The sequence below is a fragment of the Eubalaena glacialis genome, chromosome 5 (assembly GCF_028564815.1).
Source record: "Eubalaena glacialis isolate mEubGla1 chromosome 5, mEubGla1.1.hap2.+ XY, whole genome shotgun sequence".
NCBI lineage: Eukaryota > Metazoa > Chordata > Mammalia > Artiodactyla > Balaenidae > Eubalaena > Eubalaena glacialis.
Genome location: NC_083720.1, coordinates 119,402,509 through 119,546,687, shown reverse-complemented (window position 1 = coordinate 119,546,687; position 144,179 = coordinate 119,402,509). Strand labels below are relative to the sequence as shown.

General features: G+C 39.3%; 1 protein-coding gene and 1 non-coding gene across 2 annotated transcripts; one reads left to right on the top strand and one right to left on the bottom strand.

The window, feature by feature from the left end:
* Nucleotides 1-72,678: 72,678 nt before the first annotated feature.
* EDNRA (endothelin receptor type A) lies at nt 72,679-133,160 on the top strand. The gene is made up of 8 exons (XM_061191616.1): nt 72,679-72,966; nt 77,198-77,687; nt 107,090-107,217; nt 120,172-120,370; nt 124,913-125,065; nt 129,592-129,725; nt 130,152-130,260; nt 132,570-133,160. Exons 2-8 carry the CDS (start codon nt 77,268-77,270, stop codon nt 132,708-132,710), a joined length of 1,284 nt encoding a protein of 427 aa, XP_061047599.1. The 5' UTR covers nt 72,679-72,966; nt 77,198-77,267; the 3' UTR covers nt 132,711-133,160.
* LOC133092847 (U6 spliceosomal RNA) lies at nt 82,877-82,983 on the bottom strand. Its single transcript, XR_009701198.1, has one exon. It is a non-coding gene; the product is annotated as a U6 spliceosomal RNA (small nuclear RNA).
* Nucleotides 133,161-144,179: the final 11,019 nt, after the last annotated feature.

The following is a 144,179-nucleotide window of genomic DNA, read 5'->3' as shown; positions in this document are numbered from 1 at the left end:
GTTTCAAAGTTGAAAGTATATCCTTTTACTAAACCCCACAGACTTCCTATATTTTTCATGCATAGTCAACAAAAAAGAAAAGAGATGAGTGTAGAGCTACTCTGAGGAAAACAAAGGTCAAACTTCACATCACACTTAAACAAGTCATGGGTTCCTCTCCAAGCTCTGAGGTCAAAAAGATGCCGTATAAAAAGGAGGTACTTTCACTATCCCCAGAAGGTGACCCCTGAGCAGCCCAGGGCTTGTGCTGTTAACTGAACACCTGGCGGAGGGGTGGACCTCAGCTGCTCCTCTGAACTTCTCTCCCTACGTGACAGGCGAGAACCTGCGTGGGACACGCCCACACTTGAACTTTCTTGGGCTTTTGTCCATGTTTCACGAGCCTCAAAATTTAATGGCAATTCCATCATGAGAACATGAATGACACATGATGAAGTTATAGATTCTCCAACATTCTTGAGCAAGACGTGCTAAGCCTTATGTTACAGTTGGCCCACGTGGATTTGACCAAAGGCGCACCTCAAGTTCAGGGGAGCTAAAGAAGGACCGCCTTGTAGCCTCCTAGTTTCCTCGTGGTGATGCATGAAGTTTTAAAATACTTGTACTCTTTACTTTTTTTTTTAGGTTCTTCAGCCTTTGCCCATCTGAAGCATAAACAATTGGGTTTTTTTTTTTTTTAATCAATGAGAGAAAAATAACCTGATTATTTTTCCTTGAATTAAAGAAACCATGAAGGGAGCAGATTTTTCACTCTACAACTGTGTATGCTGATGCTATATTGGCAAAATACAAAGGATACAGTCTGTGTCCTAAATCAAATAAAGCACAGCCTGCAGATACCATGTGATAAGGCCAAGCCTCCTTCGGGCTTCTCTCCTAACACTCCTTTACATGAGGACTCTTCTCCACCCACACCAACCTTCTTTCTGTTCCTCAGATAAACCGAGCTTGTTCCTGTCGGGGCTGCTGTACTTTGCTGCTCCCTCTACCCAGAACACCCTGCTCCCAGGTTAGATGCATAGTTTGCTTTGACTTGTCATTCATGACTCAGCTGAAAAGTCACCTCCTCAGAGATGCTTTCCCAGGTCACTCTCCTAAATGGCACTTTCCCTCCACAACTATCAATCCCTCTCTCCTGCAGCTGTGTTTTCTTCATGGCACTTTTCCCTCTCTGAAATATCTTGCTCATTTGTGTGTTTAGTTGTTTTCTGTCTGTGTTCCCCGTCTAATATAAGCACCCCAAGAGCAGGGACCTCGTCTGTCTTGTTCAGTAACATATCTCCAGAGAACTGAACATTTGCCTAATGCAGAGTTCTCAATAAATACTTGCTGTTTGAATGAATGAATAAATAAATAAGAATGAATGAATGAATGAATGAATGAGTGAATGAATGCTTTCTAGGAAAGTTATAGCAAAGCCCCGCATTCTAAACCTATCCAGGAGTTATGGTAAATCAGCAGTCTTCTACAGCAGAGATGAATGACACTGGGAACAAGGTTCTAGCCTTGATATTCAACCTTATGTTTAGCCAAACTCCAGCTAATGAAAAAGTGAGAAAATTCTTTATATTGCCACTTCTAGGTTTCCCTCTTTGTGCCAAGACATGATATTCCTGAATAGAAGCCAACGAATAGAAATCCATAATATAGTAACAACTTACTTTCTCCCTTCATAATTAAAGGGATTTCTACATAAGAAAGCACTTCTTAGTTTTCTCAATTTAATGTATTCCAAAGACTATTTTTGCAGTTCACCAGGTATAAAAATTGAATGTATACAGTTTACATTCTTTGGTTCTACTTAATCTTGATTAATTTCTGAAAATTTCTATTGCGTGTTCGCATGTTCTCTCTCTCTGTCGTCTCTCTCTCTCCCTCTCTTTCTCCTTCGCCTCTCTCCCTCTCTCTCTCTCTCTCTCTGGAAATATATGCCTAACATAAAAATACAGATAAGGATTTGTAGGCTGCAGAATGGGCATATCATGAGTCATGGCCCCAGCCAGAAGGACAAAGAAAACAAGCATTTTATATAACAAAGTGTTTGAACTAGAAAGATTCCTCTTTCTTTAAAGAAAAGCCACTCATAATGGCTACCTGACTTTTTATTTTATGGAGGCAAAAATATTTTTATTTTATTGAATACCACATATAGAAATTCAATAATCCAAAACATATGCCATCCAATTTAAAGCTAAATGCCATATTTGTTGAAACTCAGTACCATTCAAATCATTGTGTTCATATATATAATACATTTTGCTACTTCATGAAGAGGAAAATTTAAATATTTATGATTTATCTAAAATGCCTATTCACATACACTAAAAATAATTATCTAAAAATTGAAATTCCCCTTTATTTAGAATTTAAAACATTCAGGAATTAATGACCAGCATTTAACAAATAGTAATAACGGTGATAAAGTAAATAAAAGAGAAATAGTTTCTACTGACGTAAATGTCTTCACATTTAGGGAAATTTGACAAATTGCCTCATGGAAAAAAGTTTAGCCAGTAAATGGATTTTAAAAAACATTATATTATGGGCAAGGAGTCAACATTTTCATTAACTAGCATTTTCCTCTACCAAATGGATTTCTCCAGCTTCAACATGCCTTATGCCCCCATTTACAGGCTAAATCCTTAACCTGACTCTAAGCTAATATTCAGATAAATGTGGTAATTTGGTGACTCAGATTGATCTTCCAATACCCTTAATCTTTGGCAGGCAAACTGACCCTCTCAACCTCATCTCAAATGTACATGGCTAGTTTCTGTTGCTTTAAAAATTGTACTGCATGGGCAGAAGACCTAAATAGACATTTCTCCAAAGAAGACATACAGATGGCCAAAGGCATGTGAAAAGATCCTCTACATCGCTAGTGACTAGAGAAATGCAAATCAAAACTGTAATGAGGTATCACCTCACACCTGTCAGAATAGCTATCATCAAAAAGTCTACAAAAAATAAATGCTGGAGAGGGTGTGGAGAAAAGGGAACCCTCCTACACTGTTGGTGGGAATGTAAATAAGTGCAGCCACTATGGAAAACAGTATGGAGGTTCCTTCAAAAACTAAAAATAGAGTTACCATATGATCCAGCAATCCCACTCCTGGGCATATATCTGGAAAAGATGAAAACTTTAATAATGTGAAAAGATACATGCACCCCAATATTCATAGCAGCACTATTTACAGTAGCCAAGATATGGAAGCAACCATCAACAGGTGAATGGATAAAGAAGATGTGGAGATATATATATATACACAATGAAATATTACTCAGTCATAAAAAAGAATGAAATAATGCCATTTGCAGCAACAGGGATGGACCTAGAGATTACTGTATCATACTAAGTGAAGTATGTCAGAGAAAGACAAATATTATATGATATCACTTATATGTGGAATCTAAAAAACAATAATACAAATCAACTTATTTACAAAACTGAAACAGACTCACAGACATAGAAAACAAACTTACGGTTATCAAAGGGGAAAGTGGGGGAGGGATAAATTAGGAGTATGGGATTAACAGATACACACCACTATATATAAAATAGATCAACAAGGATTTACTGTATAGCACAGGGGACTATATTCAGTAACTTGTTATAACCTATAATGGAAAAGAATCTGAAAAAGAATATGTATGTGTACATATATGTATGGATATATATGTGTGTGTGTGTATATATATACACACATATGCCGAATCACTTTGTTGTACACCTGAAACTAACACAATATTGTAAATCAACTATACTTTGATCTTTAAAAATTGTATTGCAAAAATGACATGATGACCCTTACCCTCACCAGTGAGACCCTACGTGCCTATTTTTACTCAAAGGTGCAACCAACACATACACATTTAAGACTTGAGTCGATCGTTGTCATATTAGTCTAACCACAAAGAAAATGGGGCCAACTTTGGCAATAATGAGATTTTCACCCCCATGTAAGTCCATAATGTCTTTTCTTTAACATAGAACAGAAGAGGATTCATTTGATAAGTGCTTGTCTGGGATATTACATAGAGTAAGACACTAAAAAGGAAAACCAGAGAGTCAAAAATCCTGGAACTGTTTTTGGCTCTAGTCTAGGGAGACTTTCTAAGATAGTAACTTCTACGGTTGCCTAGCCTCTAAAGAGAGCAAACAAAATATTTCTCTGAAAATAGAATCAACTTTCTTGGATAATTTCAATTTCATTGAGGTTAATATTAATCTAGACATTCCTGGCTATCACTTTAACAGAAATACATTAACATATTTCAAGTGACTGATTTTTTTTGCCAATTAAACTCTGTTAGCTCTTTGTTAGTGTCATGACTCAGCGTTTACTACAGGTTTACTTTTCTGAAGAAGGACAGGACATGTTGTAAAAAGAGCTGTAGAACTAAACTGGCATAAATAAATGTCCGAGTAAAAAGTTTTTACATTATTATATATGTCTAAAATTATTTTTAAAGGGAGAGCTCAGGCTCTAAAGTTAAAAGATAGATAGCTCACAGGGCTGATATCCAAAATCTTTTCAATACTTTACGAAAGTGTGTTCTTTGGCATTTAATCCAAGTTCACTTAATTTAGTGTTAAGAAAAGAGTAACTGACAGCTGTTTTTCCTCACTAACAGGTCAACTTTATTAGCAGTCATCACAACAGTGCCCATTATTTAGATCACCACTCGTGTTATGGTTTTACATGGCGCCCTGGCTGGGAAGGGGTAGATATGAATGTGTGTGTGTGTGTGTGTGTGTTGCTGGGCACTTGCTCTGTCTTGAGTTGAGTTAACTGAGCAACAGGACAGGAGCCTCTGTATCCCTGGCTGCATATTCCTGTGGGGAAGACTTCCACTAGACATAGAGGAATGAGTTTGGCTTCTTGCCACATTTTTACCTTTATGTGCATCTGTGTTTAAATACAAAATCTACCCTGCCTTTCAGGTAAGCACTCTGTTAAGTTTTATCACTTTTACTAAAATATTAGGACAATTAGGAGGATGGGAAGGCACACATAAATGTGACAGTCTATATTTTTACTGAAGTCAAGAATTTGGTCACTCAATTCCAATGAGTATCTGATATTTTGAGTTGCTCACACAATGATGCCCATGCTATGCAGGGTCCTCCTGCTCACAGGATTTATAAAAAAATGATGCTAAAAGAGAACATGCCTTTTCCCAAATATATTTTCATAGTAAGGGTGCTCCTTCCTCATATCTTCAAAACCTCTTTTGATTGGAAATCCAGGGATAGAATGCAGCTATACGCCAAAAAGAACATGAAAATATCTAAAGCTGTCCAAAGAAGGAGCGGACTGCCTCAAAGGCAGTGCTCATAAGGTGCACAGCCATCTGATTTGGGTTGTCTGTCAGTAATTGGTTGGACTGGATGACTTTTAAGATCCCATTCAACTCTTTCTAAAAATTTTTAACTACCTTCTAAACACAGAGTAGGCAACATTGAAGTAGACAGCACAGAATTTCAATTATCCCAATCGAAAGAAACAAAGCATTAGTGACTCATCACATATTCTACTCTCTACTTTCTCTTCATTCTATATTCTTACATTGGTCACTTTCCCATTCATTAATTCATTTACTCAGCAAAATTTTTAGCGCTGTGCTAAACCCTAAAGAATTCTTCAAATGAGCATTATGTCTGAGAAAAGGCCCATTTCCTAGGTTTCAAAATATATCTCTTTAAGAGAAACTAGGAAGAAGTCTATACTTATATTTACTAGTTAATAAGTTTATGAAGTAAGGGTGTTTACTCAATAGAAGGGGGAAAGTTTCAGTCCTCTTTCAGAGAACAGTCTAACCAAGTTTGCTTTTTACTTTATTATTGTAAAATATAATACAAATAAAGAAAAGTGCATAAAACAAAAATTTGCAGCTTAAAAAATTATTATACAGAAAATACTTATGTATCTACGATACAGGTCAAAAAATAGTATTCCCAATCAATTCCATCACTCACCTAAATAAAACATTTTCCTGATTTTTATGGTAACCGTAAAGAAAGAAATTTTAACAATAATTTTTTAAATAGCGTGAACCAGATTATTGTTTCCTATAATCCGAAAGAGTTTACCTCATTTTTTTGAGGTGAAATTCATATAACATAAAATTAATCATTTTAAAGTGGCATTTAGTAAATTCACAATGTTGTGCAACCACCAACTCCATCTAATTCTAAAAAATTATTATCACCCCAAAATAAAACCCAGTACCATTAAGCAGATGTTCCCCAATCCTTCTTCTCCCATTCCTTGGCATCCACCAATCTTCTTTCTGTCTCTATGGATTTACCTATTCTAGATATTTCATATATCAATAAATGGAGTCATACAATATGTGACCTTTTGCATCTGGCTTCTTTCACTTAACATAATGTCTTCAAAGTTCATCTGTATTGTAGCACAGATCAGCACTTAATTCCTTTTGATGGCTGAATACTATTCCATTGTGTGTATGTATCATAATTTGTCCACCTATTCACCCATTGATGAATATTCAGAGAGTTTTCATCTTTTGGCTATTGCGAATAGCGCTTCTGTGAACATTCACATATAAATATTTGCTTGAGTAACTGTTTTTACTTCTTTTGGATATACAGCTAGGAGTGGAATTGTTGGGTCATAGCATTATTCTATGTTGAATTTTTTTAGAAACTGCCAGACTATTTCCCACAGCAGTTGAACCATTTTACATTCTCACCAGCAATGTTAAGAGGGTTTCAAATTCTCCACATCCTTGCCAACACTTGTTATTTTTCATTTTGCTTTTGGTTTTTGTTTTTAATTATAGCTATCCAAGTGGATGTGAGGCGATATCTCATTGTGGACTTTCCATTGTTTTTACATAAAGCTTGAACACAGAGAAATCCATCAACTAATTTCCTTAACAAACAATTATTGCTGGTGTCTTGCAAGGAGTCTCCCCACCTCCAAGCATATGCCATTTTGTACCATAACAACAACAATAATAAAAATGAGACTGGCTGATATTTACATAGTTCTGGTTGCTTTACATGTTTTATTTTATTAAGACTCAACCCTCACAACAACTCCATGAGGTAGGTATTATTGTTCGCTCCAGTTTACAGATGAGGAAACTGGGGCACTAAGATCACAAGTGACTTGTCCAAGCTCTACAACCAGTAAATCCTGAGCTGTGATTCAAACCCAGCTGGTCTGACACTGGAGTTCATTTTATTCTTTCATTGCCAGCTGTACCCCAAAGTAGTTGAAGCCCAGAGGCCTTCTAGATAGATATAAACCTGGTTAATGTAACTGAATTACAATACAGAGTTCAAACTCAGGCACTCATGCTGTATCTAAAATATAAATGTGTGATTAGGCTTTTAGTGCTTTGTTTTAAAAGAACTGTTGTTATATGTGCCCCTGAATGCACTTCCACTCTCAGTAAGGGTCCAGCACCCTTCATCCCTGCTGGGTGGGTAATGGGAGGGTCCAATGGTCAGGCCCTAGGAAGCCGGGGTGGCTTCCTGCTACCTGTAATACTGCTCCCTCCAAGACCTGTAGGAGGGGCCATTCCACGCCCACCATCCAGCAAGGATTCAGCTCTGACACTCTGAATGTCTCCACCAACCTCCCCCATGAACAGAGGCAAAGTCTGAGCAGGGTTGAAAGAAACCATAACCTTCAGCTTTCCTCTTTGGACCCTCTCCATTTTCCCTCAGGTCTCTGAGCACTGAAAGCAGCAGTAAAATTCCGTGTCTCTGTGTAAAGAGAAAAAGAGCCATTTTCTCCTCTACCTCTGGAACTTGAAACTCAGTTCCTGATTCAGCTCCAAACTGATAGGAAAAAATTCCTCTCCCTGACCTCACAGCATATGTTAGAATTTTAGATAAAAAGAACATTCCTTTCAAACACCGCCTCATTCTCCTTAAACCACAGCAATCAGTCTTCAACTGGTAAAGAAAAACTAGTAGTTGCTGTTGTTTTTTAATTTTAAGAGATACTTAATAACAAATATCATGAACCACTGCTAAGGATGTGATCAAGAAATACCACAATATGACAAAGAGTGACTCAGAAGGTTATATAATGTTCTCGAATCCCCTAGGGGGTCCAGAGAGTCCTGCAACTTTTGCCCTCCTCATGCTTTTCATTCCGGACTGAATGACCAGTGCCTGGGTGGTGTTCGTGGTGTGTCGCCATCCGTCTGACAAGAGAGAGTACGCCTGCCCTTCCAGCCCACCACCACCCAGAAAAGAAGGAAAGGACCATCCAGTGAACACCTGCTAAGTGCCAGGCACTGTGCTGGGCACTTTACAGACAAAGAAGTAGCAATGGGGGCTTCCCTGGTGGCGCAGTGGTTAAGAATCCGCCTGCCAGTGCAGGGGACACAGGTTCGAGCCCTGGTCCGGGAAGATCCCACATGCCACAGAGCAACTAAGCCCATGCACCACAACTACTGAAGCCTGCGCCTCGCCGCAACTAGAGAAAGCCCGCGTGCATCAACGAAGGCCCAACACAGCCAAAAATAAATTAATTAATTAATTTAAAAAAAAAAAAGAAGTAGCAATGGATGCAAGGAGGGCCGGGGAGTCAGGGAGACCAAGGTGTGACACGCAACTTCACCTCTCATCACCTGAGCAACTCCAGGCATGGTACTTGACCACTCTGGACCTCACTTTCCTCATCTGTAAAATCTAATGGCTCATATCTCATAAAGACCATGGTGAGGATTGCATTACATAACATTGTCAAGGGCTTTGCACATAGACTGGAACAGAGGGGTGGTTCAGTGAGTATTTGCTATTAATAGCAGCACTGCCATTATCATTGTTGCATTATTTCACATTCTCTTCCTAAGCAAAGTCAGAGAAAGCTCAGAATGGGAAGAGCTCTAAGATCTAAGTCAGCTCTTCCCAGTTAGTCCCAAGAGACACTTCGGAGTGTAAGGTGTTCCCTTCACCTGGATGTCCTCGCCACCAGGAAGCATCAAAGCGGGCACCAGGATTTAGTGCATTGCTCTTAACCTTAGTACCACCTGCTCCATTGCTGCAAAAGCACAAGTCCTCATAGTTCTTTCTAAACGGGCTTGTGAAGAAAGGATTCAACCCCAAATGCAAATTTGCGCCACTCACAGCAACAAAAAATGCCATTTCAATTGTTGTCACAGGTCAGGGGTGGTACTAAAATGAAAGACCACCAACTCACTGCTGGAATAACCAGCTCCCTCCTGCCAAGGGTTTACATTGCTACTGAATGGATGAAAAGTCTTCTTTAAAATGTCTCGTGCCAGATGGGTCCATTGAAAACTTTTGACCATTTTTAGAACAAAATTGGAATTGGCCTTTTATGGCAATTCCAAAGCAGGCAGATAGTATCTGCAATTATTTGCTTCTTTGCATTTATGGAATTGCTGCTCCCCAAAGCAGGTGGCCTGAAGCAAATCATGCCAGCTGCTTCCAGAATAATCCATGTTTGTACAATCACTCCCCACACACACACTCCAAAAAGTGCAACAGGAACTAAACAGAAACAGGCCCATGTGAAAAACAGGTCGCTGATGCATGCACCTCAGCCTACGGTTGGCCAGATTTCTGTCCTCCCTTTTCGCCCTTGGACACTTTTTTAGCTCTTGTCTTACTCGACTTCTTGAATACTTTCTGAAGCACTTACACTGTTGTGTAATGGAAACTTTCCAGCTTCCTGGGAACTGCCTCAACCCAGTCCTAGTGACATCCTGCTCCCCAGGTTCTCTTGTCCCCTTTCTGCTTCCCTGTCTCTGTCTCCTTCCTGGGTGCATCTTCCCTGTCACCCCCCGCACCCCGACTCATACTATGATGTTTCCTGGGATGCCCACCTCAGTGGCCCTCTCTTCTCACTATATGGTACATAAACCGCATGGACATATAGCCTACTACTGGGAGGAATGGAGTCTGAATAACGCATTTCAGATAGAGAGCACTCTAAAAACTTAAATCTTCCTTTTTTTTTTCAAATAAAGTACGAGCACATATATTTTTAAAGGCATTTATATATTCCTCAAATAAAGCAGCTTAAGGTAAAACCTCTAGATCATGTCCTGCTTTCTCGTTTCAGCTCTTAGACTGTGAACAAGTGTCCTTTCCATGGTCTATTTAAGGCCACATTTTTCACATTTTCATGCTCTTTGTTGTTAGTGATTTCACTGTTTAAAATGGCCACCTAGAATGTAAATTGGTGCAGCCACTATGGAAAACAGTATGGAGGTTCCTTCAAAAACTAAAAATAGAGTTACCATAGGATCCAGCAATCCCACTCCTGGGCATAGACCCCGAAAAGATGAAAACACTAATTCAAAAATACACATGCACCCCAATGTTCATAGCAACACTATTCACAATAGCCAAGAATAGTGGAAGCAACATAAGTGTCCATCAGTAGATGAATAGATAAAGAAGATGTGATATATGTATACACACACACACACACACACAAAATGGAATATTACTCAGCCATAAAGAAAACAAAATATTGCCATCTGCAGCAACACGGCAGGCCCTAGAAATTATCATACTAAGTGAAGTAAGTCAGACAGAGAAAGACAAATATCATATGATATCACTTACCTGTGGAATCTACAAAAATAATACAAATCAACTTATTTACAAAACAGAAACAGATTCACAGACTTAGAAAACGATCTTATGGTTACCAAAGGGGAAAAGAGGGAAGGATAAATTAGGAGTATGAGATTAACAGATACACACCACTATATATAAAATAGATAGGCAACAAGGACCTACTGTATAACACAGGGAACTATATTCAATATCTTGTAATAACCTGGAAAAGAATCTGAAGCTGTGCACCTGAAACTAACACAATATTGTAAATCAACTGTAGTTAAATTAAAATAATAAATTAGTTAATTTAATTAAATTAAATGGCCACCTAGTGTAGTGCTGAAATGTCATCTAGTGTTCTTAAGTGCAAGAAGGCTGTGTGATGTGCCTTAAGGGAAAAATACACGTGATAGATAAGTTTCATCGAGGCATGAGTTACAGTGCTGTTGGCTGTGAGTTCAATGGTAATGAATCAACAATATACATTAAATAAGGTGTTTTTAAACAGAAGCACATATAAAACAAGATTACATGTTGATCAATTGACAAAAATGCTGCCACCAGAGGCTCAGAGGAACCTAACCTTGTATTTCCCCTAGGAGTGCTGCTGTGGTATTTGCTAATTTACTGTTTGCAGCAACATTATAGACCATAACCACCATGAATAATGAGAACTGACTGAATATACAATTCACTCATGCTTTCCACAAATATTACATTAAATGCATCATGAGCTAGATGTAACACAGTGTCTAGGATGAAGAAAAATGGGTAATAAATATCTGTTGAATAAACTTAATGCTGCCTTAAATAGAAATAACAGATGTCATAATACACCTGTTTTTAATCCAACATTTAGGTACATTTTCTGAAAAACCTCAAGCGTGATGGCTTTATAAACTTCCTTTGCCTGGGCTACATTTGCTTGCAATAGCAATTAACCTCCGTTTCTCACAGACCAACCCACGCTTTGATACCAGAGATTCTTACAAAGGAGAACATCCAAAACAACTTCACAATTATGTCTTGACCTAAAGGTAATTGCTGATTCTCCTTAAGGAGAGCTTTCCATTCATTTTTAAAAAAATTTTTAAGAGCATTAAGCTTTTTTCCAACCCAATCCATTCTCCTCCTGCAAGGGGATACAATTACAACATACCTTTCATTCACTGATAGAGATATACTGATTCTACAACATTCCACATCAGTATTTCTGAAAGAGTAGCCAGGAAAGAAGTTGTTTAAAGAGAGAAGGAAATATCCATAAACTCAATCTAACCATGAAGAAACATGAGAAAAATTCAAACTGAGGCACATCCTACAAAATACCAGTACTCTTGAAAAGTTTCAAGGTCACAAAAGACAAAAGTCAGAGGAAATGCCACAGATTTGAGGACACTAAGGCAGAATGACAACTAAATGTAATGTATGATCCTGGGTTGGGTCCTAAAACAGAAAAGGACGTTGATGGAAAACTGAAGAAATTTGAATAAAGTCTTTAGCTTAGTTAAGAATATTGTATCAAAGTCATGTCTTAGTTTTGCCAATTATATCTCAGTTATGGTTGGTTTTAACATTACGGGAAGCTGGGTGAAAACTATGGGAATTCTCAGTAATCACTCTGCAATTCTTCCCTAGGTCTAAAATTAAATTTGAAAAAAAAACGTTTGGAAGAGAGGGAGAGAGTAAGAGAGGAAGGAAATGGCTCATCCTATATTCCAAGTATAAATGTTGAATTGAAGCCAGGATGGGGCGGAGGGAAGGGTAGACAAATAGCTACTTTGGGTAACTGGGCAAATTCCTTGCAGCCCATAGGGGCCTATCATTTTCTGAAAGAACTGACCAGAAGTAGTTACTTACTAGTACTACATTGGAAGCAACTTTCCCCAGAGCCCTTAATTTCCTGTCTTCTAGAAGATTTCTCCAGGCACCCTGAGTACGGAGACACCTTCCAGCTGGAATGGTCTAGACAGACGAGGGACCTGGAAAGCTGGAGCTCTGCAAACACAAAACACATTTGGGAAACTGTATTTCACCTGAAAATTTAGCATACGGGGCTCTTCATGGCCTGGCAGTGTTTCCTCTGGGCATGAACTCTATGTAGAAGAAGTGTCTTCAAATGTCCTTCTGGAAAAACAAAGGCCCTAAAGACCCAGTATCGTGCCATTACATGACCTTGACAATTCTACTTCATAATCATTACAAGCTATAATTTCCCCCAAGTTCTTTTGAAAGTCTGTTGCTGTTTAAACTCTTGTCTTGGTGTAATTACTAGAAATCACAATGGGCATGATCCAAACAGAGGGCAGGGAGCTACATATTCCCTCCCTGAAAATACATCAAAGCTAGGATGTGTTAATCTGAAATACTGGGAAATTTATTTTAATTTTCCTGAGTTCCATGAGCCAGTCCTTCCTGACAGCCACCTGGTAAGTGGGAGGCATTGAGCCCTGACTCTTAATGATCTGAATGTCTACTGGGAATCCTTACAACTTTGGAACAGTCTTCATGATCATAACCTCCATCTAGCCAGGAAATATGAGAGTTCAGAGCTATACACCAAGGTCACTATATCAGATGCAAAAAATCCAAACTACTGGTCTCAGAGTGTCAGACTTCCTAATCTCAGAAAAATTCAAAGGCCCTAAATCTTCAGTCCGCTTGGAAGAAATGCTTAAATTCTGGACTGAGGAGCTTCAAGATGGTGGAAGAGTAAGACGTGGAGATCACCTTCCTCCCCACAAATACATCAGAAATACATCTACATGTGGAACAACTCCTACAGAACACCTACTGAACCCTGGCAGAAGAACTCAGACCTCCCAAAAGGCAAGAAACTCCCCACGTACCTGGACAGGGCAAAAGAAAAAAGAAAAAACAAAGACAAAAGAATAGGGACGGGACCCGCACCAGTGGGAGGGAGCTGTGAAGAAGGAAAGGTTTCCACACACTAGGAAGCCCCTTCGCAGGCGGAGACTGTGGGTGGCGGAGGTGGGAAGCTTCGGAGCCACGGAGGAGAGCGCAGCCACAGGGGTGCGGAGGGCAAAGCGGAGAGATTCCCGCACAGAGGATCGGTGCCGACCAGCACTCACCAGCCCGAGAGGCTTGTCTGCTCACCCGCCGGGGCGGGCAGGGGCTGGGAGCTGAGGCTCGGGCTTCAGAGGTCGGATCCCAGGGAGAGGACTGGGGTCGACGGCGTGAACACAGCCTGAAGGGGGCTAGTGCGCCACAGCTAGCCGGGAGGGAGTCCGGGAAAAAGTCTGGAGCTGCCGAAGAGGCAAGAGACTTTTTCTTGCCTCTTTGTTTCCTGGTGCGTGAGGAGAGGGGATTAACAGCGCTGCTTAAAGGAGCTCCAGAGACGGGCGCGAGCCGCGGCTATCAGCGCGGACCCCAGAGACGGGCGCGAGCCGCCGCTACCAGCGCAGACCCCAGAGACAGGCATGAGACGCTAAGGCTGCTGCTGCCGCCACCAAGAAGCCTGTGTGCGAGCACAGGTCACTATCCACACCGCCCCTCCCGGGAGCCTGTGCAGCCCGCCACTGCCAGGCTCCCGTGATCCAGGGACAACTTCCCCGGGAGAACGCACGGCGCGCCTCAGGCTGCTGCAACGTGACGCTGGCCTCTGCCGCCGCAGGCTCGCCCCGCATCCGTACCGCTCCCTGCCCCCGGCCTGAGTGAGCCAGAGCCCCCGAAGCAGCTGCTCCTTTAACCCTGTTCTGTCTGGGCGGGGAACAGACGCCCTCAGGCGACCTACACGCAGAGGCGGGTCCAAATCCAAAGCTGAACCCAGGGAGCTGTGCGAACAAAGAAGAGAAAGGGAAATCTCTCCCAGCAGCCTCAGAAGCAGCGAATTAAATCTCCACAATCAACTTGATATACCCTGCATCTGTGGAACACCTGAATAGACAATGAATCATCACAAACTGAGGAGGTGGACTTTGGGAGCAACGATATATATTTTTTTTTCCCTTTTTCTCTTTTTGTGAGTGTGTATGTGTATGCTTCTGTGTGTGATTTTGTCTGTATAGCTTTGCTTTTATCATTTGTCCTAGGGTTCTGTCTGTCCTTTTTTTTTTTTAGTATAGTTTTTAGCACTTGTTATCATTGGTGGATTTCTTTTTCGGTTTGGTTGCTCTCTTCTTTCTTTCCTTTTTTTTTTTATTACTTTATAAAATTTTTTTAATAATTATTTTTATTTTTTATTTTAATAATTTTATTTTATTTTACTTTATTTTATTTTATTTTATCTTCTTTCTTTCTCTCTTTCATTTTTTTCTCCCTTTTATTCTGAGCTGTGTGGATGACAGGCTCTTGGTGTTCCAGCCAGGCATCAGGGCTGTGCCTCTGAGGCGGGAGAGCCAAGTTCAGGACACTGGTCCACAGGAGACCTCCCAGCTCCACGTAATATCAAACGGCGAAAATCTCCCAGAGATCTCCATCTCAACGCCAAGACCCAGCTCCACTCAACGACCAGCAAGCTAGTGCTGGACACCCTATGCCAAACAACTAGCAAGACAGGAACACAACCCCATCCATTAGCAAATAGGCTGCCTAAAATCATAATAAAGCTACAGACACCCCAAAACACATCACCAGACGTGGACCTGCCCACCAGAAAGACAAGATCCAGCCTCATCAACCAGAACACAGGCACTAGTCCCCGCCACCAGGAAGCTTACACAACCCACTGAACCAAACTTAGCCACTGGGTACAGACACCAAAAACAACAGTAACTACTAACCTGCAGCCTGCAAAAAGGAGACCCCAAACACAGTAAGTTAAGCAAAATGAGAAGACAGAGAAACACACAGCACATGAAGGAGCAAGGCAAAAACCCACCAGACCTAACAACTGAAGAGGAAATAGGCAATGTACCTGAAAAAGAATTCAGAATAATGATAGTAAAGATGATCCAAAATCTTGGAAATAGAATGGAGAAAATACAAGAAACGTTTAACAAGAACCTAGAAGAACTAAAGAGCAAACAAACAATGATGAACAACACAATAAATGAAATTAAAAATTCTCTAGAAGGAATCAATAGCAGAATAACTGAGGCAGAAGAACGGATAAGTGACCTGAAAGATAAAATAGTGGAAATAACTACTGCAGAGCAGAATAAGGAAAAAAGAATGAAAAGAATTGAAGACAGTCTCAGAGACCTCTGGGACAATATTAAAAGCACCAACATTCAAATTATAGGGGTCCCAGAAGAAGAAGAGAAAAAGAAAGGGACTGAGAAAATATTTGAAGAGATTATAGTTGAAAACTTCCCTAATATGGGAAAGGAAATAGTCAATCAAGCCCAGGAAGCACAGAGAGTCCCATACAGGATAAATCCAAGGAGAAACATGCCAAGACACATATTAATAAAGCTATCAAAAATTAAATACAAAGAAAAAATATTAAAAGCAGCAAGGGAAAAACAACAAATAACATACAAGGGAACCCCCATAAGTTTAACAGCTGATCTTTCAGCAGAAACTCTGCAAGCCAGAAGGGAGTGGCAGAACATATTTAAAGTGATGAAACGGAAAAACCTACAACCAAGATTACTCTACCCAGCAAGGATCTCATTCAGATTCGACAGAGAAATTAAAACCATTACAGACAAGCAAAAGCTAAGAGAATTCAGCACCACCAAACCAGCTTTACAACAAATGCTAAAGGAACTTCTCTAGGCAGGAAACACAAGAGAAGGAAAAGACCTACAATAACAAACCCAAAACAACTAAGAAAATGGTAATAGGAACATACATATCGATAATTACCTTAAATGTAAATGGATTAAATGCTCCAACCAAAAGACATAGACTGGCTGAATGAATACAAAAGCAAGACCTGCGTATATGCTGTCTACAAGAGACCCACTTCAGACCTAGGGACACAAACAGACTGAAAGTGAGGGGATAGAAAAAGATATTCTATGCAAATGGAAATCAAAAGAAAGCTGGAGTAGCAATTCTCATATCAGATGAAATAGACTTTAAAATAAAGACTACTACAAGAGACAAAGAAGGACACTACATAATGATGAAGGGATCAATCCAAGAAGAAGATATAACAATTGTAAATATTTATGCACCCAACATAGAAGCACCTCAATACATAAGGCAAATACTAACAGCCATAAAAGGGGAAATTGACAGTAACACAATCATAGTAGGGGACTTTAACACCCCATTTTCACTAATAGACAGATCATCCAAAATGAAAATAAATAAGGACACACAAGCTTTTAATGATACATTAAACAAGATGGACTTAATTGATATTTATAGGACATTCCAACCAAAAACAACAGAATACACTTTCTTCTCAAGTGCTTATGGAACATTCTCCAGGATAGATCATATCTTGGGTCACAAAGCAAGCCTTGGTAAATTTAAGAAAATTGAAATCATATCAAGTATCCTTTCCGACCATGCTATGAGAATATATATCAATTACAGGAAAAAATCTGTAAAAAATACAAACACATGGAGGCCAAACAATACACTACTTAATAACCAAGAGATCACTGAGGAAATCAAAAAATACCTAGAAACAAATGACAATGAAAGCACGATGACCCAAAACCTATGGGATGCAGCAAAAGCAGTTCTAAGAGGGAAGTTTATAGCAATACAAGCCTACTTTAAGAAACAAGAAACATCTCAAAAAAACAACTTAACCTTACACCTAAAGCAATTACAGAAAGAAGAACAAAAAACCCCGAAGTTAGCAGAAGGAAAGAAATCATAAAGAACAGATCAGAAATAAATGAAAAAGAAATGAAGGAAACAATAGCAAAGATTAATAAAACTAAAAGCTGGTTCTTTGAGAAGATAAACAAAATTGATAAACCATTAGCCAGACTCATCAAGAAAAAAAGGGAAAAGACTCAAATCAATAGAATTAGAAATGAAAAAGGAGAAGTAACAACTGACACTGCAGAAATACAAAGGCTCATGAGAGATTACTACAAGCAACTCTATGCCAATAAAATGGACAACCTGGAAGAAATGGACAAATTCTTAGAAATGCACAACCTTCCGAGACTGAACCAGGAAGAAATAGGAAATATAAACAGACTAATCACAAGCACTGAAATTGAAACTGTGATTAAAAATCTTCCAACAGACAAAAGCCCAGGACCAGATGGCTTCACAGGCGAATTCTATCAAACATTTAGAGAAGAGCTAACACCTATCCTTCTCAAACTCTTCCAAAATATAGCAGAGGGAGGAAAACACCCAAGCTCATTCTACGAGGCCACCATCACCCTGATACCAAAACCAGACAAAGATGTCACAAAGAAAGAAAACTATAGGCCAATATCACTGATGAACATAGATGCAAAAATCCTCAACAAAATACTAGCAAACAGAATCCAACAGAACATTAAAAGGATCATACACCATGATCAAGTGGGGTTTATCCCAGGAATGCAAGGATTCTTCAATATACACAAATCAACGAATGCGATACACAAGATTAACTAACTGAAGAATAAAAACCATATGATCATCTCAATAGATGCAGAAAAAGCTTTCGACAAAATTCAACACCCATTTATGAAAAAAACCCTCCAGAAAGTAGGCATAGAGGGAACTTACCTCAACATAATAAAGGCCATATATGACAAACCCACAGCCAACATCGTCCGCAATGGTGAAAAACTGAAACCATTTCCACTAAGATCAGGAACAAGACAAGGTTGCCCACTCTCACCACTATTATTCAACATAGTTTTGGAAGTTTTAGCCGCAGCAATCAGAGAAGAAAAAGAAATATAAGGAATCCAAATTGGAAAAGAAGTAAAGCTGCCACTGTTTGCAGATGACATGATACTATCCATACAGAATCCTAAAGATGCTACCAGAAAACTACTAGAGCTAATCAATGAATTTGGTAAAGTAGCAGGATACAAAATTAATGCACAGAAATCTCTTGCATTCCTATACACTAATGATGAAAAATCTGAAAGTGAAATTAAGAAAACACACCCATTTACCAATGCAACAAAAAGAATAAAATACCTAGGAATAAACCTACCTAAGGAGACAAAAGACCTGTATGCAGAAAACTATAAGACACTGATGAAAGAAATTAAAGATGATACAAACAGATGGAGAGATATACCATGTTCTTGGATTGGAAGAATCAACATTGTGAAAATGACTATACTAGCCAAAGCAATCTACAGATTCAATGCAATCCCTATCAAACTACAAATGGCATTTTTCACAGAACTAGAACAAAAAATTTCACAATTTGTATGAAAACACAAAAGACCCTGAATAGCCAAAGCAATCTTGAGAAAAAAAAACGGAGCTGGAGGAATCAGGCTCCCTGACTTCCGACTATACTGTACTATACAAAGCTACAGTAATCAAGACAGTATGGTACTGGCACAAAAACAGAAATATAGATCAATGGAACAGGATAGAAAGCCCAGAGATAAACCCACACACATATGGTCACTTTATCTTTGATAAAGGAGACAAGAATATACAGTAGAGAAAAGAGAGCCTTTTCAATAAGTAGTGCTGGGAAAACTGAACAGCTACATGTAAAAGAATGAAATTAGAACACTCCCTAACACCATACACAAAACTAAACTCAAAATGGATTAAAGACCTAAATGTAAGGCCAGACACTATCAAACTCTTAGAGGAAAATATAGGCAGAACACTCTATGACATAAATCACAGCAAGATCCTTTTTGACCCACCTCCTAGAGAAATGGAAATAAAAACAAAAATAAACAAATGGGACCTAATGAAACTTAAAAGCTTTTTCACAGCAAAGGAAACCATAAACAAGACAAAAAGACAACCCTCAGAATGGGAGAAAATATTTGCAAATGAAGCCACTGACAAAGGGTTAATCTCCAAAATTTACAAGCAGCTCATGCAGCTCAATATCAAAAAAACAAACTACCCAATCCAAAAATGGGCAAAAGACCTAAATAGACATTTCTCCAGAGAAGATATACAGATTGCCAACAAACACATGAAAGAATGCTCAACATCATTAATCATTAGAGAAATGCAAATCAAAACTACAATGAGATATCATCTCACACTAGTCAGAATGGCCATCATCAAAAAAATCTACAAACAATAAATCCTGGAGAGGGTGTGGAGAAAAGGGAAACCTCTTGCACTGTTGGTGGGAATGTAAATTGATACAGCCACTATGGAGAACAGTATGGAGGTTCCTTAAAAAAGTAAAAATAGAACTACCATATGACCCAGCAATCCCACTACTGGAAATATCCCCTGAGAAAACCATAATTCAAAAAGAGTCATGTACCACAATGTTCATTGCAGCTCTATTTACAATAGCCAGGACATGGAAGCAACCTAAATGTCCATCATCGGATGAACGGATAAAGAAGATATGGCCCATATATACAATGAAGTATTATTACTCAGCTATAAAAAGAAACGAAATTGAGTTATTTGTAGTGAGGGGGATGGATCTAGAGTCTGTCATACAGAGTGAAGTAAGTCAGAAAGAGAAAAACAAATACCGTATGCTAACACATATATATGGAATCTTAAAAAAAAAAAAAATGGTCATGAAGTATCTAGGGGCAAGACGGGAATAAAGACACAGACCTACTAGAGAATGGACTTGAGGATAAGGGGAGGGGGAAGGGTAAGCTGGGACAAAGTGAGAGAGTGGCATCGACCTATATACACTACCAAATGTAAAATTGATAGCTAGTGGGAAGCAGCCGCATAGCACAGGGAGATTAGCTCAGTGCTTTGTGACCACCTAGAGGGGTGGCATAGGGAGGGTGGGAGGGAGGGAGACGTAAGAGGGAAGAGATATGGGGATATATGTATATGTATAGCTGATTCACTTTGTTATAAAGCAGAAACTGACACACCATTGTAAAGCAATTATACTCCAGTAAAGATGTTAAAAAATAATAATAATAAAATTAAATTAAAATAAAAAAATAAAGGTTGAATACTTCCAAAAAAAAAAAAAAGAAATGCTTAAATTCTGGAACAGAACGAGGCCTAGGTGACTCAAGTGTGGCGGCAATGATGATGATATAGAGCAGTAACATAGTCGCAGTAATAAGAATAATGATAACAAGAAATGCCAACTTTTATTGAGTATTTACTATTGTTCCAGGCAGTGTATTACACACTTGGTGTGTGTTATCTCTTATAATCCTCTCCACAACCTTCTGAGGTCAATTTGATTATTGTCTGCCATTTGAATGATAAAGGAACTAAGGCTTTATGAGGTTAAGTAATTTGACAATGATCCAAGGGCTAGGAAATGGAGGAAATGGACAAAACTGCCCTGACCCAGAGACTACCAGCTTAACCACTACATTGCACTGAACAGTGTGTAATTTGATAAATTTCAGGGTATGCTGTCACCGTAATTTCTGTACCAACATGACCTCTATGAGATGCTTTTGGGCAGAGTGAAGTGCTCAGAAACCAGCTCTGGTCCCTTCCCACTCCCTCCTGCCTCCCGACATAAACAGCTTGCTCAGGTACCGAGTCATCACTCCTGAAGCAGTCCTGACAGTCCCAGAGGCTTTGACTCACCAAGGACTTTCATATCCAATGTTCAAATGTGACTGCCCGCTCCCTGCTCCTCAGGGTAAGCTCTCCTCTAGCTGTTAGAGGAAAGAGCCAGGAATAAGGCCTGTTTTCTTGTCCTACCTCTGCCACTAACTACATCCTTGGTCTTCATTAAGTCTCTGTTTCTGTGGTTTTACGTGTGTGTGTGTGTGTTCATGTTCATGTGGAGATATTTCAAGACAAAAAAATTTTATCCAGGCATGAAAATATTTCAGTATTACTAAACCAAATCAACTGAATAATGAAAAATCCTGGGAGTTTAGAGTCACTCTGGGGATCTAAAAGTCATCTCACTGCTGAACTTCACCATCTATATTACAAATACTACACAGCCCCTTCTCTGGTGGAATCACTTTCAGAGCTGCGGGCAGGCTAGCAGTACAGCATGGTTTCCTTTTGGTAAATGTCCCCTGGCTCTCCATGTGATTCTGTTGAATCCATCCATCAAAAAGCTCTATATCCCCTGCCATAGATGTTGGACATGTCACTCAGGCTGACCAATCTGAAAAATTTATCTTCCTCACATGGCAGCCCAACAAGGGTTCATCTAAGTCCTTTCTGAGGGATTAACACGAATGGCTCTTCTGCACTTTGATCCCAAGCTGTAAGAATACTTGTGGCCACCAGGGATATGTTGCCATAGAGTCTAGGGATAAAACAGAGTAGTGATAAGCAATACTGAGAAACAAGAAGAGACAGACAACAGAGACAGTGACAGAAACAGTAACAGACAGAGAGCTGATGAGATGGTTTGAACTCCTGGATCTCACTGTGTCTGAAACCAGACCTACCACTTGAAGTCCCCACTTAAGTAAACCAAAATATCCCCTTGTATATTTGGTTTGTACGGGATTTTCTGTCACTTGCAATGTATAGCCCTAACCAATGCAGTGGACATTAAGATGTCATTGATACCAAAGTCTCCTTCTTAGTTCTTTTCATCTGTTTTTAACTGTTGAGAAAATGGAAAAGTATGATACAGTACCCTTTCTCTTAAAAAAAATAGATACAATCATTATTTTTCAAGGACTAGCAGTGCTAAATGAAATTGGAGATACAGAAAAATTATAATAGTATGTTATATAAGTTAAAATAATAAGCTAAAGTCACTATTCAGAAATAGTGGCTGATATTATGTATAAATTAAATGTGCATGTTAAAACCACATTTAATCTCTAAAGCCCTGTGTGTGTGTACCTATGAATGACTTCCAACACCTTGCCCCTAAACTCCAGACTCATTTGTCCATCTGCCAACTGGATGTCTCCCCTCTGATGTCACTAGGCATCCAATGTCCAACAGACAACTCTGGATTCCCCCTGCAAAACCTGGTCCTCTTTAGAGTTTTCCTTTTCAACAAAAAAGAATCTTTAATTCACCCAGTGGCTAAGGTGCGAATCTTCAAGTTATTCTTGATTCCTTTCCTTCTTTTACCTCACATCTAGTCAACCAACAAATTCTGTTGGTTCTGCTTCAAAATGTATCCTGAATCCAACTACTTCTATCTCCACCACTATGACCCTGACCCAGCCCACAAGGCCCCTCCTGTGGGTTGCTGCCACAGTCTCTTAACTGAGATTCCTGCCTCCACTCCCAGCCCCTTCTAGTCTATTGTTCACACAAAAGCCAGAGGTACAACTTTTAAAATATAAATCTGATCATGTCACATCTCTGCTTAGAATCCACCACCCCCCCATGGCTTCCCATTACACTCAGAAGAAAAGCCAAAGTGTTTATCATGATCTGCGTGATTTGGCCCCTTGCAACCTCTGATGTCATCTTTCATGACTGCTTCCCTCGTTCGTTCTGCTCGAGATGCACTGGCCTCTTCACTATCCCTACAAAACAGCCAGCATGCACTCACCTCAGTGCCTTTGCACATCCTATTTCTTCTGTCTAGAATGCTCTACCCCTCAACTCTCCCCATGGTTTGTTTCCTCTCTCCATTCAAGTCTTTACTCAAATGTCACCTGATCCAAGAAGCCTTCCCTAGCTGTCTATCTAAGACAGTCATCCCCTCAGTTTCTCTCTAGCACTTACCCTGCTTTATTTTTCTTTGTAGGTCTTATGCTATGACATTATGTTATTTTTTCACTTCCTACTTGTTCATCGACTGATTGCCTTCTCTAGAGTATAAGCTCCATGAAGTCAGGTACTTTGTTTTATTTACTGCAGTATATCTAGCATCTTGACCAATGCCAAACACAAAGCAGGTGCTAAATATTTGTTGATTAATGAAAGGAGAAACATTTGTAACTTATAAGACAGGCAAAAAGTTAATATCACTAACATAGAGTGTCCCGATCAATAAGAATATTATTTCATTCCCACAGAAAAAAAAATGGGCAGACCCAATGCCCAGATCTTGGTGTTTAAATATTATTTTCCCATAAAAGGAGCCAGAACTTCTTGGAGAATTGGCTGATTCCAAGACTGGAGCACAAAAGAATACAGGATGAGCTTGTATCATCTTGTAGGACCAGAAAGTAAGAATGTTCAAAAAACAAAGGATGGGGGCACATGAGCCAACCTGAAAGAGTTCCCAGTGGCAAAGCTAGAAGAATTTGAGCAACAAAATTATTAACATGGTATTAAATTATAATCCAAAGTATAAAATAAGTGTACATGATTCCAGGCTGATATAAATATATATAATATATATATATATATATATATATATATATATATATATATATGAATGAATGGAGGGAAAGAAACAAATCTTCCTTACAGAAAAGTTCCAAATAATATATATAGATACTCTCTCTGTTATAGGCTGAATTGTATCTCCCCAAAATCCATATGTTGAAGGCATAACCTCCAATACCTTAGAATGTAACTGTATTTGGCAACAGGGACTTTCAAGAGATAATTAAGACAAAACGAGGTCATATGGTGGGCCTTAATCCAATAGGACCAGCGTCCTTGTAAGAAGAGAAGATTACATGTACTCACACAAGGAAAACACAGCAAGAAGGCAAGAAGACACCTCAGAAGAAACCAGACCTGCTGACACCTAGGACTGCTAGTCTCCAGAACTGTGAGGAAAAGTTTTTGTTGTTTAAACCACTAAGTTCCTGGCATTCTGTTACGGCAGCCCTAGCAAATGAATATACCTCCCTTCTCAGAGGTGGCACTTAAACTCTTATCCTCCACCTTGAGAGTGGGCTAAATTTAGTGACTTGCTTCCAAAGAATAGAGTATGGAAAGTGAAAAATAATAACTTCACCATGGAGAAACCTGGCAATCACCACCAGAACAAGTGATCAAGGTTAATATCCCAGTACTAAGTCATGTTGACAGCATGTGTCCCCTGATAGGATGCGATGGGAAAGGCATTGGCCTCTGTGGTATTCTTCCCAAATACCCATCATCACAGTTGAATCATGAGAAAACATCAGACAAACCCAAAGTGAAAGATAGTCCACAAAATATCTGACCAGTACTCTCAAAACTGTCAAGGTCATGAAAAACCAAGACTGAAAAACTGCTACATATCAGAGGCGACAAAAGAAACACGAAGATTAAATACAACGTGATACCCTGGACTGGATCCTAGAACAGAAAAAGGACATTCGTGGAAAAACTAGTGAAATCTAAATAAAGCCTTCAGTTTAGTTGACAGTAATGTACTAATGTCGGTTTCTTAGTTGTGACACATGGACCAAGGTGAGGCAAAATGTTACATGGGATATGCAGGAACTTTCTGTACTATCTTTGCAACTTTTCTGTAAATCTAAAATTGTTCCAAAATAAACACTTATTTTCCTTTAAATGGACAAGGAAAATGAATAGGCAAATCACTAAAAAAAATGCATATGGTCAAAAATATATGGAAATTATGAATTAAAAAAATACAAATACTCAAAGAAGTGTAAATGATAACAATGAGTTTTCACCCATCAGAGTGACAATGATTTTCAAAAGTGATAACACCCAAAGTTCCTTAAAAGTGAGTGGATTATCAGTGACTTTTATTTTCCTCTATATAGTTTTCTGCATTTTCTGATTTTCTGCAATGAAAATTTATAATTCTGATTATGGGAAACATATGACTCTTTTTAAACAAAAACTTCAACACTGAAAATATATAATTTGCCAATAGAGTCTAATGTCTTTATCAAATACATACTTCAATTCATTTCCTAAGCAAACAAGCAAGTACTCAATATAATAACTAATATTTACTGAACACTTACAATGTTCTAGACACTGTGAAAAATAGTACATACGCATTGGATCATTTGATGATAATTCTATGAGGTAGATACTATTATGATCATCTACATTTTAAGGATGAGAAACCTAATTTGTAATCCTGTAACAACCAGACTAAGATATTAATTACAGCAATGGCCTGCTCCAAGAGCCATGTCTCCTCCCTGTGTCCATGCCCTGGCATCGTCCCTCCCACAGTGACTCTGGGTTTGGCCATGTCACTTCTTTTGGAGAATGAGATATAAAGCACACATCACAAATAGAGGATTTCCCTCTCTCTGCTTTTGAAATCTTGCCACAATGTTAAGAAACCCTCACCCACTGAAGATTTCAAGGTCAGCCAACAGCCAGTAACAACCACCAGACATGGTGGGGAGGGGAGGCCAGTTGAGACCATCCAGCCACTGCTGAGCTCTCACATGACTTTAGCCACATGAGTGACCCCGGGTGAGAGAAGCAGAAGACCCACCAAGCTAAGCCCAGCCCCAATGCTGACCCACAGACTCATGAGCAAATGAAATGGTTGTTTCAAACCACCAAGTTTGGGGCTAGTTTGTTCTGCAGAAATAGATAATAACCTTATGAGAGTTTTGTTACATCTAATTTATACATGAGGATTCTTAGGCTTAGTTAAGTAGTTTGTCTAGTAAGTGGCAGAGCCAGGATTCACAGGGATCTCTGTGGCGCTCCACTCACCATTCATCATTGGAAAGTTTAAAAATGAGAAATTACAAACAACCGAAAAGTACTTTAAACAATCCAGGGGATTGTTTCGGTAAATTATCATACAGATACAAAAGATGATACAATCAAATACCACCAGTGATAGAACAGAATGCAATTATCCTCCTAGCCATCATCTATCGTTGAGATGAGAAGTTAATAAAAGTTCACTTGGGTGTTACTATGTGTCAGGCATTGTTCCGGGTGTTTTTTACATGCTCTATTTCATTTGCTGTTGATGACAACTCTGTGAATAGATTGTAAATTATTTTCATTGATGATTATTCTCAGTTATTCCCAGTCCCCATTTCCTTACAAATAAGGAAATGAATGCAGAGTAATTAAACAACTTGTTCAAGGTCACATAGCTTGTAAGTGGCAAAACTGAGATGCCAACCCAGGGAGTTGAACTTCCAAAGCCAGGTTCCTAACCACACCATGCTGTCGGTTTTTCCCACAATATATTTTTCTGTGAGAAAGATCAGATTACAAAAACAGTACCTGCTTCCATTTTGGTGACAGAAAAGAAAGTGGAGATGGTTGTGGCATGGGTTTATGTCGGCGCAGAAAAGAATATGAAGGGCCTTCTAGGCATCAGTGTCAACTGAAGTTACTCCTGATGAGTGGATTATAAGTGACTTATTTTCTTCTATATTGTTTGCTGCGTTTTCTGATTTTCTGCAATAAACATTTGTAACTCTGATTATGGGAAATAGACAACTCTATTTAAATGAAAACTTCAACACTGCAATATTTAAAAATAAATTCCCACATGACCATGCAAAGAAGTACAAATTGTTTTGTAACTATGTCTGGTGACAGATGTTAACCAGACTTATTTTGGTGAACACTTCGCAATATATACAAATATTGAATTACTGTGCTCTACAGCTGAAACTAATATAAAGTTATATACCAATTATACTCCAGTTAAAATAAAGAAAAAAGTACAAACTAAAACAATCAACTAAAACAATTCATCAGTTAAAACAATTCATCTTTTTCACCAAATGGGCATCTTTTAAATGTTCATTCTCAGTGCTTGCTAGGATCCTGGGATGCTATTTTCAGCTACTGCCACTGGGAACATTATTGACACAGACTTTCAGGAATTAAATTTAGCAATACGTATCAAGAAAGAATTCATATCATGTGAAACAGTAGCAATGAAGTACTATTTATAATGCAACAAATTGAAAAACCCCAAGTCCAACAATAAGAAGATGGTTCAAAAGGTAATGCAACATCCATCTAATAGGAAAGAATACAGCCATTAAAAATCCTGTTTTCAGAAAATATTTAATAACATTCATTATCCCATATTACTTTATTTCTCATACTAAAGAGTAGAATATTGGTAAATACCAATATAATTCATATGGAAGTGAATATGTGTGTGTATATGTGTAAACACCCCCCCCAAAGACCTTTGAAATTAAATACACAAAGATTTAAACCATTATCTCTGAGTAGTGGCATTTTAGATAACTTCAATTTTCTGCTGCATAGTTGTCAAGCGCCTAGGATAAGTATGTTGAAATCAGTTGATACTAAGAGGCATAGAGGTTACTCACATTCAAGGTCAGGCTCTCTGGGCCAGTTCTTGGTCTGGGCAGACATTGCATATTTGAATCATGGCACATTGAAGGCCACCACAGGTGCAAGCGCTGGGAGAAGTTTTGTGGGTATGAGTAGAACCACACTACAGTTAAAGAATCTATATCACTGAAATTCTCAAGGAAAGGAACTCACAGGGAAATCTACAGGTACTTCAGGGGAGTCAGATATATACTGGACCCCCAGTCAGAGCACAGGAGAGTCTTTTTAAGCTCCTTCCGTGTGTTAAGTCGTTTTCGAATTGGACCTATTAAAGAATATCATCCACAACACCTGCCACTGATACATGTTTATATGAAACATCTGAAAGCAGAAACTAGCACACCATTGTAAAGCAATTATACTCCAATAAAGATGTTAAAAAAAAAAGAAAGAAACATCTGGGGCCAGATCACCCCCGAATCATAACATTTCACCTTGAATGTGGCTACAATAATCAGAATCTTACATTGTGGGTGCTTCTAACCTGCCAAGCCACCTCCTAGGAGGAGAATAGGAGACCTCATGCTTTCTGAGAGACAGCTACCTCTGAGTCAGTGTTGTTATCTCGTCTGTAAAAATACATGAACAACCCAGGGATTCAAAATGTCAGACTGCAAACCTCAGGCTAAATTTTAACCTAGGCTTTCAGCCTTCTCCCCATCTGCTCCCTATTAAGATTATGGAAGGAAAGCATTGTACTAATATTTGCATACACAGTGTGCTTAACCCAACGGAGTGGATGAAACCATGGGCCTGATGGCAATTCCTAATTTTGATCCAAATTAACTAAATCTTGACTTGTAATCCAAACTATCATTTGTTAATTTTTAGCCCCACTTTGTTACCAAAAAATAGCTTACAAAGATGCATAAAGTGTACCAAAATAATATGAATTAGAAGTAGGTGAGAAAGAAAAGTGAACACGGGTAGGGACACAAAAAGGTACCAAGATTGAGGCCAAGACAAAATCACAGCACAACATCCTTCTATGCGCTTGGGCGTTCGTTCTTGTATAAACTTACAGTGGCGTTTTAGAGTTGTGCCAGTAAAACTCGAAGTCAGCATGATTTACTACCTAGTATCTCGTTATGTCCTAAAAAGACAGGACAGCTTTGGTATAAGTTGCTTTACATGACACCCATCATAGGTCAGAAAAGTTTAGTAGTTCAGAATAGTTTTTAGAACCTAACTAATACATTAACATGGCTTGTGGACCAAAAGACCGTGCGGGACTCATAACAGCAGTTATCTGACTTTTCTATCACACTGGCTGTGGTTACCAGTGCCTACAGGGGATAAAGATTTAATTTAAAATCAAGTAAATGTTAAATTCACCACCTCCAGCCTCGATTATATGCTACAATTTTCACTCCCCAAAATAATGATAGAACAGTACAAACATATAGCATTCAACATGTATTGTATATAATGCTATTCATAAGATATAATTGATTTGATTGATAGTAAACAGAAAACCAATGCAGATGTTGATTTGTACTTTGGAGAGTTCTTTTATCAATGAACTATTGATACATTGCATAAGATATCACATAGCACAAGTAGGTACTTATTCAGAAGCAATGATTTTTCACTTTAGGAAAGTCCTAAGATTCAAACATGCTACCCACCCCCTACTCCAAGACAGCAAGAAAAAAAGGTGTTTGTGAGCAGATGTAGCATCTTGAAAAATCAAAAACATGTGTAGAGAGATTCTAATACTTCCCCTTAAAAGGTCATGCCAGAACCAGGGTTGGAGGTGCCTGAACTCCAAAATCGAGTTGGGGAGGAATGTAGAGAGCGTCCTCAGAAGAAGTCACACAAATTATTTGGGTAAAATCTTCACCACTTTCCCCCCACCTCCATCTGTGAACTAAGACTATATGGTTGGTTTAAATCAGTAATTCTCAAACTTTAATGAGCTCATAAACTGAGGGTCTTGTTAAGATGCAGATTCTGATTCAGAAGGTCTAGGGTGGGGCTTAAGATTCTACACTTACAGAAACTGATAGATGGTGCTGACACTGCGGGTCCGAGGACCTCAATTACAGGAGTAAGGCTATTTATTATATTTTTGTCAATAATTTGATATGTAGAAGGAGACTTGATTTTAGTTGGTATGATGGTTAATTTTATGTGTCAACTCGACTGGACAAAGGGATGTCCAGAAAGCTAGAAAAACATTACTTTGGGGTGTGTCTGTGGGAATTTTTCCAGAAGTGATTATCATTTGAAGCAGTAAGACCGAGTGAAGATCACCCCTCACCCCTGGCAGGTGGGCATCATCCAATCCATTGAGGGCTTGGATAGAACAAAAAGGTGGAGGAAGGACAAATTTGCTCTCTCTGCTTATGCCGGGACATCCATATTCTCCTGCCCTTGGACATCAGCCTCTCAATTCCCAGGTCTTTGGACTCAGACTGTATTACAGCACTGGCTTTCCTGGTTCTCCAGCTTGCAGACAGCAGATTATGAGACTTCTCAGCCTCCATAACCACATGAGCGAATTCCTATAATAATCTCCTCTTACCTGTATCTATCTCTATCTCTATCTCTATATCTCCTATTGGTTCTGTTTCTCTGGAGAACCCTAACTAATACACTTGAGTAAAAACAAACCAAGTCTTGTATGTATAACTGACTCACCTTGCTGTACAGCAGCAACTAACACAACATTGTAAATCAACTATATTCCACCTTTTAAAAATTAATTAAAAAAAAAAAAACTGGATCTCACAACTTTCCAAGATGCTCTTCCCCGGTTAAAATCCTCAAATTTGGCTCAAATAAAATTTTCCAATTCTTTCTTTAAAAAAAAATACTGGAAATTGATGTATGAAGACTCAATTGGATTTGTGCTGTGCAATATGGTAACTTCTAGCCTTGTGTGGCTATTTCATTTTAAATTTAAGTGACTTTAAATGAAATAAAATTTAAATTTTATTTCCTCAGCCACATTAGCCACATTTTAAGTACTCAACAGCCACATATGGCTAGTGGCTACCATATCAGAGAGCATGGAAGTATATTTCCATTACCATAGAAAGTTCTATCAAACAGTGAGATGGTTCAGTTACCAAGCAAAAATTTAAAGAATAAACTATAAAGTTTACTCCACTTTAAAACAAATCAAAAAGTGACATCTTGAACTGTCATCTGTAAAATTCCAGCCACCTTTGCTCAGAAAAAAAAAAAAAAAAAGGCAGGATAGGTCAGGACAACATGATACCCATTAATAAAAGCAGCTTACATTCTTTCTTCCCAGCAAAGAGCAGTACAGCTCAACCTCAAATGGAACGTGACATTCATGGGCTAAAAGGGAAAGATGGGTAACAGAGAGCAGCTGAAGCTTAACAGAATAGGCCCCATACTCTGCATGCTTCATTCCAAAGCCGTTCTCATTACCCTTAACTTTTATCAGTCTATCTCATGACCTGATGAGGAAACTAATACCAGTGAGAAAAAAAGTCTAGGTATATGAAGCACCACATTATGTTCAGCTCTCTCTGAAATACTCAACTCTTGACTATTTAATACAAGTAACAACCACCAAAAAAAAAAAAAAAAAAAGACTGTATTAGTCAGGGTTCTCCAGAGAAACAGAACAAATAGGAGATAGATAGATAGATATATAGGGAGCTAGAATTATATATATGAAATTTAAATTGTATATTCTAATATGTATTAATTAATAATTGATTTATTATTAGAGAGAGGGGATTTCTTCTGAGGAGTTGGTGCATGTGATGGTGTGGAATAGCATGTCTGAATCCACAAGGTAGGCCAGCAGGCTAGAACCCCAGGGAGAGGTGATAATGTAGTTTTGAGTCTGCAGGCAGTCGGAAGGCAAAATTCCTTCCTCTGTGGCAAGCCTCAGGCTCTACTCTTAAGACCTTCAACTGATTTGATGAGGCCCACCCACATTATGGAGATATCTACTTGACTCAAAATCTATTGATTTAAATGTCCTATGTAAAAAATACCTTCACAGAAATATCTAGACTGGTGTTTGACCAAACAACTGGGCACCATAGCCTAGCCAAGTTGACACAGAAAATTAACCAGTACAGGGGCACAGAGGTTATATAAAATCTTTAGCTCTGGATGCCTAGCATTTGAGGCTTCCCTACCAGCTCCCTTTCTTGCTTCTTTTCTCCAACTCAACAGCAACACCAGTGGAAACTGTAATGATAGTGATGCTGTAATCAAGGCAGACTCAGTTCTGGGGGCCACCTGTCACCTGTCCAGTTCAGTTTGTGGACAATCGCAAAGTCGCCATGAGCTTTCAGGTGGGGACACCTGATGTCAGCACTGAGACTGCTCTAGGACAAGGGGAGAATGGAAAGTGTTGGTCTTTCTCCTTTCCCCAAACTCTCCCTTGCCAAAGCCCACCCAAGACACTGAAAATTGAAATTACATTTTGCTGATTATATGATCACTTGGGAAATCTGGAAAATAAATGTTTGTCAACTACTCTGAGCATCTCAAAAAACAAACACTGATGAAAGGAAAAAAGGGTTTTCATTAAAAGAGCCTTTCCAGCCTGCTAAACTTGAATTTTCCCCTGGCTTTGGTATATGGAAGAGAAGGGAATTTGCTCATCTTCTAGAAAAAAAAAAATAATTCTTTCAGACCATGGAATTCATGGTCTATGAAAGATATAAGTTTATACTCCCACTACAAAGTTCCTTCTGCCTTTATTCCTAATTTTTTATTCAGAACTGATGAACATATAGACTGCAGTGGTATTATCTGAGAAGAGGAAATTAAGTTATAAATCTACAGAAATCCTTCCTCCTCACGATGATATTAAATATTGAGGGAGCAGGTTTCTGGACTGATTTCCTTTACCACTTATTTCAAAGTCTAACCATAAACTTTGTGAATCACAGGTTCTAATATCCAACTTGCAATCCAACGGCAGTTTTTGTGCCATGCCTTGGCATAATCCTTGGGGCGTTTTTTTTTTTCTAAGCATTTTGGTCAGAGACAGAGCCTCACTTGGAATATTACAAGCCACATTCCTTGCATCTGCTTATTCCACAAGACACCACTAAAATCCGTGATTACCAGTTACCCTCAGTTGCTAATGAGAAAAGATTAGCAAAAGCACAATTATTTAAAATCATAAAAGCATCGGTTTGTTTCCACTCCATGCAGACTTTGAAAGATTCCATGGACCAAATGCCACCATAATTGGGTTTCATAGGAAGTATAAGAATTGTATATGATTAAAGAGACTTAGTTTCCAATAGTTAATGTAAATTCACTGAAATGAAACTAGTAGTAAATTCATTCATATGGGGTGAAAAAAAATAGAATATGCCCATGCTACAACTTGGCCCTCTATCCACCTTTCTATATTCTAGACTTATCTCCTGCTACCTTCACCTACCCTCTCAAATTCATCCTTCCCTTTGAATTAATCCAACCCATTCCCATTTTTAGACCCATCAAAAGTCCTGTCTGCTACGTACTTACCACTCAAATCCCATATCTTCCATAAGCCTTCTAAATCATCTCCCTATCATGTCTCTAATCACTGAGAATTTAATGTCTCCTCCTCTGTACTCTCAGAATGCACTGTCTTTACCCAAATTAGAGCCTTTATCACATTTCAGATTGGGGTTCCTTGTATCTTTCTCATTATTTGTGAGCTCTGACTCAAAAAGTTTACTGTGTGTTGGTTTTTTTCAACACCTAATGCCCCACACCCAAATAAATGTTTAAGATGTCATGGGATGGAAAAGGCAATAGCTCCAAAGAAGGACAGTTTCACAAGCCCAGGTTAAGTTGCTAAAACAACTTTTCTGAAGGCTCAGAGATTCCGTAGCATAGCACAATGTCATTAGCCCATGGGACCCTAAAGACCAGGGAGAAAATGTCCTTAGAGAAGTGACATAGAGAAGTAGAAAAGGACAGGGGGTCCAGTGAAGGGGATAATTTAGCAAGAACCAAGGTGTACTCACTCTCCCAGAATTGCCTCAAATTCCTTATTCTTGCAAGAAGAATCTCCTAACTCTGTCACTGAATCTTCCCCAGCCCAGTGCAGTGGTCAACTATGACTCCCCACCTCTCCCATCACAGACTATAATAAAAGAATAAATTGAGTTTAAAGCTCTTCTGCACACACTTCCACATTCCATTCTTATGTACCTTGTGAGGGTAGTTTTTACTCATTTTATAGATGAAGAAAGAGAATCTCAGAGATTCAGTAATTTTCCTGAGGTTCCATAAGTAGTTTATGGCAGAGCAGGGACTGTAAGTCAGGGCTCCTTTATCCCTGTTTTACAATTGGAGGTGCTGTCTACACTTCCACTTTTGTAGAAGTAAGATTTCCAAGCCTTGACTATCACTGAATGTTTGGGGGTTGCAGAGAGGAGAGGAGCAAGCAGCTCCAGCTGTGGAAGCAGGAAAGGCTCAGGTAAGGCAAGAAGGGGGGAGGAGGGAAGAGGGTGAGCCCCAAGATTTGGGTTTATTCTATCAGGGAAGTTCTGATAGTCTGTTGGATCTTTTCCTCTAGAAGCAGAAACTTTGTTCTTTTAAGTTAAGATAAACCCTTTAAAGAGAATCAGTCATCAAAATTATCCAAGTCAAGTTAAAGTAAAGGACTCTATTCCAGCTGGTGGGCTGGAATGAGAGAGCTCCTGGGACCCATCCAGGAGTCATTGTTCCAGAGAGGGAGGAAAAGGGACTGTCCACTTCTCAAGAAGAAAGAAAAGGTCGGGGCCCCTTGATCTCTCAAAATATGCAATCTTGAGACATTCGATCTTGAGAGAGAGTGCAAGTATCTCCTTGACTAAAGTCCACGACAGTCAGCCACAGACAGCAGACACTTCTCGTGGAAAAGAGCTGCTGACAAGGATGCCAAATTCAATGTTGTGTCATTTGATGGGAATTAGCCCAATACCACGGTTATCTGCTAGTGATAGGCTGGATAGGAAAGGTGTTCCACAATGCAAGGCAAGGTTATTTATCAAAACTTTTTGACTTTGGCATTTGGTATGAAGCCAACATTAACATATACATTAAGCCAACATGGAACAAATGTAAATGATACAGCTGATAACAAGAGAGAAAAAAAGCTAACCAAGATGATGGAAAGAGGTGAAAACTGAGACAGAAAAAAAGCAAGGTTCTATAAATATGAACATCTGGTCATCAAAAAAAGATTTTACTCTTTAACATAGATTGTAAGAGTACTATTTCATAAATTTATTTAAATATAATTCTATTTTGCTTCAGTAGGTTTAAAGTATGCAAAAAGTTTGGCTTTTTAAATAGAAATATTGAAATATAGTATAATCTACTGAGATGGTAGGACTGGGAACACTTTTTAAGTTTAAATAATTCTAATATTGTTTGGAATATGTATGTGTGAATATGTATAAGTGTGTGTAATATATATAATTACACCTATATTATATGCATTTTGTATATTATGTATAATAAAATATAAAAGTATATATATATATATACTTTTCTTTAAGAATACTGGCGAAGACTCAGAGATTGTAAGCAGGTTGTGAACTTTGGGTTCACTAGGCTAAACAGAATAATAATTTAGCTAAAGAAACAAATTTTGGGAAGAATAAATGACTACGCTGATAGGGGAATTTTCTCCTGGCTGGTCCAAAAAGATAGCTAAAGGGAAAGATTGAAAGAGGGAACTTGCCCTCACCCACTCGCATACCCACCACCCCCAGATGTCAGCCAATAGGAAGTGAAGCAGAAAAGAGCATCACCCTTCAACTCAGAAGAGGGGTCTTTGAAAAGCTAGAGGCCATGGCTAATTCAAAGAGCTAAACAGAAAAACCTCTTCCTCCTTTCCTGATCAAGAAGAAGAAACTTAAGACTTGGTTACAGGGTTGCTGTATAGTGTGTGCACACGTGTGTTATACTGCAAAGTTAAATCAAGTTCTAAATGACTGTCAGACAAGTAGAACCTAGAAGCACAGTTTTGACTCTGAAAGAAAAATCCAAATGGACTGTATTTTATCTGAAGAAGTAAATCCATTATTATTTATGTATTATTACTTCTTGCCTAGTCAAAAGAGGGTGGGGGGGGGTTGATATAGCTTTTTGTTAAAGTCGGGCATAGACACTGGTGGAATAGAAATTAAAACCAGAAAAGGAGAAAGAAACAAATATCCTAACCACAAAGGATAATACAGTTACTGTGATTGAACTCCACGCCTGGCCCCAAGCTTCTTGGCAGTCAAGACCAAAAGGAAAACACAGTGATTTATACAATGCCAATGAAAGAAAGCATACAAATGCTTCAAGGGAGAAAACCTTTGTTTCTGGTAATAAATTTTCCAAAAGGCATTCGTCACTAGATTAAACAATAATTGATAACAGTTGAGGTCTCGTGGAAGGAGCCTGCATTTGTATTTCTGAAATAGTGCTATTTTTTTATCTTGGCATAAATGTATAATTCATCTCTTACTTATGAGAGGTTAATATGTCTGTGACTGATGCTACAATTGTATTGTTGTAGAAAAATGTATAAGAACATGGACAATATGTTAAAGTCTTTCCTTCTCTTAGTTTTTTATAAGCAAACTTTACCATTTTAATCAAAGCCAGATGCCAGTCCCTGGTGGCACCTGGCAGAACTGGTTTTCATCTTCAAATCTACTAAGGGATACAAGGAACCATCTCTAGCTTCATAAATAAGTGAGCATTCTCCAGAGAAAAATAGTTCCAATGGGATTTTAAAATAGCTTAGATATTTTACTACAGTCCAAAGCTTTTTGGAGTACAGTGGGTTTGTTTCCATTTTAATGTCAGAAGTAGAGGAATGGTTTTACTCTTCTTCCTTGGAATGATGGAGAAAAGTGTCTCCATCAAAGCCTAACACTGGCACATGGAAAAGCATTATAGAAAAGATTAAGAAGTGAAAAATAAAAGCTTATAGCAAGAGACAAAACAAGGGAGTGCAGATATCAAGGGAAAGGATGAAAGCTATGAGGGACACAAGAAACATATGCAGGTAGATTTTCAAGGAAAAGGTAAATTTTAGAAATGAAAGTTGCTGAAAATCCTGCTTTAAAAGCAGAACTCAAGAACCAATAGGAAGAAAAACTTACAAAGACTACAGATATTCTGGAGATCCAAGGGGTTACTTAGAGTTTAGGGGCATAATTCTAGAATATATAATAGATCAAGTGTGTGTTGTGTAAGAACAGGAATAATTACATCCACATGAGGATTTAAAGCCTGTGACTATTGCTAACACAGCCAAAGTGGAAACAAAAGGGATAGACGGGATAGGTGATTCAGTACAGAAATAAGGAAAGAAGAGAGAAAGACAACGTGCAGAGCAGCAGCATAGAAAAACAGATAGAAAGAGCCTGGATTTGGAGTTGGACGCACTTGGATGTGAATCCCCTTTTACCACTCACTGTTCTGTGATATGGGACAAGTTACAAAACTTCTCCAAGCTTCACGTTCCTCATTCGTAAAATAAGGATAACAACAGAGTTCTGAGGAGAGGTAAGTGGCATAATACGAAAAAGTACCTAGCACAGTGCCTTCCACAAAGACTACTGAGGCAGGGACTTCACTGGTGGTCCAGTGGTTAAGACTCCATGCTCCCAATGCATGGGGCCTGGGTTCGATCCCTGGTCAGGCAACTAGATCCCGCGTGCTGCGACTAAGACCTGGTGCAGCCAAATAAATAAATATTAAAAAAAAAAAAAAAAGACTACTGAGGCATTTACAGGGACTGGGGGTCAGGGAGGACAGAGAAAGAGTTAGAGAAGGAAAAAAGGAAGGAAGGGTGGGGGGAGAGAGGAGTGATGGAGAAGAAAGAGAGGGAGGAAGGAAGAAAAAGGGAAAGGAAGGAAGGGAGGAAGGAAAGGAGGGAGGGAAGGAAAGGAAAGAAAGAGAGAAAGGGAAAGAAAGAAACAAAGAAAGGGAGAGAAAGAAACAAAGAAAGACAAGGGGACAGAAGGAAGGAAGCAAAGAAAGAAAGGAATCTCTACTTAGGGAGCTCGAAAAGAAATATAGATAGCCAAATAAAATAGCAAAGAAAGCCCCTGCTGTTATATACTATTGGACGTAGTATAACGGAGTAGCCATGCCCCTCAGAAATTATTGAATTCAACTCCAGTTTTATAGATAGTTAAACTGAGGCCCAAAGTGGTTCAAACTCAAGACCACACTGTGTGTTTGCAATAGACCTCTTCTCTCGAAAAAAAAAACAAAAAAAATCTATTATAGTCATTTTAGAAAAGAAAACTCATGTCAGGCAAGGCTGGGTGATTACTTATAACCATAAACAGGGGATAAGCACAGCCCTGGCTGACCTAAATTTCCAAAATGTATTACCTGAATTTTTTACTTGCTTTTGGCCTAGTCACTTGAAGACTTTCTCCTAAATGTAATGAATAGCGTTTCAGATTCTATTTAAATATAAACCTAAAGAATCTCTTGAACATTTTATTCATTATAAGACTGCCAAGACTGAGCATGTTACTCTTTGAAGTAAATAAGTATTACCTCTTTGTTACTGTAACCACTGTCTCTGAAGACAATTTAGCCCAGACATGACAATTAATACCAGAATCATTAGTTCCTGGCAACCAGTGCTTCTTGATACATTTTCCCTTATTCTAGCCAAATCCTAGCAGCTATAATAACATAGATCCTTTTCAATGCCTTATACTCTTGGTTGTTATTTTTAAATTGCAGCCAGGAAGTGTATTTCTCAAATGAAAAAAAAAAAAAACAAGCCTTTTTTTGTGAAAAAAAAAATTATATGTTCCAGCCAATGAGGCCTATTGTTGAATACTTGCAGGGAATATAAGAATATGTTTCAGTTCTTTCTTTCATTGTTTCAAAGTTCAAACTAAAAAGTCACTAAAAGTCACTAAAAAATACCTGGAACGGGATTTTGGTTTATGTTTATTTTTGACATCAGCATATGCCCCAAGATCTACTTAGGAAAATGGCAGAAGTACTTGGTTCTACTTTTTAACCAGATTTCTTGACTTTTCACTTGGTGACCACAATCAATCTCCTTTCAGTCCTCAAACACTAGCTATAAGATGTTTTTAGACCCTTTTAAATCTTTACAGAGTAGTGTCAGGCAGATTCTTCCATTTTCTTGAAGGAGTTTAGCATCTAAAAGAGGAGATAATACTTAAATAGTTTAAAAGATAATTACCAACACAAGAAAAGACATCATTCTGCCAATTACTAAATGAGTAATTTAGTCAGTAAATGCTGAGTTAAGAGGGGTGATGTAAGATGCTCAAAGAAGACTTGTTTGTCATCATGTCATCATCATCCTCATCAAACTCGCCATCACCACCATATATATATCTAACATGTGAAAAGTGTTTATCATGTGCACTGGCTAGTTTAAGTACTTTATATGTATTAACTCATTTAATATTTACAACAACTTGTGAGACAAGTGATATTATCCTCATTTACAGTTGAGGAAATTGAAGCTCAGAAAAGTTAAGTGACTTGTCCAAGATCACACAGTTAGTAAGTACTATACCAAAGCTGAGATTTGAATCCACACATTCTGGCTTCAAAGTACAAACCCAAAGAAAGTAAGGTTTCATCTGGGTCTTGAAGGACTGATAAGATTTCACTAAATGGAGAGGAGATTGGTGGGGAAAGGGATGAGCAAAAGCAAAAAGGTGAGAAAAGTCACAGTTTGCCAGAAGTGGAGAAATATAAGACTGGAAAGATTAGCTATTGGTAACAACAACAAAACCTCTGAGACTTTTAAGCAAGAAACAGAAAAATCAAAATGACATTTTAGAAAGATGACTGATAATTATGTGCAAGATGGATTCAAACAGCTAAAGGACTAGTTAGCAGACCTTCATTATAAGTCAGGTTTGCAGATATAAAGACTTGGACAAGCAGTAATGAGAAGGAAGAAATGAATGAGAAACATTACAAAAAGAAGTGTCAGATCTCACTGAATGAACCTGAGGGGTCAGAAAAAAAATGAAGAACAAAAGATGACTCTGAACTCAACCTGGACAAATAGGAATATGGTGTCATAGTGACAAATTGGAGAGTTGATTTTACAAAGACAATGATGAATTAAATTGACCATTTCCCTGAAGTCACTGGTTCTCCTACACAAATGATTTCTTCGTTGTATTACTTCTGTCTCCGACACTCCATGTTTCTATTTCCCAAGGCTTAGTCTTTGACCCTCTTTTCTTCTTTCCCATCCTTTACCCTGCAGACAGCTCATCCATTCTCATAGCTTCAATGTTAATTTGTATGTTCATAATTCCTTAATTCCACATCTATATCCAGCCTCAGTCTGTCTCCTGACTTCAACATCTCCTCTAATGGGCTAAGATTTCCACTTGGAGACACTTGAGACATCACGTATTAATATGTTCGCCGATAAGTAAAGTCATGGCACAGCAGGCAACAAAGCCAAAAATGCAAGCCTTTACTGACAAACCATACGGTCAGTGAATCTTGATGCTTGCTACACATTAGAATGAACTATGAAGCATTTAATATTCACACATGTCCAGTCCATACCCCAGAATCTCTAGGAGAGAATCTGAACATATATCTTTGGAAAGGTCTTTCTATTGTGAAATGAGGGTTGGAAATTACTAACCCATGATGAGATTGATCAGCAGAGCTACAGCTCAAGGTCTGGAAAAAGGGAAGGGAACAATCAGAAGTTGGAGTCAGGTTGTAGCACAGAGCTCAGTTTCTTGGGTGAAACAGTCCCAGCAAACACGTGGAGTTGTTAGTATAGCAAAGATCAAAAATGAGTTGTCAGCTGAACATCAGGGGTAGTGGACAACAAAGTAATGAGAAATAGAGGAGGCATTATGGTCTGTACCAACAGTTCTGTGAGTGTGGTCCCAAGACCAGCAGCTTCAGCATCACCTGGAAACTTAAAAATGCAAAGTTCTCAACCACACATGACCTACTGAATGCAAAACTCTGCATTGGGGCCCAGCAATATGTGTTTTAACAAGTCATCCAAGTGGTGCAGACGTACACTAAAGTTTGAGAACCACTGGTCAAGAATCTCATAGACTAGACAGAAAGAAAGGACCTAAGTAGAGAAGATGTCTGGAGGCCTTAAATGTTTCCAGGATCTCATGGAAATCTTAATTAGCCATGCCCTATACTACAAAGGAAGTTTCATCTAGTACAAAAGAATTGATATTACAGAGACAGTATTCTCTGACAGCAATGCAACAAAGTTAAAAATTAATAACAAAAAGCCTGTAAAAAATACAATGAGAAACTAAAAACCATACTTCTAAATAATTAATTGAAGAAATACAAAGTTTACTGGAAATTACAGAATACTTAGAACTGAATGTTGACAAAAATACTACATATAAAACTTGCACAATGCCAATAAAGTGATACTTAAAGTGGCAATTATAATCTTAAATACATATGTTAGAAAAGATTGGGATTAAGTTAATGAATTGAGATTCCAAAGATAGATGAAATATACCATTTTCTAAGTTTACCAAATGAACTTGAGAAGAAATACTGAAATGGAATAGACTTGCAAACATAATATCAAGGGTTCTCAAACTGAGAACCCCAGACCAGAAATAACATCACTTGGGAACCTGTTAGAAAAGCAAATTATCGGGCTCCACACATAACTGCTGAATCAGAAACTTGGGGCGGGGCCTAGCAAACTGTGTTTTAACAAATTCTCCAGGTGATTCTGATGCAGCTAAAACTATAAAGCCCACACTACAAAGGAAGCTACTAAAATCATTTCAGTTATTTTTATCTCTGATTAACACCAGAGAGCTTGCTTATGATCATCATGAAGGTTTGGATAGGTTTTCATAGGTGAAATTAGCAATAGTCATGATAATGTGGATTGCACAAAATATCTTGCTCCCACTTTTCATGAAGATGGTATAAAAGAGTGGTCCCCAACCCCCGGTCCGTGGCCTGTTAGGAACCGGGCCGCACAGCAGGAGGTGAGCAGCGGGCAAGCAGGCGAAGCTTCATCTGTATTTACAGCCGCTCCCCATCGCTCACATTACCGCCTGAGCTCCGCCTCCTGTCAGATCAGCGGTGGCATTAGATTCTCACAGGAGCACAAACCCTACTGTGAACTGCACATGTGAGGGATCTGGGTTGCGTGCTCCTTATGAGAATCTAATGCCTGATGATCTGAGGTGGAGCTGAGGTGGTGCTAGTGCTGGGAAGCGGCTGCAAATACAGATTATCACTAGCAGAGAGGTTTGACTGCACAGAGCCCATAATGAATCAGTTGCCTGCAGACTCATATTAAAACCCTATCAGTGAGTGGCAAGTGACAATTAAGCTGCATCTGGTGGCAGGCTTTATAGTGGCAAGTGAGTTGGTGTACTTCAATTGTACAGCTGCATGTGGTGGAGGCTTTATGTCAGAATCCAACACTTATTTTAGCCCACGTGTGGCCTGTCCATTATTTTATTTACCACTTCCATCCACACCTCTTTTCTGCACTGCGCACTTATCTCAGTCACAGTTTTGGTAAGCCCACAAGCTAACCCTAGCCAAAATGAGTAAAAAATAAACATCGCTGGAGAGCTTCTTTGAAAAGGGGGAAAGACCCAATGATGAGACAGCAGAAGACTCTAAGACTGCCAACGAAAAGAAAGTTGCATTTAAAAGAAAATACCAAGAGTTCTACTTAAATTATTGGTTCATTGCAACAGGTGATTCACATTCTCCAAGCCCACTTTGTATAATATGTGGTGACCAGCTATCCAACGAATCCATGAAACCTTCAAAACTGTTTCACTGCATGGAGACCAAGCACCCTGCATTAAAACACAAGCCTTTGGAGTTTTTCAAAAGAAAAAAAAAAATTGTGAACATGAAGAACAGAAGCAATTATTGAAGGCCACCACTTCATCAAATGTCTCTGCACTGAGAACATCATTCTTAGTGGCTAACCGCATTGCTAAATCTAAGAAGCCCTTTACTATTGGTGAAGAGTTGATCCCTCCTGCTGCTAAGGACATTTGTTGTGAACTTTTAGGAGAGGCTGCAGTTCAAAAGATGGCACGTGTTCCTCTTTCGTCTAGCACCATAACTAGACAAATTGATGAAATAGCAGAGGATATTGAGGCACAATTGTTAGAGGATTAATGAGTCCCCGTGGTATGCAATCCAGGTTGACGAGTCTACCAATGTTGACAACAAGGCAACAATGCTTGTTTTTGTCCAATATATTTTTCAGGAGGATGTGCATGAGGATATGTTATGTGCACTTTTGTTGCCAACCAAAAGCACAGCTGCAGAACTATTCAAGTCTTTGAATGATTACACATCAGGAAAACTGAATTGATTATTTTGTGTCGGTATATTACAGTCAGAGAGGCTGCCATGACTGGACGGCTTTCTGGTCTCACTACTCAGGTCAAAGAGGTCGCATCTGAATGTGTCTATGCACTATGTCATCCATAGAGAAATGTTGGCTAGCCAAAAAATGTCACCTGAACTCAACAACATTTTGCAGGATGTAATTAAAATTATCAACCGCATTAAAGTACATGCCCTTAACTCATGTCTGTTTGCGCAGCTCTGTGAGGAGATGGACGCAGAGCACACACGTCTTCTCTTATACACAGAGTAAGATGGCTTTCTAAAGGTAGATCACTGGCCAGAGTTTTTGAGTTATGAGAGACACTCCAGAGATTTCTTTTAGAAAAACAGTCACCACTGGCAGCACATTTCACTGACACAGAATGGGTTGCAAAACTTGCTTACTTGTGTGACATAGTCAACCTGCTCAATGAACTCAATCTGTCACTTCAGGGGAGAATGACAACTGTGTTCAAGTCGGCAGATAAAGTGGCTGCATTCAAAGCCAAACTGGAATTATGGGGGTGACGAGTGAACATTGGGATTTTTGACATGTTTCAAACATTAGCAGAGATTTTGAAAGAGACTGAGCCAGGGCCTTCTTTCTCCCAGCTGGTGCATGATCACCTATATCAGCTTTCAGAAGAGTTTGAGCATTACTTCCCAACCACAAAAGACCCCCGAACTGGGAAGGAATGGATCCACGACCCATTTGTGAATATGCCATCTGAATCGACTTTGCCCGTGCTAGAAGAGGATCAACCACTTGAGATCGCAAATGACGGTGGCCTTAAAAGTATGTCTGAGACAACTTCAAATCTCCATACGTTCTAGATTAAAGTCAGGGCGGAATATCCTGAGATTGCCACAAAGGCACTGAAAAGCCTGCATCCATTTCCAACATCCTATCTTTGTGAAGCAGGGTTTTCTGCAGTGACAGCAACCAAAACGAGATTACGGAGTAGACTGGACATAAGCAACACACCTCGGGGGTCACTGTCTCCCATTGCCCCCGGATGGGACCATCTAGTTGCAGGAAAACAAGCTCGGGGCTCCCACTGATTCTGCATTATGGTGAATTGTATAATTATTTCATTATGTATTACAATGTAATAATAATGGAAATAAAGTGCACAATAAATGTAATGGGCTTGAATCATCCCAAAACCATCCCCCCACCCCGGTCCATGGAAAAACTGTCTTCCACGAAACTGGTCCCTGGTGCCAATAAGGTTGGGGAATGCTGGTATAAAAGTCTGGCATGCCCTGTAGCCTGTACACTTCAGGATATTACCCTCGCCAAGATCTCTAATTGGTCCTGTGTCCAGCTTTGAGTTCAGGGGATTCTAGTTGTCTGAACAGTACCTCTAGAATACTGTCGTGTTTGCCTTAATGATATTTCCAAACAAGCTGTGATCAGAACACCTAAAAGTGGACAAAGATTTGAGATTTATGTACCCTTTTTGTGCCTGCTTGCTAATAAATGTTGCACATGTGTTAGGATTTGTTCTGAAATTTGTTTTCATTGTAACCTGGTAGTGAGGTGGTGGAGGAATGCAAAACCCTTCTTGCCTGTCTTGATGGTTGCCATTATGTCCCAAAAAGAAGCGAATAATCATATATAACCAATTAGTCTGGGCTAGTTCACATTATGTGGATTTAAGAGAGAATAGAGAAAGAGAAATTGGAGACAGTGAGTACAGACAATTCTTTCAAGACATTTTGTAAATGGAACAGAGATTTAGGGCTATGATTGGGGGGTGCTGGGGGAGTTAAGTCAAGAAGGGTTATTGCATTCTTTCTGATTAGTCAATAAAGTAATTCTCCTTTTTTCCTTTTTTAAAAAAAAAAAATTCCCCCAATACATTAAAAGTATCACAAAGAAAAAAAAATTGAGAGCTTGTGATGCTCAAAAACACATGAAGGTGTTCTAAGTTAATTCACATTCTTAACCTATTATTTTCTACATTTGAATGTGCACATATGCAATCTATTTATTATCCCAAAGAGTTTAGCAAATTAAGAAGTTTATTTAGACCAATAAAATCAGTTTTTAAACTTTTAACATTTTAGCCACTGAGAAAGAGGACAGTCTTGGACTTTCCATAAGGCATCTGTTATTGTTCCATTTCTGTGGCATACCATTCCCCTTCAACCACCACAAACAAACTTTCAACAGTATTTGTTCTTTGGAGCATTTTGTTTCCATAACTTCAGGTCACAGGAAGGTTGGATAGGAGAGAGGGACTTTTTGTTAATGAACCCCTCTCTTTTTCCAAAGGCTTGATCCTGATCCATTAGAATGCTTAATTTTCTTCTACAATAAATATACCCCAAGGTTATTTTCCCTGGTGAATTAGCTGGGTACAAATGAATCCTGAGTTTTCATGGCCTGACTTCAATTCTTTTTCTTTTACAAGTCTCTGCCTGGCAGAATTCTCAAATTGAAGACTGACTCACATGGGCTGCCAGACTGGGCATTCTGATTAAAAGAATGAGTCTCTTCAGATGACACTAGTTATTGGGAGAAACTAACCAAGGAAAGGTGAGTCCTAAATATCTATTCAAGAGAAAAGGCTTAGCCAGCCAAAATAAATTAAGTACACTTAGACAAGGCACATTCTAAACATTTCTAACCCACTATCCAGATGTTTCTATGAAAACATCTCCAAATTGGTTCCTTTTGGGAAACATAATTTTGAAACACTGATGAAACCTCTATTAGAAATGAAACCTCTATTTTTCATCAGATCTAATGAATTGTTCTACTTTATTAAACAAAGAAATTATTCTGCATTTGTCTTTTTCCCAGACAAAACGTCTCATTTTCATAATAAAAAATAATAAATGTTTGAATTCAAGTTGTCTTCACCTCGAAGGAAGTCAAGAATTCTATTGATTTTAAAAACATCTTTGAAGATAGTCATTGGTAAGGTATAAGAACACTTAATAACTGACTCACATTTACTTAACTTTGTTTTCTTAAAGGAGCTTCACCTTCATTTTCTCAAAACCTTCGAGATAAGGATGAGCAGATATTATCGTTACCATTTTGCAGATGGGGAAACTGAGGTTCAGAAATTTAAGGGACTTGCTCGAGGTCCCAAAATTCAGAATGCTAGAGGCAAAACCCAATTATATGACTTCAAACACCAACTCAACAGCCTTTCATGACATCACTTATGTTCCTTTTGTGTATCTGAGCAGAAGACAGTGGATCCACCTGTACAGTCCCTGTTTCCAATGGGTTATATATCAATCCTCTCTCAGCTGATTTAGGAATTGAATTCCATACTGGCCTTACTGAATGGACTACTGCAAAGACCATAGCATTTATAATTTTTTTTAAAAATGTTTAAACCACAAAACTTGTAATGCTCAAATAAGTTCATGGTTCAAACATAATGAGTCTAAAGATTTAGAAGTGATTAAAAGAAATATCTCTAGTCAATACTTCATTCATACCATAATGTTAAACCATAAAAATACTCTATCTAATATTAACTTCCCAACAGTTAGAGAAAAAAAGTGTATGTTTGTTAGAAAAGAGACTGAATAACAGTCTAACAAAGTAATAAGCAATTATACAGAGCTCACAAAGCTTTCAGTTCAAGGTGACAGAAGAAACACATATGTTTACTTTTCATTCCTTCCCAAAACCCATTTGAAAATATAAAAAGTTTTTTTTAAAGAATAAACCCCTAACAACGCTGGAAACAAGAAAAAATATAATCAGTAGACCAGAAACTTTGAAGAAATAAAAAGCAGATGAGATCAGACTGATGGAAATCCAAACCAGAGAAAACTGAAACACAAAATAGGTGTGGGAAAGACAACCATGAAAGAGACATTCGTATCTAAGGCCTCGTCACAGAGAAATTGTAAGTTCTGAATCCACAAATGTGAGGGGCAGAGTGGATGATGAGGAGATTATCAAGGTAAGCAATTAAAGAAATACCTATAGAATACCTGAGGCAGCTCTGTCCCTGAATCTCCCTGTCTATGGAAATCTTCTGGCTGGATATTTGCTTCCAGAAGATCTAACTGAGCAGGGCTATTTGCATAGGGCAATAAACAGAAGCACAGCCAAGGCTGAGGTAACTCCAGACACCCACAATCAACACACACACACGCACACACACACACACCCAGGAAAGGGAGCAACTTCCTCACCCAAACATTTCTTGCACTGGCAAGCCTGGGGTCTCAGCTTGCACAGCTGCTCCCAGCTAACTTAGTCTAAAAGAAAGCATGTCTGCTTACACAGAAATTTTAAAATTCTAGATGAAACACTATGTTCCTAGAAAACATAAATATACAGAGTTCCAGAAGAAGTTGTAAACCCAAATTAGATAATAACTTTAGGACAAATTAAATAAAGGTGTTTGCCCCCAAAAGGGCCCTGGGTCCAGACCATTTTATGGGTGAATTTGTCTCAATAAAACCAATAAACTCTATTTAATTCAAATTGTTTCTATACTTTTTTTTAAAAGCCTCCTAACTCATTCCGTAAGGCTAGCACAAACACATACACAAATACTAAATGCTACTAGCTGAGTTCTATGGGCCATACCTGTCTTGCCAATGATTATGTTTAGATAGCATTTTTTAATGCTGAATACACATGTTATGAGACCCAACATCCATTCTCCTATTACCACAGTCTCCACTTCTCTTTGTGAGCCTCATCTACTCAATTTTTTAAGACAAACTTGGCTCCTCTAGGCATCTGAGATTACAGCTCTTACCATAAGCCATAAACCAACTTCACTTGTGAATGTAAATTTTTAAATTCTTACTAAAATATTAGCGAATCAAATCTAGCATAGATTTAAAAGAACAAAGCATCATAATTAAGTATGGCTTATATAAGGACCGGTTTATCATTAGAAAATTAATTCACAGAATTCAGTATGTTAACATATTAAAGAACTATTTGATAGATGGACACACACACACACACACACACACACTTTATATCCATTCCTGATTCTTTTGTAACTCTTAGTAAGCTAAGAATAGAAGGAAACTATTTGGAAACTATTAATTTGATAAAAAGAATGTATCTGAAACATAAAGCAAAGGATGTTCTTAAGGGTAAAAGATAAGAATTAAGAAAAAGACAAATCTTCACTATTATTCAAACTTACTTTGAAGTTCCTAGATAATGCAATAAGACAAGAAAGGAAATGAAGCAGAAATATTAGAAAGAAAATAGACAATGCTTTGAATTGTTATAGTTCAAGATAATCAATTAAAAATTATTGGAACTAATGAGAGAGTTTCCTGAAGGATCAAAATATAAGATAGATATACCAAAATAATTACATTGCCATAAATCAATAATACCATTAAATGAAATAAAAAATCATATTCTTACATTTATTCTTATTTTTAAGAATAACCAAACCAAAAGGTGTAAGAAAATTATTAAATATTTATGAAAAACTTTTTGAAAAATCTGAATCAATATCAAAATAATTTATTCTTTTACACATAGGAATATTCTATTGGTAAATGTATCCATTTTGGCCAAATGGATAGCTACAAATTCAGTATGATTCTGACAAAAATCCAAACTATTTTCAATGACACTTGAAAGATCGATTTTAAAGTTTATTTGTAAAGTAAATGTGACCAGAAAAAGAGCTTAACATTGAAAAAGAATAATTATGAGAGACTTTTCCCTAGCAACTATTAAAACAAACTATAAAACGGTATTAATTAAAACAGTGAATTCTTAACCACTAGACCGCCAGGGAAGTCCTCAAGATACTATCTTATTCCAGTTGTAGTACTGCTGTGATAATGCTCTATTTTTTATTTCTGATCTTATAGCCTGGTAACAGTATTTATAGATATCAATAAAGTGTGAGGAGCCTTGATATCTGATAGCTGTCAATGAAGTGTTAGGAGGTCCAGTGTTTCTCAAGGATGGATGCCTCCACCATCTGGTATCAAGCAACCACACTTATAACTTTGAATACATTGAGGATGTTGAAGAGAGTAAAGGTGAAAGTCACTGGGTGTTATTTTTAAGAACAATTCATTGAGAAAAAAATATGAAAGCATTTTGTCAGGTTTTTTATTGAGAACCTACTATATGGTTTTTAGAATAGCTCTAAGATATGTGGGAGTCTTTAGTAAGGCAAGCAATCTCAAAAGTTAACATTTTCTTTTTTGGGGAAATAGGATGTCCTTACAATGATTCATCTTATGATGCAGTTTCCAGAGAAACTCTGGTAAGAAAATAAGATTTGCCTATACCTGCCCTACTTTTCTGATAGGAATGCTATGAGGCTTTAAAAATGTTGGCTATAAATGCAATTTGAAAAAGTTAAGTGAATTCAATGCAAACTATTACCCCCCTCAAAAAAAAAAAATTCCAATCCCTACCCTGGAAATATTCCATCCTAAGGTAGGCAACACGATTGCTATGCATGGTCATCCTTCTAGCTTTTAAAATGTGTGTGTGGGAGGACCTTCAAGATGGCGGAGGAGTAAGACGTGGAGATCACCTTCCTCTCCACAAATACATCAAAAATACATCTACATGTGGAACAACTCCAACAAAACACCTACGGAAGGCTGGCAGAAGACCTCAGACTTCCCAAAAGGCAAGAAACTCCCCACGTACCTGGGTAGGATAAAAGAAAAAAGAAAAAACAGAGACAAAAGAATAGGGATGGGACCTGCACCTCTGGGAGGGAGCTGTGAAGGAGGAAAGGTTTCCACACACTAGGAAGCCCCTTCACTGATGGAGACGGGGGCATGGGATATGGGGGGGAGCTTTGGAGTCATGGAGGAGAGCGCAGCAACAGGGGTGCAGAGGGCAAAGTGGAGAGACTCCCGCACAGAGGATCGGTGCCGACCAGGACTCACCAGCCTGAGATGCTTGTCTGCTCACCCGCCTGGGCGGGTGGGGCTGGGAAATGAGGCTCAGGCTTCAGAGGTCAGACCCCAGGGAGAGGACTGGGGTTGGCTGCGTGAACACAGCCTGAAGGGGGCTAGTGAGCCACAGCTAGCCGGAAGGGAATCTGGGGAAAAGTCTGGAACTGCCTAAGAGTTGAGGCCATTGTTTTGGGGTGAGCAAGGAGAGGGGATTCAGAGCACCACCTGAATGAGCTCCAGAGACGGGAGCGAGCCATGGCTATCAGCGCGGACACCAGAGACGGGCATGAGACGCTAAGGCTGCTGCTGCAGCCACCAAGAATCCTGTGTGCAAGCACAGGTCACTATCCACACCTCCTCTCCCGGGAGCCTGTGCAGACCTCCACTGCCAGGGTCCCGTGATCCAGGGACACCTTCCCCGTGAGAACACACAGCACACCTCAGGCTGTTGCAACATCACACTGGCCTCTGCCACCGCAGGCTCGCCCTGAAATCCGTACCCCTCCCTCCCCCCAGCTTGAGTGAGCCAGAGGCCCCTAATCAGCTGCTACTTTAACCCCCTCCTGTCGGGGCAAACAAGAGATGTCAGGGGGCGACCTACATGCAGAGGTGGGGCCAAATCCAAAGCTGAACCCCAGGAGCTGTGCGAACAAAGAAGAGAAAGGGAAATTTCTCCCAGCAGCCTCAGGAACAGCAGATTACATCTCCACAATCAACTTGATGTACCCTACATCTGTGGAATACCTGAATAGACAACGTATCATCCCAAAATTGAGGCTGTGGACTTTGGGAGCAACTGTAGACTTAGGGTTTGCTGTATGCAACTGACTACTTTCTGATTTATATGTTTATCTTAGTTTAGTTTTTAGCGCTTGTTATCATTGGTGGATTTATTTATTGGTTTCATTGCTCTTTTTGCTTTGTTTTAATTACTTTTTTATTTTAATAATATTTTTTAATACATTTATTTATTTTATTTTTCTTTCTTTCTTTTTTTCCTTTTCTTCTGAGCTATGTGGCTAAGAGGGTCTTGGTGCTCCGACCAGGTGTCAGGCCTGAGCCTCTGAGGTGGGAGAGCCGAGTTAAGGACATTGGACAGCCAGATACCTCCCGGCCCCATGTAATATCAATTGGTGAGAGCTCTCCCAGAGATCTCCATCTCAAAGCTAACACCCAGCTCCAAACAACGACCAACAAGTTCCAGTGCTAGACACCCCATGCCAAAAAATAAGCAAGACAGGAACACGGGGCTTCCCTGGTGGTGCAGTCGTTAAGAATCCACCTGCCAATGCAGGGGACACGGGTTCGAGCCGTGGTCTGGGAAGATCCCACATGCCGCGGAGCAACTAAGCCCATGTGCCACAACTACTGACCTGTGCTCTAGAGCCCGCGAGCCACAACTACTGAGCACACGTGCCACAACTACTGAAGCCCGTGCCTAGAGCCCGTGTTCCACAACAAGAGAAGCCACCGCAGTGAGGAGCCGGTGCTCCACAACGAAGAGTAGCCCCCACTCGCTGCATCTAGACAAAGCCTGTGCGCAGCAACAAAGACCCAATGCAGCCAAAAATTAATTAATTAATTTTTTTTTTTTTTTTTAAAAAGGACAGGAACACGACGCCACCCATTAGCAGAGAGGCTGCCTAAAATCATAATAAGTTCACAGACACCCCAAAACACACCACCGGACGCAGTCCTGCCCACCAGAAAGACAAGATCCAGCCTCATCCATCAGAACACAGACACCAGTCCCCTCCACCAGGAAGCCTACACAACCCACTGAACCAAACTTACACACTAGGGGCAGACACCAAAAACAACGGGAACTATGAACCTACAGCCTGCAGAAAGGAGACCACAAACACAGTAAGTTAAGCAAAATGAGAACACATAGAAATACACAGCAGATGAAGAAGCAAGGTAAAAAACCCACCAGACCAAACAAATGAGGAGGAAATAGGCAGTGTACCTGAAAATGAATTCAGAATAATGATAGTAAAGATGATCCAAAATCTTGGAAATACAATGCAGAAAATAAAAGAAACGTTTAACAAGGAACTAGAAGAACTAAAGAGCAAACAAACAATGATGAACAACACAATAAGTGAAATTAAAAATTCTCTAGAAGGAATCAATAGCAGAATAACCGAGGCAGAAGAATGGTTAAGCGACCTGGAAGATAAAATAGTGGAAATAACTACCACAGAGCAAAACAAACAGAAAAGAATGAAAAGAATTAAGGACAGTATCAGAGACCTCTGGGACAACATTAAATGAACCAACATTCGAATTATAGGGCTCCCAGAAGAAGAAGAGAAAAAGAAAGGGACTGAGGAAATATTTGAAGAGATTATAGTTGAAAACTTCCCTAATACGGGAAAGGAAAGAGTCAATCAAGTCCAGGAAGCACAGAGAGTCCCATATAAATCTCCCAGGATAAATCCAAGGAGAAACACACCAAGACACATATTAATCAAAGTATCAAAAATTAAATACAAAAAAATATTAAAAGCAGAAAGGGAAAAGCAACAACTAACATACAAGGGAATCCCCAAAAGATTAACAGCTAATCTTTCACCAGAAACTCTGCAAGGCAGAAGGGAATGGCAGGACAAATTTAAAGTGATGAAAGGGAAAGACCTACAACCAAGATTACTCTACCCAGAAAGGATCTCATTCAGATTCGACAGAGAAATTAAAACCTTTACAGACAAGCAAAAGCTAAGAGAATTCAGCACCACCAAACCAGCTTTACAACAAATGCTAAAGGAACTTCTCTACGCAGGAAATACTAGAGAAGGAAAAGACCTACAATAACAAACATAAAACAATTAAGAAAATGGTAATAGGAACATAAATATCGATAATTACCTTAAATGTAAATGGATTAAATGCTTCAACCAAAAGACATAGACTGGCTGAATGGATACAAAAACAAGACCCGTATACATGCTGTCCAGAAGAGACCCACTTCAGACCTAGGGACACATACAGACTGAAAGTGAGGGGATGAAAAAAGATATTCCATGCAAATGGAAATCAAAAGAAAGCTGGAGTAGCAGTTCTCATATCAGATGAAATAGACTTTAAAATAAAGACTATTACAAGAGACAAAGAAGGACACTATATAATGATCAAGGGATCAGTCCAAGAAGAAGATATAACAACTAAATATTTATGCACCCAACATAAGAGCACCTCAATACATAAGGCAAATGCTAACAGCCATAAAAGGGGAAATCGACACTAACAAAATAATAGTAGGGGACTTTAACACCACACTTTCACCAATGGACACATCAACCAAAATGAAAATAAATAAGGAAACACAAGCTTTAAATGATACATTAAACAAGATGGACTTAATTGACATTTATAGGACATTCCATCCAAAAACAACAAAATACACTTTCTTCTCAAGTGCTCATGGAACATTCTCCAGGATAGATCATATCCTGGGTCACAAATCAAGCCTTGGTAAATTTAAGAAAATTGAAATCGTATCAAGTATCTTTTCTGAGCACAATGCTATGAGACTAGATATCAACTACAGGAAAAAATCTGTAAGAAATACAAACACATGGAGGCTAAACAATACACTACTTAATAACCAAGAGATCACTGAAGAAATCAAAGAGGAAATCAAAAAATACCTAGAAACAAATGACAATGAAAACACAACGACCCAAAACCTATGGGATGCAGCAAAACCAGTTCTAAGAGGGAGGTTTATAACAATACAATCCTACCTCAAGAAACAAGAAACATCTCAAATAAACAACCTAACCTTAAACCTAAAGCAATTAGAGAAAGAAGAACAAAAAAACCCCAAAGTTAGCAGAAGGAAAGAAATCATAAAGATCAGATCAGAAATAAATGAAAAAGAAATGAAGGAAACAATATCAAAGATCAATAAAACTAAAAGCTGGATCTTTGAGAAGATAAACAAAATTGATAAACCATTGGCCAGACTCATCAAGAAAAAAAGGGAAAAGACTCAAATCAATGGAATTAGAAATGAAAAAGGAGAAGTAACAATGGACACTGCAGAAATACAAAGGATCGTGAGAGATTACTACAAGCAGCTATCTGCCAATAAAATGGACAACCTGGAAGAAATGGACAAATTTTATGAAAAGCACAACCTACTGAGACTGAACCAGGAAGAAATAGAAAATATAAACAGACCAATCACAAGCACTGAAATTGAGACTGTGATTAAAAGTCTTCCAACAAACAAAAGCCCAGGAAAGATGGCTTCACAGGTGAATTCTATCAAACATTTAGAGAAGAGCTAACATCTATCCTTCTCAAAATCTTCCAAAATATAGCAGAGGGAGGAACACTCCCAAACTCATTCTATGAGGCCACCATCACCCTGATATCAAAATGAGACAAAGATGTCACAAAAAAAGAAAACTGCAGGCCAATCTCACTGATGAACATAGATGCAAAAATCCTCAACAAAATACTATCAAACAGAATCCAGCAGCACATTAAAAGGATCATACACCATGATCAAGTGGGGTTTATCCCAGGAATGCAAGGATTCTTCAATATATAGAAATCAATCAATGTGATACACCATATTAACAAATTGAAGGATAAAAACCATATGATCCTCTCAATAGATGCAGAGAAATCTTTCAACAACATTCAACACCAATTTATGATAAAAACTCTCCAGAAAGTAGGCATAGAGGGAACTTACCTCAACACAATAAAGGCCATATATGACAAACCCACAGCCAACATCATTCTCAATGGTGAAAAACTGAAACCATTTCCACTAAGATCAGGAACAAGACAAGCTTGCCCACTCTCACCACTATTATTCAACATAGTTTTGGAAGTTTTAGCCACAGCAATCAGAGAAGAAAAAGAAATAAAAGGAATCCAAATAGGAAAAGAAGAAGTAAAACTGTCACTGTTTGCAGATGGCATGATACTATACATAGAGAATCCTAAAGATGCTACCAGAAAACTACTAGAGCTAATCAATGAATTTGGTAAAGTAGCAGGATACAAAATTAATACACAGAAATCTCTTGCATTCCTATACACTAATGATGAAAAATCTGAGAGAGAAATTAAGGAAACACTCCCATTTACCATTGCAACAAAAAGAATAAAATACCTAGGAATAAACCTACCTCAGGAGACAAAAGACCTGTATGCAGAAAACTATAAGACATTGATGAAAGAAACTAAAGATGATACAAAGAGAGGGAGAGATATACCATGTTCTTGGATTGGAAAGATCAACATTGTGAAAATGACTCTACTACCCAAAGCAATCAACAGATTCAACGCAATCCCTATCAAACTACAAATGGCATTTTTCACAGAACTAGAACAAAAAATTTCACAATTTGTATGGAAACACAGAAGACTCCGAATAGCCAAAGCAATCTTGAGAAAGAAAAACGGAGCTGGAGGCATCAGGCTCTCTGACTTCAGACTATACTACAAAGCTACAGTAATCAAGACAGTATGGTACTGGCACAAAAACAGAAATATAGATCAATGGGACAGGATAGAAAGCCCAGAGATAAACCCACGCACATATGGTCGCGTTATCTTTGATAAAGGAGGTGAGAATATACAACGGAGAAAAGACAGCCTCTTCAATAAGTGGTGCTCAGAAAACTGAACAGCTACATGTAAAAGAATGAAATTAGAACACTTCCTAACACCATACACAAAAATAAAATCAAAATAGATTAAAGACCTACATGTAAGGCCAGACACTATCAAACTCTTAGAGGAAAACATAGGCAGAACACTCTATGACATAAATCACAGCAAGATCCTTTTTGACCCACCTCCTAGAGAAATGGAAATAAAAACAAAAATAAACAAATGGGACCTAATGAAACTTAAAAGCTTTTGCACAGCAAAGGCAACCATAAACAAGACAAAAAGACAACCTTCAGAATGGGAGAAAATATTTGCAATCGAAGCAACTGACAAAGGATTAATCTCCAAAATATACAAGCAGCTCATGCAGCTCAATATCAAAAAAACAAACAACCCAATCCAAAAATGGGCAGAAGACCTAAATAGACATTTCTCCAAAGAACATACACAGATTGCCATCAAACACATGAAAGGATGCTCAGTATCACTAATCATTAGAGAAACGCAAATCAAAACTACAATGAGATATCACCTCACACTGGTCAGAATGGCCATTATCAAAAAATCTACAAACAGTGAATGCTGGAGTGGTGTGGAGAAAAGGGCACCCTCTTGCACTGTTGTTAGGAATGTAAATTGATACAGCCACTATGGAGAACAGTATGGAGGTTCCTTAAAAAAGTAAAAATAGAACTACCATATGACCCAGCAATCCCACTACTGGGCATATACCCTGAGAAAACCATAATTCAAAAAGAGTCATGTACCACAATGTTCATTGCATCTTTATTTACAATAGTCAGGACATGGAAGCTACCTAAGTGTCCATCAACAGATGAATGGATAAAGAAGATGTGGCACATATATACAACGGAATATTACTCAGCCATAAAAAGAAACGAAACTGAGTTATCTGTAGTGAGGTGGATGGACCTAGAATCTGTCATACAGAGTGAAGTAGGTCAGAAAGAGAAAAACAAATATCGTATGCTAACACATATATATGGAATCTAAAAAAAAAAAAAAAATGGTTCTGAAGAACCTAGGGGCAGGACAGGAATAAAGACGCAGACGTAGAGAATGCACTTGAGGACACGTGGAGGGGTAAGGGTAAGCTGGGACAAAGTGAGAGTGGCATTGACATATATACACTACCAAATGTAAAATAGATAGCTAGTGGGAAGCAGCCTCATAGCACAGGGAGATTAGCTTGGTGCTTTGTGACCACCTAGAAGGATGGGATATCGAGGGTGGGAGGGAGACGCAAGAGGGAGGGGATATGGGGATATATGTATACGTATAGCTGATTCACTTTGTTATACAGCAGTAAGTAACACAACAATGTAAAGCAGTTATACTCCAATAAAGATGTTAAAATAAATAAATAAATAAAATGAAATGAAATAAAATTTGTGGGACCAGGGACTGTATCTGTTATATTCTTTTCCATTATAAAGCCTAAATAAGAAAAACCAAAAAAAGGGGGGGGCAATAAATAAGCATTTAAGTAATCTAGAAGACAGAGAAAATGGATACATTCTAACCCCTACGGTAGTAAGTATAAGTGGACGCAGCTGGCCACATGTGGAAAGAGCTCACAGGTGAGGTGAGTCAGAGGTTGCAATGGAAGAATGAGTGTGTTTCTGAAACGGACCTGGGAGGGCACTCTGGTCGGAGTGGGTGGTAAGTGCCAAGGCTAGACGGCAGGAGAGGGCGGAAATGGAGAGCCTTGCTTGAGAGTTGTCAAATATATTTGTCTGACAAAATTCAGAGAACATGTAGGCTCAAAAGTAGGACCCAGGGTTTATCATATTAAGTGAAGTAAGTCAGACAGAGAAAGACAAATATCATATGATATCACTTATATGTGGGATATTAAAAAATGAACTTATTTACAAAACAGACTCACAGACATAGAAAACAAACTTATGGTGACCAAAGGGGAAAGAGGAAGTAAGGGAGGGAAGAGATACATTAGGAGTTTGGGATTAACATATACACACTACTATATGTAAAACACATAACCAACAAGGACCTACTGTATAGCACAAGGAACTCTACTCAATGTTTTGCAATAACCTATAAGGGGAAAGAATCTGAAAAAGAATATATATATATAGATATATAGATATGTATATATATAACGTATAACTGAATCAATTTGCTGTACACCTGAAAATAACACAACATTGTAAATCAACTATACTTCAATTTTTTTTAAATGTCAATTTTATTTTAATCTCAAATCCCTTATGCTCTTGCATCTAATTTTTAATTTTTTTTTTTTTTTATATTTGTTTTTGGCTGTGTTGGGTCTTCGTTTCTGTGCGAGGGCTTTCTCTAGTTGCGGCAAGTGGGGGCCACTCTTCATCGCGGTGCGCGGGCCTCTCACTATCACGGCCTCTCTGGTTGCGGAGCACAGGCTCCAGACGTGCAGGCTCAGTAGTTGTGGCTCACGGGCCTAGCTGCTCCGCGGCATGTGGGATCTTCCCAGACCAGGGCTTGAACCCGTGTCCCCTGCATTGGCAGGCAGACTCTCAACCACTGTGCCACCAGGGAAGCCCTATACTTCAATTTTTAAGAAATGGTTTAAAATAAATAATAAATGTTAAAAAAGAAAAAAGGTTAGGGTCTGACCTGTAACAAATGATAAATACAGACTAGTAGGATTTCAATTTGCAATGCTATGGAGAGATAAGACCAGAGATAAGGTGTTTTAGTTTCGCGTAGTTCAAGGTAGAAGACAGTGAAAATACTCACAGGGTCCTGGGATGGGAGTGTAGATGGAAGTTAACTATATGTGGGTCTAAGGATGTACAGCTGGCTCTGAATAAAGACAGGAAGAGGGGATGGGGTGGAGTCGTTTATATGACTCTTAAGTTAGTTCCTACCAGGTATCAAAAAAAATTTTTTTAATATTCTGGGGAAATATTACCACAGCCCAGAAATGAAAAACAAAAGAGTATCTCCAAGGAATAAAGTAGGCAAGGGCTCAATATAAAAGAGCTTAAAATGCTGTTTAAAAAAGCCATGTCTAAAATGCAATATCCTCAAGGCATAATTTTTTTTAAATCTCACACGGACAGAAATCACAAAACTACAGCATGAATAAACTTTCCCTGTAGTGACTACCAGCAACATAGTATGACTAAAATCGTGACTAATGACATCACCACATCCTTGAGACTCACCTAACACCAGCATTTCCGAATGCTACTTAACCGCAGAACACTTTGCCAATGATAAAATGTTGATGAAACACCAACCTAGAAGATACTCTGCACACTTGACTAAAAGGGGACAGCAAAGAATAAGTGCATCAGGAAAATATCAAAATTGAATTCATATGTTTGAGAAGAAATAAACATTTAATAAAATTGCAAATAAATTCTTCCAATAATAGGAAAAGGTTCTTATAGTTGAGATAATCAAATATTTAGAAGTGAAGGTTATGATGTCTGTAATTTACTTTAAAATATTTCCACAGAAATATATACATTTGTGAAGCACATAAAGCAAACTGTGAACATTTTTCTTTAAATCACTCAAACCCAAAGGGCAGTACATGAAGCAGCAAGTGGGAGAAAGGCCTGGAATGTAGGTGTTCCATGGCTGCAAAATCATGCTGCCATTCCAAGACACAAAGTACAAGCATTAGATGTATTTATGGGCTGAATTTTGCCCCCTCTAAAATGCGTATGTTGAACTCCTAACCCCCAACAACTGTAGTTGGAGATAGGGCCTTTAAAGAGGTAATTAAGGCAAAATGAGATCATATGGTGGGCCCTTATCCAATAGGACCAGGGTCCTTGTAGGAAGATAAGACTAAGACATACACATACTCACAGAAGGAAAGACCATGTGAAGACACAGCAAAAAGGCTGCCATCTGCAAGCCAAAGAGAGAGGCCTCAGAGGAAACCAAACCTACCAAGACCTTGATCTCAGACTTGCAGCTTCCTGAACTGTGAGAAATAAATTTCTGTTGCTGAAGCCACCCAGTCTGCGGTATTTTGTTATTGCAGCCCTAGCAAACAAATACAGATGTCCGCCCAAAAATATTCAAATCAGAAAGCTGTCGACAAATGTCCTTGAGATGCTGTCTAATCCATCCACCCTCCTTTAGGCAAAGCCACTTCTAAGTCTTCCAGTTGAGGGATAACAGGAGTGCCTGGGAAGGAGACCTCATCCATGAGAGATGACTGAGCTGTTGGTAATGGCACATTGAGAGAATTCTGAAATCTGAATTCTAAATTCTTTACAGCACAAAACCCATCACCCAGTTTTGGACATCTATTTCTAAGTAGTAGTCCTAAAGCCTTGATTGACAAATTAAGATGAAAAATATTGGAAAGCTTTGTGACAGAATACACTCTGCATTAAAGATTACTTAAATGTCATCAATAAATATACATGAAAAGCCAGAAGTCTCAATTATTGGTTTTTTTCTTGTAGTATTTTTTATGGTTTCATTCTTTACATTTAAACTCTTGATTCATCCAGTATTTATTTAACAAATAAAATAGATGTAAAGCATGTCCCCAATGTTTAGTCATTCCTCAGTTAGTCTTTTTCCCACTGACCAATGATTTGTAACAGATAATTTATTGATACCACTGAGACTTCTGGAGTCAGACTGCCTGGCTTCAACACTTACCAGTAATGGCTCTGGGTAATGCTGTAAAATCAAGATAGTCATCGTGCCTTACAGAGACTTACAGAGACTTAAATAAGATAACTTACAGAGACTTAAATAAGATCACCTGAGAAATGGCTCCAGTAGCTGACACATAAGCACTCAGCAAATGTGAGCTACTCTGATTATATTAAACACTTACATGTACACAGCAATTTCTGGATTCTATATTCTGTTCACTGGTAAATCCCCCACATCTATTTGATCCAGCCATTAACACTCCATAACCCAACTCACTGTCCCATCTAATGGCTCCTTTTTCCTCATTTTGAAACCAAGCAGGACCCCCTGAGGCTCCTGGGCACAAAAGTCTTTCTGTGTCCCCCATTTCTTTCTTTCTTTCTTTTTTTTTCCTACTCTGTGCAGCTTGTGGGATCTTAGTTCCCTGAGCAGGGATTGAACCCAGGCCCCCCAGTGAAAGCACTGAGTCCTAACCACTGGACCACCAGGGAATCCCACCCCCCCATTTCTTGATTACAGGAAATAGGCTTCATTCAGCCTCCATGACCTTCCCTGCATTCCAATGTGCAGGTTCAAACAGTTGCTAATCAGGGAAGGGAGGAGATGAGGAGACAAGGGAGCAACAGTCAAGAAACAATAGTGCAGCCTTGGGGCAAGGCTCTGGTTTGCCCTGAAGGGATACACATAATATCTTTGAGCTATTTTGCAGATACAGAAACCCCTACCAGGTAAGAGAAGTAACGGTATGCTGCCCACAGGCACGTAGCCCCCAGACCAGTTGGAACCAGAAGGTTGATGATGCTGACTCCCACTTACCTCCCCACCAACCAATCAGAAGAATGTCCACGAGCTGATCATACCTTCCTTTTTGAACCATTACTATAAAACTCCTCACTACCCCTCCAGGTAGGGACACACGGTTTTGAGGGCACTAGCCTGGTGTGGCCCCCTTTGCCTGGCAAAGCAATAAAGCTATCCTTTTCTACTTCACCCAAAACTCTGTCTCGGAGATTTATTTCCGTGTCGGGGTATAGAGGCCAGATTCGGCATCAATTTCAACAAAAAAGGTCCTATCTCAGTTGCCTTTCTAATCATAACTAGAGACTGAAACTGTTAACCTTGGTGGTGGGTGGTGGCTGGGAACAAGCCCCAGCTGCACGTTACGCTGAGAATCAAAATCCAACCAAGGCACCAAACACACGTCAGGGAAGGCAGGGTGTCCAGTTCTCCCGCCTCCTTTTCTGAGGGTTGAAACCTTCTTTCAGCCCTTGGCGTATAAGTGAGGTTCTCAAAGACTAGGACCTGTCTTACAACTCTGGTTTACACCCTACAGACGGATGGTTCACCCTGTTACCCACCCGGGCCCTGAACTTGAGGTCCCACTTTGGAGATTCGGAGCGGGCAGGGGGAAAGATTCACGCCTGAGCTCTGGTCCTGACCTGGTGGGTTCCTCTGGGCTGACGGTGGGTGGCAGACTTCAGAACCCATGAAATCTGCAGTCTGGCACGAGGGCAGGCAGGCGTGGTGGCAGAACCTCCATTGGAGCCCTCGCAGAAGAAGGTGGGAGGAGCCGGCAATGGAAAGGAGATGCGAGAAACGGAGAGAAACCCGAAGAGACGGTGCGTGGGGAGGGGGCGAGGGAGAGCCGCTTCCCTACTCAACCGCGCACGCGCGTCCCTCTGGCTCCCTGAAGCCCGTGCAGGTCCGGACCTTGCGTCCTTTTTCGATCAGGGCATCCCTGTGGCTCTCCCAGGGCCCTTTCTCATCACCGCTGGGGCCCCAGCCTTCCCGCCTTCATTGGCTGCTTCTCCCGCCTCTGCCTGCTGGCCTTCTCCCTCTCTCAGTTATTGTTTCTTTCTTTTTTTTTTTTTTTAATTTTTAATTTTATATTGGAGTATAATTGATTTACCATGTTGTGTTAGTGTTAGGTGTATAGCAAAGTGATTCAGTTGTACATATACATATATCGCTTCTTTTTCAAATTCTTTTCCCATTTAGGTTGTCACACGATATTGAGTAGAGTTGCCTATGTGCTATTCAGGAGGTCCTTGTTGATTATCTATTTCATATACAGTAGTGTGTACATGTTCAGCCCAAACTCCTAATTTATGCCTCCCCCCCCCCACCTTTCCCCTTTGGTAACCATAAATTTGTTTTCTTAGTCCATGGCTCTGTTTCTGTTTTGTAAATAAGTTCATTTGTATCCTTTTTTTAGATTCCACATATAAGTGATATCATATGATATGTCTTTGTCTGATTTACTTCACTGAGTATGATCATCTCTAGGTCCATCCATGTTACTGCAAATGGCATTATTTCATTCTTTTTTTATGGCTGATTAATATTCCATTGTATAGATGTACCACATCTTCTTTATCCATTCATCTGTTGATGGACATGTAGGTTGTTTTAACTTAGCATTCAGATAAAGCCATGGAAAACATATTCACCTTTTAAAAATGTAAATTAGAAATTAGCATCAATAAAAGGCTTTACCTGACATGCAAGCTTCCTTGTCATTGTTCACCTCCATATAAAAATAGAAATAGAATTATTTCCCAAGAAAATAATTTTCCTTTTCCAAAAGTTACCAAGAGGTCTTGAAAAAAAGGCTAATGTAGCACATGCTAATTATAGATGGTGTTGATTTTTCTTCCACCTATTATGAAAGTAAACTTAGCAAAAAGATTTATACTCACTACTTAGCAATGTTTCTGCATGTCTTTTTGCACTGTTTCTAATTACTAAGCTATTTTGAATGTGTGTAAAGCAGAAAAGTTTGCCTAAAGGCTCAGCTTGACAGCCTTAGAACAATATCCCCCTTATTGCCGATCTCCCTGACCCATTCCCACTCTTCACTCCCTTTGACCTCTCTTGACCATTCATTCATTCCTGAAACTCTCTTCTTTCTTTGTGTCACAGACACTGCCCTTCTTCTCTGGTTCTTTCTCGGATGATTCTCTCTGTTTGACAAGCTTCTAACTGAATGCTTTGTACAAAGCTCATCCTCGTTTCTTTGCCCTTTTCTTTTTCACATTCTGTCTCCAAATGAAATGCATCCAACTCTTGGCTTCAGTTACTGATCTCTACATGCTTTAATTTCAAGCCTGACGCCCTCATATGCCCTTAGATTCAAGCTATTTAAAAACTGAATTCTTCTTATTCCCACATAAACCCCTCTTGCCCCCCAAACCTGGCTTCCCTTTCTAGGCACTCTAATGGATTCACTGTCCATCTTTCTCACCTGGTCACTTTGCTTACATATTGTCTAGGGCTCCTTTTGTGCGATCACAGCAGAGTTCACTGGTTGTGATAGAGGCTGTAGGGTCCACAGAGCCAGAAATACTTACTAGGTATCCCTTTACAGAAAATGTTTCCCAGCCCCTTATCTAGCAAATAGGTCTATCCTAACACTTACTGTGTTGTTTTTAAGCTGTTGATTATCTTTTCCCCATTAGACCCGAGGCTTGTTTAGGATAGGGTCATGTCTTACTTGTTGTTGCTTTTTCAAATCTCTATTCCTAGCACAGAACCTGATACACAGTTTTTATTAAATAAATATTGATGAACCGTTCTGAGCTCACTCCAGGAAATTTTAGAGTCATTTTTTAGTCTCTTCTAACTTCGTCCCATAGATCCAATCTGTTCCTCACACCCCCCGACCCCCTGCAAAAAAAAAAAAAAAATTTCTGGGTTGCATTGGATTGTTTGCACAAATGATTGCAATAATTGTCTCTGTCTCTTTTCATGCCCTTGGCTAGTCTCCACCAATACTGACTCTGGACTTGACCATGTTACTTGCTTTGGCCAACAGGATAATAGCAAACATGATGCCAGTACTTGAAAAGTACATGATCATTGGGGCTTGCCCTTTCTTGCTGCACTTGAAACACTGATACCACCAGGCGAATGAGCCAGGATAACATGCTGGATGATGAAAGACACATGACACTGATAACTAACCCCTTACTCCAGCCAAGAGCCAAATATGTTAGCAAGGCCATAGAATGCTGGGTGACTGCAGATACATGAGGACACTCTACTGCATGAATGAGCCTGGCTAAGACCAGCAAAAAACCCACCCAGATGAGACTAGCCCAAATTGCTGACCTACAAAATCATGAGCTAGTAAAAAATTGTTGTTTTAAACCAACAGGTTGTTTTGGGGTGATTTGTTATACAGCATAAGCTAGCTGCTACATCAGTCTTCTTCATTTTAAATGTCTCTAGGATTTGTGCCTTAAACATTACCCCCAAACCGCCAAAGCAGTGTTCATCACAACTTTATTCTCTACCGCATGCTTCATACTAAAATAATACACCAACCTAACCTGTCTTCTTGCCACTAGTTACTATTCAGATATGTGAAACACTTCTGACAAATTAATCTTCCAAAAACTTTTCTTTCACATATCCTGATCAATGGTAAAGACATCTTATTTCCTAAATATAAAGTCCATTTTATATCCTAAATATCCATTTTGATCCTAAAATCATTATAAGATAATCATAGAATTATAAAGCATTAAAAAAAGCCTATAGTTAATATGATCTTACAACTTCCCCTTACATATGAGTAAACTGTCTATCCTATGCCTATCTCCCCACTGTATTTTGGAAATACATAACTTGTCTGGTTTCACACATTCACAGCAGGAGAGGAATTTTGTCTCAGGGCAAATCATACCTGAAGTCTCACCCATATCTGATTTAGATAACTTTTAAGTGAAACTTTGGACCTTAGACTTTAGAATTGATGCTGGAATGAGTTAAGACTTTGGGGGCTGTTGGAATGGAAGGAATGTATTTTGCATGTGAGAAGAACATGAATTTTGGGGTGGAATGATATGGGCTGAATGTCTGTGTCACCCCCATATTCATATGTTAGAGCCTTAACCTCCTGTGTAATGGTATTTGCAGATGGCGCTTTGGGAGGTAATTCAGATTAGATGAGGTGATGAGGGTGGGACCCTGAGGATGGAATTAGTGCCCTCATAAGAAGAGACACCAGGGCTTCCCTGGTGGCACAGTGGTAGGGAATCCACCTGCCAATGCAGAGGACACAGGTTCAAGCCCTGGTCCAGGAAGATCCCACATGGCGCGGAGCGGCTGAGCCCGCGAGCCACAACTGGAGCCTGTGTGTCACAACTACTGAAGTCCATGTGCCTAGAGCCCATGCTCTGCAACAAGAGAAGCCACTGCAATGAGAAGCCCGCGCATCACAACGAAGAGTAGCCCCCACTCTCTGCAACTAGAGAAAGCCCTCACGTAGCAACGAAGACCCAACGCTGCCAAAAATAAATAAATAAATTTATTAATAAAAAAAAAAAGAAGAGATACCAGAGTACTCTATCTATCTATCTCACTTTTCTTCCCTCTGCCATGTGAGGGCACAGCAAGAAGGCAGCAATCTGTAAACCAGGAAGAGGGCTCTCACCACATCTTGAGCATAATGGTCCCCTGATTTCAGACTTCCAGGTCTCCAAAACTGTGACAAAATAAACTTCTGTTGTTTTAGCCACCCAGTTTGTGGGTATTTTATTGTGGCAGCCCAGCTGACAACATCAACATCCACAAGACAAGAATCACTTACATCTCTACCAGTCAAAATTAATTTTCATTTCTACAGACAAGAACCACTTGCATTTCTGTCAGTTTTCTACAATTAACGGAGTCATAAAATAGCTCGAAGATGAGGAAAGGCATAGATAACACAGAAGAGTGCACTAGACAGGACACCTACCAATCTTTTCTGCCAATGTCAAGGTCTATCATGTTTCCCTGACATATCTAAACAAAAGTTATAAGCTAATTGCCTTTCCCTCTCCTGATCTGAAGTTACTACACATGAGACCTGCTGTCACCTTGTATGGCCAGGCCATTCAAGATGGCTGTTCTCTTGCTCTCTGTACATCCCTGCTCGACCCATCCCTGTTTCATTTACACTCTACTCACATAACTCAACTTCCCTCTTAATCATAGAGCCTAATCAGTAAATACCTACATACTTGCCCCCAGCCTGAGCTAGTGACTGTTCTAGTCTTTAGATCAGAATGGCTCTCCTACAATAGTTTACCAAGGGACTTCCCTGGTGGTCCAGTGGTTAAGACTCTGCCTTCCAATGCAGGAGACGCAGGTTCAATCGCTAGTTGGGGAACTAAGATCCCACATGCCACAGGGCAACTAAGCCCATGTGCCACAACTACTGAGCCTGCGTTCTAGAGCCCTCACCACAACTAGAGAGAAGCCCTCGCCCCACAATAAGGAACCCTTGCGCTGCAAGAAAGGATCCCGAATCCTGCAATGAAGATCCCATGTGCTTCAACTAAGACCCGACACAGCCAAATAGATAAATAAATAAATATTTTAAAAAGTTTATCAAAAGGAAGACCTCTGCCCATGAAGGTACTTAGCCCGAGGGTCTAAGAGGGCCATGACCCTCTGCTGATTTACCTGGTAACCGATGAGTCAATTCCCCCTATAAGTAGTAGTCTCCCTATTCCTCCCAGGAGTGAAGATTGCTGCCGTGTCCTGCCTGCTGTCTGCTGTCCACGGTGGCGTATCACTCCAGGACCCTTTTGCTCAGACATGTAAGATTCCCATCTATTAAACTATTGATGTCTCTTTCGCTGACTCCAGGCTCTGTCTTCAGTCTCAAGGCTGGGCAAGTACAGGGCTTGCAGGCCTGTGGAGAGCAGCCCAATGCACCTCTTTTCACTGTCTCCTTCATTCAAGATCAGGCTTTTTGTTTGTTTGTCTTCTTTGATTGCAAGTGCAACCCACAGTTCCCAAGCCCACATCAGCCTAAGGAACATTCAAGAGTCAGAGTCATAATGACCTCATGATAATACCCATTTTGGCCTGTCTTCACTAACAAACTCTGGAACCCTCAGGCCCCTTCCTTTTTTTTTTTTTTTTTTTTTTGCCTCACCGCGCAGTGTTCAGGATCTCAGTTCCCCAGCCAGGGATCGAACCCGCACCCCCTACAGTGGCAGCACAGAGTCTTAACCACTGGACTGCCAGGGAAGTCCCAGGCCCCTTCCATCTTGTTAAGGATTCCTGCTGCAGCATCGACATTAAACTCTGCTGTGGATGGTTGGTCTCCTCTGGGCCAATGCAAGGCATCAGATCCCCTTCCAGCTTTCACCTTGTAGCTCCTCGGATGCCACTGGTCTCCTTGGCCTTAGCCCTACTGCTATGACACCTTCCTGAAGTCAGCCAGGTTGTCACGTCATGCTGCTTATTCTGCTTTACCAGTCACCTCACAGACAAACAAGGAAGGAAGAAATGAAAGTAAAAAGATCTATCATTTACTGAGCTCCTGTTATGTGCCAAGACTTCAGGTACTTTTTTACTCTTCTTTTTTTTTTTTTAACTCCTGTCATTTTTGTTTCTGCTTTGGTAGTTAAAAGTAAATTATATCTCCCCTAAAAGAATCTCAAAAAGATAAGACCATTCTTCTATATGCCCCAAATAATGACATTTAATTAACTTAGTAATTTCTTAATAACATCTAATACCTAGTACAAATCTAAATTTTCCCAGTTCTCAAAAAAAATGTCCTTTATAATTGGTTTCTCCAAACCAGGATCCAATCCAGGATGGTGTAACTGGTTGTCGTGCTCCTTTAAGTCTCTTATAATCTAGAAAAATATCCCTTTTTTATTGATTAATTCACTGAAGAGTAAAATGTCATACTTTCTGGATTTATCTATTTGCTTCTTCATGGTATTTGTTTAACTTGTGTGTTTATCTGCTATCTTTCCTGGAAACAAGAATAGCTAAAGTCTTGATTCAAGTTAAACATTTTGGGCCAGATGGAATATGTCATCAGAGGACACCTAATATCTGCTCATCCAGTCATTAGTGATGCTAAGATTGATTTTTCAGCCCTCCTATGAGGCCACCAGCAGTTTATAAAACACTGGGCTACGTAACTATGCCTTCCATATATTTTGATGAGATACCCTGCAGTCTTGACCACCAGGTGCAACATTGTTGCAGTGAGAAAACTTTTAGAATCTTCAGCAACCCCTCTACAACCTAGCATTTTGGAATACTTCCTTTTGGAAACAAACTGCCTATGGTGAATTTTAATTAAAAATGGACCTTCAAATCACAAGGCTTGCTTTTTCTTCTCCAGGTCAGTGATGTTCTCTGCCAATAGTGAGTCTCAGCCATGATACTGCCCAGTGCTGCAGTGACAGGTTCAGGATTTGGTGTACACTTCCCCAATCTCTCCACCTTTCTTCTCACAACCGGCTGTCCAGTCTTTCTTTATCTCTGTGGTTCTTCCCTGAACCCGGCATGTTTTATTGCCCCCAGGGAGCCTTAAAGTGAACACAACATTCCTAGCAAATACTGTGCGATTCAGATCCTTTATTGCAGTTCAGATATGAGGAGCTAAGGAATTAGCGATTGTGAAATGGATCTGCACATTTGAATCAAGAAACTTAAATTCATAAGAATATTTGCCCCCAAGGACACATGAAAATTTGGCTTTTAAGTGGTATCTTGAGTACTTCTTAATCTTCTGCAATTATTGTTCAGGAAATCAATAATGATAATGTGATGCTGAGAAAAACCATTGTAAGTACCATTACAGTAATGCTGCACTTAATGAGCTGCATGAACTAGAAGTCAAGTGTGATTGAGAAAGTCTCCCTGAAACCCAGAAGACCTGCAGATTGCTTCCAACCCACCTTTCAGGGAAAAGAAATAACCTTTGGAAGCTGAGTTGAGAAACTTAGTCAAATATGTGAATTATATGTTCATTAGAAGTACAAAGCAGGGAATACAATAGTGAGGCAAGTATTTAAAGTCTTGGCTATAGGGAGAGGGGTTACTGGAGGTAGTTAATTTGAATGACAACTGGTTTAAATCCGCTGGAGTCATTTTCCCGAAAGTAAAGCGGAGAAGATGAGAAAATAAATCTTCAACAACTAAAGTTCATGCTGTTCTCGCCTAGAATGAGGCAACCCCAATGTCTTACAAAGGCAGATCTATGCTGGTGATGCACATAAACATATTTGTTTATATCTGAAGATCTTTCTCAGAAGAGACAGAAAACTGTTTTTATGTACTTATAGGGCCGATCAAAAGGTAATATTATGGGGAGGCAGATTTCATCTTAATGTCAGGAAGAATATCTTTTATTGTGGTAAAATATACTTAAAATAAACTTATTATTTTAACCATTTTTCAGTGTATGGTTGTGACAGTAAGTACATTCACATTGTTGTGCAACCATCCTTACCATCCACCTCCAGAACTTTCTCATCACCCCCAACTGAAATTCTGAAACCCATTAAACAATAAACACTCATTCCTCCCTCCCTCAAGTCCCTGGTAACCATCATTCTACTTTCTGTCTCTAAGATATTGACTATTATTCTAACTACCTCATATAAGTGGACTCATACAATAGCTCTCCTTTTGTAACTGGCTTACTTTACTTAGCATAATGTCTTCAAGTTTCACCTATGTTGTAGCGTGTATCAGAATTTTTTTCCTTTATAAGGCTGAATAATATTTCAGGTTACATATATATACCACATTTTATTTGTCCATTCATCCATAGATGGACATTTGGGTTGTTTCCACCTTTTGGCTATTGTAAATAATGCTGCTATGAATATGAGTATATGAATATCTGTTCAAGTCCCTGCATTCAGTTATTTTGGGTATATACTCAAAAATGGAACTGCTGGATCACACAGTAATTTTCTGTTTAATTTTTTGAGGAACTGCCAAACTGTTTTCCACAGCTGCCGCACTATTTTACATTCCCACCGGCGACACACATGGGTTCCAATTTCTCCACATCCTTACCAGCACTTGTTTTCTGCTTTTTGATAATAGCCATCCTAATGAGTGTGAAGAAAAGACTTTGAATAATTAGACCTGCACCACAGTGGGATGGGCTGTCCCAGGAGGTAGAGGCTGATAGATGTGCTCTACCAAAGACTGAATAGACTGCCATGTTCAATTGTGCAAGTTGTACTGTCCAAGTGTGTCTGGTCATAGGGTGAATGGGGGCTAAAAACCAGCACATGTTTCACATGCCAAGGTTTGAACCCTGGTGTAGGACTTTTTCTTCCCTGAAAATATTGTCAGCTTGCCAAGTCATGTGCCTAAAGGGGCACCTTTTTTAAATGCAAACAAAGGCACTTATAAAAGCTATTAATTATTCTGGCTGACTCTTCAACGTGAGGAAGCTGTAGATAGAACAGATTAATGCACGGGGTAATACCCAGTCCATTGGACTAGGTGACTATTAAGGTCCCTTTCAACAGTGGTATTCTGTGGATCTCTTTGATAGTATTACAAAATGCCCCTCCAATCCTCTGACACGCCTTGCATTGACAGGTGAAGTCTGTATCCCCTCACCTTGAATCTAGGATCTGTGACTGCTTCACTAATAGAATTCGCAGAAGTGACACTATATCAGTTTCTAGGCCCAGACTTTAAGAAACTGGCAGCTACCATTTCCTGTCTCTTGGGACACTCCTTCTTGGAACCCAGCCACCATGCTGTGAGGAAACATAAACCACTCTGTAGAGAGACACACACAGAGAAAACCCAACACTCATTACCAGGAAAGCAAACTATCTTGGAAGTGGAGACTCCAGGCCCAGCAAAGATGACAAGCTGTCCCAGCCAAGTCCCGCCCAAATTGCAGATTGATGACTAAGGTATGTTGTTTTAAACCACTACCATTTTAGGGTGATTTTCTTTAGCTGCAGCTGATAATCAGAACAGTCTGTAATATAATGTGACCAGTGCTCCAAACTCACATTTCCACAATGTGTCTCATACCAACAATGCATTGAAGGACTCCCAGGCAAGACCTTCTCTAAGGAGCCCTTGATTATATTTTTCCACAGAATGTTCTAGTTTTATTCTTTTCTTGATATTGAACATTTACTCAGGTTATTAAATATTGTCTCATATTGTGATTTTATCAAGGTATAGTTAATTTACAATATTATATAAGTTAGAGGTGTACAACATAGTGATTCACAATTTTTAAAGATTATACTCCATTTAAAGTTATTATAAAATACTGGCTATATTCCCTGTGCTATATAATATATCCTTGTAGCTTATTTATTTTATACGTAGTAGTTTATACTTAATCCCCTACCCCTATCTTGTCCCTCCCCTCTTCCCTCTCCCCACTGGTAAGCACTAGTTTGTTCTCTATTTCCATGTGTTTCCTTTTTGTTATATTCATTAGTTTTTTTTTTTTAGATTCTACATATAAGTGATTACCTACAGTATTTGTCTTTCTCTGTCTGACTTATTTCACTAAGCATAATACCCTCCAAGTCCATCCATGTTGCAAATGGCAAATTTTTGTTCTTTTTTATGGCTGAGTAGTATTCCATAATATATATATATACCACATCTTCTTTATCCATTCATCTATTGATGGACACTTGGGTTGCTTCCATATCTTGGTGACTGTAAGTAACACTGCTATGAACACTGGGGTGCATGTATCTTTTCGAATTAGTGTTTTCCGTTTTCTTCAGATATATACCCAGGAGTGGGATTGCTGGATCATATGGTAGTTCTATTTTTTCGTTTTCTGAGGAACCTCCATACTGTTTTCCACCGTGGCTGCACCAATTTACACTCCCACCGACAGTGTACAAGGGTTTCCTTTTCAAGGGGCCTTGATTTTTTCTCACCTGTCAGAGGCAATGGCCTTTGTCCCTCATCTCCTCTCCCACGACCCCATTTAGGATAAACTCTCTATGGTATAGACATGCTGAAACCCACCTTCTGCAGCATCTGCATCCTCCCTGTTTGGATTTCTTGAGGAATCATAGGTTTCTCGGAGCCACATACTGGACCCTTCCACAATCTCTCCAGGGGCTCCTGCTTTGCCCTGGGCCAGTAGTAGGTAGCCCTGGGGTGCTGGCTTCAAGGGGCAAGATAGAAACAAAACGTCCTTGATCCAGTAAACTGCTGTCCACGTTGGCTCTTTCACTTGCTATAAGCTTAAGAGGGAATGTACAAGACAAGCAAAGGGGCAGGGAACACAGAACAGAAACCTCGCTCGGACCCTGACTCTGCAGTCGCTCCCTCCAGATCAAATCTGCCTGCACTTACTGGGAAAGGAAAGTTTTCTCTGCAAGGCCTTCCTCAGTTCTGAGTCTTGTCTGTTAAACTACCCTCCTCCTCGATCACCGTCCCCTCACCACCACTTTCATTTCAGGAAGGAAATAGTTAAAAAGACTCCTACCCTTCAGGGCCTGGGAGGGGGCGGCAGCCTAGTGCTTTATAGTGGCTGCATCCCTGGAGGGCTGGAAGGTTTGGACATTCTTGCCGCCCTAGAGTGGAGTAGAAGGTCTGTGGAGCTTTGGGAGAAGGGGAGGACAGACGGGAGGCGCGTTCCGCCGGAGTTTTCCTTTTCTTGCGAGCCCTCGTGCGCGCGCACAGTCATCCCTTTGGTCTGGCGATTGCGGACGGGAGGTGGAGACGCTCCATCCCACCGGGTGGCCGGAGGCGGGCGGCTCGGGGAGGACCTCCCCAGAGAAGCCGTGCCCAGGAAGTTTTGCGAAGCGGAGGCAGCGGTGCAGCCGGGGCCGCTGCCGCGCCGGAGCCCGGGACACTCGCCACCCACCCTCGCCGTCTCGGCTTCCTCTCGCCCAGGCGCCGCGCGCGGACCGGGCAGCCGTCCGCGCCCGCCGAGCTCCACGGTCGGTGCAACTCTTTTCCTTTAGGGGTCCCGAGCTGGGTAGGGGAGACGCCGGCGGGCCCTTCGGTCGGGAGGAGAGGCGAGCCTGGAGCGTTGTAGCCCGGCGCCTGCACCTCCTGCACCAGGGCTGGCATCACCTGCCCGAGGGCGCGAGGCGGTGCGGGCGCCTTCCTGGGCGGGGTGCGCTCCGGGCACGTTGGGGGTTTGGGAAACTGATCCAAAGCGCCTCAGCCTCCCCAGGCGGGCGTCGGATTTTTAGTCAAAAGAAAACCAGCAGTTCTCCCCGGGTCTCCCTTTCCCCCAGGTTTGCGAGAACTTTGTGGAACCTCACGCCCTTGTTGTTGGCTCAAGAGCCTACTCGTGAAGTTTGCCCCGCAGCCTGCTTCTCCTCCCGCACGCCCGAGGCATGCCAAGGGTAGCCAAGGGCACTGGGTGTGAGGAACAGATGTGTCTGGAAAAACCCCAGGGCAACTAGTTTGGAAACCTGCCCGTGGAGGTCTGGGCGTTTTGTTCTGTGCCCTCCTTTCATGAACACTTGTCGCCCTTCACGTGCCGAGAACAAGGGCTGTTTCCCGATAATCAGCCTCCGTTTACACCATCCTAATGGCGTTCCGGGATAGACCTGACGGCGGAGGGGGGTGAGCTGGGAGGCATATTAAAGTCAGGCGTTGTCAGTCAGGAGAGTTACTAATTTCTTACCCACCGAGAAAAACCCACCAAAAAAACTTATTTCGAAGTTCCTAGTTTATTTGGTTTTTTTCTCCTCTTGTAGATATTTATGACTCCTCCCACTCCCTCTGTTTTGTGTTAAGTAATTGAGAAACACCTTGGCAGTCATTTCATGTAAATTACCTGCTCTAAACTCTTGCCTTGTGGGTAAGGTCGGAATTTCCAAATTGCTAATTACGAGTGAACTTTGATCCTGAGAGTCTGAGATGTTAAACTGTTAAAGCACAAAGGATTCAGTACTCTTGCTTAATAATAGCTTTTTTAAAAAATAAATTTATTTATTTTAGGCTGTATTGGGTCTTTGTTGCTGCGTACAGGCGGGTGGGGGGCTACTCTTCACTGTGGTGCAGGCTTCTCATTGTGGTGGCTTCTCTTGTTGCAGAGCACGGGCTCTAGGCACGCAGGCTTCAGTAGTTGCAGCATGCGGGCTTCAGTAGTTGCAGCACGCGGGCTCAGGAGTTGTGGCTCGTGGGCTCTAGAGTACAGGCTCAGTAGTTGCGGTGCACGGGCTTAGTTGCTCCGCGGCATGTGGGATCTTCCCGGACCAGGGCTCGAACCTGTGTCCCCAGCATTGGCAGGCGGATTCTCAACCACTGCGCCACCAGGGAAGCCCTTAATGATAGCTTTTGAACTCCAGCAAATCCTTAGACCCCAAATATGAAGAATGCTGAATCTATAAACCACATCCTTCAGGTCTGAACCTGAGGTGCTTCACTAGAGCTATGACTGATTATGACTGATGATCTGAAGCACAGCGTGACTTAGAGAAATGAGCTATAGACTCGTCCTTGGAGGAACATGCATTTGAAAGGGTTTTTTCCTTTGGTTTTGTATTTTTCACCCAATGATGACATGGCAGCCACATACCTTTGCCAGGTATCCCTTAGTTCTGCAGCTTCATATGTGTAGAGAGCTGAAAGAGATGTCTTCAGAAATGATTTCTGTGGTGGCGTCATTGTTGGAGGAGAAAGAAAGTGGTTTTCATGGTAGCTGGCGCACACTTTGATAAGAACCCACAGATTTGATAAGACTTCTCAGCTCCTGCGGTAATCAGCTCACCAAGCAAACCAATGTGCTGACGTTCAAACACGAGTGGTACTTTTGTGAGTGGTGTCAACCCACCATAGATCAGTTCACGAAATAGCCTCCTAGCAGACTCTGATGGGCAAAGAGCCATTCCATTTCTGGAAAAGGCCTTCTCTCTTTTACTTTTAAGAAAACTCTTTCTGAAGGTTCATTCCTATTGGGTAACTGGGAGGATTTAGTCATTAAACAGCACAAAATATTGAAGGATTTCCTTTTTCCCGTCTCTGATCTGAAGGGGAGGATGACAATATGCTTTGTTCTTAGAGTTCTGGTCTCCACGGCGGAATGGAAATAGCGGCATTTTGTAGGTCTGTCAACGTTTGGTCAAATACTCCAAGCTGTAAGAAGCAGAAAAAAAAAAACCCAAAAAACTGCAAACTATTTATAATTAAGTCTAGGCAGAACTGTATGCCCAGTATGCCCCTAGCTTAGAAAAATTGATATTTTAAGACTTGACTGAGTCAAGTCTTATGAGCAAAGTAGAGTGAGGTGTTTTACCTGTCCTGCCATTTCTTGGCCACAAAATTGTGACAACTTCTTCAAGGCTCAGTTTCCTCATGATATTGTCCCTGCCTACCTAGAGCTGTAAAGCTCAAGTCAGACAACAAATACTGTATATAATAGATTACTACTATACGTAAAATGTTATTATTAATTCAGGTTCCTGGGGGGAAATCTCTGGGGAAGGCAGAAGTATGCAGTATTTGCACCTTATATTTATTTTAGACCTTCTGTACAACTTGAATAAATCTTATTTCATCCATATATTGACTAAGCCCTAAACTTTGTTGATAACCAAGATAACTGTCAAAATTCCTAAAAGTTCATATCAAAATTCATATCAACCATGAATAGACTCAAAAGGACACAATTCTTAAAACTTAAACTGTGACCTGGGTGTATTCATCATACACACACACTACATCATAAATGAGCTTATGGCCTTCATTTAAAGATTCACAAAAATTCACAGAAAATATACAAAATATTAAAATGGGAAGGGCCGTTTTTATTTACCTTTAATTGTTGTGTTACCACCAAACTCCCTCATTTTCCCAGCATCTTTTCTTCAAGTAGAAACCTAGACTTCCTGAACAAGAAGCACCACTTGCTCTCTGCAAGTGACTAAAACAAAACAAAACAAAACAATGAAATGGTCTTTTGAAAATATCTAACCAACCTCCAAAGTCTATTGCTTCTTCAAAAAGCTGGAAACATTGTTAAAACACTTTAGATGCTAAGAAGTCATGAGAATGAGAGACAGTACGGTCTAGTGGTTAAGAGCTCAGGCTCAAAGTCAGACTAACCTGCCTTTGAATCACAGCAGCACCACACCAGCTATGGCCTTGACAAACTACTTGACCTTGTGTTTCCCTGTGTTTATAATGGAACCATGTATCTGCTCCAGAGGGTCGTTGTATGGATTAGAGGGCATCACGCATGTGAAGTGCTCAGCACGGTGACTGGTCATAATCAACGCAGCTATAAAGGATGTTTAAAGGATGTATAAAGGATGTTTGGAAAACCAAATAGTATGCCTGGCCTGAGAAAGTCTATTACTCCTAGTTTCATTCATTGGCAAATATCCTGATAATAATTTCTGACGAATGGAAAAGCAAAAAAACTCCTGTCAGAAGATGTTGATTCTACACAGTAATCATCCAGGTTTTCAATAAAATAAATATTTTGTCTTTATCAACTATCTCAATTTTAAATGACTAAGATTGTTAAATGTATTGATGGTGTTAATCAGAGTTCTGTTTTTAAATGAACATTTCATAACACTTCAAATGGCTGCCTGAGCTGCATGTTATTCTCATGTTCATTATTTGCCTTTGGCAAAACAGCACACATGTTGGAATACTGAATTGTTAATTACAGAATTTGGTGACTTTATGCCTTAATACTACATAACTTTCACTCAGCATATAATGTCTTTTCTCTTCCATTAATAAGTAAAATATTGTTATCTCAACTCGTGAAGATTTTTTGTAATTCAGGCTATCAGCCTAGGTGTAATGGAGAAAAAACAAATAACTAAAATATTGTTATCTCAACTCGTGAAGATATTTTGTAATTCAGGCTATCAGCCTAGCTGTAATGTAACTTCTTCTCTACTACTTGAAGGAAAAACTGCCATGTCCTCATATTATAATCTAGATGTAAGTATAGCTATGGACAAAAGTGAGAGAGACAGAGACAGAGACAGAGGCAGGATACAGAGATATAACTTGCCCTAGTAGAGCTTTGATCTTTTCTTCTTTTGTTCTGCCATGGGGTAACCTGACACAGACATATCTTATTTAATTACCAGATATGTCCTACTTTTTAATTGAAGCAGTAATTATCATTGACTACAATCTTATCGGCAGCTGGATTTTGTAACCAAAATTATTTTTTCTCTTTTCTCTTTTCAGGTAGAAAAAAAAAAAAAAAGAGGGTGTCAAAGCCAAAGAATAAGAGACCTTTCCTCAAATTTGCGTCAAGATGGAAACCTTTTGCCTCAGGGTGTTGTTTGGGTTGGCGCTGGTTGGATGTGTCATCAGTGATAATCCTGAGAGCTACAGCACAAATCTGAGCACCCATGTGGACGATTTCACCACTTTTCGTGGGACAGAACTCAGCTTCGTGGTTACCACACATAGACCCACGAATCTGGCCCTCCCCAACAATGGCACAATGCACAACTATTGCCCACAGCAGACTAAGATTACTTCAGCTTTCAAATACATTAACACTGTGATATCATGTACTATTTTCATCGTGGGAATGGTGGGGAATGCCACCCTGCTGAGGATCATTTACCAGAACAAGTGCATGAGGAATGGCCCCAACGCACTGATAGCCAGCCTTGCCCTCGGAGACCTTATCTATGTGGTCATTGATCTCCCTATCAATGTATTTAAGGTAGGAAGTAACCACAAACGCATTTGCAGGTTGGAACATACACTCTGATTCCACAGTTGAGAGAGGTGCTGCAGAATTTTCTGTCCTTTGGAATTTCAGTCTGTGTTTTTACTGAGAGCCATCTCTGCTCTCTTAAAACTGGGTAACATTTGAAATGTTTATTGTTTGTTCAATGTGACACTGATTTTCTAACTTAATTGTTAACAAAACAGTATTTCAGGGATGACTCTTCAAAGTCATGGTCTTGCATGAATGGGATTCTCGTGCCAGCCCTGAGCTTGCTGGGTAGATGGGCAATCTGGGGAAGATCACTGGATTTTTCTGACATTCCATTTCCAGGGTAAGACCTGCTGAGCCCAAAAAGTACTTAAAATAAATTTATCTTCAGTTTCGGTTACCTTTTCAATGTGATGCTATTCGGAAGCCCGATATCCATAGTATGGCTTGAAATGAGAAGGGCTATTTTATTTTGACTGTCTGGATGATTGAAGGCAAAGGTCATGCTGGCTTCCGCAGTTAGGGCAACTGCAACTTAGGGATAACGGGTGCACGAGATGGCAGGCCAGTGGTGACCTCATTGAGCAGCATTACTAAAACTGTTTAAAACGGGCATCAGTTTACTGTTGCCTCCCGCATTGCTTCAGCTTACATTCATGGAGCACCTACTGTGTGCCTGCTGCAGAGCTAGGCAACAAGGATCCAAAGACAATCAAAGTTAGGGCCTGAGTAGGAGAGGAAGAGAACTCACCCGCTGTTGGTGTGATCACCTTGTTCTAGGGACTAGTTAGTACCAAAACAACTAAAGCCAAAAGGAATTAGTTATTCCATATTTGGTCTAGTGGTTGTGTGGGGGAAATTGCTGCAAGAATTCAAGTGAGCTAAAATTCAAATGAAATTTCATCATCTGCGTCAGATGTTTTAGAATGTCTTTATTCCTAGCACAGGGAAAGCACTTTCCTCAGCCTTTAGTTTTTTGTCTTCTATGTATTATCTGTAGAAACAAAACTCTTCTGAGCAAGAATATTCTGAAATATGACTTGAAAGGGAAAGTTTGTCAGATGAAGACATGATTAGTTTTAAGTGAAATAGTAGCATCTTGGTTTCAAGTAGATACACTCCGACTGTGGTGAAATGATACTAGCCTACCAGAAAAAGCAGTGGTCTAACCATAAAGATGAAAACAATGATGAAAATTTTGAACATTACAAGGAAAAATCATCTCAAAATTACTCCAATATGCTGTTTGCAAAATTGGGGAAATTAGACAACAAATAAAAATTTAAGGGACTTCCCTGGTGGTCCAGTGGTTAAGATTCCACCTTCCAATGCAGGCCAGTGGTGACCTCAGGGGGCATGAGTTCAATCCCTGGTCGGTGAACTAAGATCCCACATGCCGCGTAGTATGGCCAAAAATTTTAAAAAAAGAAAAAAATTTTAAATCACATACCATCTCTTTCCACAGAAGAGCATGAATACATGTGTTTTCTATTTGAACTCAAAGCAGGATTTCAGAACCAAATTAGGAGGCAAAATTGAAAATATGTAAATAATTTTAAATATTTAGCATATGCTACAGAACTTTTTTCTTTTCAAAAGTTTTTGATTTTCTCTTAGTGAAATATTACACGTACTCAACACGACTTCCTCGGGACATCTCTCTTTAATAAGAGATTTGAAAATGTTGACATGACTCATTCACAATCACGGTGCGGAGTATTAAACATTGATTGTTCACACTTGCACAACTAGTTAACCAACCCATTATGGCTCAGGAAAATAACATAACCGTCTCTGATTAATAATTCCCATTTGACCATGTGCAAAAGCAGCTTTTGACATAACCATAACTGCTGAGAAGGAGACTTGCTTATCTCTTTGAGGTGCTACCTGCTATTCACAAGACTAAACTTCATTTCTATTCCGTAGCAACATTTTAAGTCAGATCATCTGAAATATCTCCAAATTCGGTGAAAATTCCAATAAAACTTTGTTTTACATTCATACAGCAATGGGCAAAAACTGACACTTCCTTATTTGACCTTATGATTCTTCCGTCTTGGGAATCCAATACTTCATATACCTTATTGTAGTTCTCAACAATGTGGACAGTTTGATGTGTTTTTTCATAGCAGGAGTACATTTGTATAATTCCTGTTTTTCTAAAACTCATGTAATGAGTCCTTTAACCAACATTAATTTTAGAAAGTAAACCTTTGGGGTTAAAAAAAGAAATACTCTTTAGTCATTTCAATCTTCTTCCAGAGGAAAAGAGAAAAGCATTGGAGCGAACAGAAAAGCCTCACAATATTTGAGCATTATTTCTACTTCCTCCTGGCAGTCCATTCCTCTAGGTTAGGAAACCATAAGATGTTACTGTTTCTCTGACTTCTGCCCGGGAGAGTCAAGAGAAATCCTTCTAAGCAATGTGTGCTCTAGGTCCTCATGCCTTTTCTCCACAGCTGCCTCCTGCTCTGAGTCTGATTCTTTGGAGTCTCATATATCAGACCTGTGGATTCCTCTGACCATGTCAAGCTACCTCTGCATTGCAGGGCAAAGTAGTAGCCATCCAGTCTCACTTTACCATTATGTTTAGGTACTGATGAAAAATGCATAGACTTGAAGAACATTCTATTAAAGGGATGCATGAAGCTTCTTTATCTCCCCTATTATTAGAATTAGGTTGAAAGAAGAATGGTTTAAAGGATCTGCTATGTTTGTCAAAGAAAGATAAGTTTTCAAATCACACAGGTCGTTGTGCTTAACAATTCTATCAATTGCTTTTAGACTCAGTTTTAAGGTGTCTCCAGAGGGAGAACGTTGCACTGAGCTAGGTTAGAGTCAGAGTGAGTGAAAGTAGTGTGAAGATTGCATCTTGGGGCAAGTGAGACTTGCTGATTAGACTGTAGTAATATTACAAGAAAAAGGAGAGCACATGATAAAGTGTTCTTTCTATTCACATTTTATTATCTTTCTCTCACTTTGAAAGAGTTGTACTGAAACTGTTTCATATATTGATATGCTGTAAAACACAACTGAAAATCAATGCAGCAAGTATATCAGATGGCTAGGCTGTTTCTGTTCTGTCATTATCCCATGCAGCTAGTGCTAGGTAGCTTTGGACCGTCTGTGGGCATGGAAGAGGGGTTCACTACACATCTGAATTTCCAAGTTTCGTAGTTGATCTCTATAGCTTCAGGATTTCTTCTGCCAGGCTGTACTGGACTTTGCTTGTACTTATCGAGTGCTGCTCTGCTCAGAAACCCCCAAGAGCACCTGCTTCTTACTGGTTCCTAACACACATGTGCAGCTCTTGTCCGAATGTCATCACTACCCCTAAGTAACATTCTCTGCCCTAAATGTCATTCTCAGAGAGGCTGGATATAGACACCGAATTGCTGTTGCTGAAGCATGTACAGATCCTAAATTAAAAAATGAATTAGGTCTGGAGTTATATACATTTCATAGAGAAGAAATAACCCAGAAGGTGGAGAGAAATTCCTCTAGCCCTTGCTTACACTCGTGCACATGCGCACACACACACACACACACACACACACACACACACACACACATACATACACTACCCGGTGATAAAAATCGGACAGTCTGAGACAATAAAATGTAAAACAGAAGGAACCAAAAGATGCAAATAAATGCCAATTACCTCTGTGGTTTTCAAATGGCAATGTTAAAGAAACGGTATTATTTATCAAAGGATTACTCTAATTTGGAATTGTGCAAAAAACATATCATTAATTTCATGAGCAGACTGACAAAACCAGGAGAGAGGAAGGAAAAGGAGTTAGTAGACCCTTTCAGATGTTCACACTTGTAACCTAAACTGATGATAGATTCAATTTGTCAAGAAATTACACTATCTGATATCCTGAATTTTCAAGGAATGCAAAAAGTTAGGCAAGTAGATTAATCTGTATATAAAATATTTACATTCATTACAATGGCAAAATAATTAAAGCATTGTATCTGTGTTTAGAATCCAAAAATGCCCCCCAATGACTAAATGCCAATATAGATTAGAAGTATAGAATTTAATAATCATATTCTTTAATGATTTATTTATGCCCTAGAGTGTCATCTATAGGGAGATGGGTTTTAATTTTGAATAGAGTGGAAACCCTAAAAGTGGTGTTTGTGCATGGGTGGGCCAAAGCTTGGTGTCATGTGCTTTCAAGATAACCGTCACCCAGATGTGCACACGGATATGCCCATAAACCACTGCACCTTAGCCTCTTAAGTAGAAACAGAAGTGTGGAGAAATATATGTAGGAGAGAAGTAGAATGGAGAGGATGAGAATGATGGCCATGGGAAGAGAGAGGCAGTTGAGTCCAGTGACTTGGCATAGAAATGTCGGCACAGCAGGGAGTTGGAACCAGTGACGTCATAGATAATACTGTAGATGAATAATGTCTCCACTTAGTGTGTGGGGTAAAGCAGATCTCTGAGAACAAATGAAGCAGCCAGTGATACATACAGTAATCAGCTGTTGACTACTTTAGTCCACTCTAAGCAACCACCTCTTCCTGAGGACAACGATGAAAAATAAACAAAATTTCTGTATGAAATTATCAGGAATATTTTGCAATGAAAAGCCAAGATTCCCAATATGTTGCTCTGGCAGAGGATCTGAGCAATGTGGAAACCAGAGACATTCACACAAAGCCAGTTTATCTCCATATTCACACAGCCTTTGACATCTTGTGCAACTGGGATCCATCCTGTTGGGGCAGCCATACAAAAGTTGTTTCTTGACACATCAAATCACAACATAGAAGTTGTATGCCTCAAACATAGTAGCTGTTCAATTAATGCTTTTTGATATGATTTAATAAAATCATATCAAAAGGATATGATTAAAATTAACTTCTTTTTTTAAATTGAAGTAGAGTTGATTTACAATGTTGTGTTATTTTCTGGTGTACAGAAAAGTGATTCATTTATATATATATATTATTTTTCATATTCTTTTCCATTATAGGTTATTACAGGATATTGAATATAGTTCCCTGTGCTATACAGTAGAACTTTGTTTATCTCATTCTGTATATAATAGTTTGTGTCTGCTAAACCCAAACTCCCGGTGCATCCCTCCCCCACTCACCCTTCCCCTTGGCAACCACAAGTCTGTTCTCTATGTCTGTAAGTCTGTTTCTGTTTCATAGATAAGTAAAAAATATGGGAACACTTCACAAATTTGCATGTCATCCTTGCCCAGGAGCCATGCTAATCTTCTCTGTATCATTCCAATTTTAGTATATGTGCTCCTGAAGGGAGCACTAAAATATACTTGTAATCAGATTTTTCTGAGACCTTCAAATTAAAATATTAATGATGATGATGATGTTGATTTGTCAGAGGGATTCTTCGTTTACAGGCAACGCACAGGGTATTATCTGTGGTCTGCATATACTACTCCCCCAAGCTGATCCAATTACACACCGTTGCATATGTGATAGATGTTTGCCTTTTACTCATCATCAAGCAAATAAAAACAGGCCTTTCTCAGGTATTCCAGTAATAGCGCTATAATCGTAAAATTAGGTATAGAAACTGTATTCCCTGAATTTTAAGAGAGAAAATGTGTCCCTTCACCAAGCTCTCTGTCCCTTGAAGGTGCATTGCACTCCAGCTCATCGTGTCTTGTTAGATAGCTCTGACCCTGCCTCATCTCCAGGCACCTCTCTCTTCATGTTTTTCATCTACCCCTCTTCACTCCAGCTAACCAAGAGTACCAAGATGATCCTTCTACCTTGAATATTTTCCCTCATGCCTTCTCTGGCTTATTCCACTTTATTCTTCAGATCTCAGCTGAAGCATCTCTTTGTCTGGCAAGTATCCCTAACGTAGACTAGGTCAGTGCCTTTCTCATGTGCTCCCATGACACCCTCTAGTAACCCCGTAAGAGCATCTAACACACGCTCTGTTGTCCCTGCCAATTCGCTTGCCTGTCTGCCCCACTAGACTGCAAGTCCCCTGAGGCACGCTGCCATGATTCTCATTTATCATTGTATCTCCACATCCAGCACTGTGCCCAGCTTTCAAAATATTTGATGCATGAGCAAAATACTCATTTTGCTCAAATACTCTATTTGCCTCTATAAGAATGTTTTTCTCCCATGCAATTCCAGATCTAAAGGCAGACTTGCTTTTTGAATTTACTGAATCTCTACTTTTTTCCTGCAAACCAAGGATGTCTCAGGGTCCATAAATCTGAAAAATCTGTCAACTTAGAGTGACACATAACAGGATTGTTTTCCCCTTGTCCCTTTGTCTTTAGAAGTCAAGAGTTCTTGTTCTATGGTTCCGGAATTATATTGTTTAATTTCCTCTCTCTCTGGTACATATAACCAATTGAAGAGTCACTTTTCAAGATTTCTGTGCAATATGCATTCTTTGAGCATAGTTGTAATTGTGGTTTTGATTGAAATATTAAACCTACAAGTGATTTGGAATATCAAAATGAACATTCATATCACAAAAGATTTTAGTTACTCTTTAGAGAACAGGAAATATGTTGATTTTCTAGCATGGCTAAAACACAAGCACATTGCAAAAGTTCATTATGCTAACCAGCTGACTTAAGGATATATGTACATATAAAATAACAGAGTGATACATTTATTACCCAACTTGCTGTTTGTTATAAGGAAGTTGCTGTCTGGAAAGGCTTCAGAACCCTCTCCAACTCTACCTCCCCTCTGACTTTTCGTTTCCTGTGTCTGGGAACCTCATTGCTTTCTCTCATGGTCCTGTTAAGTAATTATTCTCATGTGAGGTTACTGGGCTAACCCTCAGCATTTGGTTCACAGCACAGTTATTCCCGTTTCAGTGATGGGGGATGGAAACCATCCGTAACTGCAAGATCGTTCCCATGGCTGAGGAGGGAGAGATGGTTTCAGTCCCCTTCTCATTAGGAAGGTGTTGGGCTGTATAAAGCATCGTGGCTGATGATATTCCTCCATCAAACAGTTCAGATCACAGAAGAGGTTGCTGTATTCTAAACTTCACTTAAATAGTGATGCATAAATGTTTTACTTTTGAGAAAAGAATTTTCACATATACACTGTGTGTGTGTGTGTGTAATGTTGCAGTAATTCCAGCATTCTATGCCGTAAAAGCAGATGTCCTGGCTATTTTATTCTGAAATATTTCTATAGTGTCTTTATCTTTTGAGTTGCTAGCATGTGAGTGTTATTTTTTTATTATCATACAAAGTTTATACAGTTCGTATAAAGCGTGTGTGAACTAAAATGAAAGAGGTATGAAGTTTACTGTCTCTGAAGTTGATTTGAAGACTAGAGTGGTTAGATAAGGAATGTTCTAAGAAATTCTGTCAAAATAAATTTGATATACAGCCAGAAATTCTACAACTGCTTTCTGGGGCTACCGTATTCTCTTGAGAGCTAGAGTAACTGCTTTCTATAGCTACAGTTTTATTTTTAACTAGGTCTAGTTTTTCTTGGAAAAACTTTCCTACAATATAAAGTTAATAGTTGAAATTAAACTCAATAATAGAACTGAACGTATCATTCAATGTTAATATTTGATAGCCTTATTTTTAAATTTGAACATCAAAGATTTTACAAAACCACATGCTCTAAAATGTTTATTTAAATTTGGAAGGTTTGAAATCCCCAGTGCTCTTGAACTCAAGAAGAAAAATCAAGTGTGCCCTCAGATTTAATACCATTTTTGTGGATGTGCAAATTTAGAGGTTACTTTGTATAATTTAAACTTCTCTAAAAGTTTCATCCACATTTTTTGCCATCATGACTTACTTGGAGACTAGGATAGATAACAGAATCTACTCAAATCATGCTTCTCATAACACTTATCTTAAACACGGGAGTCCTATTATTGGGTTGGCCAAAAAGTTCATTTTGGTTTTTCATAACATCTCACGGAATAACCCAACTGAACTTTTTGGCCAACCCAATGTTTTTTAGATCAGATTTTATACTAGAAAGTAATGCGGATGGTCAACTGATTGGCCATTTGGTTACTCGGTTACATCAGGTCTCTCTTCTCTGAATGTTCTTCATTTATTCATTCATAAATATTTATTGAGCTCCTACTATATACCAGTTACTGGGGAAATAGCAGTGAAGAAAAACAATCATCCTTGTCTTCGTGGAGTTTGCATTCTAGTAGAAGAACAAGACAACAGGCAAGTTAATAAGTAAATATATAGTATGTGAGATAACTGCTAAGGAGAAAAGTAAAATAGGGAAGAGAAATAAAAGAAGAGGAAGAGGGTATTCATCTTATTGTGAGTGGCTGAAGAAGAACTCAGTACAAGGTGACGTTGAATAAAAACTAGAACTTAAAAGGAGCAAACCATGCTACTATCCAAAGTGAGAGCATCCAGCCAGAGGAAATGGCAAGTGCAAAGGCCCAGAGGCAGGAATGTGCCTGGAGGGTTAAAGGAGCAGCAAGGAAACCATGGTGGTTGAGTGGAAGGAAGAGAATAGTAACAGATGAGGTCACAGGGATACTGGGGTAGGGCAGGTGATGGGGAGAAGCAGATAACGTGGAGCCTAACAATAGGTGACCATATAATTTATTGTCCAAACCAAGATGCTTTGAGAGTGAAAGTAGACACTATCAATAATTGCATCTGGACAATAGGCATAAACCAAGACTCCCGGAAAAAATAGGAAGCGTGGTCACCTTATGTATACACCTTTATAAAGCCTTTAGCCTTTTTCTCTGAGTGAGATAGGAAGCTTTTAGAAGGTTATGAGCAGGACTACCCTGGTGGCGCAGTGGTCAAGAATCCACCTGCCAATGCAGGGGACACAGGTTCGAGCCCTGGTCTGGGAAGATCCCACATGCCGCGGAGCAACTAAGCCTGTGTGCCACAACTACTGAGCCTGCGTGCCTAGAGCCCGTGCTCCGCAACGAGAAGCCACCACAATGAGAAGCCTGTGCACCACAATAAAGAGTAGCACCTGCTCGCCACAACTAGAGAAAGCCCGCATGCAGCAATGAAGACCCAAAGCAGCCAAAAATAAATTAATTAATTTTTTTAAAAAAGGAAGGTTATGGGGAGATGAGTGACATGATCTGGTTTACATTTTAACAAAAACATGCTGGCTACTGTGCTGAGAAGCATTTCCTGAATCGATGAAGGAAAAATATGCAGTCTTAAAGTATGTTATGTATACCAATTTTTAACATGACCTAAAGCCTGATTAGTGTTTACTCTGTACCAAGCTAACTCACTTGATCCTCACAGTAAACTTATCCTATATGACTGTTGCCTGAAAATGAATAAACTGAGGCATGGTGTTTAAGGAATGTCCTCAAGGCTACACAGTTAGTGAGTTACACATCCAGGATTTGGATCCAGTCTGATCCCAGAGGCCATGCTGTTAGCTAAGCTGCCACACTGCTTCTCTTCCATATGCCTCATAAGGCAAACTTGATAGTCATCCAGATGTCCTCCCTAGTATAGAAATATATTTTCAAAGACTGTGTTCAAAAATAGTCATCCCCTTTTCTCTCCTGCATTAAACCCAATACTTCTTTACTTGCTTATTTAAGACAGAAGTGACACACTATAAAGGAAGATGTGTATGAAACAGAGGTTGTTCTCCAGAATAGCATTTATGTTGTAAGTCTTGCAGATTGCATGGGAACATCTGTCAAACACATTTTTGTATTCCATACTCATTGTCATGTTGGTGAGATCAACTGACAGAAGGGAGCCAGAAAATAAAATTTTTAAAAAATGAAAAGAAATGTTAAGTTCTTTGATGGACTGATTGCCTAGACATATACATCTGCTTATCTGCTCAGAGGAACACTTTTTGCCAAACTGGTGTCTCATCCAGTTATCACTGGAAAGGCTAGGCAATTTGTTGGCATGAGACAGAAAAATGAGTGCCTATGGCTATCCCAAGGTTTCGGTTGGGGTACAAACACCTGGTTTTATTGATAAAACTAAATGTTGCATTTCTAGATCTTCCTCCTTAGGAGTTGACCAGATGCATAGGAATTAAAAGGGTAATGTGAAAGCATAATGGATGACATTTGGGAATATGTCTCAAATGATATTTAAAAAGAAGCAAGAAATAAAATACCTAGGAATAAACTTAACCAAGGAGGTGAAAGACCTATACTCAGAAAACTATAAAACACTGATGAAGGAAACTTAAGATGATACAAAGAAAGGGAAAGATACCCCATGCTCTTGGATTGGAAGAATTAATATTGTTAAAATGGTCATACTACCCAAAGCGATCTACAGATTTAATGTAATCCCTATCTAAATACTCATGACATTTCTCACAGAAGTAGGACAAATAATTCTAAAATTTATATGGAACCACAAAAGACCCTGAATTGCCAAAACAATCTTGAGAAAAAAGAGCAAAGCTGGAGGTATCACCCTCCCTGACTGCAGACTATACTATTGTACAAAGCTACAGTAATCAAAACAGTATGGTACTGGCACAAAAACAGAGATACAAATCAGTGGAACAGGATAGAGAGCCCAGAAATAAACCCACACACATATTCAGTCAATTAATCTTTGACAAAGGAGGAGGCAAGAGTATAAAGTGGGAAAAAGACAGTCTCTTCAATAAGTGGTGCTGAGAAAACTGGGCAGCTATTAATATATGTAAAACAATGAGATTAGGACATTTCCTCACACCATATACAAAAATAAACTCAAAATGGATTAAAGACCTAAATGTAAGACCTGAAACCATAAAATTCCTAGAATAGAACATAGAATATTCTTTGACATAAATCATAGCAATATGTTTTTGGATTTATCTCCTAAGGCAAAAGACATAAAAGCAAAAATAAATAAATGAGATCAATTAAACTTAAAAGCTTTTGCACAGCAAAGGAAACTATCAGCAAAATGAAAAGACAACCTACGAAATGGGACAAAAGAGTTGCAAATGATATGACTAACAAGGGGTTAATATTCAAAATATATAAACAGTTTGTACAACTCAGTATCAAAAAAATAAACAACCCAGTCAAAAAATGGGCCAAAGACCTGAATAGACATTTTTCCAAAGACAACATACATATGTTAACAGGCACATAAAAAGATATTCAGCTTTGCTAATTATTAGAGAAATGCAAATCAAAACAACGAGATCACCTCACACCTGTCAGAATGGCCATCATCAAAAAGTCTACACATAACAAATACTGGCAAGGATGTGGAGGAAAGGGAACACTTGTGCACTGTTGGTGGGAACGTAAATTGGTGCAGCCACTATGGAAAACAGTATAGAGGTTCCTCAAAAACCTAAAAATAGAACTACCATATGATCCACCCCTGGGTTTATATCTGGAAAAAATGAAAATACTAATTTGAAAAGATACATGCAACCCCAATGTTCATAGCAGCACTATTTACAATAGCCAAGGTATGGAAGCAGATAAATGGATAAAAAAGATGTTGTATGTATATATACAATGGATTATTACTCAGCAATAAACAAAGAATGAGATTCTGCCATTTGCGGCAACATGGATGGACCTAGAGAATATTATGCTTTGTGAAGTAAGACAGAGAAAGGCAAATACTGTATGATATCACTTATTTGTGGAATCTAAAAAATAAAACAAATGAATGTATATAGCAAAACAGAAACAGGCTCACTGATACAGAAAACAAACTAGTGGTCACCAGTGGTTTGGGGGGAGATAGGGGCATTGGATTAAGAGATACAAACTACTATGTATAAAATAGATAAGCAACAAGGATATATTGTATAGCACAGGGAATTATAGCCATTATTTTGTAATAACTTTTAATGGAGTGTAATCTATAAAAATACTGAATCACTATGCTGTACACCTTAAACCAATGTAATATTGTAAATTAACTATACTTCAATAAAATAAAATAAGCTAGAAATCCTCAATTTAAAAAAAATTTACAATGAAATTTAATGAAATGGTTTCATTAAATCTGAAGCTATTTGAATAAGGAACTTTATTAACATTCCTAATTTTTTTTTTTTTTTGGCCATGCCACACGGTATGTGGGATCTTAGTTCCCCGACCAGGGGTCGAACCCATGCCCCCTGCATTGGAAGCATGGAGTCTTAACCACTGGACCACCAGGGAAGTCCCTAATATCCCTAATTTTAAAAGCAAACTATATTGAGCATGTTCAAAATATCCAAAATCATTCCTTTCAAAATATAAAAGGTAATGGGCACACATCTCTTTGCCAAATATTGAATAACATACTATGCCCCGTCCCACATGAGTTTTATGTCAGATAAAGTAATTCTGTAGAATGTCTGTATATTTTTAAAAATCTGGCCACTGTGAACTTTTAGCTTAGTTTCACAAAACAAAAATGTTTAGAATACTCCAGCGTTTCTCTTTCAAAATGATGTCATGTATGTCACAAATGCTGTGTTTCTCTGCCTATTTCCTTTGTTTCCACAAATTTGATGTTCTTATAGAAGCTAAATCTATGAAAATTTAGGGTAGTGTTACAACATTTAAGAGCCATAATACTTTGTAAACATTTTCGACATTTTATTGAGGTGTAATATACATGCAAAAAAAAAAAATGTACGTTAAGTGTCAGCTCTATGAATTTTCACCAAATGAACACATCTGTGTAACCAGGATCAAGAATCAGAACATTACCTGCACCCAGAAGTCCCTCAGTCACTAATTACCCAAACTCCCAAGGCAACCACTTTCCTGACTTCTAACAGCATGAATTTGTTTGCCTACTTTTGTGTTTTATGTAAATGGAACCATATGACATATAATCTTTTCTGTCTGGCTTCCTTTGATCAGCACTATGTTTGTGAGAGTAACCCATGCTGTTGAGTTTAGTTGTACCTTATTCATTCTCATTATTGTATAGCACTTCACTGTCTGAATATGCCACAATGTGTTTATTCATTCTACTTAGGTAGGCATTTAAATAGTTTCCAATTTTGAGCTCATATGAATAGTGCATCTATGGACATTCTCACATGCATCTTTTTGTGTGCATATATATTGCTGAAAAAAATAAATATATACAGATATATAAAACTTAACATGTATATATAAATATATATAACACTTAAATATCAACATATATACCTATATACTAAATAAATGCTTTTAATATAAATCTTGATCATGAATACTTAAATATCAACATATATATTTATATACTAAATATATGCTTTTAACATAAATCTTGATCATAATCCTTTCATATTTTGATCAGTAGTTTTGGAAAACCACCAGGGCATGGTACAGTACTGGGAACTAGGCAGAATTTCCTAGACGGAATTCTTTTCTAAAAGCTCTAAAGGCATGTGTCGCATATGTCTGAACTTTGTTCATTATAATTCTTCTTGGCCTTTCAAGCAAATCTATTATCTGCCTTCATATTGGATAATCCCCAAATCAACTCACACATTTACTAAGTGTCTATAGAAAACACAAAGAAATCTAGGACAGCTGTGCCTCTGAGTGGCTTGCATTCTGTGTGAGGATACATATATTCCATCAAGTTAGCCTGAATGCCAGGGGAATTTTATAGTCCAGTGTTCTGTTGAAATTTTTGGACCATTGAACACAATTTTACTGAAAAAAATAACATTTTCAATGTAAAACACCTATTAACATTTTCTTTAAAAACAGAAAAACTGTCATCTCTCCTTCTCCTAAAGTAATATATACAGCTAAACCAAAATCAATCAAATTAATCTCAAGAGACATAGAAATAAAATTAGGTTTCAGCATTTTCCATTACTGCTGCAGTAAATGGCCATTTATTTTAAAACTTTAAAACACCCCATGAAACACAGATTAAAAAGCACTGATTTCAGACAGTAAATGTTCTGAGAGTTTAAGCTGGATTGATGAAATTTTCCAGACAATCTCTCTGAGGTTATTTTTGTTAAATGACATATTTTGGGATGCCAGTTGCTAGGTAAAACTTGGAGGTTTAGTTGTAATCTGGTTACTACATTATTCTAAGACAAAATGGTAAGGGAGGGTTTTATAGAAATTTACCAAATTGTAGCATATGAAGATAGATCTAAAAGAAAATCCTTCCTAACATCAACACCAAAATTTGCACTGCAACATCACTAAAAAGAAATTTTATGTATCAAAACCACTGAGTAGATTTTAAATGGAATTCAATGGCGGTCTTACAAGGCCCTGAATACATACTGCCAAGAAGATATTCAGAACTTTGTGAAATGTGTGAACACTGGGCTTTGCAGTCTTATGATTGTGCCTTTAAACTTAGAGGATTTGTTGAAATTTTTCCTGCTTTTTGTTCTGAGGAAATAGTTACCTTCACAGTAATATTTTTATTGGTTTCATGGAGTGACCTTAAAATGCCTCCAGCTCCGGGGTTACTGTAAAGGAGGGGAAGTAAATCCAGGGGGAAGTTGTGCACATTAAGGTAATATTCCAGGGCCTAATTTGCAAGCACTGAGTACTCACCACTTTGGCTTGATCCTGTCTGATTCTCTGACCCAGGGGTGGGCAAACTACAGCCATGAGCCAAATCTGGCCCAAAGCCTATTTTTATAAATGAAGTTCTATTGGAACACAGCCATACCCATTGCTTACATAAATGGTTTCGACAGATACCAGATGGTCTGCAAAGCCCAAAATATTTACTATCTGGCCATTTACAGAAAAAGTTTATCCACCCCTTTGGCATCTCACCCGCTGCCCTGGCCCTGCTTTACTTTTTTTTTTTTTTCAAGTTTATTTATTATTTATTTTTGGCTGCCTTGGGTCTTCGTTGCTGTGCTCCGGTTTTGTCTAGTTGCAGCAAGCGGGGGCTACTCTTCGTTGAGGTGTGCGGGCTTCTCATTGCAGTGGCATCTCTTGTTGCGGAGCACGGGCTCTAGGCGTGTGGGCTTCAGTAGTTGTGGCCCGCTGGCTCTAGAGCGCAGGCTCAGTAGTTGTGGCGCACGGGCGTAGTTGCTCCGCGGCACGTGGGATCTTCCCGGACCAGGGCTCGAACCCGTGTCCGCTGCATTGGCAGGCGGATTCTTAACCACTGTGCCACCAGGGAAGTCCCCTGGCCCTGCTTTTCATCCTCGCCTCTCATTCTCCTCTATTTTGTCCTGTAGGAGGTCAGAGCTCAAGATCTGAGCTTCAAAAATATGAATAAGGCTTCATAACCTTCATTGTTCTTAAGTGGCTTATACCCACAACGCCCAAAAGAGTAAATGGGCATAATCCCAAGAAATCAAAGTATGTTTCTTTTTTAAAATGGTTTGCGACTGATTTTGAATAAATCACTTGATCTTTCAAGTCATTATCTTTGTATGAAAAAATAAAGAAGGGCCATCTCATGGAATCCCATTAGGCACAGTGACACATAGTAAGCCTGTTCCTGAGGTGACTCCTGACATAAATGAGACGAACAGCCCAGGGCTATTACCCTCCCTCTGTCTTCTGCATTTATGTTAGCAAACATCCAAACTTGGCCTCCTTGAAGGTCGTAGCAACTGGGTATCCTTGAAACCTGCTGGACAAAATCATGCATTTTCTGATGAAAATTGAAGAAGTTTTAAATTCTTTGTCGTGTGTTTAGAGACATCCATAACATTGTCTTTCAAGCAATTAATAGCAGCACTGAACCAGGAGGCTAGATCTTTGAGCAGCCATTCATGTTGCAGTTAAACAAGAAAAAGAACAAGGTAAAGATGACATTTCCATTTATTTTAGGGAAATCCCAAACAAAAGAAAAAAAAAAAATAGAGGTACTCCCCAGAGATCTTATAGATAAAAGATTTACATACTTGAAATTATTTGATCAGAAAATCACTACATTTTATATTTCTTTGATAGACCAATTAAATTATACAGTCATAACTAAAGATAGATGAATTTTTATCTCTGGGCTATAAAATTCAAGGAATATATATTTGGTAATGGACAGAAAGGCCATGTCATAGACAAAGGGGGAGGTGGGGAAAAATATGAGATAGTCCATGTTCCTTCTTTTTTAACAGTATGTGTATGTGTGTATGTGATTTTGTGGCACAGGTATTACTTGTATACGTCAGACCTTTTAAAATTGTTGGTGAAGGAAGGGGGAGCTGCAGGGATGGGAGAAAGAAGACAAAGTTGGGTGATGGAGATCCATCCTTGGGACTCTACTTTTAGCCACTCTGTAATTCAGCAGGCACACCCAAGACAGTTCATATATATTTAAGAAAGGGAGGGAAGGGAAGGAAGGAGGAAGGGAGAGAGGGAGGGAACCTAGACTCTCAGAATGTGAGGAGTCAACATTTGTAGTTCCAGTTATGTGAACCAGAACTTGGAGCTATTTATAATTTTACAGAGACACTAATTCAAATTGGCCCTGCTTGCAGGCTGATATAATAAAGGCAGGCTCTCAGCTGATAGACCCGATTCTACCTCTACTGTGGTTTGGAAATTTTTACTTGTTTGCCATATCTCTGATTAACTCTGATGAAGTGATAAATATTTGGTTTGCGGAAATGGTCCAGAAGAAAAAGCTGGTACTAGAATTGAACATGTCTAATAAAGTATTATTTCTTAGCCAGAAACTTTGGATAATTGAACAACTGGAGAGAAGCAAGTGCCTTAGGGCTTAATATCTATTATTTGATCACTTTTTAGGTTCTGTGACCCTCAGTGGATCTCCACATTCTGTTTAGACTACCTCTTCTATGCTAAAGATATACATGGTCCATGACTAATGGTTAAGGTGGTAAATTTTATGTTATGTATACTTTACCACAGTTGAAATTTTTTTAAATCTTAAACTTTGCACTTAAATGAAAATGTAGAAGTATAAAACTTTAGGGACAAAAAGGGAGAAAATCTTTGACATCTAGGACTAAGTAAAGAATTCTTACACTTGACACCAAAAGCGCAATCTATAGAAAACTGATAAATAGGACCTCATCAAAATTTAAAACTTTTACTCTGCAAAGGACCCTCTTAAGAGGATGAAAAAACATGCTACAGACTGTGAGAAAGTATTTGCAATCAACAGGATGAAAAAACAAGCTACAGATTGGGAGAAAATATTTGCAATCAACATGTCTAACCAAAGGAGTAGTTTCTAGAACATATTAAAAACTCTCAAAATTCAACAGCAAAAAAACCAAACAATCCAGGCAGAAAATGGGCAAAAAAACATGAACAGAAATTTTGCTGAAGAGGATATAAAGCTGGTCGATAAACACATGAAAAGATATTCATCATTATTAGCCACTAGCGAAATGCAGAACTGAAACCTCGGTGATATATCACTACACACCTATCAGAATGGGTAAAATTAAAAAATAGTGACAACACTTAATACTGGCAAGGATGAGAAGAAACTGGATCATCATACATCACTGGTGAGACTGAGAAATTGTAGAAGCACTCTAGAAAAGACTTTGGAAGTTTATTATAAAACTAGACATGCAATTACCGTAAGACCCAGCAATTGCAATCTTGGGCATTTATGCCAAAGAAATGAAAATTATGTTCATGTAAAAACCTGTTCAGGCATGTTCATAGTAGCTATATTTGTAATAGCCTGAACCTGGAAGCAACCCAGATGTTCTTTAGTGGGTGAGTGGTTAAATAAACTATGGTACATCCATTCCATAGAGTACTACTCAGTGACAAAAAGGAACAAGCTATTGATACACACAACAACTTGGATGAATCTCAAGGGAATCATGGTGAGTGGAAAAAAAAAAAAGCTTATCTCAAAAGATTACATACTATAATTCCATTTATATAACATACTTGAACTGACAGAGTTATTGAGATGGAGGACAGATTAATGGTTTCCAGGGGCTAGGGAGTTCAAGGGAGAAGGGAAGGGAGTGTGGTTAAGGGGTCCTTGTGGTGATGGACCTATTCCATGTCTTGCCTGGAGGTCGATACACAAACCTACACATGTGATAAAATTGCATAAATACAAACAAATCAATGAGTAACACGGGAGAAATCTGAATAATATCACTGGATCATATCAATGTCAAAGAAATGGTTGTACCAGTTTACATTCCCACCAGCATTATATGAGGGTTCCAATTTCTCCACATCCTCACCAACTTATTATTGTCAGTCTTCTTTATTATAGCTATTCTAATGATGTGTAGCGGTAGCTCATTGTGGCTTTAATGTACTTTTCCCTTAATGATGAATGATACTGAGCATTTTTCATTTTCATGTACTTAGCTATTTGTATTTCTACTTTGGTGACATGTCTATTTAAATCTTTTACTCTTTTTAATTATGTTATTTCTCTTTATATTTTTTAATTGTAGGAGTTCTTTACGTATTCTGGATGGAAATCCTTCATCAGATATATGATTTGCAAATATTTTTTCCCACTCCGTAGCTTTTCTTTTCATTTTCTAAATGGTGTCTTTTGAAGAGCAAAATTTTAAAATTTTGATGAAATCCAATTTATCAAATTTTTTTCTTTTATGGACATGTTTCTGTGTCATATCTATGAAATCTTTGCCTAAGCCAAAATCACAAAAAAATTCTCTTATTTTTTTAACAGTTTTATAATTTTAGCCCTTACATTTAGATCTACGATCACAATTAATTTTTGTGTAGTATATGAGGTAAGCATCTAAGTTCACTTTTTTGCATACACATATCCAATTGTCCCAACACCATTTATTGAAAAGACTATCGTCTCCTCAAAGAACTGCCTTGGCACCTTTGTTAAAACTTAATCGATGATAAATATAAGGGTTTATTTCTGTCTTTTCTTTTCTAGTCCAATGACTTATGTGTCTATTGTTATGCCAATACCATTCTGCCTTGATCACTGTAGTTTATAGTAAGTTTTTAAACAGGTACTATAAGTCCTACTTTGTTGGATTTGTTTTTTCAAAAAAATTTTGGCTATTCTGGGTCCTTTACATTTCTATATAAATTTTAAGATCAACTTGCTAATTTCCTTGAATTTACATAGGAATTGTATTGACTCTTTGGATGGATTTAGAGAAAATTGCCATCTTAACAATACTCATCCTTCCAATGCAAAAACATTTATTTAGGTCTTTGATTTCTCCAGTATTTGGTAGCTTTCAGCAAACATGTCTTATACTTCTTTAGTTAAATTTATTCCTAAGTATTTTATTCTTTTTTTGATGCTATTTTGAATGGAATTGTCTCAATTTCATTTTTGTATTTTTCATTTCTAGTATATACAAATGCAACCAATGTTTGTATATTGCTTTTGTAGCCTATGACCTTGCTGAAGTCCTCACCATTACTCTTGCAGCATCAACTTTTTTCCACAGCTAGTGTGTGATGGCGAAGAATGCAATGACTTAGTTTTGTGCCACTGCTTGATTCATGCTAAGGCACTGGTAGTTTTAACCACTGTTGCTTTTGCACCAATAGTGCAAATGTCAACCAGTAGAAAAGGCAGTCATCTCAGTGTTATCTTGATTTTGCAGGTCCTATGAAAGGTTCTCCTGAACCATGAAAAGGGATCTCCAGGGGTCCTCAGGCAACACTTAGAGAACCACTGATCTAGATGGTCTCTAAGCACCTGTCCAAAATCTAAAATGCTATAATTTTTCAGATCTAAGATAAATGTCATTTACCAAACTTGTCTTAATAACATTTGCTTAAGTCGCTGATTTTCATGGCAGTCAATATTCCTTAGACAATTGCTGCATGTAAAACAATGTACCAAGTGTCCTGAGAGAGATGAAAAGGAAATAGAACATTGGCCCTAATCTCAAGGAAATGGTACAAGTCTCTCTCAATACTCAAGTGTCTAGGAAAGGAAGCCCAGCTAATTAGTAGGCTAATTACATTAGACCCCAAATTTGTATGTTTTCTGTTCTAGGTAGCACTAAAAATAAACAAAATACTTACAATGGAGATATAGTATGTGTCGAATATCAAGACTGAGAAGTAAAACTAGGTTAAAATCTATTATTCTTGACTTATACAATTTAATGTTATCTCATTTCCAAATGACTGGAAATAAGACAAAGTAGGATCAAACTAATTTTCAAATTTTTTAATTCTTAATTTTACACTATGATTTATAACAGACCCTTGACTGGAAGCTTAAAATAGCCACTTACCTACTGTTTTTTCCTGCATTTTACTTATAGTCAGGATTTACAGTATGGTGCTTATAGCTCACTGGGCAAATTTTCTGTATATTTTAGCTTCTCCCTGGAGAGGAATAAAATACTGTTCATACATTCGAGGTAAATAAATAATCTCAAGACTTCATCTATGGGATTCCACAGGTACTAACATCCTTCACCCTTTTGGGTAGAAAAAAGAAAGGCAAAAAGGACTAAAATACTCATAGTTGGGAAGAATAAAAGAGAAATTGGGAAGACAAAATTATTCATATAAAATGAAGGGAGGGATTGAGGTTAAGCAAGTTTAGGGATAAATGGAGTTGATAATAGTTTCAGAGAAACCAGCCACAGACTGGAGTTCTGATATGAAAAAAAAAAATCATGCAATTTAAGAGCTGGCAGAGAATTTAGAGATAAGAAATGTTGGGCCAGAACGAGATTATATGGCAGAGGAGGAAGGCAAAGCCCAAAGATTTCTGACAGGGCTAGAGCTGGAAGCCAGAATTTCTAACTTCCCTGCAGTATATTACATCCTTCCCTCTTCTAAAACTTCAGTGGGTGAATTGTTTACATGCATGTCATTCTTATGTGAAGCATCATTACATGACTGGTAACTCAGCCATCTTGAGCATGTCTTCCTAATTCACTTTTTACATCAGCTATTGCAAATTGTCTTATTTCCTAATGAATTTCTGTTATTAAATATTCAAAATCACCTCAACCTTATTTACTGTAACACATCAGCTTCAGCATCAATAGTGTTCTTTTTTCCCCAAAAGACACATATGGTATCATTTTCTTCATGCCGCATACCGCATCTTAGTTGGGTCATCGTTTCCATCAACACAAGGATAATTGTGACCACATGACATACTTTACAATGAAGAATTAACCCCAGTTCTTAAGATTTCACACATTACATCATTAAATAGGCAGCATGCTTTCAAATATGCTGTTGGCTTTTGCTTTTTTCTACTTATTACCACCTTCCTGATAAGTTTTTTGGGGCTACTACCTAAAACTACATGTGGAAATCTCTACCAGTTTATTTTTTGTTTTGTTTTGTTCTGCTTTGTTTTTGCCTGCATGTTTCTTTTAAATAAGTACTAGCATGTACTACCATAGAGAGTGATGATTAAAATAAACAGTAACATTTTTTCAATAGGTTTTGGGTCTTATTGTGTGTCCAGGTCAGAGCACTTATTTTCTATAATTAACTATCTTTTCTCCATCCAGGAAAAGCCAGGTTCATTCCTTCCAACGTAAATCTTCTCTCCATTATGAATTAAATCCTAAAATACTGACACATATATTTGGCACTAACCTATACAATTTTGATACTGAGTGCTTCTAACTTTTCTTTTTTAAAAACATTTAATTCTTCTCCATCCAATGATCCTTTGGTTTTAGGCATACCAAAAAAGTAGAAGTCATAAATCCCTTGATTCTAGATTGGCATCCTTACAGCAGCTTTATCAGAGACATTTCTTTTCATTCCCAGCCTTCAGGTGACTGAGATTCTTGGGGATAATAAGCCCATATCTTGGGTGAACCATCTTTCCTCTAATGAAATAACCTTCCTGGGTTTGGAACTTGGTTTTAAAAAGTATTTTTTTGGGACTTCCCTGGTGGTGCAGAGGTTAAGAATCTGCCTGACAATGCAGGGGACACGGGTTCGAGCCCTGGTCCGGGAAGATCCCACATGCCACGGAGCAACTAAGCCTGTGAGCCACAACTACTGAGCCTGTGCTCTAGAGCCGGCGAGCCACAACTAATGAGCCCGGTCGCCTAGAGCCCGTGCTCCGCAACAAGAGAAGCCACTGCAATGAGAAGCTTGTGCACCGCAACAAAGAGTAGCCCCTGCTCGCCAAACTAAAGAAAGCCCATGCGCAGCAACAAAGACCCAATGCAGCCAAAAATAAATAATAAATAAATTTTTAAAAAATTAAAAGTATTTTTTCCTCTTTTTTGTTTTTTCTCTCTTTCACCTGGTTGTTATTAACATCTATGTATTTCAGATTCTAAGAAGTTAAGACACCGAAACACTGAATATTCAATGGTGAAATAGATGGATAGTGGGTAGTAGCAACAACCTCAAGTTTTCTAATCTAAGTGCAGAGTAGCTGGAGCAGTTCCTCAAAACCCATCTCTTACAGGAACTAACATTTACAACCTGCGATGGGTCAGGCCCTGTTCTAAGGACTTTGCCTGGATTGATTCATTTCACACTCACGTCAACCATATGGCATAGTTTTCACCTCCAGTTTTCACTGAGGCACAGTTCACTTGAGTAAGTCATGTAGGGTACAAGGCAGCCGGGTTCCAGAGCCTTCTCTGGCTGAGTTCCCACATAATGTTGCTTGCAGCTTCTTTAGGGTCACATCTGTTCATCTTCTGGGTAGTCATTTCCTTGTGAATGGGGCCCTTTGTACCTGTGGGGTCTGCCACCCCCCTGTACCTGGTAACCTGGATGACCGTCCTTCACAATCTCACTGGAAAAAACAGACAGAAAGTAGAGACTGATAACCACAGGCCATGCAACTAGCTCACATTTCCAGATACTTACTTCTGCTAACTGCTTTCTATGGATTGTCTCTTCTATCACCCACAGTAACCCTGTGAGGTAGCTGCCATCACCATTTCCATTTTCTAGAGGAGGAAACTGAGAAGCAGCGAGGTTAACCAACATGCCAAGGTCACATGGTCTGAAACATAGCAGAGCTGGGATTCAGTCCAACCCAGGAAGTCGAGCTTCAGGGCCCATGCTCTTTACTACACCAAGCCACTTGCTTTCATTAAAAGGAGTGCTTCTCCATCCTCCCAGGTCACAGAGGGCACCCAGAGTCGAGAACATCTGTGGAGTGTCTGCTCTGCTCTAAGGATGTCATGCTTTCCAAATTCTTGGGCTGGTCGGGAGGCAAGGGGAGCCTGTCAAAGGAAAAAGTGTATGGGTAGGGTGGAAGCCATGGGTTTTGTTTTATTTATTTGATTTGATTTCTGTGAAAACTCTGCCTCAATCCGGAAGCAATTAAAGCATAAGGGAAAGGCAAAATTCATTCTCAGTCACGCAAAGTGACTTATTTTATTGTAACCAATTTGAGATTTGCAACAGCCAGAAAACATGTCCTCATAGAAGGCCTGTCCTGGGCATCACAGGCTTTATTACCATCCCAGTCTGTACTGTCAGGAGACGTAGAACATCTTTACTGCTGATTCGACTATGTACCAACTTCTACATCCCAGCCCCTGCCCCAGAAAGAAAGAAAACCTCAGAACCCCACTTTTTGAAGACTGGTACCTGGTCCGTCATGCCCAGCTTCAAGTGACCCAACGATAATCCATGTTGAGGGGAAGAGAACATTTTATTTACTTTGAGGTTTCCAGCTATTACAGACTATATTCATAAATCCCTCATTCCTTCCTGAGATGGGTGGGTTGGGATGAAGGGAAGGAGGAGAAGCCCTCATCCTCACCGGATGGGCTGGAATGAAAATTAGCACAAAGAAAAATGCACTGCTGGTTTTACTTATCCCATTATTAAGATGCCATGACAATAACGATAATATCCAAGTAATGGCATTAGCATCTGGAATGGATAAAAAGAGGGGGTAAATTCATTTATATTATCCTTTTCTTCATGGTCATGAATAATTGGTAAGTTTCAGTTTATGATTACAAACTATAGCAGTTCAAAATAACTAACGTCTGTGCAGTGTACATTCAGTTTGTGGATTCTCTCATAAGCATTGTCCCACTTGAGCCTCCCAGATGGTCATCACACCATTGTGGCAGGTATGAGAACCACCCCACTTAACAAGTACAGGAATGAGACATAACAATGGGTAAGTGGCTTACCCAAGGTCACTGTTGCTAACAGATAAATCTTGTATTTGAACCTAAGTCTTATGAATTGACAGTCTAAGTTGATTTTAAGGAAAGAACAGCCTTATTTCATAATGCCAAGCTGGTGAGGCCTGGGACATTAGGCCTGGGACATGAGAGTCATGCATACCAGTTAGGTCACCTGCTACTGAGCTGTACCTTTCTATACTGATGGCTTTAGGCACTATCGGCATGAGAGGGGTGCAAACTACGTGGCCCCAAGCCATTATGAATTTTTATTTATGTCTATATTATATTCTATTTTCTGCTCATCCTGCACTATCTGGCTGTCAACTATCTATCAGTTTTTTATTGATCATGACATCTCTAGAGTAGAGGTTCTCAGGGCAGAGGTTGGCGGACTAGCAGCATCAGCATCACCTGGGAACTCATTAGAAGTGCAAAGTCACGGGCTTCCCTGGTGGCGCAGTGGTTAAGACTCCACCTGCCAATGCAGGGGACACGGGTTCGAGCCCTGGTCCAGGAATATCCCACATGCCACGGAGCAACAAAGCCCGTGCGCCACAACTACTGAGCCTGCCCTCTAGAGCCCACGAGCCACAACTGCTGAGCCTGGGAGCCACAACTACTGAAGCCCACGTGCCTAGAGCTGGTGCTCCGCAACAAGAGAAGCCACCGCGATGAGAAGCCCGCGCACCGCAACGAAGAGTAGCCGCTGCGCGTAGCAGTGAAGACCCAACGCAGCCAAAAAAAAAAAAAAAAAAACAAGTGCAAAGTCTCAGGCCCCACCTCAGACCTACTGAATCAGGAACTCGGGGCGGGGGCCGCGCAGCAGTGTGGTTTAATAGGCCCTCAGATGATGCTGAACCTGCTGAAGCTTGAAAACAAGTGTGCTAAAGCAGTGATTCTCAACCTTGGCTGTACATTGGAATCACCTGGAAGCTTTAAAAACTTCCGGGCTTGTGTCCCAACTCCAGAGATCCTGATTTAATTGGCCTAGGACAGGGTTTTTAACCTCAGCGCTACTGACATTTTGGGCTAGATAATTGTTCATTAGAGGGCCTGGCCTGTGCATTGCAAGATATTCAACAGCATCCCTGGCCTCTACCTACCAGATGTTAGTAGCCTCCCAACAATTTGTAATAACGAAAAATGTCTCCAGACGTTGCCAAATGTTCCCTGGGAGACAAAGCACCCCACAGTGAAGAGCAGTCATCTAGGGGCATGGCCTGGGCATTGGTATTTTTAAAAGCTCCCTCAATCATTCTAATGTACAGCCAAGGCTGAGAACCATTACTCAAGAGGGTTTGTATTGATGAGTAGCTTTGGATGTGCAATGCACAAATAACAGAACCATTTAAAAAGAACAATAAAAATGGGTGTAAAGTAAAAACAAATCAACCTGCGGGGAAGACTCAGACCGTTCGCCCGTAAGTCAAGGACGTGAACTTCAGGGCATAAATTTCACAGCAACCATTTGGCGCCTTACATTTTTGCTTACTTTCTGGTTGTCATGTATGTTCCAGAAAGCTGACATAAGCAGGTACGTTGTACATACTATCAGTAAAAGATCACAACTAAGTAGAAATTGCTTTGTACCAAATATAGTAGTGGCCAGACATCCTGCTTTTGAATCTAGTCATTCTAAAAACAGGGTGCTTATTGGTGGATCATGTGGTACAAGTCCTTAGGTAAATCTGTTTCGACAGGTTAAAAAATGCAGCCTATCAATTTTATGTTGATTTTTCCACAATCCGAATCAGCCACACAAATACAGAATTTCTACATTAATTTGTGCCATTTAGTAGTGCTTTAGTTTTCAGGTGGAGATCAGGACTTTAATTACGTTTCAGCTGAAGAAAAGTCCCCTCAGAAAAGTCCTAAAGCAAAATCCATGTTCAGCAGATGACCCTCTGCTGCCTAGGTTGCCCTGGGCTGTTCCTCTGTGGTCCACTTGAGAACCCGATTGGACCATAGGACGGGCGTCATCTTCAGGTGCCTGCTCTGTGGCTCTTATCAAGCTGGACAGTCTCAGCACAAAGGGAGGGCTCTCCGAGCAAAGTGTTTGGCAGCCCCTCTTTACCGTGGACTTTTCAACAGAAGTGTATTCTCCCACCTCCTCCAACAACTAGTTGAACGGTGCATTGTTTGTTTCAACATAAAGAGTGGAAATACTACTTTCAGATACTGTTAAATGACTTTTAAATAGAAAGTAAATTATAAGGTGAATGTGTTTTCTGTGGAAAATTGGTGCTATCAAATTTCAAAATGTGAAAATATTTCCCTGAATTAGTGAGTTGAAATCATTAATTTGTTCAACACCTACTACATACAAGGTACTGTGTGATGCCCTTGGAAGTTATAAATATGAGGGTTACATAAAAGCACAGACCCTCTTAGGGCAAAAATAAGCTATGACTGCTCCAAGGTGCCAGATTTACCCTTGAACCAATCCGACTTGTTAGTCTGTCAGACTGGTTTGGTTTTTCTTTCATTGAATTGATATTAGCTTGTTAACAATAATGAAATCAACTAGTTCTTTTACCATGGTCTGTTTATGCTAAGCAGTTCTTTATCTTTTCCTATCCTAGTCTAAGTGGTTTTCCTCAACGTGCTTTTAAAAAATCAAAACATTTTAATTAGGCAATAGAACTGCTTCCCAGAAGTCTGCTCTAGGAAACAAAATCATAAAAGACTGCTGAAAGGTATTATTTCCATAATGTTCTGATTTTTTAAAAAAAAAAACAAACAGGATTTATGTACATAGGGAGTTTTCTGGAAGAAAACACAATTTATAATTAACAGTGGTTGCCTTTGGGCAGGGAATTAAGGGGTCTTGAATAGAAGGGAGACTTAACTTTTCATTATACAAGTTTTTATACAGCTTAACTTTTACCATTTTAAATATTGTATTTTCCATTTTAAACGCTAGTAAATAACAGAAAGGATACATTTCCCGTAGTCTTTCATAAGCTCCAAAATGCCTCTTCTAAATAAGAGAAAAATAGGTGAGCTATACTCTATGTCTCTTTGATGTCTTCCTTTTGTATGTGTTTTCTTGCTAAGACAGAGTGGGCTGAAAGGAGTCTTTGAATCTAAGATTACTCCAATATTGGTTCCATGAAAGAGGTTAACAAGCAGGTCCTACTTGAGATTGAGTAGTTAAGCAGGGCCTCTTTGAGGAAGCCAGCTTTAACCAGAAAGAGAAGTTGCCTGCAGGTAGGACCCTAATTTCCTGCTGGCAGCATGAGAACGGTTACTATCCATACATCCCTTGAGAATGAAGTGGATATACATCAGGGATGTCTACACTGTGATTGTACCTAAAATTTTTTTCCAATGATTTCTTTCATTCTCCTTTGTCAGTAATTCCCAAGAAGAATCAATGCTGGCAAAGAAAAACAAAACAAAAAAAAGAACAACAAAAATAACCAAACACCTATTTGTGTCAAAGAAAGACAATTCTGTGATCTATTTGGTGCTCACCAATTCCACGATATCTTTCTCTTGAGTGCTTTCTTTACACCTAATCCTAATTAAAAGTTTAAGCAAGCATGAAAAAAAAATATTTCAATTGAGATTGGAAGGGCCTGAAACAATACATGTTCTGTTGTGGGTTCTCCCAGATCATTTTTCTTAGCACTTGTTGCTTAGACCTGCACGGGATTTCAGAGTCTCCCTTGTTAAGCCAGAAACATCCTTTTCTTTTCTCTCATTGTTGGATATGTGAATTGGGAAATCCATCCACGTAGATTTCAGGATCCTCTGTCTCCTGGAATGAACCAACCATAACAATTCAACTGTTCCAAAACTTATCCTATAACAATCCTTACACATTTTAATTACATCTCTCTAGTCTTTAGTGGAGAATTACAGTTCTGGGACAAAATACTAAACTCTCACTGTGTAAAAAGTAATTTTCAGGTTTTCTTTTTAGGGGGTGATTCATCTCAGAAATAATGTTTTATGTGTTTACTTGCATCAGGCATTCATAACTAGCAATCAGCAATGGTATAATTATTTTTTAGCTTCGTGAGAACTGTCAGAGTTTAGGGCAGTATTTCTGTGAAGAGCCTACTGGTTGTCCTTGGACAAAGGTATTTATGGAAATTCTAAGACACCAACCAAGACCAGTTAGAGTGAGAGGAAGAAGAGACCAGCAGCAGGGCTGGATTGAAGGAAAAGGTCTTTTAGAAAACTACTCAGAAGAAGGGAAATATGTTTGAAAACCAAAAAGAGAGAACATCAGAAATTAAGTCAAACAGGATCTTAGCCATAAAAAATAGAATTATAGATAGCCCTATGTTACTAAACTCTCAAAATGCATAAGTTCTGATTTTGTATTTCTCGGGTAATAGTTTCCTATCCTCTTTCCATGGACTCATATTAATGACCACGCCAACCATGAAATTAAACCTTACTCTCTTAGAAATGGTAGAACGAAATTGGAAGGTCAACTTAGAGTTACTATGGCGATAGGTACTCTGCAAAAAAAAGAAGTTTGTCAAGTTAGTACAATATTATTTCCTATTGAGTGGAGTAAGTTTAAATTCTGAGTCACTAAGCAAACATAACAAAGGACATCAATACCATTTTTACTCTTGAAAAGGCATCATAGATATTCAGCAGAGACTTCCTCCTTTTAGGTAGCTGAGCTATTATTTAAGGCCATGCTTCTAGTACGATACCTAATTAGATATCAGCAATTCACAGAGGATTTATGTTCTTGCTACTCACCACAGCCACTAGAGGGTCATCACCCTCTCCCTGGAACAAAAATTTCAAATTGTCAACGTGGAAGAATAGATGTCCCTGCAAATGCTACAAACAGGTCACAGTAACCACATTTTCTTGTATGATAAAGGAAAATCTGAGCCTAAATAAAGATAGGCCACTGGTGTCACACCTGCTGAAGCAGGGCAGCAAGTTAAGCATGGAGGAAAAGGTGAGTTTCAAGTGGCTTTAGCTGTTAACCAGCTGGCAAAGCCAGTACATTCTAAACCACTTCATTTTCCCAGTATTCTCCAGAACATCTTATTCAGAGCTTTGGCTGATTGTCAGGAGATAATATAATCTCCCAATGCCACTAGCTGAAAATGATTCATTTTACTCATGTTTTAGTAAGACTCGATCAGAGATGACTGCCTGCTTCTCAATTAAGCTGTCATCCAAACCCCCAAATTTTGCTCCTCTTTGAAAATTAGGCGGCGTGACTACTTCCTATAAGATCAAAGTTTTATCTCTTGTTATTATATTTATCACTCTCCACATTGTTCAGTATTAAAAAATTGCTGAGGCTTTAAAATATGAAAAAAAATGATGATAATACTCTATTGCTACCACACTAACTGAAAAGCATAGTGAACGATAAAATTTAGAAGTTTGGAAGCCTAATTAGAAATATAAGTGTCCGTGTATCCTATGCTGGCTCTGCCATTTCTTACCATGCTCTTTCCTTTTTTCAGCTGCTGGCTGGGCGCTGGCCTTTTGATCACAATGACTTTGGCGTATTTCTCTGCAAGTTGTTCCCCTTTTTGCAGAAGTCCTCAGTGGGGATCACCGTCCTCAATCTCTGTGCTCTCAGCGTTGACAGGTAACGTGGTTCTTTCCCTTTACTCTGTTGTTGGGTTTAGAAAAGCAATTTTCTCAGAAAGAAGAGAACTCGAGGAGCCTTGAGAATTGGTGTTCAAGACAGTTGTTCAATAGTTCCCAGGAATGAAAATACTAGCAATCTTGCTCTACTGTTTAGAATTGCTTTCCACAGTTGCTGATTACCAGCCATCTTTGGTGCAGGCAACTTGTACCGAGAGCATTTCACCAACTATATCCATTTGACATCCTTATGGCAAAGAAGGAAAAAGGAACATGTTAGATGGAATGAATGTTGGAAAAGGAAATTCTAGGACATCCAAATTCTGTATTTTCAATGGTAGATTTCTCATTAGAAAAAAGAAGATACTGTTCAATTGTTTTTCTAATGCTTGATTAGTTGAACTGAGCGGTGAGTACTCAGAATTATGTTCTAATCTATGCTTTTCTGAATACCTGAAATGCTTCCTAATTTTTAAAAAGAGGACAACAGAAGCACCCCTTGATCCAACTCTGAAAAAAACCATCAAGTATCTCAGAGTCTTTCCAGAATTCTTCTCAAACATGGATGTCAAGGCGTCAAGAAAGAAGTCCTTCTGAATTCCATGAACTTCTAGAAGGTATTTTCTATACCTTCTAATTTTCATAGCAGGAATTATAAAAAATGAAGTTAGGAACTCTATAACACGTTTTGTGGTGCTTTTTTATATTGAAAATAATCCTTTGCAAATGCTGTTTAATGTCCTATTTAGGTGGTTTACCTACAATTTAGGAGAGGTTTTCATTTTTCCTTTCACACTCTGACAATCACTTTATCAGAGCACGTAAGTCCCATCATCATAGAAATAAAAGGCCCACTTTCTTAAAGAACATTTTAGTGTTTACAGGTATTCTATTATTTATCATTAACAATTAATTTTCAGGACCAAAAATGTTATTGTTAAAACATAAAAATACTCATTCCATTGGTAGTAGAAAATTATAATGGTAACCTTGTTATAAATTTATGGTTATAATAATTGTGAAACACTAAACAAAATGTTTAGTAGTGTTATTAAAAATAAATTTATTGCTGAAATTAAAACAAAAAAATTCCATTAGTAGTTTAAACTGCAGTAATGCTATTGACAAAAATGCTACCACTGCAGTGGTAAACACAAAGATCAGAAATAATTTCATCACCTATTAGTAGGATTCACAGTGATTCCCAGGAAAACCTGAGGTCTACATAGGTTTCTTCTGCATCATATCAGATGTTAAAGAAATGCAGATGCTGCATAAAAATATTTACGTACAATAGATGGCCACTGTATCACTTTCACTTGACAAATAATAGATTATGCTACTTGTGACCATGTCCTAAAAACTTAAGCAAGCATTTATAATCTGGATTTTATTCACTAATGAATTCTCATTCTGCTGTTCCCACTCCTAGCACCCCAATAATATCATTTCCTCTTGTATCTAAAGTATTGTATTATCTAAAAATTAAAGTCATTAAATTATATCTATTACATTACTAATACATGAAAAATTTTTCCTACCTGTATTTATCAAGTTGTATATTTAGAGATGTAGCTAGGTATTTTCATTATAATATCCAATTAAATTTTTAAATTATAATATAACTCTAAAACCCATATGGGGAAAAGAAACAAGAAAATAATCATGACAATTTTAAAAAGAATTATGTTTCCTATATGCATATTCTTCCTATATGATATTCTTAAATGTTATAAAGCTACAGTTTTAAAACAATGTGGTACACACACATATACACATTGACAAATCAATGGAAAAAACAGAAACAGGTGTCAGAGGGTACAAGAACATAATATAGGCTGAAATCACTTTAATGGGGAAAGGAAAGATTCATCAATAAACAGTGCTATGTACCATCTGGGGGAAAAAACATGTTAAAGTCTTATTTTGTACAATATATCAGTAATAATATTTATAATTATTACCATTTATTGAGTATTAGTATGTACCAGGCCCTGTTAAAAATACTTTCCAGAAATTATTTTATTTAATCCTTATAACAACACCTGTGATGGTGCTATAATTATCCCTATTTTACAGATGAGGAAGCTGAGGTCGAAAGGGCTTAATCAAGGCCACTTGGCTACAAAGTTTTGGAGCCATAATCAAATAAAAGTAGTGTGTGTTCTTAACCACTATGCGCAAGCTGCAAAAACTTAAACCATAGAGCAATAGAAGAAAATAAACCAATATCTTTTTGATCTCTAGAAAAGGAAGACTTTTTGAACCTAAAGTGGATGGTAGAAAATCTGAATAAAACTATAAATGCATTTCAGGACATAAAATTTTAAAATGTGAATATCAAACATTCATAAAATTAAAAAACAAATAAATAAAGCAATAATCCAGGGAAAATATTTGCAGCAAAACTACAATATGTTAATATTCTTGGTATTTAAAGAAGCCATACAAATAGTAATTAAAATCTTACTACTTCCATATAAAAAGGGCATGAGTGTAAAAATCACCAAAGAAGAAATTAAAATGACTAACATATGAATCATGTTCACGTTATCAAAGAAATTCTCATTAAAAGGCATGTTTCTCAAAATCTGGTGGTAGTAGGGAATTGAACAGCCCTTCCAGAAACTAAAATCCTACAAATGTTTTTGCCTTCTGACCCAGTAATTACAATTTTTACGATCAATTCTATGGAAATGATCCAAAATTTGAACAAAGAAGTCAGGTACAAAGATGTTCCTTACAACAGCGGTCCCCAACCTTTTTGGCACCAGGGACCAGTTTCATGGAAGACAATTTTTCCATGGACCAGGGTGAGTGGGGGATGGTTTTGGGATGATTCAAGTGCATTACATTTATTGTGCACTTTATTTCTATTATTATTACATTATAATATATAATGAAATAATTATACAACTCACCATAATGCAGAGTCAGTGGGAGCCCTGGGCTTGTTTTCACTTGCCACTCACTGATAGGGTTTTGATATGAGTCTGCAAGCAATTGATTTATTATGGTTTCTGTGCAGTCACACCTCTCTGCTAATGATAATCTGTATTTGCAGCCACTCCCCAGCGCTAGCATCACCGCCTCAGCTCCACTTCAGATCATCAGGCATTAGATGCTCATAAGGAGCACGCAACCTAGATCCCTCACATGTGCAGTTCCCAGTAGGGTTCGCACTCCTATGAGAATCTAATGCCACCACTGATCTGACAGTAGGCAGAGCTCAGGCAGTAATACGAGCAATGGGGAGCGGCTGTAAATACAGATGAAGCTTTTCTCACTCACCCGCCACTCACCTCCTGCTGCGCAGCCCTCTTCCTAACTGGCCATGGGCTGGTACCCGTCCGTGGCCCAGGGGTTGTGAACCCCTGCTTTACAAGATCATTTAAAGAAAAAGTTGAAAGCAGCCTTGTATTAGGGAAATGGATAGGGATGTTAAATGCAATTTATATGTATAAGTATATTAATATAAAATTCCTTGAAAGGAATATGATAAATATTAGTAGTAGTTATGTCAAGGGATAGAGTAACAGGCATAACATTCTTCTGCAAGCAGAAAAAAACTTATGACAGTTTATTTTATTTTCTGTGACCCATTTTCCTTATTTACTTCATGCTATTCCCTACATTTTATTTTTCTCATCTGCCCAGCTCATTCCTATGACCTTTATTTTAAATTAACACTGATTTCCTATGACTGGGTAGCTCTAAAACGCAAGCATATGTAGGCCTGTGTGTGTGTGGAGAAATACATGTACATGCCCAGCTCAGAGTTACTTCCATGCCTACTCTTGCCTTTACAAAAGCACCATCAAATTTGGGAAAACAGCATTTTATTTAAAAAATTAAACTTTGGGACAAAGTTTAGGTGAAACTAGGATGATAACGAGTTTTAGGAAAGGGCCACTCAGTGTTCTAAGAAAACTGCACCTCCGAGGAAACATATAACCAAAGCCAGACAAGAACAGCCCATGACAAACAAGAATGAAAAACAGGAGAAGGAAGACAAGGAAGATGCTTGGCTCCTATAAATAGTAAAACCTTTTTTAAGGCAGCTGGGTATAATCCTCTGAGAAGAGAGGCATTGATGAAAAGAGAGGCCAAGGAGAGGAAAGAATTTGCTTGGTTTGATAAGAAATATAGGCAACTTTGCATCCCTGCAATATATTTTCTTGTTACAAAAATTAGAATATATGCTCTGAATAGTGTTATGTGCCATGGTATAATGGTCCCTTTTGTAGTTCGTATGAATCTATTTAATAAATTTTTTTCTTGATTGAAAAATACTTTAGGGCACTTATTCCTCAGTGATATACTGTATCATGAATTATCCCTAGATTGAGAAGCATAATTCATAATTTAGTTCAACAGAGAGACTTGGCAAGAAGGGTATGAGGTACAGACATGAAGAATCAGGCCTGGCTGCTGTTCTTTAGGAGTTTCCATGGTTGTGAAGACAATGACCTGGGAACCAGGGAGAAAGAAGTGCACAAGGGAAGTGTTCAGGCAGATGGATTCCCCAGCCACCTAAATCATCAAAACCCTCCATTCCTTCTCTACCTCACCTTGTTCTGCTGCCTCTTTCTTCCTTGGGGGAAGCTCAGACGACGATCTTGCTGAGCTTCAATCTCCCCAGTATAAACCCTACCCGTAGGCAGGGAGAAGGGGGTGGTGGGAGATGATGGGATGGGGAAATGGAGGGATTAGGTCATAGATTCCTGTTTCTGGTGTAGGAATACCTCACCCACACCATGTCCTCCCCTACCTCATGCATGGAGAAAAATTAACTCAGTGTTCAAGCACAAGCTGTCAGTAATGTAGCACATGAAATGTTCTTGGTTTGAAAAAAGAAAGAAAGAAAAAAGAATGTCAAGCATTTATTTCATTAAGACTTAACCTCAGTTTTAGATCAAGGAGAAGAACCGTTTTAAAATGCCACTTTCGCAAAAATCTGCCTGAATCCAGGAGGTTTTTTCTGGGTAATCAACTCACCGTCCTTTGTTCCCTGGGTCCTTTCTTTATTATTTTTACATTTCATTTGGTACTGACTCTCAACTTTGGGACCGGTATGTAGGGAATCTATTTTGACATTTCTATTTCAAAAGCTTTCACACTAGAGAATGAATCATTCACACTTGATTTCTGAAGATAAGATACAATTTGCTTTGAATCTTGATTCGGTTGCATTATATTCTTCTAAAAATAAGAAAATGCCTTTATTTAAAAACAAAAACAAAGCAAGGAGTAAAAAGAGGGAAATTGGAACCTGTTGCGAAACAATTTGCAACTTGGGAATCCCTGCTTTCATTCTATGAGCTGAATCAAATTACGGCCCAGGAAGAGTTCCCGTGATTTTTTTGGTTTTGTTTTTTAAATATGATGATTATCTCTCAATTCAGAGTTGTTGTTTTGGAGGGAAAATAATGAACGTAACTATTCATCCAAGTTTTATACAATTTCTCCATTACTTCATTGATTGCTCAGTGAATACTAATACTTTAGGATCAAAGAAAAAGTCTAGCTTCCTCACTCCAGGCTTTTAATCTGAATAAGGTAAACAAGACAGAGAAAGCGCATCCCTTGTACCAGAATGGATGACTTCCCATTGTTCATTTCAACTATGGACTTGTCTTATTAAAGCTTTTCACTAATTCTTCCTCAAATCTATTATTTATTTTTATTTCACATCATTAGTTACTTAAGAATAAGATAAAACAGGAATTTCAGAAAAAGACTGGGGAAATTTAGAAACAAATTTTGACCTCTATCCAAGCTTTATCAGTGAAATAGTTTTGTCTAATGCTAAAGCAGTATACTTCTAAAATGAATGAATTTTTCCCAACAAAACATGAATAACCAGCCATTACCAATAGTGCAAATAGGTATTCTTACCTGCCATAAGTGACAAGCTTTACAAGTTACTCTGAGTTTGTTTCAGGGGGAAAAAAAGAAGGGGCAGGGATTGGGAAGAGGAATTCAATGCTATTCTTTGTGAGGTTAACAGTCATGTTTAAAGTAGAAAATGATGGGGGTCAGACCAGTAAAAAAGGTCTGGGTACAGCTCCAGATTTTACTTAAAAGTTGCCTAGGGAAAGAGGCTGTAAAAAGATATAACTCTTTTAACAACTACTCCAGACGATGTGTAATTAGATACCTGGGAAAGTTGTAAGGATCCATTACTAATGCACTTTGTTTTGCCTCAAACTCAAAGCCAGTTCTTCATCCCTCATTTCCAGTAATTGCTTAGTGGTCTCTATGATATTCTCAAAGGTTTATCCTAACTCAAGAAAGCATGGAAGTGATTTTCTAAAAAACTTCATTTTTACTTAGACTTGGGCTTGGTTTCTCCTTATTCTCCTGGTGCTATGATTTTCCTTTCACGCTGGGTGTAGGGCAACTTAGGATCTCATTTGGGGGTCTGTTCCCTGTCGCACATAGTTATTCGTTCTTTTATCTTATTTCTATTGTCAAGATCAGGTGACTGGTTAATCTTGCTACCTCATTTTTCTTTGATAACAAACTACCCCCAAACTTAGTGGTTTAGGACAACCACCATTTTCTTATTATCTGACCATGTTGTGGGTCAGGGACTTGGGCGGTTCTTCCGCTCCTTGTTACTTTGACTGCGGTCTCACGGTGGAGTTCAGCTGGCCGCTGAGTTTGCTTCATGGGTCCAAGACTCACATGACTGGCCCCTTGGCAAGAACAGCTGGACATCTGAGCTCAGCGGAGCCCATCTCCCTCTCCATGAAGTCCAGGGCTGTTCAACACCCCTCCAGCGGGCTCAGGGCTCCAGGGTGGGACCTGCTGCTCCATTCAGAGGCCAGGCATGAAACTGACAAAGCATCATTCCAGCTGTGCTCAGCTGGTCAAAGGAGCCACAGGCCAGCCCAGATGAAGGACCCAACTGAAGAAATGTCCAAATATCTGCAGCTATCTTTCTTTTTTATTATTATTAATTTTTCTTTTTTTGTTGTTGAAGTATAGTTGATTTATAATGTTGTGTTAGTTTCTGGTGTAGAGCAAGGTGATTCAGTTATACATATATAAATATATATTCTTTTTCAGATTCTTTTCCATTATAGGTTATTACAAGATATTGAATATAGTTCCCTGTGCTATACAGTAGGACCTTGTTGTTTATATACTTTAGATGTGGTAGTTTGTATCGGCTAATCCCAAGCTCCTAAATTATCCCTTCCCCCCCTTTCCCCTTTGGTAACCATAAATATGTTTTCTATGTCTGTGAGTCTGTCTCTGTTTTGTAAATAAATTCATTTGTATCATTTTTTTTTAGATTTCACATATAAATGATATCATATGATATTTGTCTTTCTCTGACTTACTTCACTTAGTAATCTCTAGGTCCATCCATGTTGCTGCAAATGGCATTATTTCATTCTCTGCAGCTATCTTTTTTTTTTTTAACATCTTTATTGAAGTATAATTGCTTTACAATGTTGTGTTAGTTGCTGCTGCATAACAAAGTGAATCAGCTATACATATACATATATCCCCATATCTCCTCCCTCTAGCGTCTCCCTCCTACCCTCCCTATCCCACCCCTCTAGGTGGACACAAAGCACCGAGCTGATCTCCCTGTGCTATGCAGCTGCTTCCCACTAGCTATCTATTTTACATTTGGTAGTGTATATATGTCCATGCCACTCTCTCACTTCATCCCAGCTTACCCTTCCCCCTCCCCGTGTCCTCAAGTCCATTCTCTACATCTGCGTCTTTATTCCTGTCCTGCCCCTATGTTCTTCAGAACCATTTTTTTTTTTTAGATTCCATATATATGTGTTAGCATACAGTATTTGTTTTTCTCTTTCTGACTTACTTCACTCCATATGACAGACTCTAGGTCCATCCACCTCACTACAAATACCTCAATTTCGTTTCTTTTTATGGCTGAGTAATATTCCATTGTATATATGTGCCGCATCTTCTTTATCCATTCATCTGTCAATGGACACTTAGGTTGCTTCCATGTCCTGGCTATTGTAAATAGAGCTGCAATGAACATTGTGGTACATGACTCTTTTTGAATTATGGTTTTCTCAGGGGATATTTCCAGTAGTGGGATTGCTGGGTCATATGGTAGTTCTATTTTTACTTTTTTAAGGAACCTCCATACTGTTCTCCATAGTGGCTGTATCAATTTACATTCCTACCAACAGTGCAAGAGGGTTCCCTTTTCTCCACACCCTCTCCAGCATTTATTGTTTGTAGATTTTTTGATGATGGCCATTCTGACCGGTGTGAGGTGATACCTCACTGTAGTTGTGATTTGCATTTCTCTAATGATTAGTGATGATGAGCATCCTTTCATGTGTTTGTTGGCAATCTGTATATTTTCTTTGGAGAAATGTCTATTTAGGTCTTCTGCCCACTTTTGGATTGGGTTGTTTGTTTTTTTGATATTGAGCTTCATGAGCTATTTGTATATTTGGGAGATTAATCCTTTGTCAGTAACTTCATCTGCAGATATTTTCTCCCATTCTGAGGGTTGTCTTTTCGTCTTGTTTATGGTTTCCTTCCTGCAGCTATCTTTTAATCCACTTCACCTGGCTTCCCATTAAAGTTCTTCCTGCTGGCGTTTTGCCCCCACACCTCTGTATGGCAATTGGTTTGCCTAACACATAGGAGACACAAATCATAAACAAACATTACAAAGGGTCACATTTGCTCAATTAAAGGTGTGCAGACATAAAGATATAAGTGCCACTTTACCTTATGGAAGTGGCAAAACTGAAGAAAAATAAATTATAATGAAGGCAAGCATTGACAGGCACTTAGGAGAAACATTTTTTAAAGGTACTTAAGCTACTTTTTCATTCCCTTGCTTTAGTAATGTCACTCAAGATAATTAACCCAGGAAAATCATTCAAAAAGAAAAAAAAAATCTGTATGTGCAAACATATTTATAGGCATGTTATCCACAACCTTGAAACACTAGAAATGATGTGGCCATAGGAGGAAGATTTAGGTAAATTGTATCAATATCTTGTTATACTGGGTAGCCATGAAATTAATAAATGCCATGCCTATGTAGAAACATGAAAAGCAAATAAAGCCAAAAACAAAATTGTAACTGACAAGATTATAATATAATTATATTCAAACAATACTTATGAGAATAGAAATGGGCAAAGAATAAGAAGAAATGAAAATAGATTTTGCTGAAGTGATCTTTTGAATTGAAGTTTCCTTTTACACTGGTTTAAAGTACATTCAACAATATTTATTTTCAGTTTAATGAGTTTCCCAGATCATACCTTAAAGATTCAAAGACATGCATTAAATGCCTCTAGCTTTAAAAACATGTAAAAATCTATTTATAGACATATACAGTAACAAACATCTTTACATAAACAAAACATGTAATTTATTCTTGTATTTTGGCATGTCACATGACAGAGTTCACAGTGGTGTCATGGGAAAAGACTCCCCTGGGACTTGGCAGACCAGAGCCCCGGCCCAGGCGCCCCACATTCACTGGAGACCAGGCAGAGGACTTGGTGACACACCCTTCCTCAGGTTCCCAACGAGAACACAAAGGGAGAAAGATCAGCGCAGAGGTCCTGCTTGGTTTTAAATTATTGTGTTCTAGGATTCTGAAAGTATTAGCTCTTTATCTGTTGCCTAATTCAGGACTGGCTTGAAAAATAAGAAACTCTTTGGAATGTATATTGGCTTTGGCCAATAAAGACAAATGCATGGTAAGGAAACGAACAAAGAAAGATGCTTAATTCAACAGATATTTATTCAGCACCTATTGTTGTAGGTCTTGTGACCAACATGCAAGATGTCTGCCCTATGGAGCTTATATTCAAAAGGGAGAGGTGGGCATAGACCATAAACAAAATAAATAAGTAAAATATTTGATTGGTCCCATAGTAGTAAGTGCTATGGAGAAAAATAATCAGGCTGAGTGGGACAGGGTACATCTGGAGGGGAATCTGGCAGTTTTAAATAGGGTATTCAGGGAAGGCCTCTGTGAAAAGACACCATTGCGTAAAGATCTGAAGGAAGTGAGGAGGCAGCTCTGAGGACACCTGTAGGCATCCCCATTGGGGTGGGAACCCATTGGGGGATCTGAGCAGAGGGGTGACATGATTGGCTTACATTTTAACAGGCTCACTCCGGTTGCTGTGTTCAGGGCAGACTGCAGGAAGGCGAAGTGGACACAGGGAGACCAGTTAGGAAGCTATTAAAATAATCCAGGCAGGTGGTAACTGGCGAGATGGTGAGAAGTGGTTGCATCTGGATACATTTTGAAGGAAAAGGTTGCAAGGTTTGCTAAAGAATTGGATGTGTGGTGGAAGAGAAAAAGAGGAGGGAAGTTCTGGGCCTGAGATGGTATAGACTAGAGAGAAGGCAAGGAAGGGGGCAAGGAAGAAGACCAGGAGTCTGGTTTGGGTGAGTTTCAGTGCCTATTAGATATCCGAGTGGAAACCTCAAGTAGGCAGGTGGATATACAAGTCTAGAGTTAGAGGTGAGGCTCTAGGCTAGAGTTATAAATTTGAGAATTAATTATCAGCATATAGAGAGTTTAAATGATACTAAAGCCATGAGACTAGATGAGATCACAAAGAGAGAGGGTGTAGATAGAAAAGAAAAGAGGTGCGAGGACTAAGGAGAAATCCAACACTAAGAATTTGAGGCGTGGGCATGATCCAGCCAAGGAGATGAGATGGAGTGGTCAATCCCATCAGCAGAATGTGGTCAAAGCCAAGTGAGGAAAGCATTTCAAAGAGGAGGGATTATTTCCGGAATAGTTTCTGTTGGCAGGCTGTTCATAATCACACCTAGTAAGGAGAACATATTGTGTATTATCTGTTGTGTCATTATCACCCAAATAGAAATCATTTTGGGAACATCCAGTATTTCTTATTTTCCACACCTTTCTGCACCTCCATCATCACAAGGGAGTGTTTCTAATCGCTCTTATGGTTGTTTTCTCATCTCATGGAGATGCTATCAAGATCAGTGTGATTACAAATGGGAAATATTCTAATTCTCAGTCATGTGGGTTAATGAAGGAGCAGACTGATTATGAATCATTTGCTCAACTAGACACTAAAAATTACTTCTATTTATTTTTAAATGTTGAATTCACATTGGATTATAGATATGTAATATTCTGGGAACTCATGGGCACATTATAAAATGAAGCTGGTCTGTGAATATATTCATCATTAGAACATGTAGATCACATTCTCTTTCTAAACCACCTTCTATCTCCAATCCTGCCTAAGAAATCTGGCTTTCTCTCTTAAGAGATAAAGTGTTTTATTTACATCACCTTTCCTGATAAGAGGAGGGGAGAAGAAACAGATATAACTCACCGACAGCCTTGGGATATAGACATTCTGTCTCCGTTCCTTTTAGCTTTTACTGGACATCAGGCTGCCAGTCTAATAAGGCAGCAAAGAAAAGTAAACAGAAACAGAAAGCAGAATATATAGCAGTCTTCATCCCACTGGTAATAACCATAAATTTTAAAATGCAATGTTGGCTACATCGTAAAAGGATTTTCTTGGTCTGTTTGCATAGCTGTATTTTATTCCATTCTGAACTAATCTGGACTTTTTCAGAGATTCTTATTGTACACCAATCTTATTTACCCTAAAAATCTTTTGCAAAACATTTCTCCAGCAAAGTGTGCTGTATATATGCCACGTGGCATCATCGTGCATACCAAAACTATAGGTTCTAATCTACAGTGAAGAACAAGGTAGCAAAATTCCTAGGAGTTGTGTTTTCACAGGTGTACCTTTTAGTTGTACTGAGACAGAACACTAACTATAAATGATAGGGGCTCATTTTGGTGGCTATAGGTAGCTTGTATCTTGCCTTGGCGTTGCTGACTAATCTTTCCCATTAAGCTGCCTGGCCTGCAAACCCATGTGCACCTGTCTCAATGCCTTGGTCTGTTTTACAGCCTTCTTCTGGCACTATCTAATGAAAGCTATTAAAAGAGAATGTTTCCTTTCCATTACAACAGCAGCAAAAATTTCAAGAATGAAGTCACAAAAATACTGTACCACAGGTCCCTTCTTAATAGTAAGTCTGAAAGCAGTTAGCACCAGACCATCACCTCAGGTCAAAGAGCATAGAGTTTCTGAAACCAAACGTTCTTCAGACTTAACATTTAAATGTGATTATTATCATAAAATATTAAGGTAAAATATAAGGCAAACACAATTTCTTAATGCCAGTTAGTGCTTTGATTGGCATGATTGTTCAGTTATATTTATATCCTATGCTTCTGTATGAACCATTCTTTTCTATTAAACTGTAAACCCTAAAGTTTAGGAACCAAGCTATCTTTAGCTCAGTTTTATATAGTCTAGCACAGGGCCATATGGGAGAGATATAGTTATTCTTTGACATTTTCAAATATAATTATTATAAATATTTATTTACTAAAACAGCCACCTGGTACAAGCCCACTGTGATCATATTTTGAGGGTAGAGGAAGGGGGAAAACAATGGAATATCTATGGTCACTATTCACTTAAGGATATCTAGATCCACTTCATAGATAATATTTCAAGTTTTTTTAATACAGAAACAGAAATAAGACATTACCATAACAAGTACCAGCAGCTTTCACTACCCCTTCCATCATCCAATTTTCCCCCCAGCTTAATAAACATAGCACACCCATCTCTGCTTCCACATCCTAAATTCTCATGAGATTTCAATAGGCCCCAAGTGAAGATCTCAGACTCAGGCCTGCCAGCCAGTTGAACTCCAAATGGGTAGAACTTTTAATAGCCCCACTTGTTTTTCACACCAGGACTCACAGAAAATTCCTAAAAAGCTAATGGTTGGTCACTGGCCAAAGGAAGGATCTTTCCAGCATTTATAATTTTCATTTAATTGAAATAAACTTAAAATTTCCTAACCACTTGGTGCCATCACCCCCTTTTTTTTTTAGGTACAGAGCAGTTGCCTCCTGGAGTCGTGTTCAGGGAATTGGGATTCCCTTGGTCACAGCCATTGAGATTGTCTCCATCTGGATCCTTTCTTTTATCCTGGCCATCCCCGAAGCAATCGGCTTCGTCATGGTGCCCTTTGAATACAAGGGTGAACAGCACAAAACCTGTATGCTCAATGCCACGTCAAAATTCATGGAGGTATGAAAAGTTTAAAGGAAATTAATTGGGGAGGGGAGAAGGTCTTCATTTACCATCATCAAGATTTGTTGATATCTCTACACTGCCGAGTGTGGTTTACTCTGTTAGTTCAGTCAAATATTCTTTAATTGCATGAAAAGCAGATGTTAAACCAGGGCTTAGCTTCTTCAATAAAACAACTATTTTGTTTTCACTCTTGTATTATAGCACAACTGTAGACACAACTATTGCTCTGCACCAAACAACTCAGAATTCTGAAACAGATTTACTAAGAAAGAGAGATTGATGTGTATGCATGTAGTGCTATTTGTTTTGATAATAAGGAATACAGCACAATTTCCATCTGACAGACACGCTGATGCTTATTTGATGTTACTTGGGGAAATGCGCATTGCTCACACAGTTTTTAAAGACAGATTTACTAATTCAAAGTAGGAAGTCATTCTCATGTGTGCTTATGTTAGTACAGATTCTGTCTAATATACAAATAATATAAATTTTTAAAAATTTTTATTTTACTTGGATTCTTTTCTCTTTTCAAAAAATATTTATTTATTTATTTTTGGCTGCATTGGGTCTTCGTTGCCGCGCACGGGCTTTCTCTAGGTGCAGAGAGCAGGGGCTACTCTGCGTTGTGTTGCGCGGGCTTCTCATTGCAGTGGCTTCTCTTGCTGCGGAGCACGGGCTCTAGGTGCATGGGCTTCAGTAGTTGTGGCACGCGGGCTTCAGTAGTTGTGGCTCACAGGCTTAGTTGCTCCACGGCATGTGGGATCTTCCTGCACCAGGGCTCAAACCCGTGTCCCCTGCACTGGCAGGCGGATTCTTAACCACTGCGCCACCAGGGAAGCCCCAAATAATACAAATTTGCAGAACTTTTTTAAAAAGCATTTTAGTGTAACAAATTCAATTGTTGCTTAATACACCTCACCGCATTAATGTTTCTGAAAAGCTTAATTACATAACTGAGAGTATTAGGAAACATTTAAAATGCATATTTCCTCTGCAAGACTAGTCACATGTAGAACGAGGAGGAAAACCAAGAATAACTATTTCTCTTAAATCAGCATAATTTAGTACTTTGATGTAAGTTTCATGCAGTTCAGATTCCACATTTAATCATTTACAGACATCTTAAGGTATGTTTTCCTTCCATGGAAAATTCACAAAATTAGTGGTTTTACAGTTGACCAGTTATCCTGCTTGGAAATTCTTGTTTCAAAATTAAAAGTGCTCATGAACACAGCCAAACTAGCAACCTTAAAATTAAAGTCTTCTGCTGATCTACTGACTTTTTTATGAAGTCAGCCTCCACAGTGAAAAGCAAAGTAGTAGGAGGCTATCAGAATTTGGGCAGTGTGAATGAGCAATCTAGAAAACCCTGACTAAAACATTAGAGAGAAGAGGCTCAACATAAGAAGGAACTCACTGGGAATTTCCTGGTGGTCCAGTGATTAGGACTCATGGAAGTCATGGGTTCAATCCCTGGTCAAGGAACTAATTAAGATCCCGCAAGCCGCACAGTGTGGCCAAAAAAAAAAAAAAAGGAAGAACTTACTGACCATTCCAGCTGGACAAAATGAAATGGGTTTCTTCACAAGGACACATCTCCTTTCTAGAGATGAAGCTAAGAGTAGCTGCCCTTCAGGCTGGCAGGGGCGTTGTGGCTGGCGGGCACCCGGAGGGTTGCAGTATAGGGTATGAGTTTGAACTGATGATTTTGAAGATTTCATTCCAAGTCTAAAGTTTTAGGATTCTCTTTCCCCTCCTGTTCTCTTTTTCTAATGTGATTCCCCCTCTTTTTCCACTCTTTCCTCCTCAACTTTGCTCTAACCTAGCCTGGAGGGAGGTCCCTCCATACCCTTGCTGGTGACATCAGTTCAAAAGAAAAGTGTGACCCCATTCTCGACAGGCCTCTACCATGGAAGGGGCAGGGACCTCCATCCAGTCCCCTCCAGGTAGGGTCAGCTTCCAGGCCCTCCGCAGCTGCTTCTAGGCAGTCACACCCAGCCAGCAATGCACCCAGAAGAAGGGGGTACAAAGGAAGGGGGTCCTCCAAGGAGTGTTTGTGTTGCACTTAAATGAAGAGAGAGTCCTTCTGATTTTTTGTTTGTTTTTTTAAGTTCACTACTAAAATCTTTCTACAGTGTGATGTGAATAGGAAAATATTTGTATAAACAGATTTGAATAAACCAACTCCTTTGGGAGTCTGCAGTTAACCTGAGGCTAGAATTCAGAGGTTTGTAAACTTGAATGGAAAGGAAATTACATGTTTATTTTCATTAACTTCTAACTGAAATTTATCATTTCCTTCTAATATGAAAGTAGGCAACAAACCACAGTAGTATTTAGCGGTACCATGGTTTTTTCACTAATAGAAATAACAGACATTTCATACCACATAACAGTTGTATAATCTCGAAATATCGTTTACATTCATCATTGCTTCTACATTCTGATAGAACCACCATTAGATCTGTGATTTAATTTGTTAATAAACACATATATTACTACAACAGAACTTTCTTTTTCATATTTTGTTATCTGTGTTTTGATGTAATTGGTTTCCATTGTAATCTTACATATTTTATTTCATGCACATAAAAGTATTATTCTCAGAAAGAATTATAGTCTACACCAGAAGGCGATCTATGGCATAAAAATATTTAAGAACCCCTGCCCAGAACTTTTTTTCCTCAGGAACCATTTAAAGAATATTTTAATAGACATGTTATAAATGCAGCCCACTGTGCCTCTTTCTATATTCAGAAACTCTCCAGTTTTTCACAGAGCAGTGTGATTATTTTTTACTGTGGGAACTGAGATATTACAGGAGGCTGCATTATCCTTAGTAAATAAACAATCTGGAGAAACAGCATAAGAAAAGGAACAGCATTTCTTCCCAAGCTGGTGATTAATTTAGTGGGACGAAGAATTTAGATGTAATTTTCTAATTTCCATTTTTACTGGGTATTATATTTTCTCTTTCAAGAGCACATAAAACTGAGTAATCCTGGTATTTACAAATCCTGTCCTCAGGGAGATAATGCTCAGTATGCCTTCAGATAAGCTACACTGCCTCAATAGTTTCCAGGTGGTAAGCATTAAAAGAGAGCGAGAAAGGGCACAGTTATTGATGGCTCAAACTGGCTGGCTGCGAGGTCACATAGCAGACATACCAGAAAAAGGGTTAATTCCCAGTAACCAAAACTCCACAGATAAGCCATTCATAACCCTCACTGTTTCCAAACTAGATAGGCACATTAAGTACACTCTAACCACAATAGTCAGAAGTAAACCAGGCGCTAGCAAAATGTTGAGAATCACCGACAAAGATGAGAGTCTGTATGTCTCAAAATCATGTTTTATGGGCTTTGGAAGGGAACTCTTTTTATTGATTAGGGCTCTTGCACTGTGTCATTAAAACCAACTTCAGTTTATTCAAAATATCTTTGTTGGGATAATTTTTTAAATTTATTTTATTGAAGTATAGTCAATTTACAATGTTGTGTTAATTTCTGCTGTACAGCAAAGTGATTCAGTTATCCATATATATACATTCTTTTTCATATTCTTTTCCATTATGTTTTATCACAGGATATTGAATATTGTTCTCTGTGCTATACAGTAGGACCTTATTGTTTATCCATTCTATATATAATAGTTTGCATCTGCTAATCCCAAACTCCTAATCCATCCCTCCCTCCCCCTGCCCCGATAACCACAAGTCTGTTCTCTATGTCTGTGAATCTGTTTCTGTTTCATAGATAAGTTCATTTGTATCATATTTTAGATTCCACATGTGAGATCATATGATATTTGTCTTTCTCTTTCTGACTTACTTTACTTAGTATGATCATCTCTAGGTCCATCCTTGTTGCTGCAAATGGCTTTATTTCATTCTTTTTATGGCTGAGCAATATTCCATTGTATATTCATCTGTCAATGGACATTTAGTTTGCTTCTATGTCTTGGCTATGGTGAATAGCGCTGTTTGTCAGGATAATTTTTTTTTAATTAATTTATTTATTTATTGGAGGCATTGGGTTTTTTTTGTTGAGGTGCACGGGCTTCTCATTGCAGTGGCTTCTCTTGTTGCGGAGCGTGGGCTCTAGGTGCGCGGGCTTCAGTAGTTGTGGCACACAGGCTCAGTAGTTGTGGCTCACGGGCTCTAGAGTGCAGGCTCAGTAGTTGTGGCGCATGGGCCCAGCCGCTCCGCGGCATGTGGGATCCTCCCAGACCAGGGCCCGAACCCGAGTCCCCTGCATTGGCAGGCGGATTCCCAACCACAGCGCCACCAGGGAAGTCCCTGTCAGGATAATTTTTAATGCAATTTCTTTGTGTGCTTTTATAACGCCAAGATAATGTCTGGAGTTTCCAATTTAGTTGTTTTGACTACCACCTCCAAGCCCATTACTACAGCCAGAGAGCATGAATATACAAACATATCTGCAAGCATGAAAATGTGGAAGCCACCAGAGGCGCTGTACAGCTAATTTTCATTATAATGCTCCTCTTCCTCTCTCCCTTCTCTTCTCTTTCCAGTTCTACCAAGATGTTAAGGACTGGTGGCTGTTTGGGTTCTACTTCTGCATGCCCCTGGTGTGCACAGCGATCTTCTACACCCTCATGACTTGTGAGATGCTAAACAGAAGGAATGGCAGCCTGAGAATTGCCCTCAGTGAACACCTGAAACAGGTAAATCTAATAAGATCATGAAGATGTGGCCAAGACTGTTTTGTCCTTGACAACTAAAGGCCTATGAATACTGTATTTCACAGATTTAGCCTGATTTCCTAAAAATAAAAATACTGTCTTGTTTGTCTGTATGTCTTGTTTTCTTTAGAGTATTAGGCATTTCTTCTGTCAAGTAGGGATCCAACCTGTGAAACAGGTGGCCCTGCGGGCAGGGCCCAAACAGAGAGAAACTATTCATTTATTTTGCCAAGAGTGTGTCAAACACACATGTTTGTGATTAGCAGTACGTTGAACTGGGGTTGGAACTGTGCCAGGACAAAAAAAGAAGTATATGACTTTCTCCACGGGCAGGATTTGCAGTCTTGTTGTGGAAATAAAACACAAACATGAAATAATTGGAAAATAGAATCACAAGTTGTGGTAAAAAGTAGCCTTTGCTATAGAAAGCCAAGGAGGATATGAGATAAAGTCAGGGAGAAATTGTATGAGGGGGATTGAACTGTTCATGGAGGATAAATGGGTTCCATGGGGAAGAAGAAGAGGACAGAGGGCATTTCAGGTGGGTGGACAGGGGTCTAGTAGAACACAGCATGGGCACCATGCATTTGGGGAACTGGAAAAAAAGATGGACCTCATTAGAGCAACATCTAAGGTAAGACTCATGATAGGAAACGGGATTGGGTACATAAGAAGCCACATTTTGGAGGGCCCAAAGTTCTAGAAGAAATCTGAAAGTGTCATTAGGACGCTATTGGTCCTTCCCAGGCAGGAAACAGAACAGATAAAACTGTGATGCTTATATTTGCTGGCTCTGTGACATTGGGCAAATTGCTTAATCTCTCGGAACTTCTAGTTCTTCAGAAAATGTATATAATAATACCTGCACTTTTCTGTATAAGTATCAACTTAATTTTGAGTCTTAAAAATTTTTAATGAAATGTATATAATAATACATCAAAGGGATGACCTAATGCATGTGCGGTGTCTAATAGAACCCAACTCATAGTTTAGTCAGAAAATGTTGATATATATTAATTCAAAGAGTAAAACTAGGACTGTGGGTAAGTTTTCAGTTTCAACAGACAAGTATGTAAGGATGACGAACCACACCAAAAGTTAATGTGAGTTGTTGATGGAGCCTGGAAATCTGCCCTGTATGATGACCATACAACAAGCATCATTCTTCATCGGCAACTCTTTTCAACTAGAGGACTGATTTTTTTTGAGCGTCAGCTCCCTATCTGTAAATTGGACATAATAATATATGAATCAGTGTTATTATGAGAATCAAAGGAATTAATGTGCATACACATACTTTATAAAATCTGTTATACAAATGGTAGCTATTATCTTTTATTATAATTTAACAGGAAAATTATCTTGAGACACTTTAGTATGACATCATCCAGGCATGAATGTTTCAAGTACTCCAGATGTGAAACATATTAAGCAATTATTATGGCTCATTCCTGCAATGAAGATAACTAATTAGAATAGATTTGTGAAAAACAGTGTTTTAAAATGTTGATTTTGCACTAGCACCACGATTGAGCCTATTTAAGCTATGAGTGGCAACTGCTCTGAAAATAATTGAATATGGATTGGGACCAGTAATAAGATGCTGCTGCTTCACATTTTCACAGCATTTTTTAAAGTTTTTAAAGAGCATTTCCATGTCCTTTTGGTATTTGATTCCTCCAAACACCCTGTGAGATAAGCTGGACAGGCATTACCCTTATTTTACAGGTGTTTAAGAGATTGGCTCAACCAAATGGAGATTAGAACCCAAGACTTGGTCCCCATGCAATAGACATTCCCTTGTGTCTCATTCAAAGCTAGAGCAGGTTCTAACAGCAGGAGAGCAAGCCCGGCTGGAAGGCCTTCAAGTGGGATGGCAGGGGAGCTAGCTCAGAGTGAAAGATCCTGCCAACCTGTCCAATATCCAATATAGCTTTTGGTCTTGCTTCTTGCGTTGTTTTCTTGAATTTCTCTTCATTATACCAACAATACTTTTATCAGTTAGGGATTGTGTTTGGATGCTGGTAGCAGAAAACCCAAAATAACAGGGAGTAGACCAAGTTGGGGTTTATCTTTCTCCCATGGCAAGAAGGTCACATGTCATTGGCTCAGTGGTCAAGGGACTCAGAAGCCAGGGTTCTGCTGGTGTACTGACCTTTCCGTTTTTATTGGAAGACAGCCGCTATAGCTCTACCATTATATCTTCTATCCAGGCAGCAAGAAAGGGAAGAACACAGATCACATTAGTGTGTGTGCACCAAAGGAGTATACCCCACTTTTTTTTTGGCCACGCCCCGTGGCATGTGGGATCTTAGTTCCCCGACCAGGGATTGAACCCGTGCCCCATGCGCTGGAAGATCAGAGTCTTAACCACTGGACCACCAGGGAAGTCCTATCCCCCACTTTTAAGTAGCTTTTCCAGAAACTCCACACAACGATTTCTACTTAATGTAATTGGTAAGAACTATGCAGATGAGGAGGCCAGGCTCCCGTGCTGCCATGACAAAATCAAGGATCTGACTGATAGTAAGGAAAACAGAAGAATGGATATTGATTAACCAAATATCAGACTGTCACGGCAACGTTTTTTTTTTTTTTTAGTTTTTTTTTTTTTAAATATATTTATTTATTTATTTATATTTATTTTTGGCTGTGTTGGGTCTTCGTTTCTGTGCGCGGGTTTTCTCTAGTTGCGGCAAGCGGGGGCCACTCTTCATCGCGGTGCGCGGGCCTCTCACTATCGCGGCCTCTCCCGTTGCGGAGCACAGGCTCCAGACGCGCAGGCTCAGTAGTTGTGGCTCATGGGCTTAGTTGCTCCGCGGCATGTGGGATCTTCCCAGACCAGGGCTCGAACCCGTGTCCCGTGCATTGGCAGGCAGATTCTTAACCACTGTGCCACCAGGGAAGCCCATGGCAACATATTAATATTACCTTTTAAAAAGTTATTCTCTTTTAGGATGTGCACAGGGGATATAACCTCTCCCCAATACCCTCCTTTTCTATTTTTCTGGGCACACTGTCTTTCTGTGTACACAAAATTGGCCCTTTAAAATGATCCCCCATTCCTGTAGATTAATAAATAAAGGAATCCTTTATTTCTCTCAATCATCGTTCAGTTTATACATTCTCTGAAGCCATAGCCCAGCTAACTAGCCAGCTAACTCTGAAAGATTAAAGAACTCCCAGTTCTTGGGACTAGAGCCACAATTTGTGACAACTGCCCTGAAATCTTTATAAATGGCTCTATTAATCAGGTGGGTTTATTGTAGGCTTCCCATACTTAACGCTATATGCTTCGGGTTGAACCAGCATTACCCTTCCAAACCCTGTTTTCAATCAGTTTTATTTTGACATTAAGTGATTCCAGTTACAGACAAGTTGCATTTTACGTTCCCAGTTGGGCTTCCAAACGCATGCCCTGTAATACTCAAGTACAATGCACACAAATGACTGGTTGCAGATAATTCTTAACCTATGGTTTTGCTGATCCTATGCAGACCCCAAAGCATGTAAACCTGCCATTGGAGTCAAGCCAGGGTCAACATGTCCCAGTTTTTCTAATCGTCATTGCTGATAATCCTTTACCCTCATCCCTCTATTTGCAAACAATATATCCTTGGAAACTACATGTCCGTGTCATTAATGAAAGAATTTTAAAAGCAAAAAAAAATCCCAACGCCAGGTTTCTCCAAGATCAAGAATGGAGAAAACACGTTGTTCTTCCTTTTTCTTTTCTGTTTCCTACTCCTGTTTTGTTTTCCAAATATCTTTTTAGACTTGTCCTTTTTTTCTTTCCCCCACGCTGCACGGCTTGCGGAATCTTAGTTCCCCAACCAGGGATTGAACCCAGCCCTCGGCAGTGAAAGCACACAATCCTAACCTCTGGACCACCAGGGAATTCCCCAGATTTGTCCATTTTTTATCATGCTAGGGTCAGTCACCTTGACTGCCATGCTGTCATTAATGCTGGCGAATTAACTGCTATTGAGACTTTTAACTAACCCTCACCCCACATATTCAACATACACACACACACAGACCCAGCCACAGTGTTGGCTCAACCCCAGCCAGTCCTTCACCTCTGCCCACCATCGAACCTCTGTCTTGGCCCTGATGACCAGCCTGAGACCAACATCCTTCCTGGCAGCTGCCCCAAAAGAATCACTAGCAACTCCTTGCTTAGAAATTGGACTCCAAATGTTTTCTTTTTCTTTTCTTTTTTTTTTTTTTTCTGGCCACACTGTGCTGCATGAAGGATCTTAGTTCCCCGAACAGGGATGGAACCCGTGCCCCCTGCAGTGGAAGCACGGAGTCCTAAACACTGGATCTCCAGGGAATTCCCTGGACTCCAAATCTTGAAGAGGTGGAGGCATGGTGAGGGGCAGGCTGCTCTGGCATTTCTTCGAGTTACTCTTCCCCAATTTACTACTTCCTTTTGTGTAGCTCTTTCCTCTAGTAGAAAAACACTAAACTTATTGTCTTTTTTTTTTTCTCTCACTTTCCTTTAGCGTCGAGAAGTGGCAAAAACAGTTTTCTGTTTGGTCGTAATTTTCGCTCTGTGCTGGTTCCCTCTTCATTTAAGCCGTATTTTGAAGAAAACCGTGTATGATGAAATGGACATGAACCGATGTGAATTACTTAGGTATGATCCTCCGTACTCAGGAGGAAATTGGAGTTTCTCTGATTTCATATTTATCAGACTTTTACAAAACCACCTACTCTGCATTCTCAATAGCCCTGAAAATTAAAACTGCAAAGTTGACTGTTTTTCTTTAGCTGACATAGCCCATAACTGATCTCAAAAATTTGTGCAAGCCATATCAGTAATTCTGCTGCTCCCCTCTTGGGGCTGTGCGTAATAGTTTGGGTTAACCAAGTGCTGGGTATATGTGTAAATGTTCTGCAGAACTGAAATTACCATTTAAACAGGACTTTAAAAAAAAAATCCTGACTGCCACCTATAAGAAATGGCTTCTGGGCAAGAAAAATGCTTATTCTAGAGATAAATGCTAGTTAGCAGATTTGAAAACATGTTCTAATTTATCTCCTCCATTTTCTTTTGCTCTAGTTTCTTGCTGCTCATGGATTACATTGGTATTAACTTGGCAACCATGAATTCATGTATAAACCCAATAGCTCTATATTTTGTGAGCAAGAAATTTAAAAATTGTTTCCAGGTAAGACGTTTTGCAAGCATTTTTTAAGAACAACCAAATGAGTATATTAAGTAACCAACAGGCATGGTTCATTCCAGTTGTAAATATCACTTTCATTAGCTGTACTTTTCAGTAGAGAAGTGAAAAATCACATTTTGTTACCCAGAAAGAGGGTCAAATTGTCAGCATAACAGAAAAGCAATATCTATTCAGACAACAACATATTCAGAGGTTAAAGCAAAAAGAGCTAACTTAATAACATGCCAATTTAGTATCCTGCTTTAAAAAGAAATACTCCAACTTGATCTCTAGGCCAACAGAATAGATAAAACTTATTCATGCCTTACATGATCTCAACAAAACATAAACTCATTGTTAAGAAATCTCTGGCTAAATGCTATTTAATAGTACACTTAATAATAGCCTTTTCAAGGAAAGTAAATGTTTATGGCTCTGGAAATCTGAACTAATGTAGTTTAATTGGAAATCAGTTTCCTTCCATTCTTCAAAGCTCCTTGTAGCTAAGCCAACCCATGTCCTCCGGAAGCTCCAAGCACTTCTTATTGAGGTGTCATTTTTCCAGTTCCTAGAATGATTTTAGCATAGAGTTAATGCTAACTGGATTCTGTTATCTTTGGCCAGGATGTTTAACTTCAGTTTATGGTACGTATTAGAAAGAGTAGCATAGGGTTCAAGGGTGCAGGATCTGGAAGCCAACAATCTTGATTTAGATCACAGCTCTGCACTAGCTAACTGTCTTATCAGTTCCAAGTGGTACCCCCTCCTGCTTCCTCAGTTTGTTCATCTGTAAAGTCACATGCTCACTGTATCTGTCTCATAAGGTGGAATGCAGTGGGTTGATATATGTTAAGCGCTTGAGACAACAGAGAGTGCTCAGTATGAGTTTCTTATTATTAGGGATAGAAGAGAGGAAAAACACAAGCGACTGCCCTTGTGGAACTTACAATCTAGGAGGAAACAGACAAATATTTAAAAAAAAATCATAGAAATCGATGAAACCTGGTGTGGAAGTTCTTGTTGCCACACTTTTGAAGTCTACTGGGTCACGTTTACAAGTCATGAAATGCCCTAAGAAAGATTCTGCCCTAAGAAAGATTGACTAAAATGCAGGTCATTAACAAATACATGATGTAATCTGGAGTTCATATCAGTTGCTAATTAGTTTACATATTAACTAGAGGGGAAGGGAAAAAATCAAGGTGCAAACTCTCAGACATTAAACACAGTTTTGACTGATCTTCATAAAAAGGCAGCATACCCAGGGGAAAGAGCCCAATAGAGAGAGTCCTGGGTTCTAAGTTCAGTTCTGCCTCTTATTATCCTCTCTAAGCCTCCCTGTTCTCATTCATAAAATGAGGAAAATAGCACTTACCCCCAAAAGCTGTTAAGAGCATCAGATGAGGTGGCCAATGCAGAGAGCCAAGTAGGTGGTACACACTGAAGAAATGCCAGGCCTGAGACTTCCCTGGTGGTCCAGTGGCTAAGGCTCCACACTCCCAATGCAGGGGGCCTGGGTTCGACCCCTGGTCGGGGAGCTAGTTCCCACATGCCGCAACTGAAAGATACTGTGTGCCGCAACTAAGACCCAGCACAACCAAATAAATAGATATTTTTTTTAAATAATAATTTTAAAAAACACTTTAAAAAAAAAAAATGAAATGCCAGGACCCTCCCAGCCCTTTCCACCCATGCCCACCCCAAATCATTGAACACTCTCCCTCCACCAACACTGCCTTCCCTTCCTCTTTGACTGGGTGAATAAATTAAAACAAGAAACAAGGGATCTGTTGCTTTGCACTAGAATAAACTGCTTAACTTCTCCCTAGAAGTTACAAACTCTCTACCCTACATTGCTAGTAAGGCTCACACTCTGTCCTCAAATGCCTACAGACATTCACCCCTTGTTGGTAGGCCTCCAGGTTCTGCAGGGAATAGGTTGATGGCCTCATCTTTTTTTTTTAATTATTTTTGGCTGCGTTGGGTCTTCATTGCTGAGCGTGGGCTTTCTCTAGTTGCGGTGAGCGGGAGCTGCTCTTCTTTGCGGTGCGCAGGCTTCTCGTTGCAGTGACCTCTCTTGTTGCGGAGCACAGGCTCTAGGTGCGCGGGCTTCAGTAGTTGTGGCTCGTGGGCTCTAGAGCGCAGGCTCAGTAGTTGTGGCGCACGGGCTTAGTTGCTCCGCGGCATGTGGGACCTTCCCGGACCAGGGCTCGAACCTGTGTCCTCTGCATTGCCAAGTGGATTCTTAACCACTGCACCACCAGGGAAGCCCTGGTGGCCTCGTCTTAATTCAAGTCTATTCCTTCTCCCAGTCTTGCCTCTGCTGCTGCTGTTACCAGTCCAAGAGTCTGATGACCTCAGTCCCCATGAATGGAACAAGCATCCAATGGAAGAACCATGAACAAAACAACCATAACACAGAGAGGAGCAGCCATAAGGACAGTATAAACTAAACATCTTAAGGAACATTCATCAATATACTTCAAATCCTATTGGAGAAAAAAAAAAAAATCAACACAGCAACTGCATCTCCAGAAATCTCTTCTTCCATCCTTCTCCCATGACTCAGTACCACCCCCTGGAAAAATGTTTTCCAAAACATTGAAGGGTTGACTGGTTTATACCCACAAATTCAACGAATCTTACTTTGATTTATCTAATTTACATAGTCTGCATGTTATATTCAGCCCTAAAAAATGGTGGGAGTTGGTGGGGGAAAGGAGATTGTTCAGTTAAACCAGGAGGAGATATACTATCTTTGCATGAAAATAGAGTTTTCGAGTACATGGCTAGCTTTCGTGGCGGTTCTGTAGAATGTTCCGTAAGAACTGGTCACCATGAAAAGCTTAGAAATTATAACAAGGTTTTCTATTTTTTTTAAGTAATTTTGTTTTTTTGGCCAAACACGGTATGGGTTTAAGTCTCCTTTATTTGAAATGTCATTCAGTGCCAGTATTTTTTAACTGCATAGTTGCCTATACAAATGATGATTTGAGCTTATTTACACATATTTTGCCCCCCAAAAAGAAGAAGACATAAAATGGACTTCAGGTGAGCAATTAGGTTAATGTTTCTCATGTCACTGGCTTATTTTTAAAACATAAATTCTCAAGCTGCAAGAGCTTACAAGAACTTAAAGCACAGACCGATATCCACATATGGCAGTTTAATAGCTGCTATTCAAACAATTTTTAAGAATCTATATTTTCTTTTTTAATGGTGTTTCATTACAGGAGACCTTGTGCATATTTTTATGTTAAATTTAAAAATAATGCTTGAATGAAATAGTTCTATTTTTCATAAGCCCAATTTTTTTAATGGAAGCATGTTATGTAAAATCAATACCATATACTAAAATTTAAATGTATGTGTCATTTAACTATGCCCAAGACTTCCAGTGCAATGCACAGAAGTCCACAGCACAGCCAGGAGAAAAGGACTGAGTATTTTTAGAAGATTTGGAAATTTTCATTGAGGTTTATTTTTGGTTTTAGTAACATGTATACGTGTGTATATGTATGCAAATGTACATACATATATACATATATATGTATACAAACCACCTCATAGTCTCTTGATTGCTTTTAAAATGTTAACTGGCAGTAAGACTTTTTTGGTCATTCCCTTTTTCATATAGGAATATAGGAAACATAATTTCAAAGAGGCCAGCTGAGTTTATCATGTCAGTGAAATATAATTGCCACCATGAACTTAAGGTTCTCTGGATCTCCAGGATGCACCTAAACACCTCCCTCAACCCAACTCCTCACATAGTCACCATTTCAAAAGGCCCACAGTGATTTCTGCTGGGCGTTTTCCACGATGTTTACAGACTGTGAGTACAGCAGAAAATCTTTTACTGTGTGTATATAAACATATATATATATATATAAACAACCATACAGTTCTTTTAGCCTATTTGTCTGTGATTGTCTCTATGGAATGCACTCGTGGGTGTGGTATTTGCACGTGGTGGGACGGTTGTATGGACTTCACATAATCTAATACTAATGCCCAGCAGTTGTGCCAAAGCACACACTCTAAGTGGAATCTAGGTAGATGTTCCTCTCGACAACCAGCCTCAGTCAGTTTTAATCTATCTGTGTTCATAAATCTTGTGACAGTGTTACCATTACAAATGGAACGTGGCAGGCAGCATGAAAAAGGACGAGCCATGGGTAGACAATGGGGTTTTGGTTCGTTGGTTGGTTGGTTAGAAAAAAGCAGTATTTGGGGTTATATTTTTTTCCTGTGCTGGAGCAAAAGTCATTAACATTTGAAGTATTATATTGTCCCAATTCCCAACTCTACGTGGTGATGAGACTGACAAGTGGGCAGATGTTTCTATCAGACTTCGCCAGAAACATTGCTGATAATAAATTAGCTCAGCTGATCCTTTGGGCTGTATTTTAGCACAGTCATGTATAAAATGATATCACGTTCCAGTCATCCAATTGCAGGGCTCCTTTACGTGTTAGCAGTCAAATTCTATTAGCCCACTGGTGTGTCACATGCAGTGATATATCCCTATAATGTAAGCCATACGTTCACACCATTTTGTTTAGACAGTTATCTTTTTTTAAAGATGCTTTGTCTCTTGCATATTAAAAATGCATTTTACAAGTTCAAAAAGTCATAGATATCTGAATAACCACACAGGCTTCCATGTGCATTTTGTTTATGGACCAGTAAGTGACCGTGGTTGACTAGTAGGAATATTACCAATTTCTACCTTTATCACATCTTTTCAAGTAAATCTGTAGAAATGAGCCAGAAGCCAAGGCCCTGCACTGGCAGTGGCCCATAAATATAAAATAAAAGTTTACAGAAGCCTTGCAGGTGTCTCTTCATTTGTATATAGTTCTATGTAGGAAATGTTTGTTACACAATACCTATTGCAAACCTCTCCCTAGTAATAGCCAGGTGAGCAGTGTTACTTTCAAACAGACGCTTCCTAACTGTGCTCTACTCTCAACCAACTTTGTTGTATTGAACACTTAACTCTCCCATTCATTCCTTCCTTCATCTTTCCTGTAAATTTTACTGAGCATCTACTATGCACCAGGAGTTCTTCTAGGTATTGGGGATATAGCAGGGAACAAAACAGGCAAAATGCCTGCTCTCATGGAGCTTGCGTTCTAGAAGAAGGAGTTGGACAATAAACCATTAGGATCAATAAACAATATGTCAGGTGGATACCTGGAGGAAAGACTCGTCTACATACAACTGCTTATTTGACATTTCCAACTGGATGACTAATAGACTTACTATATCTGAAACTAAGGTCCTTATATCCTTCTAACCTGTGCTGCTGTAATATTCCTCTGCTCATGTATTAGTCAAGGTTCTCCAGAGAAACAGAACCAATAGGATAGATAGATGAATAGACAGATAGATACATACATACATAGAAGATTCTTTGTGAGAATTGGCTCACATGATTATGGAGGCTGAGATATGTATGCCATGATGTGCCATCTACAAGCTAGAGAACCAGGAAAGCCAGGAATATAATTCAGTCCAAATCCTAAAGCCTGAAGAACAAGAGAGCCGATGGTATAACTCCCAGTCTGAGGTCAAAAGCCTGAGAACCGTGAACAGCTCGCTGGTGTAAGTCCCAGGGTCCAAAGGCCGGAGAACCAGGAGCACCAGTGTCCACAGGCAGGAGAAGATGGATGTCCCAGCCCAAGAAGAGACAGAGGAAATTCATTCTTCCTCCTCCTTTTGTTCTTTTCAGGCCGTCTACCGATGGGTGATGCCTGCCCATGCTGGTGAGAGCAGATCTGCTTTACTCAGTCTCCTGATTCAAATGCTAATCTCTTCCAGAAACACCCTCACAGACACACCCAGAAAGAATGTATTCCTAGCTACAGGGTGTCTGTCCCTTAGCCCAGGCAAGTTACACAGAAAATGAACCATCACAGCCCATCTTTTGAGGTGTCAGGACAAAAGCCTTGAAGTCCTGTCCCACTTCTTTCTCTCACAGCTTATACCCAACTCCTCAATAAATTGTGACAGGCGCATCCTCAGACTATCTCCAGAATCTGACTCTCCCTCTCCCTCCCTCTTTCTCTCTCTCCGCTCCCCCCGCCCCCCACCCCCCGCCGCCGCCACACACACACACACACCCCACCTCCCTTTTCTGAGCCACCAACATCTTTTGCCAGGATAACTGCAATCAGATCCTACATGCCTACTTGTTTCCAGCCTTGGAAACACCATACTCTAACTGGAGCCTCTCTCTCAACCCCCGTAAGTGGTCTAGAGGTGTTCACATTTCCCAGCTAGGCTGATCAGCAACCCCTGGGGAGTTTTCTACTGACAACTAAAGTAAGGAAGAGCCCTTTCTCACTGTTGCAAGCCTGGGAGGGTGGGCATTGTGAAGAAAGTCAGTCTAGAGTGTAACAGAGATGAAAAAGCACATTTAAGCCCCTGGGTCTGCTTTGCCCTGATGCTTTTCCGTGGCTTGAGTAAGCCAACGAACACATTTACCTTTGTGTCCATGCTAGTTAAATTTGGTTTTCTGTTGCTTACAATCACATGGTCTAAGAACATCTCATCTAAGTTATTTTTATTTATCTCTTCTTATTGCTGTTGTTTAAATTAATAGACTATGTTTTTTAGAGTAGTTTTAGGTTTACAAAAAAAAATTGATTGGAAAGTCCAGAGAGTTCCCATATGCCCTCTTTTCCCTGCTTCCTCATACACAGTCCCCCCTATTCTCTACCCCTTGTATTAGTGTGGTATATTTGATGAACCGATATTGATACGATATTATTAACTAAAGTCCATAGTTTACATTAGGGTTCGCTCCTTGTGTTGTACATTCAATGGGTTTTGACAAATGGAGAGTGGCAGTTAATCTACCATTATAGTATCATTCAGAATAGTTTCACTGCCCTAAAAATCCCCTGTGCTCCACCTTCCCTTACCTCCTCCCCTCCCTCTTGATTTATCTTTTCACTCAACACAGATGTAGCAACAGCATATTACCCTGTGCTAGTTGCTGGGAATGTGAAACCGGATGTATAAATAAATACATGCACTGAAGTGCTTAGTGGTGAATCTGTAGCCGTCAGCATCGGGGACAGTAATAGCACAAAGGCAAAAGCAGTCAAAATTCTTTAAACTTCAGCGAGTGACATCAGTGAGTACAGTGTGAGGGCTCTTGCTTCTACAGTTCTTATTTTAGCCAATATAATCATGTCACTGCTGAGACAATGGCATTACAATAAGCAATATAGCATTGTCTCTACATTAGGAGATTTTAAAAGTCTGTAAATACACGTTATTCACCATCCAAAAATAAACCCACCCAGGAAATTTTAAATTATTACAGTAGTGAAACAAATTGGAGATTAAGTCCAAGAAACAGCCAAGACACATGTGACTCTTTCACTAGTCTATTACCTCTATTGTTATTTTTAGTAGTATTGTTAGTCCATGAGAGTGTATTAAACACAATATATGTGTAGAGTGAAGAAAATTCAGTCAGTCTTCCAAAACCTTTCTAAGCCTGAAATTCTGATTCCTTTGTCTATAACATAACCTAGCACAGTACTGTACTTATTGATTTTTCTCCATACTTCAAACAAGCAAAGTTAAATCAAGGTACAAGTCTACCACATGCAGTTGATCTTTTCTGAAATTCCAATGGAGTCTTCACATTGAAAAATCCCAGTGTTTTTTAATAATCCTACATTAGAGAAGTTTCTGTCACACTCTTCTCTAAGTAGTAACAAAGAAAAACCAGCATCTATATTTGGTCAGCACTGATACTTCTACATTTTTGTTTCTAAAACTGAAAGGAGACAGGCCACAGCTCTTAGAATCAGGGAATAATCAAGAACTGAAAATAACATTGTAACTGCAAAGCCAGCTTTCCCCATGAAGCATGCTAACAGAGTTCACTTTTGATCTGATGAAGCCGGAAGTCCTAATATCTCATGGTTTCCCAAGATTTTAGCATCAATAATACTCAGTTGATTCTGTGTTTCTTCCTGGGAGGTAATAAATTAGGAACAGCAATGCCACCCTAGATAGAATCAGAAGAGTCATGAATCTTCCTAAGGGAATGTAGAGAATTCCACAGATTTGTCCTTTTTAGTCCTAATCCACAGTCTCCTTACCTAATTTATGTACATGGAACTGATCATCTTTTATTTGAATTTGATTCCATGACAGTGGATGCAACTGTGTGCTTGGTGTTGTGTGACAGATTTGTCCCAGATGGGAGAGAGTAACGGATGCTGCCCAGACTATGTAGTATCACATGATCAGCCAAACCACAGGCCCCAGGCACCTACAAAGCACAGCTTGTCTCCCTCCATTTACACAAGTTTTTACAGAATAAGCCATTTCTCCATGACCTATACCTCTCTATTTCTCTCAGAGTATGACAATTGGGATTCACTACAATTAAATTCTTGTCTTTTTAAAGTATCCTGAAATGAGAAAATCTACTAAACGTGATGAAGTAAGGGGAACATATGTGCCTTTTTAGGCTTTTCAGGGCAAACATTCGCACATAATGAAAATTTGATCTCCCAGGTCCAGTCTTTTCTCTATTTTAGGCAACCCAATGGGGTTAGGCCTGGATCACTCACTCTCAATCAAGACCCTGTTGGGAGGGATGGAATTCTGCTGACCAGCTTAGGCCAAGAAGGGATAACTCCTGGAGCTGAAGTCGGGGCAGGGTGGGGGGAGTAACTTCCGAAAGGAAAACCCATGTGGCCTTAGTAAGGGGAAAGGAGGGACTTCCCTGGTGGTGCAGTGGTTAAGAATCCACCTGCCAATGCAGGGGACACGGGTTCGAGCCCTGGTCCGGGAAGATCCCACATGCCGCGGAGCAACTAAGCCTGTGTGCCACAACTACTGAGCCTGTGCTCTAGAGCCCACGAGCCACAACTACTGAAGCCCGCGTGCCACAACTACTGAAGCCCCCATGCCTAGAGCCCGTACTGCACTACAAGAGAAGCCACCACAATGAGAAGCCCGTGCACTGCAACAAAGAGTAACCCCCGCTCGCCACAACTAGAGAAAGCCCGCGCGCAGCAACAAAGACCCAACACAGCCAAAAATTAATTAATTAATTAATTAATTAATTTTGAAAAAGGGGGAAAGGAGAACAGCTGCACCACTTCTTTTCTCCATCTTTAAGGATACTGTTCATATATCCTGCTCCTCCTTATTTTCTGCTGCTTTTTCACATTTTTAGCTCAGTTAATTCCTTGATTTTTATTCTTTTCTTTAAAAATAATTTTTGCTCTTCAAATTATAAAAAATAATATATAAAATAGATGTAGGATATATTTAAAGTCCTTGCAGAACAAAACAATAATTAATGAATGATCCATATATGCAAGGGGAGAAATCCCTCTACACGGGGCATTTTATATATATATAATGTCTTACACTTCAATATCTTACATTTAATTTATCCAGTTCTTTGCTACCACAACCAAGCTGCACTGACTGTACATCTTTTTACAAGTCTCCATGGAGATGTGTGTGATTTCTTTAGGAAAATTAAAGAGAAACAGGATTGCAGCTGAATCATACATCCTGCCAGATTGTCTCCACAATGGCCCCACCAGTCCTGGATTGATCCTGGATTGATCGTTATTAAAGATTTCAGGGCTCTGGGTGCCTTGAAATTGCTCCTCTTTACACGGGCGCCATCACACTGGAGGGGGACATACCTTTAGGTCTCTGTAGCAGATACTGTTGGAGACCTGACCAGATTCTCTTGGATCCTTTATACCAGCTCTGTTCACCCATCCCCACCTTCAGTGTTTTTGCTACTATTTGCTCCTGTAACTTTCAGTGGCCTGCCTTTGGACACTGGAGCCCTCTAGCCTGAAGGAGAAGAAGAGGAGCCTGGGAATTTTATATCCACCTCGATCACCACCCATGACCTGTGGCCAAGGACTTACCAGTGTGTGAGTGCAAAAGCCCAGCTCTTGTGTCTCCGGTGGGGTAAACAGCAAGCACCTCCGGAGAGCAGCCTCACCTGAAACCTCACCCTAAGAAAGGTGAGGAAGCTTATTCCCTTTCCCCAGCCTACCTCTTCTACTCCCTCACTGGTTTCTTCTGGGGGCTGTGCCTTAACAAACCACTGACACCCAAATCCCTGGCTCAAGGTGTCCTTCTGGAAGAACCTGACCAAAGACGGCACACATTTCTATCTCACTGCTGAACTTAAATGGCAAATTGCAGACACTGAACATGTCAGGTTCTTTAGCAAACTAAATGGCATCTGGTATTTGAAACCACTCTTTCAGTTTTTCTCTGTCTGGGGCAGCTGAGTGTGTATGAGAGCTCTCTGCTAACTGGCAATCCAGACTTCCTCAGCCTCAGTCCCATTTTCTGTGAAGGCCCAATTGACCACTTGAGGAACTCCATTTCAGGCTCTTTGGAGCATGGCTGTTAAGTTTTTCTGTGTATCCAAACATTCCTCATATCAGAATTCCACTGCTATTGCCCTTAGAAGAACGTGCCTCTCCCAAGTGGCCGCCAAATGAAGGTTTAGGTCATTTATGAAGCTGGAAATCAATGAGACGGGTAACAAGATTAGTCAGCTGTGGGTTGGGAAGTGCAGGTCACAAGCACAGGCCACTCTTTCAAAGGGTTTGCCCATGAGAGTACTAAGAGCTAAGATGACAGCATGAGGAAGGCAGGGCCAAAGGAAAGGTTTTTATCTCTTCAAGAGAAAGACAACCTCAGCATTTTTAGAACAGTAGAATTAGCCCCGTGATAGGAAGAGATCACAGATGGATTAAAAAAGAAGATAACTGATGGATCAAGGTCCCAGAGGAGGTGCAAACGGCAGCCTTGGAAAGGAAGAAGGATTCTTCCTCACTGACTAATCAACAACATCTGTTTCTTCAGGCATGTGATTTCCTATGAGTTTCTATTCATGAATGCCCTTTGCCCATATTAAGAACAAGAAAAGGCCTGCTTGTACTATAGGTAGAAGAGTGTCCCTTTTAAATCGTACCTTACAGGAACATCCTGGAAAGATACCCACCCAAGCGCACTGTCTGAATGAACTCTTCAGCTAGGTCAGCTCCTCGCTAGATGGAGTCAGGGAAGACTGACCTATAGCTAGAGTCAGACCATCTCATCCACACTCCAGGCTGTCCATAGATGCCAGTGGAAACCATAACTGTATGACTTCCCTGTAATGAACATGTGTTGCTCTGTAAACAGCATATACATAGAAAGAGAGAACATTTATCTTTGGTTTTTGGTGATGATAGCGTTAAACTTTCTTCAATTTACCAATTGTATTAGTCAGGGTTCTTCAGAGAAACAGAACCAACAGAACATACATACATAGCTACATATAAGAGATATATCACAGGAATTTGCTTGCATGATTATGGAGGCCGAGAAGTCCCACAATCTACCAGCTTCAAGCTGGAGAACCAAGAAAGCCAGTCATGTAATTCAGTCCAGTGCAAAGCCCCTAGAATCGAGGGGGATCGCATAAGTCCTGGCCTGAGTCTGAAAGCCCGAGTACCAGGGCCTCCAATGTTCAAGAACAGGAGAAGATGGATCACTCAGCTCAAGCAGAGAGAACAAATTCACCCTTCCTCCATCTTTTTGTTCTATTCAAGCCCTCAGCAGATTGGGTGATGTCCTCCCTCGTTGCTGAGAGCAATCTTCTTTACTCAGTCTACCAAATGTTAATCCCTTCCAGGGACACTCTCACAGACACACTCAGAAATAACATTTTACCAACTATCTGAGCATCCCTTAGTCCAATCAAGTAAAAATAAAATTAACACATAAAATCAATCATCACAGTTATGCAATAAATATTTAAGATAAATCAAAATCATTACATGCTTTCTCAGAGAATCTATCAGGGAAAATAAATTTTCATTAAGCTGGATAATAATACTATCCATATAACTATGCCTTAAAGCCTTTATTTTACAAACATTTCCTAATCTCATAGCTGTTCCACATTAAAGAGTCTTTCTCAGTCTTCCAATTCGATCAGTCAGGATGGCTGGTGGAGACTAAGCCCTGAAGTGGTCTAACACGTTTTCCTCCCCTTCATCTGTGTATCCATGGAGAATCTATAAAATGCTAGACTTTTTGTAAGTTCTCCCACTCCACTGAATGCTCCATTTCCACAATTCATTAATTCAACCTGGAGTTCAGTACTTCTTCCACGTTGACCCTCTGTTTCTCAGATTCTGCATCACCTGCCGGTATTCAGCAATTGCTCTATACTGTAAATTGCACAATACCTTGGGCTTAGTTAGTTGGTACAGCCACAGGCTTTTGTCATCAGCCCAGCATCCCATGGTCTGTTTCAATCAAAAAGTTGAAGGGTCATGGGAACCTACTATTCTACTGAACAATGAATTAGTTCAGGCAAAATAATGGCGTAACTTCTGACCACACTTGGGATTAGTCATCATTCCACCAGGTTGTCCCAGTACTCCAGGGAACACTGTGTGGTAACCCTCGAGTACTCTCATCTGAAATTTATGCTGCATGACGTACGATCTTACAAGCTCTTGCCTCTGTTGATTGCACAGAATGCAACAAGAAAAAGGTTGTCATTCTGATTTCAGCTTAAAGGTCACTTCCTCAGAGAGACTTTTCCTGACCGCACAATGTAAATTAGTCACTCACTCACTCTATCGTTCACTCTGTTTTAATTCTCTGCACAGCACATATCGCTGAATGATATTTTTCCTGCTCATTTAAGGTTGTCTACTGTCTAGTCCCTTCCATTAGATAAAGGACCTGGTCTATCTTGTTTATTGTAGTATACCCAGTGCCTGGAATAATTCTGGATGGCACAGAGGAAGCCCCCAGTATGTATATGTTAAATGAATTAAATCAAGGTGAAACAATAAAAAATGGCTAGGAGGCCACCTTAAGGCTACTTTTAATATAGGATGGTCAGAGAAGGTCTTTCTGGGGAGACGATTTTTGAGTTAAAACCTATATAATGACAATTTGATAAGAGTACAGGAATTCCCTGGCGATCCAGTGGTTAGGACTCGGCATTCTCACTGCCGTGGGCCTGGGTTCAATCCCTGGTCGGGGAACTAAGACTCCACAAGCCGTACAGTGTGGCCAAAAAAAAGAAAAAGGTTTTGATTTTTACACTGGCCTGTTCATTTTTACTTTGATATAAGACTGTTCCTGTTAACAAAGGGCTTTTTAACTGTTGAAGAGTGACCCAAAAAATTACGGACTTGACCCAAGATTTCAACAGAACAGGTATAGGACTGAACTTACAGAGTGGGTTTAAAAAGAGGTAATGAGAGAAATCATTTTCAATGCCTCCCAGAACATTTTCCTTTTTAGTATTCCAGATTTTTTTTTTTTCTTTTGTCCCTGAAGCTCCTTCCACCATTAAGGCTTAATCACCTGAAGGGAAGGGATGGCAGATACCATCTAGAACAAAAGTCCACGTGGAAGACATGATGAGGGAAGTATCCACCAGAGTGGGGAGAATACACGCTCTTCTGATGAGCAGTGGGAAAGTCTGGGGGGAACTATGTGCACATCCCACCTGGGTTCTTTAGGGTTTCAATGCTCCTACCCTACACTCCTAAGACTTAGCCAGTTGAGGGGTTTGTTGATTATGGAGACAGAAACCAGGCCAAGAGAGACAAGCTAGAAGCCTCAGGATGGTGAATCGTGCCCTATGTAGAAAAAAGGTCCAGTGCATTACAGCTCCTATTTGGAACACATAAACAGACCACCTCACAGAGTGTCTGCTGACCTAAATCAACATGGGTGTCTGCAGCAAAGGAGGAATAAGCATGAGTTATTAGAGAGAGAGGATTGTACTAAGTATCCTCAAGTCTCCCATACTTTCCTATGTAGTGCAGAAAGGATACAGAAGTTCCACTTGCTCCCAGAGAATGTCATGAAAGCTAGCCAAG

What these genes read in the sequence shown, in the direction of transcription:
- EDNRA (XM_061191616.1), top strand. Translation starts at nt 77,268, where the DNA reads ATGGAAACCTTTTGCCTCAGGGTGTTGTTTGGGTTGGCGCTGGTTGGA. An exon ending in TCCCTATCAATGTATTTAAG is followed by an intron (nt 77,688 to 107,089) that starts GTAGGAAGTAAC and finishes TCCTTTTTTCAG; the next exon opens with CTGCTGGCTGGGCGCTGGCC. An exon ending in CCACGTCAAAATTCATGGAG is followed by an intron (nt 120,371 to 124,912) that starts GTATGAAAAGTT and finishes TTCTCTTTCCAG; the next exon opens with TTCTACCAAGATGTTAAGGA.